At 40.0% G+C, this 144,179-nt stretch overlaps 2 protein-coding genes across 3 annotated transcripts; one reads left to right on the top strand and one right to left on the bottom strand.

Moving 5' to 3' along the window:
• Nucleotides 1-15,453: 15,453 nt before the first annotated feature.
• Nucleotides 15,454-22,770, top strand: LOC111148780 (serpin family A member 6). The gene is made up of 4 exons (XM_022505589.1): nucleotides 15,454-16,066; nucleotides 18,567-18,837; nucleotides 21,092-21,239; nucleotides 22,585-22,770. Exons 1-4 carry the CDS (start codon nucleotides 15,454-15,456, stop codon nucleotides 22,768-22,770), a joined length of 1,218 nt encoding a protein of 405 aa, XP_022361297.1.
• A 16,197-nt stretch (nucleotides 22,771-38,967) lies between these two features.
• On the bottom strand, nucleotides 38,968-139,523 carry LOC111148645 (protein phosphatase 4 regulatory subunit 4). Of its 2 annotated transcripts, XM_022505396.1 has the most exons (25): nucleotides 139,388-139,523; nucleotides 137,915-137,988; nucleotides 103,884-103,986; nucleotides 85,119-85,266; nucleotides 84,543-84,616; nucleotides 82,974-83,080; nucleotides 82,079-82,186; nucleotides 74,975-75,096; nucleotides 73,228-73,350; nucleotides 71,973-72,142; nucleotides 71,521-71,640; nucleotides 68,904-68,981; nucleotides 67,954-68,037; nucleotides 67,173-67,355; nucleotides 62,327-62,432; nucleotides 60,393-60,540; nucleotides 57,159-57,303; nucleotides 54,819-54,860; nucleotides 54,649-54,723; nucleotides 48,810-48,879; nucleotides 48,289-48,375; nucleotides 47,900-47,993; nucleotides 46,554-46,624; nucleotides 41,495-41,639; nucleotides 38,968-39,063 (listed from the first exon to the last, which is right to left on the bottom strand). In XM_022505396.1, the coding sequence occupies exons 1-25, from the start codon at nucleotides 139,505-139,507 to the stop codon at nucleotides 39,039-39,041; spliced, it is 2,622 nt and encodes an 873-aa protein (XP_022361104.1). In that variant the 5' UTR covers nucleotides 139,508-139,523; the 3' UTR covers nucleotides 38,968-39,038. The 2 variants fall into 2 exon arrangements, with proteins under 2 accessions (XP_022361104.1, XP_022361105.1); XM_022505397.1 differs by lacking the exons at nucleotides 38,968-39,063; nucleotides 41,495-41,639; nucleotides 46,554-46,624; ... (17 more) ...; nucleotides 84,543-84,616; nucleotides 85,119-85,266 and adding exons at nucleotides 88,514-88,577; nucleotides 88,684-88,784 and having other exon boundaries at nucleotides 139,388-139,507.
• Between the last annotated feature and the right edge of the window lie 4,656 nt (nucleotides 139,524-144,179).

Raw genomic sequence — 144,179 nt, 5'->3', positions numbered from 1 at the left:
GACTATAGCTAGGAAAAAAAAACAAACAAAAAAAAAAAAAAACCACATTAATGGGTCTCATCTTAAATCCATGATCACTAACCTCAAAAGTAGCCTTGATCCTGGAAACAATCACTCTCCACTCCTAGGTCTTTTATGCTCCCACTGACTTCAGTAAATACTCCATGACTGGGCTTTCATCTTCTCCTCCAAGTTTCCGGCCCCAGGGCACTCTCCGTTGATGACCTCACTTCCTTTTTCACTAGCAAAATATAGGCAATAGCCACCTGCCCACCACCAGCAGCTCTGCTCATACCTCTGCCTCCCTTCCTGTTACAATGGAGCACCTGGTCATGGTCCTGGCTGAGGCCCCCCTGCACCTATACCACTGGTCGTATTTTATCTCACCCACTCAAGGACACCACACCAGCAATCCTGCCCCACACCCCCTCAATCACAAACCCTCCCTATCTACTACCCTTGTTCTATCAGGATACAAACCTGCTCTTCTTTCTTCCATAAAATGGATGGATGGATGGATGGATGGATGGATTGGATATAGGTATATAGACACCCACAATGCTGATAGATACAGACACAGACATAGATAGAGGTAGAAAGAGAGATAAATATAATCATTTCCTCCTCCATAGACACACCACTGCAGTCCACCAACATAGCGGAGTACCAACAAAAAAGACTATTGATACATACTACAACATAGATAAATGTCAAAAACAATATGTTAAGTGAAAGAAGCCAAACCAAAAAGACTACAGGTTTTGTGATTCCATTTATACAAATCATCCAGAAAAGGAAAAATCATGGAGCCATAAAGCAGATCAATGATTACCAACACCTGGCTATATGAGCAGGAATGATAGCAAAAGGTTTCATGGGATTTGTGTGTGTGTGTGCACACGCGCACGTGCGTGTATGGCAATGGAAGTACTCCAAAATTGATGACATTGCTCTAACTCTAAATTTACTAAAAATCATTGACTCATACACCGTCAGTAGGTGAGTTTTATGGTATAGAAATTATATCTCAATAAAGGTGTTTTAAACAACCCTTTACAGATACATGAAACACTGCATTGAGGAGGAAATTTTAAATGCATATGTTAGCATATATGCTAAAATAATGATGCAGCCATCATCATCTGAAGACATTTAAAAAAGAACCACAAATCAAATGAAACAATGTAGAAGAAATAACAAACACAACACAAGTTAATGAAATAAAAAGCAACATAAAATAAGACAGATTAAGAAAATCCAAAATCGTCTCTTTTGATATACAGTAACATTAACAATTACAATAACATTAACGGTTCTTTGGGTATACAATGGTTATTGGTGAGACTAATCAAGAAAAACAGAAAAGAAGCAAAATAACCAAGGTCAGAATTGAAAAATGGATCATTCCTGTGCATCAGGAACATGCTTAAAAAAAAGAGTATGAGTATGTTATAAAAACTGTGTATACATAAGTTTTCAAAGCTAGAGTAAATGGACAATTTTTTAAAGTCTTGCTTGAATAAATAGGAAGTCTGAATAGATCTCTAACTGAAAGGAATTAAATCCATGTATAAAACATTTCTCACAAAGAAAACGCTAAGCCCAAATGATTTCTCTGGCAGATTCTGCCAAACATTTCAGGAAACAACATCGTCAAATTTACACACTTTTTGTCCAGATTTTAGAGAGACAGAGTACATTTCCCAAATCATTCAATGACGCTGGCATGACACTGAAACCCAGAAGCAGACAGAACCGTAGTCGAGGGGCACCTCGCGACTGCTATGTGCGACACGTTGCATTGATCACCACTTATCAACACGATAACCCTCTCAGGTGGGCACAATTCTTTACCTCACTTAACGGACCAGAAAATTGAGGTCTGCAGGCAGTCAGGGAGTTGTCAGAGTCACATAATGAGTAATTGCTGGAGTGACACTGGGGACAGGTCGGACGAATTCCAAAGGCCCTGGCAGTTTCTCTTAATTGTTTCAATGCTAATCTCCTGCCTCCTCTGACCTTAGGGAAGGTGAGAGTTCAGGAAACTGAGTCTCTGAGAAGTAGGGTGACTGGTCCCAGGTCACAGAACAAGTTGGTGACAGAACAAGAGGCAGGCTGGGAATGTACCCCAGGCCCCTGCAAGGGACCTGCAGACCCATCCCCTGCTCCTGCGACTTTTTCAAGCTACTGTCAAGTAGGCCACACGTGAACCGCTAGGGGGCGCTCCCAGCACCACTCCACACCAGGCCAACCTCCTGGGCCCAGCAATCTGTGGGATCTAGACTGGAGTGCCCACAAGCCCTGGTCTGCTGTGGGACCGTGCAGGGAAGGAACGCATGAAGCTGGAAGCAGCTGAACTCTGTGGTGAGGAGTTGGGCGAAGGCACCTGGGTTCAAATTCTCACTCCTGCACGTGCTGGCGTGACTACAGGTGCGCCCTCCAACCTCTCCGCCGGTAGCCCTAGCTGGCAAATGGGAATATCACTAATCAGGAGTATTCCTATGCTTTGGAATACGTCGGACGCTGTTCTGTGCTCTCTCCGTACTACTTCATGCATTCTTTACAACAGTCTAACCGATTTTAGAGACCAGGATCTCTGCCCCTCCGCTCAGGTAGAGAGAACTTACATAAGGTGCCGACATCACACCGCTAGGGTTTGGATTGAAACACAGGTCTGTGATCTTGCCACTGTACTATCCTCTATAATAACACCTACCCTGTGGATTCTGGTGAGGATCAAACAGATCCAGGCACATTACACACCAGAGCCAGCCCCCCAGCGAGAGCTGCGTAAAGGCTGGCTGCTGTCCTCGCTGGGTGCCAGACCCCATGCTTGGTGTTTTACACTCAGCGGTGAAATCAGAGCAGAGCAGGAATTGACAGGTAGAAAATCTAAAGGGAAATAAAAGGAAGCCAGCCGATGCAGAAGCTTACCAATGAATTAATGGCCACCCCTCTGGGCTGAATTCCTGCCTATCCAGGAGAAGGTGGCTCCAGAGAGGGTGAAAGTCCTGCTTGGTCCAGGAAAAGCCTGAAGGCTGAGCCTACAGGTGGAACAGGTGGGTCCTGCCATGGGGGCCAGCGGGGCTGTAAGACAGGGAGTCAGGCAGTGCCTCTGAGCTACCACAGTCAAAAGGCAGGCTCTGGGACCAGCCAGGGCATCTCAGGTTAGCCTGCAAAACCTGAGGTTTGGCCCATGTCACCACAACACTGGCCATCAGTGCAGGCTGACATCCTGCTTTGCCAACACAGCTCATGATTCCTTGGGTAAACAACCAGCTAGAGCTCAGCAAAGGCCAGCCAAGACTCCTGCCTAGTGATTCTGATCACCACAGGTCCCTGGGTTGACATGGCCTGTCCCACACCAGGCCGAGGTCCTGTTTACCTGGAGATGGGATTCCAGGAAGCACTGCCTTATCCACAAAGCTACAGAAGTTAGAAGGCCCTGAGCAATCCTGCCAGTTCCAGCCTTAGTGGTTGGCAGTGTTGGACAAGAGGAACCCAAGCTACACATCTGTGATGGGGTGATTTCAGTAGGGGGAGATGGTCGTTCTTAGAGGACCCCAGCCAGAAGCTCCTTCTAGGATTTGGGGTGAACCCTGGAAGACCAGCAGCTCTTTCCCAAATGAGACCCAGATGCATCAATGCTGAACCAGACCTCCTGGTAAGCAGGGAACGGGTCTCACTCACCCGAAGGCCACAAGCCAGGGTCTGGTGCACACAGACGAGCAGTTCAGGGAACACGTGACTAGCAAATGGACATCTGACTCGAAAGTGCCTAAGAGAAATGTTCGTTTAGAAAATCGGTTTTCTTCATTAAGGGGCTCAGGTTTATGGTTAAAGACAACGTCTTCTTGTCAGTCACTAATAGTAGCCAGTCCTTGGTAGGCACCAGTCACTAAGGAGATAAAATAACAATTTCAGCTCTGGCTCTCTTGATCGAGATCTGACCATGCCCTCAGGGCTGTGCTAGGCCCACAGAGGCATCCAGCCTTCACCACATATGATATATATGTACATGTATTTCCAGAATGCTTTCAGGGTCCACTTTATATACCACGACACTTTACTCTTAAATACTTCCATGTCTATTTTCTAAGCATTAGGGGTACTATTTTTCAGTAAAGCTCTCAACTTCAGGAAAGTCACCACTCGTATAAAACTTCTCCTCTAACATACCGTTCATATTCTAATCTTGTCGATCATCTCAGTAACATCCTTCGTAGCACGCATTCCCACAGTTAAGGAGGATGCATTGAGGAAACCATCAGGGATGACTTGCTGGTCTTTCTGGGGTCACCCCAAATGCGGGGAGAAGCTTCTTGATGAATCACTACTTCTGCCTCTGGAATCACACCGTTGCAGATGTTACAGCTCTCCGGTGTCCTCCAAGAGGTAACACATTTCATCCTTCATGAGACGGACACTTTAACGAATGCAATCCTTCTTGTCACTAAATGGCACAGACATATGGGAAAAGATGAACTTGATGCCCACTTCACACCATACACGCAAATCAGATCTAGATAGACTGCAGATCTAAATGTGAAAAATAAGGCGATCAAAGCTTCTAAAAAGAAAATATAGGAAGATAGGTTTCACGACATCAGGGGAGGCAAAGATCTCGAAACCAGACAGAAGCAGCACTGACTGCAGAATTAATAGGAGGATTGGGCTCCGCTGGAACCCTGCACTCTGTTCACCAAAAGATTCCATACCGACAACAAAAAGTCAGGCACACACTTAGAGAAGCTTTTTCGCAATTTATTTACCTCTCTTCCCGGCACTCCTACCAATCAACAAGAAAAAGACAATCTGACAGAAACAGTCACTTCTCTTCCATCTTACTTAAATTAGGTACTTCTCAAAAGATAATATCTTTAGCTTAAGAGGGAGAAAATTTATTATCTTTTTAACCCAGAAAGTTTAACAAAATGTTAAAAATGTTTAACATTTTTAGCAAAATGTTAAACAAAAATGTTTAAGCTTATCTGGCACCTCCCACGGTTTACTCTAAGTAGTATGAATAAACCAGACCATATTTTCTCCAGTCCACCTTGAAATCTCATCAGCTACCAGCTCATTTGTGACATTTTCCACACTCATGTTACCGCCGGTGACAGTGTTGTGAAACTTTCTGCCTCTACGTGGTAAAAGTCCTCTTCCTCCTTCCTATAGCCCAGTCCCCACTTTCCATTAACAACCTCTTCAAGGGTCACAGGTGTCCACTACCTGTCATTGTAAAGACCTTTCCAGCTCCCATTTGTCCGCTGACCCCAGGACTGTTGCCTCATTCCATCTCCATTATGCAGCACCCCACCCACTCCCAGGTACCTAAATCTGTCCCAGGTACTATGCCCTAATAATAAATTACCTAACATTTTAATAGCTAGAAACAACCATTTATTATGCTCTTGTATTCTGAGAATGGGAATTCAGACGGGGCACGATGGGAGTGGCTTGTCTCTGCCCCCATGATGGCTAGGTCCTTCGCTGAAGGTTTTTCAGTAAAGGGCAACCACCATAATACCAAAAACAGAACAAATATCTTTTGAACCAATAGGAGAAAATTCTATCTTTTCAAGGCAAATAAATAAAGGACACAAAAAGGAAAAGAAATAGATAGTAAATGGAATATATGAAATAAAATGGTATGTCAGTCCTAATACCATAATAATTAAAAATAAATGTAAAGAGGTTAATTTTGCCAATTAAAAGACAGAGAATGTCATTTGGGCTAATAAAAATAAACTCAACTAAATGTTGTAGACGTGAGACACTTTTAAAACGAGAAAGCATAATTTGGAAATGAGAGGATGGGATAGATCAGGCAAGTATGAACCAAAACAAAGTTAGGAGAACAATCTTCTCAAAGTAGAATTGAAGGCAAAATGTGTCACATGAAACAGAGATAAGAGTAAATTAAGCAATAGGGCAAGAGGATATAATGATCAAAATATACCTGCTTTAACAGCCTCAAAGTACATCAACCAAGAACCAAGAGATAAGTGGATGAACAATCAGGACTGGAGACTTTGACATTCCCCACTGAGAGACAGAAAGCTCAAGTGAATAGAGAATCAGCACAGATGCCGAACAAAAGAATAAGCTCAAGCAATTATACATACGCACATATGGACACACAGTTATGCATACCGAACAGACACTACCCACTGGTTTTTAAGAAAACATGGAACATTGATAAAGATAAAGCACATAGGATTGCAAAACATCCTCAGTCAGTTCTACATGTTCAATGTCATACACGGGCATCCTTGTTTTACTGTGTTTCACTCCATCCGGCTCCACAGGTACTGTCTTTTTTCAAATTAAACGTTTCTGGCAACCCTGCCTGTATCAAGTCCGTTGGCTCATTTTTCTGACAGCATTTGCTCATTTCATGTCTCGAGTCATGTCTTGGTAATTCTTGCTGTATTTCCAACTTGTTCATTACTATTATATTTGTTATGGTCATCTCTGATCAGTGATTATGACCTGCAGAAAGCTCAGATGATGTTTGGCATTTTTTTAGCAATAAAGTATTTTTTATTGAAGGTATATACATTTTTTTTAGACATGATGCTGTTGGACACTCAGGAGATGGCTGTGTAGTGTAAACATGACTTTTATATACAGTGGGAAGCCAAAAATTTCATTGGAATTACCTTATTGTGAAATGCATTTTATTGTGGTGGTCTGGAGCCAAAGGAACAGTATCTGTTGGGTGTGCCTTGTAGATAACACTTGTTGACCAAAGTGAAATAAAAGTAAATAATATAAGGGGCGCCTGGGTGGTTCAGTTGTTAAGCATCTGCTTTTGGCTCAGGACATGATTTTGAGGTCCTGGGATCGAGCCTCGTGTTTGGCTCCCTACTCAGCGGGGAGTCTGTTTCTCCTTCTCCTTCTGCCTCTCCCCCTGCTCATGTGTGCTCTCTCTCTCAAATAAATAAATAATTTTTTTTAAAGTAAATAGCAAAAGAGTATTCCAAGGCTCTAAATACACTAAATGACATATTACTGAAGACCCTGGATATAAAAATAAAAACATAAAGGGAACTAGAAACACATCAAAATATGACAATGAAAATAGTCAATATCAAAACTTTGGGGGGGCATCACACAGTCAGAAGTTAGATGAAGACTTTTAACTTAAAATACATTTATATGGAGACTCAAAATGTTAAGAAGTAGGAAAGCTAGCTAAGCCTTTAACTCAAGAAAATAAAAAAGGAACAATATTTGAAAATGTAGGAATTTCAAAGGATGGTAAAAAGTAAAAATAAAAGAAGAAATCAATTTTTTAAAAAGGTTTAAAAAACAGTAAAGATTAAGAAAACTAAAAACTAAAAGCTGATCCTTTGAAAAGATTAATTAACTAGGCAGATTTCCCTAATAAGACTCATCGAGGGGAAAAGAAAGAGAGGAAATATGTAAATAAAATACAGAAAGAAAAAAATTACTGATATGACAAGATTGAAAAATAATAAATTCCTAGGTATAAATTCCAAAATTGCATTAATAAATTAAAAAACTTTTTAAAAAAAGACCAATAAGTATTAATAAAACTGAAGTGCCCCCAGAATTCTAGAACCGGCCCTGGGTACAACTTTTCCTTTTTACTCCTAGAAACAGCTCCGCTCATCCCTGGAGGGAAGTAATAATGTTATCAACCAGCAGAGGGCACAAGACCCTGCCTAGGCTTAGCAGGCCATATTCTGTGTGCTGTGATCAAGCCAATGATGACTGTTCATGCCCTGAGTCCTTTCAGGGACTGATATGAACAGGGAGAAAAAGTGAGTCTCTCTCTTTCTGATCACAAATAACCAGTTAGAAACAAATAACTTAGAGCTGCAATGGCCACCTTTGTCCTCACCATACAGGGTAAAGCATGAAAGCTGAATAAAGAAGAGCTCAGAAAGAATTTTTTTTTAATTTTTTTAATTTATTTGACAGACAGAGATCACAAGTAGGCAGAGAGGCCCGCAGAGAGAGGGGGGAAAGCAGGCTCCCCGCTGAGTGGAGAGCCCTATTCGGGGCTTGATCCCAGGACTCTGGGATCATGACCCGAGCTGAAGGCAGAGGCTTTAACCCACTGAGCCACACAGGTGCCCCAAGAATTTTTTTTTAAAAAGAGACAGATATGATACCCAACTTGGAATCCCTGGATCCAGCCAAGCCTGAAGCCCTCCCCACTCTTCAGAACTCTCATTCATGAGATCCAATTTATATTCCTTTTTTTTTTTTTTTTTTGCTTTAAAGAAATTTGTTATCTGTCACTTCCAACCAATAGAGAACTAATAAATAAAAATGCAGAGAATATGGAAGGAGCTAGACTTTTGAGTGGAATGTTCTTGGATATGAATCTCAAGGGGAGCTTCACTTAAGCTCCATGGGCCTCAGTTTCCTTATCCAAACAAAAGTGAGAATAACAGTCTCTAATTCGTAATGTCTTTGGAAGATTCCATGAGACAATCCGTGGGAAGCACTTGGGTGCTTTTCCTCCACGTATCTTTCCTGCCAGACGGAGGTCCCGTTGATAGCGGGACCTCATTAGATTCATCCCCTGTCCTAAGCTTAGCACTTGGTTCTTCACAGGAGTCTGCACCATTGGGCTAACTAAGGGCCAGCATTCACCTGGCAACCACAGGCGGTGATGCAACTCCAGCCTCTTTTTGATATTAAAAAGAAAACGTCAGAGAACTGAACGCAGAGGAAAGTTAACTTGCAGCATTGCTGTGTTTGCTCAAATATCCTGGAAAAAAACCCATTGGTTAATGTCCGGGGGGAGGGGACCACCGAATGGCAAAGGCCACTGGACCCCCTCTAACCATTAACCAGCAGGGAAGCTGGCAAACAAGATTTAGCCGTGGTGCCCCGCAGGCTTACTGTACACATACAGGGCCCAGGACAGCCAGGTCCAGCCAGCGGTTGCAGCCCGAGCCCTCGGCAAACTGTGAGTAGCACCTGAACCGTGTCCATCCCTCCCGCTCCTGCCCAGCCGCCAGAATGAAGCCATGCGCACTTGCTTGTTTAATTTTTGTAATGGACTTTGAGCATTAGGGCAGCCAGCCGTGATCTGAGGCCAGGTGTTTGAGCGGTGTTATGGGGAGGGTTTTGCAGTTGGTGGGTCACCCATGGGGGCTTGATTTGCCCCCGCCTCCAGCCTTGAAGGGGTTGACACTAAGCCAAGAGCCATTCCCATCTGTCATTCCACGGATGTCCCTAAGCCCAGCCAAGTAACACAAGGGAGTCTGACAGCTGGGCTGGACCGGCACAATGTAGCGCCCCCTGCTGGGGGGTGCAGGCAGGGACAGCGGTGCCCACTGACATAGCGGACTGTGCGCGCCCCAGGGTCGCACACACCTACTTCCTCGCTCGTCCACCTGGGGTGAGGACACTGCAGATTCAACGGGGCTCCTTGCATTACACCAAGGCTTGATGCAGAAGGCCCGAGAGGCTACCTGGCCCATAGAGGCTTTCGTGAAAGTAATGAATGCAGTGGGCATTTACTTTGAGCCTTGATTCAAAAATGAGAAACAAGAAGGACATACATGAAATGAAATTCATGAAGACTATTGACACTCTGCTTGGTAATGTTGCTGGGTACTGTTTAGAGACCTCTTTTCCTCTCATCGCTTTGTTTTCTAGAGAGAAGGGCAGAAGGGCATGGCACCGGCTCTGAGGGCAGGCTGCAGGGCTTAGAATCTCAGCTCTGAACCAGTTCCTCTGCCTCCTTGGGCCTCCGTTTTCTCATCTCTAAAGTGGGCCCAGGATGACCCGCTGCACGAGGCCACAAGAGAAAGCATTCATAAGCACTGGGACTGATGTTCGTGACAATCTCGGGAGGTGGAGAGAGGGTTCATCCTTACTTTGGGGGCTTAACACAGAAAGGGATGAGGGATGAATTCCCAGAGACAACAGGAATAAGAGAGGAAGCCAGAAGAACTGGAAAAGCCTATCTGGCTCTGGGCAGCAGAGGGCACCTGTCCTTTCCCCAAGGGAGGTGTGGAGGGGACGGGGAGAACAGGGATTTCTCTGCAATGGGACGGGGCCATGACATGAAAGTACAGAGGACAGGGCTCCTGGAGGAGAGCTGGGACCTGGGTGTCCTAGGACAATAGGACATAAGCCAGGCAAGGCAGGGAAAGGTTGGGACTGCAGAGTGGATCCACAGGGGACAGGACTGGGGCAGGTCTGTCTTTGTCCCCAGCTCCCAGGTCAGAGCCGGGGTCCCCGAACAATGGGGACCTGAAATGACCCACCCTACCGTGACCCTGGCAGAGGGATGAAAGTCTGGTGTGTGCTAGAGGAAACTGGACATACCCAGGAGAGTGGGGCTTAGAATTCAAGGGGCCAAATTTGAGGCAGGGCAGGGCTGTCACCAGGCATGGAGTCATGAAGTGAGGACCAGCCCCTCCTGGAAAGAATGGGAGCCACAGAAAGCTTTTTAGTGGGAGAATGGCCAATCAGCTTTAGAAAGGATGCCTCCTCTGGCTACAGAGGGGAGAAAGGGTGGGAGGGAGCTGAGCAGGGACAAGAGACCAGGTAGAGGTGACCGCTGATGCTGGAAGAGGTGACAGGCCCCAGACTTGGATGGTGGACTGAGACAGGTGCAGGGGAAACAAAGATCAAAAGATCAGAATGGCAGATGGGCAAGGCCAGTGGTGGGTATTATTATTGACTCTGTATTGTACTAAGGAAATGGAGCTCCTAAAACCCTTCTAAGTGATAAGAGCACCAGGAACATCTCTTGCTCTAACATTCGGTCTTTGCCCATGATCCCTGATGCAGAGTTCCTAAATCCCTTGGAATTTCCCAGGTGACCACAGCATCTTTCCTTCTAATGAGGTGAATTTTGGTAGGTGGCGTGGAGAGCGTCAGGATGGGGCTGGTCCCAGGAAGGCCAAGCCATGATTAGAAGCTTGGAATTTTCAGCCCCACCCTCCTTTCTCTGGGAAGGGGAGAGGTGCTGAAGTTAATCATCCATGCTGCCTGCATGATGAAGCTTCCATCAAAATCCCAAAATACAGGGTTTAGAGAGCTTCTGGGTCAGTGACCCCATCTGTATGCCAAGAGGGTGGCCCACACCAGCTCTGGTGCTCAGAACCCTTCTGGACCTCACCCTCTAAATCTCTTATTACATCCTTTGTAATAAACCAGTAAACATAAGTGTTTCCCTGAGCTCTGTGAGCCAGTCTAGCAAATAATCAAACCAAAAATAAAGTCTCAGGAACCCTGATTTATAGCCAGTCAAAAGGACAGGGTGACAATCTGGGACTTGTGATTGGCATCTGAAGTTGGGGCTGGGCAATCTTGTGGGAACTGAGCCCTTAACCCAGGGGGTCTGACATTATCTCCAGGAGGACAGTGTCAGAATTGAGTTACACTGTAGGACTGTAGATCCGTTGTGGAATTGAGTGGCATTACCCCTCAGCTGGGGGTAAATTGATGGGTGTGTGGGAAACCCATATCTCTGGCGTCAGAGTAAAGCGTGCAGTTATGTGTGAGGAAAGGAGAAACACAGGGAAGGTTTTCCTTATACAACCACCTTTTATTATCCATTCATCTACTGATGGACGTTTGAAGTGTTTCCGGTGCTTTGGCTATTATGAACAACGCAATCGTGAACACTAGGTTGTACAAATATCTGTTCAAGTCCCTGTTTCCAATTCCTCAGAAGAAGAATCTCTGGATCACATGGTAATTCTATATTTAATTTTTTGAGGACCTGTCATACCCTTTATTTCCGCCAGAAAGATGCAGAGTTTCCAGCTCCTCCACATCCGGGCCAACACCTGTTTTATGTTTTGCTGTTTGTGGTTTGACTTGGTTTAGTTTTTGAAACAGCCATGCAAATGGGTATAAATTGTATCTCATTGAGGTTTTGATTTGTGTTTCCCTGATGACTCTAATGTGAACATCTTTTCATGTGCCTGTTGGCCATCAGTATATCTTCTTTTGAAGAAATGTCTACTCAACAACTTTGCCCATTCCTTGCATTAGATTTTTTTTAATTTTTTTAACTTGAGTTTTATGTAATCTGGATATTAACCCTTTATCAGATATGGGATTTTCAAATATTACCTCTCATTTTGTGGGTCGCCTCTCTACTCTATTGATAGTGTCCTTGGGTGATCAAAAGTTTTTGATTTTAGAAAATCCAATGTGTCTAATTTTCCTTTTGTTGTTTGTGCCTTTATTTTTTTTTTTAAGATTTTATTTATTTATTTGACAGAGATTACAAGTAGGCAGAGAGTCAGGCAGAGAAAGAGAGGAAGAAGCAGGCTCCCTGCTGAGCAGAGAGCCGGATGCGGGGCTCGATCCCAGAACTCTGGGATCGCGACCAGAGCCGAAGGCAGAGGCTTTAACCCACTGAGCCACCCAGGCGCCCCTTGTTTGTGCCTTTAATGTCATGTCCAAGAAATCGTTCTTTTTTTATTTTATTGTAAATAGCATAATTGTTAATTTCCTTTTCAGTTTGTTCATTGTTAGTATGAGAACTGATGTGGTGTGTGTGTGTGTGTGTGTGTGTGTGTGTGTGTGTGTGTGCTGGGTTTGTAGTCTGCTGCTTTGTTGAATTCATTTCTTAGTTCCAGCAGGGTTTTTATGGAATCTTCAAGGTTTTCTGCATGTGGCTATGATGTTGATCAGGTTGCCCATGGGCAGAGATCATTTTACTCCTTCCTTTCAAACATGGATATCTTTTATTTCTTTTTCTTGCCTAATTTCTCTGGCTAGGACTTCCAGTGCTGTGTTAAACAGAAGAGGCAAAAGTAAGCATCCTTCCTTGCTCTGGGAATCTTAGATAAAAAGCTTTCAATCTTTCACCATGAGCTGTGGCTTTTTACAATTTTTTTTTTATATTGAAGTAGTTTCCCTTTAGCCTTAGTTTGTTGAGTGTTTTTATCTTGAAAGGGTGTGTTGAATTATGCCAAATGCTTTTTCTGCATCAAGTGAGATGATCATAGTCTTTTTTTTTTCTTCATTCTGTTATAATGCTATAGTTGAGTTTTGTATATAGAACCATCCTTGCATTCTAGAAATAAACCCCACTTGGCCATGCTGTATGTTGCTGAATTCTATTTGCTAGTTTTTTGTTGAGGATTTTTGCATCAATGTTCATGGGCAATTATTCATCTGTACTTTTCTGTCCTTACAGCATCTTTATCTGGCTTTGGTATCAGGGCAATGAATGAGTTAGGAAATGTTCCCTCCACTCTGGTTTTTTTGGAAGGAGGATTCATGTGATTTCTTTAATGTTTGGTAGCATTCAGTGGTTAAGCCATTTGGTCCAGGGCTTTCTTTTATGGGTTTTCAATTCTGATTCAATTTTCTTACTACATACAGGTCTATTCAGATTTTCCATTTCTTGTGATCCAGTCTTGGTAAGTTTTGCATTTCCAGAATTTATTTCATTTTATCTAGGCTATCCAGTTGGTTGGTGTTTAATTTTTTTTGTAATATTTTCTTATAATTCTTTTTAAAATTTATTTATTTTTATTTTAGAGAGCAGGGGGCAGAGGGGAGACAGAGAGAGAGAATCTCAAGCACACTCCCCACTGAGCATGGAGCCTGATGCAGGGCTCAATCCCAGGGCGCTGAGATCAAAACCTGAACCAAAATCAAGAGTCAGACACTTAACTAACTGAGCCACCCAGCAGCCTCTCTTTTTCTTTTTTTTTTTAAATATTGTATTTATTTATTTGACAGAGAGACACAGCGAGAGAGGGAACACAAGCAGGGGGAGTGAGAGAGGGAGAAGCAGGCTTCCCACCAAGCCAGGAGCCTGATGCAGGGCTCGATCCCAGAATCCCGGGATCATGACCTGAGCCAAAGGCAGACGCTTAACGACTGAGCCACCCAGGTGCCCCCCAGCAGCCTCTCTTATAATTATTTTTATTTCTGTAAGAATTGGCAGTAAAGTCCCCATTTTCATTTCTGATTTTAGTAATTTGAGACTTCTCTTTTTTTCTTACTCAGTTAGCTAAAGGTTTGTCAATTTTGTTCACCTTTTTGAAGACCATATTATATTAATTCTATATCATCATAGTATATTATACTATATCAATTAGATATATTATATCCTGGTTTCATTGATTTTCTCTAGTTTTCCTATTCTCTATTTTACATATCTGTGCTCTAATCTTTATTGTTTCCTTCCTTCTGCTACCCCACTCTCTTTTGGTAACTATTTATTTGTATTATCTTTTTCCATCCTTCCACATTCATAATGATGTCTTTGGATCTAAAATGTGTCTCTTGTAGTCAGTGCATAGTTGGATCATTTTTTAAATCCATCTGCCAATCTCTGTCTTTCAGTTGGGGAATTTTATCCATTTATATTTAGAGTAATTGCTAATAAAGAAGGACTTCTGCCATTTCCTATTTGTTTTCTAAATGCCTTATGGATTTTTTTTTTTTGTCCCTCATTTCCTGCATTACTATCTTCTTTTATGTTTAATTGATTTTTTTGTAGTGAAGCATTTTAATTCCCTTCTCATGTCCTTTTGTGCATACTCTGTTGCTATTTTCTTCCTGGTTCCCATGGAAATTATATTTAACATCCTAAAGTTATAACACTCTCATTTGAATTTACGCCAGCTTCACTTTCATAGCATACGAAAGCCCCACACCTATGTAGCTCGATCCCCACATTCTTTCAGTTATTTAAGTCACAAATTACATCTTTATTCGTTGTGTATCCAAAAAACATAGACTAATAATTGCTTTTCATAGATTAGTCTTTTAAATCATATCAAAAATAAAAAGTGAAGTTACCAAGCAAGATTACAATAATATGAGTTTTTCTAATTGCTCATATATTTACCTTTACCAGAGATTTTTATTTCTTCCTATAGATTATATTTACTCTCTAGTGTCCTTTCATTTTAGCCAGAAGGACTCCCATTAGCATCTCTTGCAGGAGAGGCCTAGTGGTAATAAACTCCTTCAGCTTTTGCTTATCTGGGAATGTCTAGATTTCTCTCTCATTTTTGAAGGATGGTTTTGCCAGATCCAGGATTCTTGGTTGAGAGTTTTTTCCTTTCAGTTCTTTGAATATATCAATTGGTAGGATATTTCACCCCTCTGGGCTTCCATTTCTACCTACCTCAAATCATAATAATAATACCTATTTTATTAGTTTGTTAGTGAGGGTTAGTTGAGAAAATATAAGTAAAACACATAGGTCGGTGTTGGGTGTCTTGATACCTGGTGTTGGGTAGGTACTTGAAAAATCATAGCAGGCATCATCATACTTTCAGGTGAGGAATTTGAGTCCCAGAGTCCTGAGCTGTCCCAGGTCACACAGCCAATGTGGAGAAAGGAAGTGAGGCTTGAGTAGGGTGTTTCACAGGGTCTTCTGCCCACCATTTCACCATGCCTCACTGCCTTGGAGACCCTACATTATCTAATGAGAATTCCTGATTTTGCAGGGCCTGACCATCTTGGACAATGCTGCTTTCCCTGTGCACCTATTTCCTCTGGCTGTCCACCAGTGACCTCTGGACCGTCCAGGCTAAGGACCCAGATACTGATGTGAGCAAGAGGAGCCCTCACCGGGACTTGGCTCCAAACAATGTTGACTTTGCCTTTATCCTATATAGGCATCTTGTGGCTTCAGCTCCTGGAAAGAATGTCTTCATCTCCCCTGTGAGCATCTCCATGGCCTTAGCTATGCTGTCTCTGGGATCCTGTGGCCACACACGGGTCCAACTCCTCCAAGGCCTGGGCTTCAACCTCACCAATATATCTGAAGCTGAGATTCACCAGGGCTTTAAGCACCTCCACCACCTCTTCGAGAAGGAGTCAGACACCATGTTGGAAATGGTTATGGGTAATGCTTTGTTCCTTGACCGCAGCCTGGAGCTTCTGGAGTCATTCTCAGCAGACACCAAGCACTACTATGAGTTGGAGGCTTTGGCTACAGATTTCAAGGATGGGGCTGGAGCCAGCAGACAAATCAATGAGTATATCAAAAATAAGACACAAGGGAAAATTGTGGACTTGATTTCAAAGCTGGATAGTTCAGCCATGCTCATCCTGGTCAACTACATTTTCTTCAAAGGTACCCCCCTACTCACCCCATTGCCAAGAATAGTAAGAGCCATCAAAACCCAGGCTGCATTCTTGGACAAGGCCTTTGATCTTACAAAGCACACTTTCAACTGTAAATCTCCATCCTCACCATAATCCTATTAGGAAAGTAGAATATCTCATCTTATAAGCGATCAAAATGACACCCAAAAGAATTGAGCAACTTGCCCAAGCTCTTACAGGTTTTTTTGAGGCCAAACATGTAATCATGAACAGACTGGCTGACTCATGGTCGAAAAATATTGGCTGAGTGCTGGCTGTGCATCAGGCACTGGGCCAAGAGCTGGAAACACAGCCTATGACCAGACAGACATAGCCTCTGCCCCCCAGGAACTCCCCCCAGATGGACCCTATACCACACACTTCCCCAGCACTCACAGCCAGCTCTGACCAAGTCCCATCTTAGCCAAACTTCAACTTGTCCTCATCAATTTGAAGCAGGGTTTTCCAAAGTTCTTGTGCGTAAAAATCACCATGGCAACTTGTTAAAATTATAGATTCCAGAGACCATGCCAGACCCACTGAAGCAAAGTTTCTGCAAGAAAGTCCTAGAATTTGTGTTTTTAACAAGCCCCGCCCCCAATCATTTTTATGAACACACAATTTGGGGATACATTGTCCTTGAGAAGAAAATCTCTGCTCCTTAGTTGATAGCACTGGTTCTCAACCCAGGGTGATCTTCAACCCCCTTCAGGGTCTAGAACGTGGTCTAGACGTTCAGACCATGTCTAGAGATATTTTGGGCTGTCACAGTTGAGGGTGGGGTGGGGTGGGGTGTGTTCCTGGCATCTAGCAAGTAGAGGCCAGGGAGTGCTGCAAAACAGGACAACTCCCACAATAATATCTGCTCCAGAATGGCCATTGTCCCAAGGCTGAGAAACCCTGGCCTAAAAGTCATCTAGTTCTCTGTCCTTTCCAGTCTCATATCTGGAGTGATATCCTGTATCAGGAATCTTCTTTGCTCTCTCCAATTTGCCCCCATAAATTCTTAAGTTTCCCTACCACAAGGCCTTCTGGCTTGAGAATTTTCAAGAAGAACCTCTTAAAGTAGAGGTTAGACCCCATTCTGTATTTTGTTTTGTGCCCAACTGGATATGCTACATTTTCTTCTAGAAAAGATATACTCAGGAAAAAACAATAGCAAACTTTTAAGGATGAAAAACCTAACACTGAAAAATACTCACTTTTTTTTTTTTTTTCGCTGTGAGTTGGACAAGTTAGTCACAAAACACCACCACCTTTGGCCCAGACAGCCAGACTGTGACATCACACTCAGTCATGGTGTGGAACAGGCACAGCCTCAGGGTCTCCAGCTCCACATCCACAGCCCTTTCCCTCCATCCTCACATCTCTCCCTACTGCCTCCCTTAGCAGCCCCTACAGGGAGGGTTGAGGCTGGGTCAGAACAAGAGTTCTGGCCTTGGGGTCCACAGACCCTGCAGGCAGTGGGATGGAGAAGGGTCTGCCTGGAGCTCAGCACTGGCCACCCTCAGGCAGCCTCAGCTGGGAAACAGAGACCTCACAAGGACTCCCAGGGACAGACACCTGGGACCCCCAGGGGGGTCCTCCGGACCTGGGGAGTTAACTTAGAGCATTGGAGGCCCTGGTGAGGTCCACCCATGTCTTTAAACATCCAGAATTCTGTCACCTGTGAGAAAACTCATAGTTGCTTAGAATAAGCCCAGAAGGGCCAAAGAGGCTCTGCAAACGGGCCTCACAATCAGGCAGGCTTTGGCTCTAAGGAACAATCGACCTTCCATGAAAGATGACCAGTAATGAAAGCCTGGTCTGTGAAAGTAGTGAGTTCCCCATCACCAGGCAGACAAAGAGGCTGTGTGATGTCATTGTGGAGCATGGGGGAAGGATTCAAGTCCAACTGTGGGTTGGAGAGTGGGAGCTTGAAGGCATCGTCTCATCCTGACTTTGCCTTGGGGCCACATAGAAGGTAAGGAGCCTCCCTCAAGGCAGTGAACACAATCTGCTGGGCAGCCAGGCTGCCTGATGGGCTTCTGTGGCCAGACGTCAAGGCGTGGGCATGGAATGGGTGGTCCGTTTCTCCAAACCTCTCCCACCCCGACCTTGAATTTGCAGCCCAAGTTCCATCTGGCACCATTTCCAGAACTCTCCTGTCTAGGATCCACCCTAGGCTCGGGGGGTGGGGGGCAGCCAGGCAAAGTCTGGCTTAATAAATTCTACCCCCAATTCCAAGGGTATTCTCGTTTGTCTCCCTCCTTCCATTTTTTAGAGGCTCAAAAACAGAGTTAATAATCCTCAACCCAGCTCAAGAAGTAGAGGACAGAATAAGCTTTAAATTTCTGGGCATTTCACAACTTATCAGAAAATTCTAGCCACTCTGGCGGGGACCTTCCAGGGAGCGGCTGCCATGACACCTGCTTAGTGTTCTGTGGCCACCCAAACTGTGTTTTCCTCCGGCTCTCACAGGCCTGTCTCCTTTCTCCCTTCCTTCCCAGGCACATGGGAACGGCCCTTCAACCTGGAGAGCACCAGGGAGGAAAACTTTTACGTGAACGAGACCACCGTGGTGAGAGTGCCCATGATGGTCCAGTCGGGCCCCATCAAGTACTTTCAAGACCCAGTGCTCCCCTGTCAGCTGGTCCAACTGGAGTACATGGGCAATGAGACTGTCTTCTTTGTCCTCCCAGAAGAGGGAAAGATGGACACAGTCATCACCGCGCTGAGCAGGGGCACCATTCAGAGGTGGTCTGAGTCCCTGACCACGGGGTAAGCCCTTATCCTTCTCCCCCAGAAAGTGGGCATTTGGATCTGGAGTGAATCAGGAAGGTTTCCAGAACAAGTGCCCTTCCTTTCCTTTCCTTTCCTTTCCTTTCCTTTCCTTTCCTTTCCTTTCCTTCCTTCCTTCCTACACAAATGGAACCGCCTGCTGTATACCATGTGCTAGACTAACCAGAAAGGATAGAAGGTGAATATGACTTCAGAGACATGCACTCTAGAGCAGAGAAAAGGCTTCTGGTAGAATCCATAGTGCACAATGACATCGGTTTTTTCATAGCGGGAGAGGAAAGGAGATAGGTGTGAAGCTGGGGGAAGGTGGAAATGCCTGGCCGCCCCAGGGGACGGGGGAAGGAGCTGCAGAACAATCACTTTCCATTCAGACTGGGTGTTAAGCCTGAGTGGGAGTGGAAGGCATTCCAAGAGTGTGCATGGAGGAAGGATGGGCACAAGCCAAATCCAGGGGGCCATGCCCAGGGCACCCGCAGAGTCAGACAGCAGCTGCAAAGAAGGAGACAAATTCTACTCGAATGAAATATGTAAATCAAGAGCTCTGAAGGCAGAAAATCTGGAAAGAAGCCCTCTACTTTAATATATACATAGGTTTTTGTGTTTTGTGGTTTTGAGTTATTTTTATTTTGAGTTGTAGCCTCAGAGCACTGCTCAATCCTGGACCTTCTGGAAAGGTTAGTCCAGTTCCTCGAGTAGACGTGGAAGTGCCTGGGAGTTTGACCTCCTGTGGGGAAGAGCTGTGGAGGCTGCTCCGTGTTTCCAAGAAATCCCTTATAGCGACATGGGGAGACCCAGAAGTGTTCTCAGAGTCCTGGACCCATTGCACCTGACCTTGAGCATGGGGTTGGGGATGAGGTGGGTAGGCGTGCATGTGAGCCTGTGTTTGGGTGACCTGAGGGGTCCCGTGGCTGGCTTCTCACCATTTCACTTGCCCCCACGCCTTCCAAGGGAGCCAGTAGTTCAGGAACCCTGTCACCAGCTGGTGATTACACACCCGGGTTCACACCAATTTTGGCTCCTAGTCTGTGGAAAATGAGAAGGATGATCTTTCTTTTTACACCAAAAATAATCTCTTCACCAAAACACTTTAGCTTAAAACATATCAATAACACATGCCATTTTCTTCTAGATTTTTTAAAAATAAACCTCCAAGGCAGACTCTTGCACATTTAAGCGACATATGTGATCGGGCACGAATTCTCTACTCCATCCCAGTGATGCCCCTTAGCCCTAGAAGGCAGACACTATGGTTCCTCACCTCTAGACTTGTGTTACTCAGCCCTTCTCCCACCTCACCCCTCCTGGGATCACCTACCCCCCTCCCTGGAGTGCCGCCCCTCAGGGTCGGGCTGCTGCCCACCGTCTGTGGAAGCCTCCTTGCCCCACACAGAGCTTGTGGGCACCCTTTCTTCCTTTCTCCTCCCTCCCCCCCTACCCCTTTCTCCCTCCTTCCTTCTTCCTTCTCCCTCCTCCCTTCTTCCCTCTCCCTCCTCCCTTCTTCCCTCTCCCTCCTCCCATGAGGCAAGGACACTTTGAAGCAACCAGTCATGGCCTCTCCACAATTCTGCTGCTTCCCAGTGGCGTGACTTTGAGCTTCTCGTGAGTTCAATTCTCTCCATGTGGACGTAGAAGATGTTGGCCCCACCCTCCTAAGGTTGCGGGCGCATGCGTGCATTAGACATCCTACAGAAGCTAAAGGACATCCACCAGGAGTCTGGTATAGGCCAGTCTCCCTGACTGCCAGTTGTCCTGCCCTGTCCAGAGCCCTTGTTGTCCGGTGCTGCCTTGCTGTGTCCATGAGGACAAGCACAGAGAGAGACAGGACTTGGCTAAAGCCACACAGCGCTAGTGGCAGGGCTAGGGCCAGGATGCTGCTCCCAGCTGGGTGCTCCCTCCACTCCTCTACTTCTGCCCAGAGGTGCTTGGGGGACCACAGGGACTTGCTCAGGGACCCTCTTCTTCAGTGTCCAGTGACATAGTTATACCACAGGTGGAATCAGCTCAGAGAATGAGGTGAGAAGAAAAGATTGAGCTGTTCAGAGGCCCCGAGAGGAAGCTGCCTGTGTAATGGTGGGAGATGCAAATCCTACATCTTGATCTGTCCCTTCCCCTTTTCTGCAAAGATCAGGTCTGGCTGGGAGAGAGGGTCTGGAGGGACCACAGGGGAAACAGAAGTCAGCTGGCCTGGCCCAGTCACAGGAAAGTCTAACCCCATCTGCTTACCCTCAAGCAGCCAGGTAAACCTGTTCATCCCAAAGGTGACCATCTCCGGAGCCTACGACCTCAGGACCATCCTGGGGGCCATGGGCATTGCAGACTTCCTCAGCAAGGAGGCGGATTTCTCCGGCATCGCCCGAGAGCCCCAGCTGACATTGTCAGAGGCAAGTGTCCCTAAAGTCCATCTTTTTTTCCCCACAAATTCACAGTACAAATAATAATAAGGAACACGGGGCCCCCCATGAGTAAGTCTCTAAGCCCCAGGTTGTCTGCTCCACACCCCTGCTCTTAAAACAGGGTAAATGGAGGCTCAGCGGGAAAATGTGACATCCCCAAGGTGACATGGGAACTAGTGACAAGGATCCCCTCCACACCAAAAAGGAACCAGGGAAATGGGAAATGTCTGAATGCGATCCCATCAGACAGTCTACCCACCACATTCTTTCCCTTCGTTCTTCAGCTTTATGCCTTGTGGGTCCCTCAGTCTTTCAGGAAATATTTACTGGACGCCCACTCCGTGCCCTGAACTGCTGGGCACCGGGTATGCCTGCCATTACTGAGACATGGTCCAGCCCTCACAGGATCTCACGGTCGTGTGGGTGGCCAAACAGGAGAGGGGACAGGAGACAGCTGAGCAGGCAGCCGCCTCTCTGTCCAGCACTCAGACTTGGACCGTTGTGGTGCCCAGCACAGAGTCTGTGCTCCGTGAAATGCCTGGTGTGCGAAGGATTGAGTCAAGTAGCCCCCTGTAAGTGGAGCCCCTCCTTATAAAGGAGGAGCCTCTGGCTTGGGAAAGGTAGTTCACTCACCAGGGCCATGGAGCTGGTGAATGTCAACCTGACGTTTGGCCTGGGGTCCATTTGACTCAAAACCTCATTTCCCAAGACACACCCGCTCGGCTTCTCCCTGCACCTGTTGGCAGAGCTTTTCAGAGCCTCGGGCTCCTCACTGCCCGGTCAGGCAGAGCCCCTGCCCCCAGAGGATGTTAATAACGAGCCAGTTCTGAATTGTTGAATGTGTTTGATACAAGCTATACGAGCGTTTTGCTGATTTCAGAATTCCTCCTAATTCTGAGCACAGCAAGAGACCATTCAACAGCCCCTTTCCATCGTGAGTAGGCAGAAGCATTTCGCAGAGATGGGCCCCTAGGGTTTGGCTAGCAAGGTGCAAAGGAAGCGAGGTCGGCCTCGCCCAGGACCCAGTAAGGAGCGCCTGAGGGGGACACTGAAGTCCAGTGAGTCCCGTGAATCCCCCAATCTCCCTGTGGTGGGCCCCATCTGCCCACTTTCTAGGGAAGAAGTCTTGGTGTGAGCTGAGTTCAGGAGGTGGACACACCTTGGCACTCATCCTGGGGCTGCCACTGAGATGAGGAGCCAGCAAGTGACCCTCTCTGAGCCTCAGCTTTGCCGCCCGTCAAACCAAGGGTGGGAGGGATGGAAGCGATGAGGCATGGCAAGCTCCCGACCTGCAGCAGGTGCTCAACGCCCACCTTCGCCCCATCTCCAACAGGTGGTTCATAAGGCTGTGCTGCAACTCGATGAAAAGGGCTTGGAAACCGCCGACTCCCCCAGGGTCATGCTGCGCACGGCGCCCGAGCCTCTCACCTTCCGCTTCAACCGCCCGTTCATTGTCATGATCTTCAACCACTTCACGTGGAGCAGCCTCTTCCTGGGCAAGGTTGTGAATCCGACCTAAGGGCGCCCCCCACCCCCCGGGAGCCACAGCCCCGGCTGACCCTGCGTACCAGAGAGCCCACAGAAACGACCGGGGCGGGGGAGGTTCCCCCTTGTCTTCTTCAGGTTCTTCTGTCCAAATAAATCACCATCACTGTCAAGGCCAGCAGGTGTGGTTGAAGGGATGAAATGGGACAGGTGACACGCTCAGAATGGCAGCGTGCCACCTTGAGCCCTTGACCATCATGTTGTGGTTACAGGGCATGTGGAAGCCTGGGGAAGAGTGTATGGAAACACTATTGTTTTTGTAAATTTTTGTTAGTTTGAAATTATTTCTAGAAAAGGAGGAATCATGCAAGCCCAAACACGACAGAATGACATAATTTGAAGTGCTAGGGGGAATGTGGTGACAGCTTCAAAAAAGGAAAAAGGAAGAAACAAAACAATCCTTCAAAAATGAAGGCAAAATGAAGGTTCTTCTCCAGACAAACAAAAGCTGAGAAAGTTCGTCACCTTCCCTAAAGACAATTTTTAAGGCTGGAACGAGATGATTCTAAGGGAAAATTTGGACCTACGCAAAAGAATGAAGAGTCCCGGAAAGGGTATATATGCGAACAAAGAGAAGACGTTGTTTAAAAAAATCTTAAAAATATAATTAACTGTCTAAAGCAAAACTATTGATGGGTTTGTTGCTTCAAGCTCAAGGGCTTCCTTTATCCCTGCGCCGCAAGAACTCGGTGGGGACATGAGGTTAACTTTGTCAATAGAGGGCGCTAGAGAAACATTGCCAGAGGAAGAGGCTTACCCTCCTCATTTGGGGCAAAAAGCATTAACTGAGATAAAGAATTGGATGGATGGATGGATGGAGGGAGGGATAGATAGATAGATAGATAGATAGATCATTGTATATGGAAGGTATAAACAGACCTGAATCCTAAAAGCATCATCTTGCTTAATAAGAAAACACTAAATGCATTCCCACTAAGGTCAAGACTAAGACAAAGCTGCATTCTATTCCGCACCATTTCCCATTGTCCTGGGAGTATTAGGCCATGAAGTTAAACAAGAGAAAGCAGAGGGGTGGAATAGGAAAAAAATGAAATACAACACTCCTTGCAGACGGCCTATAATCCACCTGCAGAACCCTAGCAAATTAGTGATAAAACAAATTCATGTGACAAAAGAATCCAGCAAGCCTGAATATATACAAATACATATATTTGTATATATGAGCCTTCATATATACAAATCATGACCAGTTAAATAATAGAGGAGAAAACCCAGTAGCAACCCCTGCCCCCAAAAATACACTTAGAAATAAACAAGAAATATGCAAAATCTACATTGAGAAAATTATGACAGGACTCCTTAAAGATGCAAAATTAGACTTGAACAAATGGAAAGATACACCTTCTTACATAAGATGCCTCAGCATCACTGGGCTATCTGTCTTCTCTGGCTTCATTTAACAATTTGATGGTATTCCAATAAAAATACTAGCAAATATTTTTTTCCTCTGGAGACAGACAAGATGATCCTGAAGTCCATATAGAAAGATAAAAATAAAGAGCCAGGAAAACACTGACAAGGAAAAGGTGGGTGGGGGTGGGGAGGAGAGGGGACCAGCCTGAGTAGATATTAAAGCAAACTACACAGATCCTCTAATTAATTCTGTGGCACTGGAACACAAATCCACGGGAGGTCCAGTGACACAGTTTCAGGAGACTGGAAATAGACCCCAGTACACATGGAAATTTAATATTCAAAAAAGAAAGACTTTTAAATAAATGGTATTGGGACAACTCGATAGTCATTGGGGAGGGGGAGATACTGAAGACCCGTTCTTCATACCATACATAAGAATAAACTAAGAATCAGAGATTTATGTGAGAGAAAAAAAAAAAAAGAAGCTATAGGAGTACAAGAAGAGGGGTGCCTGGGTGGCTCAGTCACTAAGCATCTGCCTTTGGCTCCAGTCATGATCCCAGGGTCCTGGGATCAAACCCTGCATTAGGCTCCCTGCTCTGCGGGAGGCCTGCTTCTCCCTCTCCCACTCTCCCTGCTTGTGTTCCCTCTCTCACTGTCTCTCTCTCTCTGTCAAATAAATAATTTTTTTTTTAAAGAGGAGTACAAGAAGAAAGCACCAGTTAATTCCTCTACAATGTAGGCGTAGAAGGTTTTCTGCCCATGACTCATAGTCCAGATGAAATTAAAGATTGGCTAGTTTGACTACATAAGAAGTATTTTTTTTAATTGTCTGCTCAAAAACTCATAGGCAAAGTCAACAGAAATGAAAACTGGAGAAAATATATTTGCAAAGTCCGTCACTGACAAAGAGCAGTTCTTTCTCATCTGTGCTGCCGGAATATATGAAAACACATTCAGCTTCATTTCTAATTTTAAAAAATGCAAATTAAAACCTCGCAGCAGTGCCATTCCCTGCCTGTCGGATTGACCAAGCTGTGAGAGCTTTCCAGCTCACTGTGCTGACGGTGGGGAGCCCACGGGGCACGCAGCGCCCTCTGTGCTATAGGACATTGGCGATACATAACTTACTTGCTTCCTACAACTGATGCATACACGGGGTGGTTTCAGAAGAGAAATAAATTCTTTTCACAGTTTCGGAGGGCCAGAGTGGGAGCGTAAGGTGTCAGTAGGGTTTTCTCCGCAGGAAGCTGTCACACAGTCCATCCTGGGCCTGTCTCCTAGCTCTGGGGGCTGCTGGTGGTCCCTGGCGTCCCAGAGCTTCCAGACACATATCCTAGTCCCCACCTGTCTTCCCCGGGCCTTTCTCTTGTAAGGATAGTTTGTCACTGCCGTTAGGCCCTTGATCCAGAAGGATCTTAAGACCCTTACCTTGGGACGCCTGGGCGGCTCAGTGGATTGGGGCCTCTGCCTTCGGCTCGGGATCGGACCCCCCATCGGGCCCTCTGCTCGGCGGGGAGCCTGCTTTCCCCTGTCTCTCTCTGCCTACCTGTGATCTCTGTCTGTCAAATAAATAAATAAAATATTAAAAAAAAAAAAAAAAAGACCTTTGCCTTATTTCCATCTGCAAAGACGCTCTTGCGAAATAAGGTCACAATCCACAGTCACCTAGAGCTTTTCGGGGACCATGGTTCAACCCAACACATCTAACAAAAATACAGATATATTGACTTTGGGTCCAGAAATTCTAGGAATTTAACCTAAAGACAAACCTCTTCAAAATGTCAACATAATGACAGGCACAAGAAGAGCTGAAGAACCATCCCAGATCCAAGGAGACCAAGGCGATGTGCCACCAAATGCAACAGATAGCCCGGGGTGGCTTCCTAAAGTGCAAACAGAAACACCAGGAAGAAAAAAAAAAGAAGAAAGAAAGAAGAAAGAGAGAAAGAAAGAAAGAAAGAAGAAAGAAAGAAAGAAAGAAAGAAAGAAAGACAGACAGACCATGAAGGACATTCCTGTGGCAGTTGGCAACATTAGAGAACGATCTTAATAGCTTCAAGCATTGTAACAATATTACATTTTTTGGATTTGATCATTTGTTACCATTTATGTAAGAGAATGTTCTTATTCTCCAGGATACCTAATCATTTCACATGGTTCAGAACAAGACAAGGGGTGGGGGGAGCGCCTGTACTCACTGAGAGAAGAGAATTGTCAAACACGTGGAAAGGGTTTAAAAGTTAGTGATTCTGGGTAACGGGTTATAGAAGTTCTTTGTAGCTATTCTTGCAATTTTACTTCAAGTTTGAAATCACTTAAAGGTTTTAAGGAGCACTTGGGTGGCTCAGTTGGTTAAGTTCTGCCTTCAGCTCAGGGTCCTGGGATCGAGACCCACATCGGGCTCACGGGGAGTCTGCTTCTCTCTCTCCCTCTGCCCTTCTCCTCTGCTCATGCTCTCGCTCTCAAAGAAATACATAAAATCTTTTTTTTTTTAAGGTTTTAAGTTAAAACCGGAAATTAATAAGTAATGACCAGCAGCATAAAAGGAAAAGAGGGAAAGTCTATAAACCAGACAGATTACAGTTAAGAACAGGTGTGTGCACACAGACAAGCTGTGGGTGTGCGTGTGTGCACGTGTGTGTACGTGTGTGCGGGTGCGGGAGGGGTGGAGAGGGGCCGGATACATGGTGAGCACCCTAGAAGTGTCCCACTTTCAGGCAGTCAAGCTCCCGATTGACCTAAAGTCTCTTTCCTCCTCCAGCCCAGGGTCCAGCCTACATCCCTGTGTCCTGGGTGCTGAAGGCTGGACTGGAAACCTCCGGTGGTGGTGGTGGTGGGATGGGGACCCTCCTGCCACCCTGGGAAGGCGGCCTGTGAGGTTATGAGTCTGCAGCTCAGCTAGGTGAGCTCCCTCAAGATTTTTGGTAACCAGGCAACCATCCCTTCCCATCACCGCTCCCACCGAGGCCCTTGCACATAGCCCCTGGACTCCTGGACAGGCTGTCTGTCCATGCCCCTGTCTCAGGCAGGGCCGGGAGTCCTGCTGACAGCAGCCCCCGTTGGTCATGCCAGGCCCTGGGCTGAGTGCCTGGCACAGACATCCCGTTACTCTCAGGGCTGAGCAGCGTGGGCTCCCAGCGTCTGCCTGCCTTCCTGGCCCAGGAGAGAGGGACCCGGGGCACAGGTGGGGGGAGCTGTTCTCCTAGGCACCGGGTGGAGGAAGAAGCTGAGGTTTGGAAGCCTTGTCTTCTCTATGTCGTGCCACCCACCCACCCAAGCTCAGCTCTTGATCCCATGCACACAGAGAAAACTCACAGCGGCCTCTCCCATTTCCTCCTCTGTAAAGTTCACATCTGGGGGCCTCATTACCTCTGATGTTCCCTCTGGCCCCAGTGTCACACAACGACAATCATTCATTAGCGTGTCTGGCCAGACCCCAGGCTTGTTACCCGTACTACGCCATGCACTACAGGTAGGCAGCAGTAATAGCTCAGCCACGGGAGCCCATTTTATAGATGGGAAAACCGAGGTAGAGTGAGGTTGGGGAAGTAGTTCAGGGTTCACAGCTGGGAAGGAGCCCAAGGGACGGTGGTCACACTGAGTGTGGCCTGCTGGGGGCAGCGCAGGACTCATGCCCTTGCCAAAGGCACAGAGCTTCTGAGCCACACTTCCTGAGGGCCAGCTCCTTGCTGGTTCTGGGTGCTGCTGGAACAGTCATAGAGCAGAGGCTCCATTCTGGCCCTTGCATGGCTGTGGGGCTGGGGGTGGGGGAGAAGAGAGCACGGAGAGGCTGAGCTGCATTCCCCAGTGAATATAGTGGGGGAGCCAGGGGGTGCTGACGGAAGCCTTCACACACTTTCCAATACATTCTGCCGCCTTCCCTTGGAAAGAGCCATTCTGAAATCCTGGCAAGAGCCTCGCAGAAGGTCAGGGGCTATACGGTGACTTCTACGGGGCTCTGAAGCCCTCCAGGAACACCATGCTCTGGTGTTCAGCCCGCTGGTTCCTCTCAAACATTTGGCAAAACTGAACAACCCCCCTCCGCCACACCCCCCCGCCCGGTCTGCAGGAAGGAACCCCTCCTCCGTCAGCTCCAGGACAACGCAGATGGGAAGGCCATGGCTAGCTCCCGCACAGAGCCTATAAGCCCATCTGCAGCTCTCCCCTGGACCTCATCGGGTAGCACTTTTCAACTAGCAGGTGCTGCTCCAAAGGAACACTCTGGAAACATGTTGGGGCACTGAGGTTTTCACAGAGATTTGAGGAAATGCAGTTGGCATTTAGTGCATGAGGGTCAGACATGCCAGACATAGTGCAACGCCCAGGACCATCCCTCACAGAGAAGCCACCCAGGTCCCATGTGACAGCTGTCCTACCACACATCTGGACAGGGGAAGACCCCATCCAAAAGTCGTCAGAGTCCAGAACTTCACAGTCCCGCGGATGTTTGACTTCACATGAAAACACAAATTTTCCCCAAGGTTTCCACTCCCACTGACACTCCTGTGAAGACAACTACTATATAAATCAGAGGAAGATTTCACATTTAGTTTCTGGGAACTTTACCAAGCGTGATTCACGTTGCAGGAAACCTTATGGCTGCAATCAGCGGGGTAGATCTCTGCCCCCCCCCATGGGGCTCCCAGCCCTGGGTTGGGGGTCCAGGGGGCCACCATGGCCTTCCTTCACATGAGGAGCAAGTCCCACGAGGCGCTGGATCCTTCCAGAGCCACAACTGGGGTGGAGAGGCAGAAGCTCTCATGGTAGAGTTCCAGTCCCATTCCAGGGCGGAGAAGCAGCTGGGGAACACAGGGAGCCTGTCTCTCTGTCTTTGATTTTGCAGAAACATCACCTCCAGGCGGGATGTTAATCATCAACAGTTCCTTGGGGAGCATCCTTTGGAATAGCAAATATTTGCTGCAAACCCTAACCTTTCCTGTCTTTTCTCTGAGTGACAGACCTTCCCGGGCACCAGGGGGCTGCTGGCTGGTAAGAGCCAGGGGATTAAAGGAGATCTTCAGAAGATCCAACCATCGAGGTATGGGAGAGAGATGTCCCTGTGGGCTCTGGGTGGGTTCCAAGGTGAGAGGGCGAGCCCTCAGCCCCAGACTGGATGGGAGAGGAGTAGCTTCAATGTGTGTTCTAGCCCCAGGGCCCTTCCTTTGCAGGACGGTGGCCAGAGGAAGAGGCTTCCAAGGCTTGAGACTTCATGCCCACAACACTCACTGTGCAAACCACACTCACGTCCCTGGCTTTCTTCCCTGGGACTCTGCTGCCCTGGGGGCTAGCCTGCCCCTCCTCCAGGACAGGGGGCAGGGCTGCTACTCCAGACACAGGGCTGGGGAGCAGCAGGGGAGCAGTTGATTTCTTCCCTCTCGGATTTTATTTAGGTTGATGCATCCTTGGCTCACTTGAGAGCCCCCGGGGTGCCCAGAGACGGGAAGGACCCCTGCAGACGTTCTGTTCTGTTCAGCAGATGGACACAGGCTGTTGGGGTTACAGGCAAGTGTCCCATACAGGGATGCCCATGTACCACGGGATGGCCACTCCAGGCTGGAGGAGGAGTGTCAAGGAAAGACTTAGCGATCGGATGGAGTGATGTCTGCTGGGTATGACAGGATCATTTCCTGATGACTGTCACCAAGAGGAGTGACTCAGAATTCAGGAGCAGTCTGCCATGGGGTGATGTATTCATTTACAAAGTAGGGCCGAATACTGTCCTATACGGAAGGCACAAGCCTGGCGTAGGTCTGGCACGCCACCGCAGGTCCTTACCCTGTGCTTACGACACGGGAGTGACCCGCTGAACACAGACTGCCATTTAGAATCGCACAACCTTCCCCAAACACGCACATTTAGGAAGCACGGCAGGAGCATTTCACCTAGTAAGGGGGTGATCTTGCGGCTGCAGGAGGAGTGGGGCCCTGAGTTCTAGAGGTCTGGGTTAGCATCAGCAAAGAGCCATGTGCCGAGCCCCAGGGCTCACTGCTGTTTTCAGTCCTGCACGGATGTGGGCACAGTCCCCTGCATCAGGGAGGACAGGCCTGGGAACTTTGCTCGGGCACATTTTCTCCAGGTGGCCTGGTTCAGAATGAAGGTCTCTGCCAATGGGAGCTGCAGCCTCCCGTCTCCCTAGGGCACTGGGGGTTCCCAGAAGACAGCGAATGTTCTGTCAGCTGTGGAGACAGCCAGGTGGCACCACCAGGCCCACAAGTGTTTATTCGGACAGGAACCATGCAGGTGCTCCAGGGCCCCGGGAGCATGCATGGGAGTGCAGAGAGGTGGGAAGTGGAGGCGGCTAGGGATGGGGAGTGTGGGGTTTGGAGACACACTTCCCTTGCTGGAGGGCCAACTCCACCCAGATGTGTGACGTCCACAGGGTGTGGTGAGAGCCAGGGCCTGGTTCACAGGCACTGTGAGGTTCAGCTGCGAGCATCCCAAGGGAGCTTGGCCCTGACTTGCTGTGGCCAAAGGGAGAGTTACCTGTTTGTGTTCTGGGCTGCCTGGGTACAGTGGAGGCAGGGGCCACACGTAACTGGGCCCAGGCTGGGTGGAATGCTGGAGGAGGGGAGCGGCGGGGGGGGGGGCAGGAATTCTGATCCCAGCAAGGCTCAGGCAGGTCGCTGTCCAGCCCAAGGTTCAAGGGCGATGAACAAAGTGGATAAACCCAAGTTTGACCTCCCCACTCCCCGGTTCTGCTGGAACACTCACCCCATCAGGCATGGACCAGACCTCACCCTCGTTAATCCCCACGCCTCCTGGGAGGCAGTGGGAGGAGTGGGGAAAGCTGGAGGCCCCTGAGATGCCCTTGGCCTGGCTGGGGACCGGAACAAGAGATTTTGCTCGGGGAAATAATGCCACTCCCGGGGTGAGCAAACGTGACCCCCCACTGGCTCCGGGCAGAACTGCAGCGGGAGGAGACAGACACTGGGACTTAAATACAATCTGTGCCCTCTTTTCTCCAGACGACGACTTGGGGCTGAAGGGAGGCGTTCCGGGGGCCTCCCTCGCCGCCCCATGGAGGCCATGCTGAGCCTCCTGCTTCCCTGCCTCCTGGCTGAGATGTGGCTGGTGCCGGGCTCAGCCCCAGGTCCCCAGTTCCCAGAGGCCCAGGCAGTGTTGGAGGCTCCACAGACCTGCCACTCCACGCCCTGGGGCTGCCAACAAGACTGGCCAGAGAGTTGGAGCTCGGGCAGTGGTGGAGGGGGCCAAACCCTGGCTCACGGGCAGAGGGCAGCAGCTCTTCAAGGAGACCTCTAACTGGATCCGTCTGCGGCACCAGATCTCCGCCCCACCCCCCGCCCCGCCCCCGCACGACTAGAGACAGGGTCTTTGCCCTGAGGCTGGGGGCCAGAGGGCTGACGGGGGCCCAGCTGGAGCACAAACCCCTCCTGCAGGCCGGGGGAGCCAGACCCCTCAGGGGAGTCTCACCTTCCTGGCCAAGGATCATGATGTCAAACAGACCAAACTCAGGGTATCCAAGAGTCACTTCCGTACAAGTCCATGACTGAATTTTCTCAACGCCTCATAGGCCTTTATGTTGACAAAGAGATGGGGTGGGGGTGGGGGGGGCGGATAAAATTCCCAAGGTTTTTGAGATTGATCCCAACAGCGAGTTAATTCCTGTGGCTTACATCTTGCTCCGAGATGCCTTGACACAATGCCATGGTGCTCTGTCTGCTCCTGTCCTCTGTCCCGCCGGCATCTGGCTAATGTCAGATGATTGTCTCTGCACGAGCTTTGTTTCATGAACAGAATGCAACATGCGTGAAACTGCACAGTGCACCGGGCACAGCGCTGGACAAGTTTTCCTTTGCCGCCTCTGCCCTGGGGACCCCACCCTTCCAGCACCTTCCTGGCACCTGCACCCCATCCTCCCCTGACATTCAAACGCGGTGCATCTATTTGTCCTTGGAAAAAAGCGGGCCTAGCTTCTGAGGTTTAGGGTTGTATCTTTGCTCCTTCTCTGCTTTTGTGACTGGGGGCAAGTGACAAGGTCGCTGGTCCTCGGATTCTTAGTATAGAACATAGGGTCACCACCACCCCCCCGGCAATGAAAGCGAAGCTCGGAGAGATTAGCTTGACTCCGGCCAGTGATCAATGGCAGAGCCCAAACTCAAACCCGGGCTCCGACACTCTTGGGCTGGCTTCTTCCTGTCCCACCTCCCAAGGGGCCAGGGGATGGGGGAGGGGCTGGACTCTTGTGGGCAGGGCAGCAGCAAAGCCTGGTGTGACCTTTTTAGTGTTCCGAGTCTATGGGTTTTGTCTACATTTCGCCATTCTGTGTACTTGTCCTGCAGAAACATGGAAGATTTCTTCCCAAAGTTCCAGCCAGATCTGAAGTAGGAGATGTGCGAGCTGCTTGAGGGATGGAAATCAGAAGAGTCTTCTCACCACAGGCTGACCTCCATGAGCTCTCAGTTACTTCAAGAAACCTGAAAGTCCCCAAGGTTAAGTCAAGATCCTTCAGCAGGGCCCAATCCCTAAGTATCAAATGTGATCGAAACCAGCAAATACTTTTGCAAACCATTTAACATCGATAAAATACCATGCTATCGTCGAAAAGTTGTAGAAAATTATTCAAAATGCCAAAAAAAAAAAAAAGAAATAGGACTCAAGTTGGATGTTTTAATAATTTTGAGCTACTTTATTAAAACATTTCACTCATTTAATTCCTCGTATGTAGACTTCTCCCTCTTCCCTCCCAACACTCAATATTTGACCCCACAATAGAACTGGGTCACAGACTCATTAAAATTGCATGAAATGACGCCACTTTCAAGATGAAAGGATCCCCCCCGAGGTCATGTGGCCCAATTTCCCACCCCTCGTGGGAGTCCCTTCTGGAATATTCCTACAGAACAGCCCCCTCGTTCTCTTTCAGTGCTTCCAATGGTGGGGAACTCCCCAATTCTCTGGAAAGCAGCTCAGTCCACAAATGGCTGAAATTCTTTCTGTTCTACACGGCCCCTCCCTGTAATACCTCCCTAATGACCCAGACTCAGACTCTTTGGCCTTAGTTCTGCATCTGGAGCTCTTAAGGGCAAGGTTAGTTGTCTTCCACATGGAATCCCTCAGAGAATCCATTTTCTCAGGGGAAGCGCTGCTGGTGTGGAGGGAAGCGGTGGTCTGCTGTCCAGAGCCGTCCTGTGCATCCCAGGGAGCTGGTGAGCTTGCCTGTCCTCTCTGTTCACGGAGGCCAGCAATAGCCCCCACCATTGCTACAACCAAGATGCTCCGACATTTCTAAATGGCGATGACATCGGACTACGGTCTTGGCCTTATGGAGTCTGATTCCTGTTTTCCTCGTGCGACTGCATTTCCCGAAGCTGAGAGATGTTTAAAAGGGCCCCCAAGGAGGCAGGACCCGGTGGGGTCACCAGGGCCTGCCTCCGGGCTTTACCCGCTCAGGGAAAGTCAGGAAGAAAAACATGACCAACCCGCACAGCGGCACCTGAAAGAATTTCTGCTGTAAACACGTTTAAAAATGAAGAAATGTGCTGTTTTACTGTCTAAATTGCAAACCATGAAATGATCTCTCCCCTCCCCCCGTTTACTCTGGAAATTTGCATTCCACGAATTGAGAGGATTTCCAGGTGTCGGGACACAGATGTTCCCACGATCTTTGCTTATAAAAAAATTATGTCGGTACATCAGTTGCCTCGCATGCGGGTTCTGGACAAGAGGTCGTCCCCACCACGACAGGCACCCGGGGGCCAGGGAGACTCCAGGGACCCGAGGTACTGCCTCAGAGCAGTACGATGGACCAAGGAACTTCTACAGAAGAGTAACCCAGCCCCTGTCCCCACTGTGCTTGCCCAAAGGAAGGTCAAGGTATTCAGGGGTCCTAAGCGGTGTGGAAACTTCATGGGGGGTGGGGGGAGCATCAGATCGTTCAAGAATCATTCGGACAAAGCCCATGCTCGCTAATTATTTGATTTGAGGCGTGTGTGCTCGAACTGGCTGGTGGAGTCCCCTGGGTCCACACCTGCAATGTGGTCTGGGGTCCCCTGGTCTGGTTTTGGGCTCCTAAGGCAGTCCCTTGTACAACCTCAGGTGGTTCCTCTCAGCACAGATGAGCCTGTACCATGAAATCTCGGGAAAGGGGGAATGGCCCCACGGGTAGGACCACAGCAAAACATGTCAAGGGACTCCGTTAATTCCCTCCTCACCACTGCCCCACAAAAGGTCTTGCACATCATTTCATTTTCTAGGTTTTGCACAGAGCGGTGATGAAGGCTGATGAAAAAAGAACTGAGGCAGTGACATGAACCCTGCGGGAAATTATTGCTTATTCCAGGCCTCCCCTCACCCAAGTGGGCCAGACATTTCACTTCCTGATCTATAAAGAAACTTCTAGAACGCTTCTATTTCTGGACAGTGTGGGGAGTCCAGCTCTCCTCTGATTTAAGACCTGGGTAAGTACTTAGTGCTCCAGCCGAGGCGGAGTCTGGCGGCCTGGGGTAGCAGAAGAAGAGAGTGTCCCCCTTGTCCTCTGCTGGTCTGAGCCATTCTCAGACAAACCCAACTATTAAATCCAGTTATTTTAAGGAAAGGTCTTAGCATCTGTCTGGTATTTTAAGCCTGTCTCTCTGAGCCATTGTTATTGGCTCAGGACTAGCTCAGTAGATACTTTTACCTTTGTCTGTTACTCACGTATCTGACTTAAAAAAAAATGGTAGACGAAGCCTTTGGGAGGAAGACACATTCTTCAAGTCTTGGGCTTCGCTCTCTTTACTTTCCTCTGGAGCAAAGGAAGTGTTTTATTTTAATCTATTACAGAACCATTTCTTGCTGACTAAAATAAGAAAACAGCTGTAGGCAGTCCTGACCACGGCCCCAGCCTCGGGGCAGCCCTCGCTACCTCGTGGTGGGGCCAACCCTTTGACAGAGGCTTTAACTGAGCCGTAGATCGAGCTTAGTACCTTCATTTCACACAGGAAAGAACTGGGGGACACAGACTGGGTCATGGGTCATGAGGACATGCACAGGCCCCAGGCAAAAATCTCATCTCAGAGAAAGGAGAACACTTGCCCAAGGTCACCCCACATGGCGTGGCATGGCAGCCAGCGGACTGCCTCTCCTCACCCCAGCCCCTGGCCCATTTCACTCTTTCTCCCTTCTATCTAAAACACTGATCTAAATATATAAGCACCATGCAGTTCTCTCTGTTACCACTTTGCTTAAACAGAACATAAGCATGGGCTTCGTCCCAAGGTTAAAAGGAAAATAGCAAATACCTCCAAAATTTTCTTAGTCATTTTCTGTTACAGAGACAAGAAAATATTTCAGGAGTTAATTCTGAGAAGCATGGATAGAGCTAGCTAATTAGGAGTGTCAAATATGTTGACTAAAAGCCTAATTGGATTTCTGTCTATTTGCTATCCAATGTTCAAATATACCTAAAATGAATTTATTAGTCATCTTGATTAAGAATATAAATCAAAGTATGGGGCGCCTGGGTGGCTCAGTGGGTTAAAGCCTCTGCCTTCGGCTCAGGTCATGATCCCAGGGTCCTGGGATCGAGCCCCACATTGGGCTCTCTGCTCAGTGGGGAGCCTGCTTCCTCCTCTCTCTGCCTGCCTCTGTGTCTACTTGTGATTTCTGTCTGTCAAATAAATAAAATCTTTAAAAAAAAAAAGAATATAAATCAAAGTAATGTGACTCATACTTAAGGTAGTACTATTAAGCAGCAGTCTATAGGCTGACATTTTGTCATCCTAAAATCTGCACATTACCTCCTTCCTGAATTCCTTCCACGAGTACTGGTTGATAGCTGATAATGACCCAGCAACGCTAGGACCTAGAACGAGGCAAACCGACATTCTTAATTGACTTGTTAGTATTCCATTAGTCAAGTGTGTTTGTGGAAAAACAGTGAAAAGAGAAATAAAAAAGAGTTCAAATTATCCACCTTTGTAAGAGATGAAATCTAGAAAAGAAAGTCTATGAGAACATAATATCCTCTGAAATAAATATGGCCAAACCCACCTATAAAAAGTTTCATAGTTATTGAAGGACTCCTAGAACGTTCAGATCCAACTCGCCCCTCCCCTCCCCTCCCCATGTACACATAAAACAAGGATAGCACATACAATTATATCTAACCCATTGCCCTGGGAGCCAGAAAATGGCCATATTCCCTGCTTAAAAAAAAAAAAAAACTTTTGAAAAAAATTAACCCCCCACATATGCTTGAGGAAGTCCCTAAGGCACTTAGGTTTCAGCTTTTCCAAGTATCGTGTGGTTTAAAAAAAAAAAAAAAAAAACGCAGACTAATGAAAACTGTAATAGATCTTACCCCAAAAAATTCAAGGTTTCAACCGAGGGGGGCTATCGGAACATGGCAACAAGTCTTCACTATATTTACGCGTCAGGTTTAACAACTGTTTGGGCACAGACACAGACACTCACCCACACTCACACACTGTCACACACGCTGTCACAACTGAGAACAGACTACAGGGTTGATCCAGTCATCTCATCTTCCCTGCAAAACTCCTACTCAGGCTGCGGAGTCTGGTCTGCTTCAGTCTGAGTGTCTCACAGACGCGCCCTGTCTGCTGGGTTAACGGAGCCGTCCTTCCAGAATAAGACATCTGAACTTAGGAAGTCAAATAATGGAAATGACCTTGGAATGCGTATGAGGTTATGTCAGAAAGGCTCCATAAGCTCCTCTCTAGTAAGTACAATCCTTTGTGGCCCAGTCTCCATGTCTGCCAGGGAAACAGAGTTCTGCTGGGTCTGTTATTTCACTTGTAACATGAATTGTAACATTCTAGAACTTGTCCTTAAAAATGCAAGTTTCCATAATGAACAAGAAGATAAAGAAGCCAGCCACCCCTCTTTTGCTGCAGTGACAGATGTCACACAACTAGTCTGAAGGATCTATGTGGGGACTTTTACACGGAGAACTTTTACGGAGAGTATCAGTCTTGCCTCTGGTGTAAATTGAGATATACGCAGGTATCCATAACGGCCACCAATTTGTTTTTTACTGTTTTTGTGTATCTGTCCACGGAAGTATAATCTTAGCAAATAGGTCAACGGTTTTAGAAATCATGCTCTGTGGGGAAAAAAAGAAAACCCCCGAAAGCAATGCCGATTAGTCATCTTAATTGACAGTTTGGTAAGGAGGAACAAGACTGCAGCTGCTGCCTTGCGTGTAATCCTGAACTCCACACGCCGTAGTGACAAAGCACTTGACCATCTCCCGCGCGCGTGATGGAAAACGAAGCCCCTAACTCTGCTATTGTTATTATTAGTTATTATTGAACAAATAAACTGAAATTTTCCATTTTATTTAAAGCAACAGAGTCAATGCTGAGTATGAAGCAAATGCTGGCTGTGCCATTATACACCACATATCGTCCCTCCTCATCAGACACTCAGTTCCATGTGACTGGTGCTGACAGTTACATGAAATCCACAAAGAATACTGAATTCACTGAGCCCATATTGTCCAGTCTCTCAAATCTACCCAAGTTTTAACTACTCACAAAATGAGTAGTTCAATTCCATTTCTTGTCCTTAAATGAAAAATGCCAAGAATCACTAAAAATAGCCCAGAAGAGGCCATATGAAAGGAAAAGGGGAAACAAAATGTCCTGGACAAGTCTCCAGCTGAGTAGCTGTCCCCTGAATAATTTATAGTTGATGTTGGTGTGCTTCTCGTTCATTACTTAAAAATGAACTGTCTTACTCTTTACCTGTAGAATAAAAGCTTCAGGAAAGTATTTAAAACTTTTTTCACAAACACTGGTATCTCATTAACCTATGTTTTATTTTGAGTAAATTCATTATTCATTATTTCACATTATAAAAAGTAACCACACACGCATATGCATTCACAAATTAGATCATCTTTATCATACATCAATATATTTTAAAAAACAAATATTTTCTAATATCAATATAGTTATATGCTGATTGCATTTTGAAATAGAGAAGCTGACAATAGCTTCATACAGTATATCTCAAGAACAGACATTTTAAAATTAAGAATTGTATATGTTCCACAGGCAAATTTGGATGGAAATATTAGCATTAGTACAAATAAATGCTGTTGACATAGCTTAAGCATGATAGCTTGGAATAACAGCTGATTCAAACTAGATTCATCATTTTAAATTAAGTAAGGACAAATACAATCTAAAATGTAAACAAAGTATTTATAAAATAAATTCTTCTAGGAAATGAAATCATCAATCTATTATTTTTAAGGTAGTTGTAGCTAAAAGTTATCAGAAATCTTGGTAGAATTTTCATTGCCAAATTGAAATTTCAGAATGTCCAGTTACAACGTTGTCACCACAATCGTAGGACTGATAGAATTGCGGACAGCTGTTCGTCTCCTTTGCAGTGTGACTTTTCAATTGGGCTTGGAGATGTGCGAGAAGATGCAATGTCTTTCTTACTCCCCAGGCCCTTTCAAGTGATTAGCGAAAGCAATTTCAGTTGATTTGGACTTTCATGTAATTTTTGAGTGCTAAAACTCTAGAACAGTTAAATCAATGGTTTCCTGCACCGGTGAATGCCGACTGGTCTCTTCTGCAGTAGGGCTAAAAGCATATTAACTAAAGTTGTTTTTCATTGCACTTCACTATGACATTAGAATTCTGTAACCACATTATTACTCAAGAAATACATAGTATACCTCCTAGGGAATCTAATTTCAAATACGGAAAGTTTATCAACATTAGCTGCCATTATGTGTTCTCTTTCATTCATTAACCAAAAAAAAAAATAAGTAAAAATAAAAAAGAAAGAAAGAAAAGAAAAAAGCCCATTGCTTTAGCTTTTGTCCATCAATCACATTATCTCCAGTTGTCTTTGTTTTGCTTCCTTCATCAAGCAGATGATTTAAGGATTGGATTTTCTCGATTTTCTTTGTCAGGAAAGAAAAGAGGGAGGGGGAGAAGGAGGGAGAAGGAGGGAAAGAGAGAGAGAGAAGAGAAAAAGAAAAAACAAACCATGAAAAATTTTATCTGTTTAATGCTCACAAATTAAATAAGAAATAAAATCTACTTTAAATAAACGGAATATATAAGGATTCTGATTAAGTGAAAAAGAAATCACACACTAATGATGACTTGGAACTCTTTAATCACCAAACCCTACATACATCTAACATAGCATTCACTTCAATTCACATGACTTTTCCCACTTTTTTGTGTGTAATGGCAAGAGAAATGAACACAGGCCCAAATATATCAATAGGGCCGTGATGCCTTCCTGTACCTCCTTTAAGACACTGGTACTTCCGAATACCAGAAGGCTCATCTCTAGGACACTAAGAAGCTGGAGAATGTGTTGTGTGCAATTTTTTGGAGAAGCAACATTGAAGTAATACTTCCTGAAATCACTTCATATGCTTATTTTAAGGAAAACGGAGAGATTTTCATTTGGATATGGCACGTCACCGAATCTTGCCTAATACTTGACAGAAACTAGACCAACATAGGAGTCAATCAAGCTTTTCCAGTCACGCGGCTGTGTGCTTTCAGGAGCAAGTCCAGACTAGAACCACAGCATATGGAACCGGGTTGTGGACTCGACAGCCAGCGTCCTGCTAAAAAGAAGCAGCTATAATACCAACATTTCTTCTCCTTCAGAATATTCAGAAAAGAAAAAAAAAACAAATGATGTGATTTTTTTAGAGTGTTTCTAGATTCATTTTTTTAAACTCTCAGTTATATGTAATTGATTATATAATTCTATGGATATAATTATATGTTATATAAAAGATATATCCTGAGCCAGAGAAAACTGAGTCTATAAAAAAGAAAAATGTGCTCAGCAAAGAAAGAACAGATGAAGATAGTAATTTGAAATACAGGAGTATTTGTCTAAATACTAGGTTTTAGCCATCTCTACTTTAAAATGTTCCTATGACATTTAGAAAAATAAGAGAAAGAACTACATTACCGTGTTATTAAATATGTTCTTCGATAGAAGAATTCGTGTTATTAAATATGTTCTTCGATAGAAGAATTCCAGGCAAACTTTTGAGAGGAAGAGGGCCGAGTGGTGACAGACAGAGGCCCCTTGAGGGAGGAATCCACCCTCTTGTTGCACAGATGGGCTCCGTGAGGCCCAGACACCCACCAGACTATACAGAGCACTTCGCTGCCTGCCCTTGACCAGAGCACAAGGCACCAACTCCAGCTCCAAGTTCTCTATAGACCATTACCCCGCCTGCCCTCAAGCCTCAGGACTTTGAAATGGAACTTCAGAGCATGGTCATCTGAACAATAATCGTAAGGGCAAAGAACATTCTCTGCAAATAAAAGTACCCTTTGTATTAATGCGCCTAATCTAGAGTATCCATATCATCTTTTATATTTGCTATTGCCTTGTGCTATTATAGTGTCCTTGAGCTCCATTCAGTAAACTTCTAAGTTTTAAATGAATTTGGAATACATCTACATATATATATATATACCAAAGGCCAATTAAAATTTAGAAGAAATTATGATATAGTTCAGTTCCTTGAAGGGACTAAAGCTTGCAGTTTCTGCAGAAAAGATGCATTTGAGAAATTTCATGAGAAAATCCTCATGAATTCAGTGAAATATGTTTAAAGGGAACCCGAATCCTATTTAAACTCCATTCTCATCAGAAGGTTCAGGTGTCTTGTAGAAAAGCACAAACCTGTCGCTACGGTTTGGGCTTCCTGGCCGATCAGTTCCCCCTCGATACGACCTCTCACCACGGAGATTTGTAGACTCTACCCTGCTAAGTGTTCCAACCACAAGCACCAAAGGCTTCAACAGTTCAAACAGGATATACATAGCACCCGAAAAGGAACCATGAGGGAAAAGCAGAACAGCGGCCCTTTATAACCACAAGGTGAAAGTGTGAGTATGGTCTGCAGAAATCTCCAGTTTGCTGGGCCCACAGCCCTGGGCTACAGGCTTCAGGAATGCCTCTCCAGGGGCATTAGCTGTAGCCTGTCTCTGAGCATTGGGTAAGGACATACTGCATATGCGAGCCAGATACAACTGTACCCAGCGTCTTCTCAGAGCTAAATGGCCTGAATGCAAACACTTCACAGGAGAACAATGGATCTCTGGTACTAACGGAAGCCATTTCAAGTTTCTTGTTGATTCCCTAGAGTTCCAGGGTCTTTGTCACATCCCTATCATCTCACATAAAGTACCCGACATAACAGAGGCACAGGTGAAAATAATTCCTCTTAATTTATACCTTTTCCTCATTACAGACATTGTCTCTTCCTTGGAAAGTATTTAAGTGGGACGGAGAGGGCCTGAGAAAAGAGTAGGACTATCCCCCTGGCCCATCACTGCGTTACTTACAAGGTAGCCTTTCGTGGTTGCGTGTCTTTACTTCCACTGCTCTTTGGATCAACTGAGTTCCCTGTCCGGGAGGTGCTCGGTAGGGAAGGACTGGGAGAAAAGGAGGTCGGGGTGCTACTGGCATTGCGAGTGCGGAATGAGTCATCTGAAAGGAATTCAATTACAGTCAGACATGCTGAATGTGAAAGATGGTAACTTAAGAGAAGGTTAATGATAGCTTTTTTCTTTTAAAATCCATTTTAAATAATAAACAATAAACTGCACAAATCTAAAGTCTGACGTATGTATACACCCATGAAGCCATCACCACCACCAAGAGTGAACACACCCGCCCCTCCCTCCTGCACCCTGGCAGCCCCTCTCCCACACTCCAGGCAATCTACCTCCGGTCACTAGAAATTAGTTCGCATTTTCTGAAATATTACATGAATGGAATCACACGGTATGTCTGTCTTCTTTCACTCAGCATAATTATTTTGAGATGCATCCTTGTTGTGTATATCAATACTTCATTCCCCTTTATTGCTGACTGACACGCCATTGTATGGATATGCCAAAATTTGTTTCTACATTCTCCTGTTGGTAGACACTGGGATAGTTTCCAGTTTTTGACTGTTACAAAGAAGGCTGCTACGAACAATTGTGTACAAGTCTGTGTATGAATATATGTTTTACTTTCTTGTAAATAAAAGCCTAGGAGGGAACTTGCTGGACCACATAGCAGGAATATATTTAACTTCCTAAGAAACTGACAAGTTGTCCAAAGTGGTTGTACCATTTTGCACTTCCATGAGCAATGAATAAATGTTCTGGAGACTTGCTCTGTGTCTTTACACACACGGGACAGTGTTGACTCGTTAGTTCTAAAGATTTCTCTGATGTATCCTGAATGTAAGTCCTTTGTCAGGTATACGTAATATGGTTATTTTCTTACAATCTGTGTCCTGCCTTTTATGTTTTCATGCTCTATTTCAAAGAGCAGTTTTAAATTTTGATAAAGTCCAATATGTTAACATTTTCTTTTATGGTTTAGAGAAATATCTTTGTCTATTCCAAAATCACAAAGACATCCTTCTGTGATATTTTCTTCATAAATGTCATGCTTCGGTTTATCGTGCATGTTGAGATAATTTTGTATGTAGTGTGAGATAAGGATTGAGGTTCAATTTGGTCTGTTTGTTTGTTTTTTTTTTAAATAGATTTCCAAAGGACACAAACTTAGTGATTTGAGGGGCACGTGCACCTGAATGTTTATAGCAGCAATGTCCACAACAGCCAAAATATGGAAAGAGCCCAGATACCCATCGACAGAAGCATGGATAAGGAAGATGTGGTATATAGATATATAGATACAGAATATTACTCAGCCATTAAAAAGAAGGAACTCTTGCCATTTGCAACGACATGTATGGAACTAGAGGGTATTATGCGATATGAAATATGTCAGTTAGAGAAAGACAAATACCGTATGATTTTACTCATATGTGGAATTTAACAGACAATACAAATGAACATAAGGGAAGGGAAGGAAAAATAAAATAAGATGAAAATTGAGAGGGAGGCAAACCCTAAGAGACGCTAAAGTCCAGGAAACAAACTGAGGGTTGCTGAAGGGGAGACTGGTGGGGAGAAGAGATCATTGGTGATGGCATTAAGGAGGGCACTTATAACGAGCACTGGGTGTTATATGCAACTGAGGAATCACTAAATTCAACCTCTGAAACTAATTTAAAAAAAAAATGGATATCCAATTGTTCCAGAATCATTTTTTGAAAATACTAACCAATTACTATTGATTCCTGTTGGAGCCTTTGTGGAAATTCAACTGCCTATGCGTGACAGTGTAGACACTCCATCTTGACTACTGGAGCTTTCTAGCAAGTGTTGAAATCAAGCAGTTCAAGCTCTCTAAATTTGGTTTTCTTTTGCAAAATGGTTTTGGCTATCCGCAGTTCTGTGCATTTCAATTTAGATTTTGGAATCAGCTTATACATTTCTACAGAAAGACTACCGGAATTTTGATGAGGATTCTATCTCTGGATCAATTTAAAAGGAACTGACATCATAACAATGTTAAGTTTTTCCATTCATGAACATAATATCTCTATTTATTTAGGTCTTCTTTAATTTCATTCAGCAATGTTTTGAATTTTTTAGTGTATATAGAATATACATTTTGTTAAATTTATCCCTGAAGACTCAGTTTTTTAAGTTACTAAAAATGTTATTTTTAAAAATACTTTATTTTGTAAAATTTAGATTTACAGAAAAATTGAGAAGATAATTTCCAACCACCCCCTTAACTCAGTTTCCTCTCCTAACACTTCACTCTAGAATGCTACACTTATTACAGGGAATGAACCAGTAATGAGACATTATATTACTTAACTAAAATCCATAGCGCATTCAGATTTCCTTAGGTTTTGCCTACTGTCTGCTTCTGTCTCAGGATCTCATTCAGCATACAACGTTACCTTCACTTGTCAGCTCTCCTGAGGCTTTCCTTATTTTTGGTGACCTTACCAGCTTTGAGAGGTACTAGCCAAATGTTTTCCAGGATGCCTCTCAATTAGAATTTAGTGGATGCTCCTCTTAGTATTAGACTAAGATTGTAGGTTTGAAGAAGGATGACAGAGGTAAAGTGCCATTTTCATTACATCATACCAAGGGTTCAAACTATGATATATTTTCTGACATTTAATGTATTTTATCCTAGTTTCATGACAGGTCACTAGAAATAGGATTGCTTGAGTCAAAGACTACTTCTTAAAACTAGGATTCTTGAAGAACTTTATCAAACTGGTTTCCCAAAGGGTTCCATGGAGTTTCATACCCACTAACAACGGATACATTGCAGTTTGTGTCCCTGAATCCTTACTACCATTCTCTTTCTACCTCCCCCACACAGCCTTGGATGAATGTTGGAATCAATGACAGGCAAAAGTCGCCAAACAGTTAACAATGGGTTCATGTTGAGTAAAAACTACTCAATTTGACCTTCCAAGTGATAACTCTGACCTTTCATTTCAGCTTTATTTACCCTGCTCTTTCACACTCAACTCCGTGCTCCAGCTGAACTGGCCTCCTGCTGCTTCCTCAAGACACTGACCATCTTCTTTATGACCGGTACTCTGAATAGGATATTGTTCCACACCCTTCTCTGCCCATCAGAAATCCCAGCATACCTTAGGCTTCATCCCAAATGACATAAACATCTTGGAGCCTGCCTTAAGTCCCAAAGTAAGTACAATCTCTTCTCTATGTGAACATCTCATACTTTTGTTAAGAGATGTTTTGCTCCCTTTTTCTCTTTGTAGATGTGTACTTGTGTGTGACTTCTTCCTCAGTCTGTACTTCATTAAGCAATATATAACAAACTAGAAGAGGTTCCAATCAACAATACTACCTCTCCCCAAAAATAATATTGAACCCTTAAGACAGAATATTTTCTGAATATTTTAATATTTAACCTTGTAAAAGATTTACCGTTATAAAATAAACGATCTAAGACTCTGGATGTCAAGTTTTAGGATCCGTAGATCACATACACACTCTTGACTCTCAAGATGACTTAAGAACTAGCAAAGTAAAAACTGAAGAAATCAGTGCACATCATTCAAACTTGTAAAAAAAAAAAAAAACACTCTGAATCATTCTTAATGACTTAAGCAAAGAAATTCCTTGGCAAGAATTGTTACAAGTTCATAAATAAATGTGCTCCTTTGAAGTCATCTCTAAGAGGCCAGATTGGATCCATGCAAGTCTGAAGAACCACTTAGGGACAGCAATAATCATCAGCACCATTGAGCTCCAAGCTGAGCTAATTCAAACTGACTTTCCATGTATATTTATAATTCTTAAAGACACTCTGTATTATAAAGTTCATCAACCCTGAATGTTCCCTCAGTGTCTCCTAAAGAATTCACTGACTTGCTATGATAAAAATAATCAATAGTTTTATTATGTATAGTCCTCACTTCAAGAATTGTTGAGAACTTTAGTTCAAAAACTTCCTATCATCAAATGTGTTCAGGTTTCTTAAGCTATTCGTATTCTATCTTTTAGAACCACTTTGTGTACAGCATGTGAATGTCGATGCTTTAATATTAGAAAGGTCTTTCTGATGTGGCAAATGAAAACATACTGCTCACAGAACAGCCTGCGGGCGCGTATCTACTCTTCATGAGAGTAAGAACACAGTAAGAGGCAAGAGGAAGACAGAGTACTCAAAACACAACCTGAAAAGGAAATGTGACCAAACTTAAAAGAATTTCAGACCTTTAAGTAGATGTGCTGTGCTTTACACTAAAAACTGACCATAGATCAATACTATTAATTTTTAGCCAATATTCTAAGGCAAAAACTTAAAAATAGACTTAGAGCCACTAGCAACTTTTAACAATGTATTTTCCCTTATTCATAGTATAATTCTGTGTTTTATTATATAAGCCAGAGGTCAGCAAACTACTAGTCTGTGAACCAAGTCTTGCCTTGCCTGCTGCCTGCTTTTGTAAATAAAATGTTATTGGGGCATAACCACACCTATTCATTATGTACTATCTATGGCTTTTTGCTCAACAGCAGAGTTGAATAATTGTGACAGAAACCGATTTGACCAAAAAAGCTGAAAATATTTACTATCTGGCCCTTTACAGGAAAAGCCTGCTGACCCCTGGTATAAACATTCAAATATATAATACTGTAAATGTTTGGTTGCATATGATCCACATGAAGCCCTACTATTTTTAACTTCCTTAAAAATTATGGCAAAAACTTTTCATCTGTGCCCCAGGAGGCCCTTGGCCTATGGAAAAACCTACCCTATCATTGTCCTTTCTCTCTTTCAAAAGCACTGAATGCTGACTCTTGGCTGTGAAAACAATATGGCATAGTCAAGTATTTTTTCAGTTGCTAGGGAAAAGTTTAATTATTTGGGCATTTGATAAAGATGTAAGGTTAGGGAAAACTCTGTATCTAGAAATAAAGAAGTAGGTCATTTAAAGAAAATAACATTTCACTATATGTAGCAATTTTTGGAAGAGCTCAGATTTCTACTTACCAGTCAGTGAAATCACAGAAGTCTTCCCTAACCCTGAGACAGAAGGCGTATATCCCGCTGTAGAACTTTTACTAGAAAAGAACGTGATTTAGTTTAAAATACAAGTATATGCTTCTTTCACTCCAGTCATTAGGCACTTGGTCTTTTCTAATCTTTTTTAATGCTTTCTGCTACTTCTGATGACGCACATTTGCTACTTAGAGTTCTCATTTATTGTTTACATCCCATGCCTCCCAACAATTCCTTTGTCTTTAATTTAAAAGCATTTTCTTAAACTTAAAGTTGTTCTCTTGATACTTAGCTAAGACAGAGAATATGGATAAGTTTCACTGGAAATAACTTGTGTTCAGTTCTAATCTCTTTTGCCCATCTCACGATCACCCTGTTGACTAGGAACTCCAGACAGGTCTACTGAGAATGTCCACAAACATAGCTGAAAATCTAGAGTAAGCTATCTTTAACAAAAGAAAAACATATTCTTCCCATGCCATGTTATTTTTGTCGATAAATACTTTTAAAGACAATTATGTTTACTTAAAATTAGTTTTGTTGATTGGTATGAAGCTATTATGTTATATATGTACAACACTTATAACAAATTGTGGTCACTGGATTTATGCTGATTCTCTCCTAACCTTAACTGTTCATAATTCAGTCAGTGGGGCCAAAGGGGAAACCAGACATTCATCTGTTGTAAGAACTGTTGTGATCACTTTACCATAGAAACATGCCAGTGGCTTCTCCATAGAAAGAAACAGTATCCACAGCATGTGGCTGGATGTCCACATCCACCAAGGGAAGGGGACATGTCCACACCCACTTAGCGGTTGGGTGGCACATGAAATAGAGTACCACCTCCCTCATAAAACAGTACATGGATCTCGTGATGTCACCATATAGCACCACGGTGATAATTTTTCTAGGATGCCACAATACTCATTCTTTTTTTTTTTTTTTTTTTTTTTAAGATTTTATCTGTTTGTCAGAGAGAGAGAGAGCACGAGCAGGCAGAGTGGCAGTCAGAGGCAGGGAGAAAAGCAGGCTCCCCGCTGAGCAAGGAGCCCAACGTGGGACTCGATCCCAGAACCCTGGACCATGACCTGAGCTGAAGGCAGCTGCCACCTAACCAACTGAGCCACCCAGGCGTCCCCACAATATCTATTCTTACACAGATTGGTAGACTATAGTTTTTCTCATAGAGAATCTTATAGAAGAAAACTTCCAATTTACTGACCTATACAAAACCCCAAATTAATCCTGATTCTATACAATGTAAATATTTCACATAAATAAAGACATATAACTATAAAAACTGAGTAAAAACATGAAAAGCTGACAGATCATACCTAGGACACTTGTCTAAGTTGCCATACTTTGCATGAAAAGCTTGATTATTAAAAGACTGGCTTCGAATCAGTTTGGATTTCTTGACTTCTTTGCCTGGAATGATAAGCAGAAGGAAAATGCAGCTGCTCAGTGCATCTTCAGCTGCTCCAACCCCATCCCCTCGCCAACCCCCTATCATACTTTCATTAGGCACAAATGGGTCCAGCTTCCTTTCCTTAGTCTGAGCTAACTGGAGTATCCCCTACCCCTACTGCCCATCAAGAACTCCCAAAATAATGAATGATAAGAGGTAAAGGGCATTTTAGAATTTCATCTCATGGAGTGACTTTCCCTGTAATTAATTTTTAGAAAAGGAAGACAGGAAACATAAAAAGAAGTTGCTTCTTACTTGTTGATGGGGTGCTTGTTCCAGAAGGTCCAGGAACAGAAATAGGGATGTTCTTGGGCAGAGTTGTTGGTGTCTTAGTGTCTCTACCTAAAACAAACTCTGTTTTAAATTCTTTCATTTTCTCTGAGCTCCTAGTCTCCATAAACACACAAGACAGCACGGAGAACATGAGTCACTGTCCCTAGCTAAGCAGCATGCTCTTTCCCAAACAGTCTTACTTTATATATTTACATAATTCAAACTTAGCTATCAGTGACCAATCTCACAATCTTATTGCTGTTATCAGACTTTAAGTTTTCCTTTGCAGAATCCGAAGGTCCACATTGACTCGCACAATTTATTCATGTATTCCTACGTCGGTACCAAATGAAAAAGCCAATTTTTAAAAACAACTTTTAGAAAACGAGAGAAAGAAAAGCAATTTCCCACATCAAATCTGAAAATCAGCGTGAGCTTTCAGAGCGGCAGGATGCATCATTAATTGTATGACTTAGCGGTGAAGCCACAAGGAAACCACTTACGTTTCTTCTCAAAGGTTCTATCGCTCATGGGCCTCCCATCATTCTGTTGTTTCTCTTTCTCTAATTGTTCCTATTATGAAAACAGTATGCTAGCATTAAAGGTAAGCACAAATAGATTCAGAAAACTCTTCTAATGAGAAATTATTCTAAGCTCTACAGATGCAAATACAGTTTGCAAAAATGCCTTGAGAAAGAATTATTTTCTCCAAATTACTGTCAAAAGAAGTCAAGGTTCTTTCGGGTTTGTGTTCTTTTACTATCTACAGACTTATAGATAGTAAGACTCTTGGGCCTCTGTCAAGCTAAAGCAATGAGTGTGGTGTCACTCACTGTGTTGTCATGAGCTTTTATATTCTAGAAGACGTCTGCTAATTCTCACCAGCAAAATACTAGCCATATTTTAGTAACATTTTTCTTTAAAAGGACTGAGAGAAAAAGAAATGGACTTTTGGATATTTTTAAATGTTTCATTGAAGTATAACATACATAAAGTACATAAATTATAAGTGTATAGCTCAATGAATTTTCCCAAAATGAACACACCTATATAACCAGCTTCCAGATCCAGAAACAAAATGTTACCAGAAGTCAAAGGAGTCCTTTATCCCAACGAACAGAACAAGTAGGCAAGAAAATCAATAAACATAAAGTTCTGAGCAAACTTAGCTTAACTGACACATATAAAGCACTACCCTCAGGGTGCCTGCCTGGCTCAGTCAGTAGAGCATACAACTCTGGATCACGAGTTCAAGCCCCACATTTGTTGCAGAGCCTACTTAAAATGTAAAAACAAAAAAACACTACATTTGACAACTGGAGAACACACATTCTTTTTAGTTGCACATATAAAGAAAAACAGGGAGAAAATAGACAACAGATTAAAAAAAAATTCCATTGGTCTGCATAAAAAAAGAACCAAATGGAATCTCTAACACTGAAAATAAAACATGTAAAACTGAAAAACAAAATGTCATTAAGTGGACTCACAAGTAGTTTTATCTATTTGTTTACTTTTCCCTCTATTATCTTGATCATGTTGTCTTAAAGTCCTTGTCTGCTAACTCTAATACCAGTATCATCTCCGGGTCTCTTTCTATCACCTGATTTTTGCCTTGGTTTAGGTCATTGAGTCCTAAACATTTTTAGAGCCTGCTTATGCTCTATAACCTCTATCCTGAACTTCAATCTTTGTCTCAGAAGGCTGCTAAAGCAATGTGATTGCTTTTCAAAAGATTTCCACTTAAGTGTTTAATCTCACAGTATAATTCTTCACAGAGAGATAGAACATATAAAGAAGAAATAAATGGGAATTTGAGAACCAAAAAATACACAGTGGGAATAAAAACAATGGATAAGCCCAGAAGCTGAAATGGGGAGGACAGGAAAGAGTCACTGACATTGAAGACAGATCAATAGAAATTATTCATTCTGAGTTAACAAAGTTTAAGGGGAAAAAAAAAACAACCCACAGACCTATGGGCAATATCAAAAGATTTTACATGTGTAATCGAAGACCCAGAAGTAGAAGAGTGAACACATATTTATTTTTTAAATGATTTATTTATTTTAAAGAGAGAGCGTGTGCACACATGCATGTGCAAGTAGGGGGAGGGGCAAAGGGAGAGACTCTTCAAGCAGACTCCCCACTGCACCTGGAGCCTGATGCAGGCCTCGGTCTCACAACGCTGAAATTATGACCTGAACTGAAATCAAGAGTTGGATGCTCAGTCAACTGAGCCACCCAAGCATCCTGAAGAGTGAACACAAATTTAAATAAATAATGGCTCAAACCTTCCCAAATTTGGGAAATAATACACGTTTACAGATTCAGGAAGCTAAGCAAATCCAAAAACAGATAAATTTGAAGTCAATTATGCCTACACACATCAAAAGCTAAAAACAAGAACAAAAGAAAAAAAAATCTTCAAAGTAGCCAGAGAAAAGCAACATTACACACAGAACGATAATTTGAATGAGAGCTAATATTTTATCAGATGTTCTGGAGACAAGAACACAATTACAAAGTACAGTAAGAGAAAGGTTGTCAACCCAGAATTCTCTGAAAATATGCTTCAGGGATAAAGGCAGATAATACTGTATTTCTGATTAGGGAAAACTAAAATATGTCAGAAAATACTATACCCCAAGAACAACTAAAGATAGTTCTTTAGGCTGAAGGGGGGAAAAAGAAACAGAGGGAAATTTGGATCCTAAGCAATGAATAAGAGTATTAGAAATGGTAAAAATAAGAAACACAGAAGTTCACTCTCTTAAATTCTTCAAAGGTACGTATCTCACAACTTAGAGCAAAGTTTTGAATCAGTTGTCATGAGACGAATGGTGGGTACAGATATAATTCACATAAAACTTTTAACATAAAGGGTAGAAAAGATCTGCGTCATTTTTAAATGAAGTGATACAACATTAATAATAGGTAGACTTTGAAAGGTTAAGTATATTGTAACCTCTAGAGAAACCACTAAAAATAATTCTGAAACAGAGAGAGAAAGAAAAAAAGGGGAAAGAGAGAAAGAACACCAGCCACTAAGATAAGAATGAAACAGGGGTTTTATCACCATGGATCTGATATACATTAGAAGAATATAAGAGTATAAACAACTTTATAGTAACAAATTTGACAGCTTAGATGACATAGAGAATTTTGGGTGGGAAGCAACTTAACAAATTTATAAAAGAAGAAATAGAAAATCTGAACAGTTTTATATCTATTAAAAAGTAGTTGAGTCAATTATCAAAATCCGTTCTAAAATGGGCACTTTGGACCTTGACTGTTTCACTAGTGAATTCTATCAAACGCTCAAGGAAAAAATAAGACCAATATTATACAAACTCCATCAGAAAATAGAGGGAGTGGTAATATTACACATTTCATTTTATAAGGCCAGAGTAACTCTAATACCAAATTTTAAAGACTTCAAAAATGACAAAAAAGGAAATTATAGACCAGTTTCACTATGAATATAGATGAATATTAAAAATTAGCCAAGAATCCAGCAAAAGAGAAAAGGATAAAATATCATCACCAGGTAGAGTTTATCCCTAAAATATAAGATTGATTTAAGCATTGAAAAAAATCAATGTAATTCAATGTTTTAAGAGGATGAAGTAGAAAAAATAAATATCATTTCTAAATATGCAGAAAGAGCATTTGACAAAATTCAATAATCATTCATAAAAACCCTCAGCAGACTAGGAATAGGAGGGAATTCTCACAATTTGATAAAGGGTACTCACATAAAACTTCTTTGTAATAACATATTTAATGGTGAAAAATTGAGCCGTTTCCCCTTATAATCAGTAAAATGACAAGGATGATGTCTCCATCACTTTTACTGAACTGGAAGTTTTTTAAAGATTTTTATTTATTTATTTATTTGACACACACAGAGAGAGAAATCACAAGTAGGCAGAGAGGCAGGCAGAGAGAGAGGGGGAAGCAGGCTCCTTGCTGAGCAGAGAGTGCAATGCAGGGCTTAATCCCAGGACCCTAGGATCATGACCTGAGCTGAAGGCAGAGGCTTAAGCCACTGAGCCACCCAGGCTCCCCTGAAAGTCTTTTATTATACTGGAAGTCCTAGACCTTGCAACTAGACATAAGAAATAAAAGGCATAAACACTGAATAGGAAGAAATAATCTTGCTATACTTAAAGAGGATGTAATGGCTCATGTAGAAAATCTTATTAAATCTAAGAAACAACTCTAGAACAAATACAAGACTAAGATACAAAAATCAACAGTAATTGACAGCAGCAACAAAATTCTAGAAAGTGAAATTAAAAATTATAATTCCATTTATAATAATTCCAAAAACATAATACACCTAGAAATAAATATAACAAAATACTTCCTAAACTCTACATTTAACACTACCAAAAATCATATAGAAAAAAGTAAAGAAGATTAAATAAATGGAGTGGTAGACAATGTTCATAGACTAGAAAATTCATTGTTAAGATGGCAATTACCTAAATTGATCCATGGATCAATCCTAATTAACATACAACCTAATAAAAATTCCAGCAAATTTTTATGTAAATGGACAACTGGTTCTAAACTTTATATCAAAATGAAAAGGCCTAGACCGGCCAAAGCAATTTTAAAAAGAACAAAGTTGAAAAGCTTAACTGACATGATTTCAAGAATTACCATAATGTTACAGTGATAAAAGACAGTTTGGAATTGCCAAAAAGATAAACATACAAATCAGTGGAACAGAATAGGGAGTCAAAAATAAACACATACATATATGGACAATTTTTTTTAAAGGTGCTAAAGCAATTCAATAAGACAAGTTTTCAACAAATGATGCTAGAATAATAGAATATTTAGATAGAAAAAAATAGATAAAACTATTTGAAATGGATCACAGACCCAACTATAAAACCTAAAACTAAAATTTCTAGAAGAAAACATAGGAAAAAGTCTTTGTAATTTTGGGATAGACAGAGGATTCTTGTAACAAACAAGCACAAACAGTAAGAGAAAATACTGATGAGCCAGACCTCATCAAAATTAAAAAGTGCTCTTCAAAAGGCACCATTAAGCGAAAAATAAGCCACAAACTCCAAGAAAATACTCATAAAATGGATATCTGAAAAAGTAGTAGTATTCAGAGTATATAAAAACCCTTATATGCCAAAAATTGGAGAAAAACCACCCACTTTAAATCTAAAAAGAGAAACCCCTGGGTGGTTCAGTCTGTTAAACATCCTGCCTTGGGCTCAGGTCATGATCCCAGGCTCAGGCTATCTGTTCAGTGGAAAGCCTGCTTCTCCCTCTCTCCTCTGCTCGTGCGCTCTCTCTTGCTATCTCTCTGTCTCTAATAAATAAATAAAACCATTTTCATAATAAAAAAATTAATAAAAATCTGAAAACAGACTTCATCAAATAAGAGATAAGGATGACCCATAAACAAACAAAAAGGTGTTCAATATCATTAGGCATCAGGGATATGCAATTTGAAAGTCCAATGAGACATGACTATGTACCCACCCTATCAAGCTGAGAGGAGAAGGGGTAACTGAAGCCCTCCGCCATAGCCAATGGACATGTCAAATGGCCCAGTTTTTGTTTGTTTTTAAGTCAAGCATGCCCCACCATATCACCCAGCTCTTCCATTCCTGGGTATTCCCCCCACCCAAAAATGAAAATATACGCCTCTCCAAAGACTTCTTCATAAATGGTCACAGCAGCTTTATTTCTAACATTCCCAAACTAGAAGTTACCTAAGTGCTTATTAAGGGGTGGGTAAGCAAACTGTGTTATGTCTGTAATAGGGGCTACTACTCAGAAATAAAAAGGAACAACTCTCGATATATACAACAGCATGGATGACTGTCAAAACAGTTATGACAGCGGAAAGAAGCATGAGCAGAAAATATTACATATGAATAAATTTATACAAATTCTAGTTGCAAGCTAATTTATTGTGACAGAAACTAGATTAGTGGTCTTTGGGGACTGGGGTAGAAGATATGGATTACAAAGGGGCATGGGGAAACTTCTGAAGGAATGGAAATGGCTGGCATTTTGATTGTGGCAGTGGGTTCATAGATTATCCATAAGTTAAAATTCATCAAAATGAACACTTTAAATATACAGTTAATTATATGCCAATTATATGCTTTTTTAGGGGCTCTCAAATGTAGTTTTCCTTCTAGTTCATAAAAGAGATTTCAAAGGGTCAGGACTCTTTAGTTATTTAGGAAGAAAAACAGCAGTGTGAAATTGAAGGAAAATACTAATAAGTAACTCATAACAAAGCCCAGCTAATACTGATCAGAAAAATGTGTGTGTGTGTACGTGAATATAACGTACCATTTCCATAAGAAGTAGTTCTTCTCTTTCTTTCTCTTGATCCAACAAATCTTTTTCATAAAACTTTTTCTGAAACTAAGTTTAAAGTTTAAAATGAAATTATGAGACATTATGTGAGTTTCTGCCGATTTTAAAATATTCTTTCAGCATAAGATAAGGTGTGTGCTTACCGCATCCATGGACATTTCCATTCTGTCCAGCTCTAACACGGTCTGTAAGCGAAGTGGTAAAAATTATTCAGCAGGAATTAAGTTAAATCAACCAATCATTTCTCAAAAATACTCCTCTTCCAGAGGGAGGTTCAAAGAGGAGACTTCTCTACTCTGCGGGAGACTTAATTAGAAAATCTCTTAAGTTCTTCCCAATTTTACACTGTATTTTTAACCAGCCTCCGAAGGCCAGGATCCGTTTAGACTTGTAAAAGACTTTGACTTTAAGAAGAGCAAGTCTCCAGGTGAACACACAAGTCTCACCGTGAACACACTAAACACACGCAAACTAACAAACTTCTAACTCCCAGGGCCACGTCTCTGAATTTTCGGAAACACAAGATAATTTTTGAGTTTTTTAAAAAAGTTTTAACTAACTATATATGAAGCAAACTCTCATTTGGCCTTAAATCCTTAGTTCCTTCCTGCAGAAACTTTTGACGATTATAACATTGTAGCCATTAAGAAAGACTTTGCCCTAAAAGTATTTCTTGATTTAGTATTTCTCCTTCAGAACACATTAGTCTGAAACAAACTGTTCCAATCAAACAATGATCCATCTAACTGAGGATTCTGACTCTGATAGAGGAACAGTACTGCTCTCCAGGAGTAACTCTGACAGCTCAAATAAAGTACATTTATATATTCCTACATCCAAAGCTAGCCATTGCAAGTGTAATATTTATATGAAGCATTATTTTTATGCTGCAATTTGTGAAAATATTACAATTTATGCCAGGAAATGTCCCCTTTAAATACAATTACTTCTCATCTCAAAAAACTGACTAGCAAAAAGCCATACCATTTTTATCCCAAAGCTTTGTATGGCTTCCTCAGACGTTCCCATGCCAAGATTTCAGTTTGATAAACATTATTCTATAGAATTTTCATGGGATTGATTGACTTCCTCATGTGACATATTCCTAAAGAGCTCTAGTCCAGAATAACCCACTGTAGATTAATAATCCACAAATTTTATCATTTTTGTGCCTACTTACAGGGTTAGTTTGTATTATCTTTTTAATAAATTAATAAAGTTAATTAAATTAATAAAATTTATAAAGTTAATTTTATTAAAATTTATTTTATTTTTATTTATTAAATTTTATTTTAGTTAATAAAATTAATAAAGTTAACAAATTCTTTCAAAAAAGTAACTCACCCTCTTATGTTTATTATTTTGAAAGTTAACTCTATTGCCTAAATTTTGTTATTAAAAGCAAAGTTTTGTTATTAAATGGTATTAAATGGTAAGGACAGAAATACCTAATGTAAACAAATAAATGTAATGCATTTTCTTTACATATATATATAAACATTTATCAGACTCTGGGTATTTCTGGTTAGTTTGGTTGGTAAAAGAGGAATTCACGTTTCTGTAAAACAAAGAGTACACTAATACTAAGTCATCAAATCATTTTATTAAGAAGTTTCTCGTGTGACATCTGGCAATGATCTCTAGAAACAAAAGAAAAAAATCAAAAGATCCTTTTTTTTCTCATCATCGATGCTAAGTTAAAGACATTAATAAATTAATTCTTCCCAGTACAAATCAGAAGGCTGAAGTTCATGTTCAGATTCATAAAAATAACCACTTTAATTTGATTTAATCTTATAATAATATTAGTTACACATTCAGCAAAAAGTTTTTGAAGACTATAAAATATTCTCAGGTTTGACTTCACCAACCCAGATTTTTACTGTTTTAGGTTCTAACATCCCCCAGCAATTCATTTGAGATCCCATGCTAAAACAAAGCAACAAAAAACCCTTAAGACCTGATGATACATTAATGAAAAAGGAATGCCCTCAGGGTAAGAGATCTCTATTCCGGCCCCAGCTCTGCTGCTTGCTAATATAATCTCGAGCAGACGTTTACTATCTCTAGACCTAGAGCTTTTGCAAATCAAACAGATCATGAGGGCCCTCCCAGGGCTAAATTTCTATGAAGTGTGAATTTTCCAATTTTACCAACACAATTTTCCTGGATTATAATCCTTTATAAATCAAGTCTGGTGGGTGAAGCATTTGGTTGACCCGTACTTACTAAGAACCTCACGTGTTCCAAGCTCTCTTTCATGGCGCGTGTATCACTAGTAACAGAAGCTGAATGTCTGAGTTCCCTTTGGAAGGAACTTGACCGGCTGTGGCACACATCAGCCCAGCCAGTTACTAATACTACTCGAGCAACGATGTAAGTATTTTGACATATTGCTATCCTGCCAAGCTAAAACAGGGAAGCTAAAATGGACACTCTCTTCGTGCCAGACATGCAGACATGGTGGTAAGAGTGATACTTACTCTTTTGACAATAGCCAGGACATCCTTATCTTTTTCTTGGCAGAGGAGTTTCCGCACACACATTTCTAACTGCTGAAGTAGGTGCTTATCTGCAGGGATCTTCAGGGTAGATTTCACTTTGGGCAACAAGCAGCAAAGTTTCATTCTATAATAAATTAAATAGTACTGGCTTTTGAGCGCATTTAATAACTAAGAATAAGAGTAACATGAAATTGAAAGAAAGTTCAAAATCTGGAAAGCGTGGGAGTCTGTTTCTCACGCAGCCCATGGTTATGGAGTGCCTGGGATGAGTCCAGCAGGCATTATTCTGGGTGCAGAGATACAACAGTGAATAAAACCAACAAATCCTCTGCTCTCGTGGAGCTTACACTATATGGGGCAGGGAAAAAAGAATAAGGAATTACGTAAAGTGTCCATCGGATAGTGCTAAGCGCTGTGAAGAAAAAGAAATCAGGGAAAGATGAGGGAGGACCAGAGAAGGGGCATTACAATTCTAAAACACGTTTCAGTGACGGTTTCACTGAAAAGATATTATTCAAGCAGAGACTCAAAGAAAATAAGGGAATGAGTAATGTGAACATCTGGAGAGCTTTACAGGCAGGGGCCTGCAGTATGTACGAATGCCCGAGAGGGGGCGCTTGCCTTGGGTGTCACCCCAAATTGGCCCAAACTGGCAAGAGGAGGCCAGCTGGTTTAGGACCCTGTGGGCCACTGCATGGAGCCTGGCTTTTCCTTCGAGCACCACAAGAAGCCACAGAGAATTTCGCACAGACGAGTGAAGTGATCTGACTTAGCACGCCGGAAGTGATCTGAGTACCGGGCTGAGTGAGAGGAGGCGGTAGGTGGCCGGCGACGCAGGGAAACAACAGGGAGGCTCTAGCGGTAACTCGGGCAGGGGATGGTGGCGGCCTGAACTGGAGTGGTAGCAGTCAGGCGGCGAGAAGTGGCTGGACTCGTATATCTGCAAGCAGCAGGACGTGCTGAGGGACTGCAGGTGGGGTGGCAGAAAGGAGGTTAGGCTTTGATCTGAGCTGGCAGCAAGACACAGTGGTCGTTTGCTTGGATGGAGACCACTGCAGAAGGAGCAAGCGTGGGTGTGAGTGCAGGAGACGGGGATTTACTTTTGGACAGACTGAGTCTGAGGTGCTTGTGGAACATGGCATGGAAATGCTCAGTGGGCAGCTAGCTCAACGTGGCTCCCGGCCAGGATGGACGTCCATGCTGGAGGTAGCATCAGGAACCTTCAGCACACAGATGACAGGCAAGCCATGAGACTGAATGGATCGCTGAGGCTGTATGTGCACTTTGAGAAGAAAAGGAAAAAGGACAGAGTCTAGGCACCATCCCAGTCTACACCACATGCATAAGGAAGCAACACAGAGACTGAAGAATACCAGAGAGGGGAGAGGGGAGAGGAGAATGCCAGGGAGAGACCGAAGAGCCAGTGCAGAAAATGTTCTGCTTTGCTAAGCTACTACTCTACCGCTCTGCCAGGGCTGGTCTTAGAGAGGGATGCTGGGTGGCTCTCTATGTTTTGGCTGCTGTATTCATTCGTTCATCTGAGTGCTCTCCAGATATTATTTTTTTACTCCTATGCCAAACCCGAGACAACCAAGTCCCATTCCTAGAGTTTCCAGGACGTGCTGTCAGCTAAGCTTACAGTGAAGGATTCTTCATACACAGTAAGATTTGCTTTTTATTCAAGCAAAAAGGTGAAAGAGGCTCTGCCTGCAGAATTTTCAGATCCGTCCGGAGCAAAAATGGTCTCAAACTCATTCAGAGCTCACCACGGATCCTGGTGATGCTTTCTCTAAATTAAGAGGCCCCAGTTGCCCCAAAGAGAACTTTTTGCATTTCTGGCCGAGAGGAAGACTCCTCTGAATGCCAATAGTCTTTCCAGCCTCCATACTGGCTAGACTCAGTGAATTCAAATTTTAAACATTCACTTACAGAAAACCAAAAACAAAAGACTATGCATACTTCATTCTTCATAACTCAAGGCAGGTCTGGAAAACCTACTATATTCAACAGAAGGTACAGAAGCCACAGGGGTGATTATCTCTGTGAGAATCCTGGGCCCATGAGATGATAAAGATTTTAAGATTAGGTATCACATCTTTCCGGTAATCTAAACTCTTTATGTACATTATCTCAGGTGTTTATCCATCAGAACACCCTATGAATTGGGTAACTAAGGAAATCAGTGCACAGAGAGATTCTGTAACTTGCCCAGAGACACACAACTAGAATGAAGCTGGAAATCAGCTCAGGCGGTGTGGCTTCCAGAAGCCCTCCTCCTAACGGCATCATCCCGCCGCTTTCCTTCTACCTACACATCTCTATAGAGTTGGACAAATGCTTCTATATCCAAAATCCAGTTAGGATATGGTGTTGCTGGACCCATTTGTTGGGCTGGCAGCTGCCTGGGCAGAAGAGTGGAAACAGACAAACTGCTATGCAATGATCTCTTACCCCCAAAACCAACCAACATTCACGGAGATATGTTCAATTAATCTTCATTTGGTTTTTGAATTGGCAAGTTGCTTTCTCTTGAGGTTAATGCTATGCTTTTAAGTCATATTCACCTGAGTAGAGATGATGTCATTTCCTTTCAAATAATTTTTGTCGACTGCTTGGTTAAGTGAAAATTCATCACCCCAGGTGCTGCTTTACTAGAGTCCCAACTTTACTTTGCAAAATGTTAACAACGTAGTTGGACTCATAAGAGATTTAACACAGATAAGATGCACAAAATACTGCAGCCAATGCAGTGGCATTATCTGTACTTTCTTACACTAAAATAATAAAACAAAAACGAATCGTTTGATTGCCCCTAAAAATGGACAGAACTTCACCAAGCCAACTTTGAGTTGTTTTTTCTTTAGTCTTAGATGATCCATAAATTAAGAATAGCTACTCAACCTTCTCCTGATGCCAATATGTCTACCCAAGTGGCAGGAGAAGCCTGCCAGTCTGGCTTTGACTCTTGCCCTCTCGACCCAATAAACAGAAAACCTGGGACACTGTGAAAAAAGATTATGCTTCCAAGTCCTACTGAGGCTCATCAATTAGGATAACTAGGAATTTCAGAGTAAGTATACATTATTTGTTTTTTTTTTCAATTGACTATGAAAAAGAATTTGCATGTTTGTTATAGTACATAAGCAGATATATTATAGTAGATAAATTTAAAAGTACAATTTTTTCAAGTATTTCCTTGGACTGGTACCATACCTCACATTTGCCACAGGATCATGTGTCAGTTCAATAGCAGGTAGAAAGAAATATTTACAGAAAAATGATTTGGAGAAGATTTCTATAATAAATTCACAGGTATCCAAAAATCGAAGTCTGTTCCAATAACTTTTTCCTTGGCCCAGTTCTAGAAACAACAGTAACAAAAAAGAGAAGTTTAATTTTTTCCTACACGAAATTCTATGTGACAAAATCAAACACATAGAATCCATGACAAGTTTCTTTGTATCCACAATTTGTTTAGAAAATAGAAGAAGAGAAAAAAATCATATTATACACTCCAGATTAGTAGACTCCCAAAATAATGGCATCTTAAAAACCAGAAAAAAGGTCATTTTTAAGTATTGAATATATATGCTATTTTTGATCACCCATTATGTGCTGAATACTTCACATGTATGATCACATTTAATCCTGAAAAGCAATCCAATAGGATAAGCATAGATTTATCCAACTGAGAAGAGAATCTCAGAGGTTAAAGTCACAGAGCTGGTAAGTGCAGGATTGTAATTCAAATGCAAGTTTGTGTAATTTCAAACTTTGAAGTTATATTTGATTAATCAAATCAACTGCTTTCTTTGTCTCATTTCCATAAGAATCCTATGAAGTGGTTAAAGTCGTATGTAAACACTGTATTACTGACAATAATTCAGGTTAACATGTAAAGGATCATTTTCTCTCTTATCACACAATGTTCAAAAGCAAAATTCTTAAGATTTAAAACCAAACAGAATGTCCTTACAAAATAAAACTGATTCTAATTGTGAGGTCCTACCACTGAGAAATGAAAATTAAATTAAAACAGAGTAAAAAAAGAGAAAGATTAAAGTATACTGAGCATCGGGGCGCCTGGGTGGCTCAGTGGGTTAAGCCTCTGCCTTCAGCTCAGGTCATGATCTCAGGGTCCTGGGATCAAGTCCCGCCTCAGGCTCTCTGCTCAGCGGGGAGCCTGCTTCCCCCCTCTCTCTCTCTGCCTGCCTCTCTGCCTACTTGTGATCTCTATCAAATAAATAAATACAAAATGTTAAAAAAAAAAAAGTATACTGAGCATAATTTTTCTTAAATGGAATTTTATATACTCTAATTTTTTGAAAAGTGGTGATCCATACTTAAAAAGGTAAACTTCAGTAACCAGAAAATCCCATTTACTCACCTATGCTGGATAACAGAGTTTAAGAAAAGCATTAAGACATTATGTCAAAGCAAGTATACAGTAATTAAAAAGGATATATATGTGTGTGCCACTATTTCTAGAATTAACAGTTCAACTAGAGGTTTATATCTTGATTTTAGCCCTTAGTAAATTAAAATAAATTTGCATTTGTTAATTGACTTAATCTTTGAAGACATTATGAACCACTTAAGCTTACCAGATACATATTTATAGGTACTATCAACTCTGCTCAAGGAAACAAACCAAAAACCCCTTCATTCTGTTAATATTTAAAATAAAAACATAAAATAAATTACTACATTCATGGATATTCTACGCATATTTTAGTTCCAAATGCTATTTATCAGCGTAGAAACTAGACTCTCAACATAATTATTTTAATTATTTTTAATAATTAATAATTATTTAATAAATTTGAATAATTTTAATTAAACTAAATATTTTGATATTATTTTAATAATATTTTAAATAATTATTTAATTAATTATTTTAACTTATCAAGTGTAGAAACTCACTAAAGTAGGCCCAGACTAATTATTACTTTATTCATCATAGACTGATCCTGTCATACAGATTTCTAAAACCAAAAAAAACTAACCTACAAAACTCAAACACAAACACACTCTGGGTATTTACCAATATCAGCCTAACTATTCATGGCAAAATGATAAAGCCAGACAGAGCTAACTAAGGCCAGTTTACTTTCTGTTTTTCAAAATGAGAGGCAATGATTACTTACGTTCAATTAATTTTTGAATGACCTCATGTCTCTGTTCTTGTTTACGATTATAACGTAGAAAAACGCATAGAGTCCGTGAAGCTGCCTTTTGGACAGGTAAGACATTCTTGAAGAAATAGGTAAGAAAGACAATTAAACCAATCAAACAGCATAATTTTGCTTCACAAATCAATTTTCAGTTTTGGCTAAAAGCAAGAGCAGGGATGTCTGCCTCTCAAATCACTGTGGAAAGTTTCTTCATAATTTCACGTTAATATCACTCAGGCAAATCAGCTAAAGTATCACATTACGAAGTTAATGCAGTTTGGCACGGTCATTTCCAAGTCATCCAGATCTGATTTATATTTGACTTTCTTTCTCTGCTACTTCAGCTTACAAGACATTCTCCCCAAATACATCTCCCCAGCCATTCTCTTAGCTTTTCCCCAGCCTTGTGTTAGGTATTGCATGTTCTTGCAAATATTCATTGAGTAAATAGTCATTGAGTAAATGACTATTTACTCAATGAATATTTGCAAGAACATGCCCTGTGTCAGATACATCACCAAAACAGAAATCTAGAGATCCCGTGACCAGCTGTACTTTTCAGTCCTTCTGGCTTCTATCTCTTCAGCCTCAGTGTCATTCACTGAGATCCCTGGTCTATCCCACAGATAAAGCTTAGAATCCAAAGGACACCATGTCAGTAACTCTTACTAGTGTTCTGTATTCCTTTGTCTTTTGAATTTCTGTCACACCACTGGGTACAACTGATATTTAAGTGAACTCAATCATCTATCTTTACTGGGTTTGGGTTCAAATTATGTATTAGAGAAAAATCTCTCAAGCAGATATACTATGTCCAGTATAAAATTCACGTTCACCATCTTGGCTTACATAGAAATACTGTAATATTTAATTCTTGAAGATGCAGGTATTATAATGGGGATCCTTGGAATTCGAGTAAAATAAAACTTTACATTGCTGGGAGTGTGATGCCTGCTACCTCCTCTCGTGTTTTATACACTATTGTGTGGTGTTTTTAATGTGTTAAATGTAAAAGGAGAATATTCATTATGAATTAGAACAGAAAGTTTAAGAAATGTACATAAACAGAAGCATCACTAGAATTTTAAAAAGTGAATTTTAGGTAAATGAATTAAATAAAAACAGGTCACTCTTTTCTTTCATTCTGTGTATACTAGTGGAATTTTGAATGCATAAATACTTTAGTCATAAGAAAATATGTATATTTTGTACCTCACAGTATAACATAAGTTATCTTTTGGGCCAGAAATCAAAGATAAATGTATCAAAAACACCTAAGGGGCAGCCTGAGTAAGTTGTGAAGACTGGAGCACACTAAGAACGACTACAGTTGATTAAAACCATATTTAATGTTAGAGAATGAGCCTGAAAGAGAGAACAAAACCAAAAGAAAACTCAGCGATCTCCACTGCAAGTGGCTCCTGCACCAACTCCCAGCTCTGAAAATTGATCATTGGAGGAAAAAACTAAGGATCACATGAGGAAATAGATTTCAGCATCATCAAATTACCCACATGGATGAAGCAAAGCATCTCTTCATAGAAGAATGCATGAAAAATGTAGAAGGGATAGAATTTTTAAAAATCACTCTTCTGCAAGTTCTAATGAAAACGGATTCAGGAAGGGTCATCAGCGGATGCCAACCCTAATGGGTGTGAGGTTGATGAGAAACTGGTGTCCAAAGGGTTCCAAGGGTCAGCTCGCAATGACAGTGCCCCTTGCAAGGGAGAAGTCATAATTCTGCCGTGGGATAAGAGAGCTGTCACCACCTGGACAAGCACTCCAAGCTCACTTACAGAGGAACACGTGTCCTCTGTTCCCAAGATGATGCGAGATGACGCGAGATAAAATACAAAGAGCATTTATGAAGTACGCTTGGCAAAAATGTTTAAACCTAAAACTCAGCAAGCCCTTAGATCTAATTTTCCGTTGACAGGAAATACTGAGACTAGGTGAACAAGCTAACCCCATGAGGCAGCAATGTGACAGATACAGAACGGGAATATTCTACAGGATGACGAAGTCTCTTCCACAATTCAAGGTCGTGAAAAAGTGGGGAAAGGGAGAAAAGGGAGTCTGTCCTGAATTAAAAGACAATTAAGAGTTGTAACAGCCAAAGGCAATGTAAAGATCCTAACTGGATCCTATATGGAATATAGGAACATATAAAATATGGTCGGGAACAATGTCATCTCCATGGATGTGAACTTACACTGAAGAATAACCATCCATTTTGTAAAATGCAATGATTCTATTGTGATTATACAGGCGGATGTCCTATCTTAGAGATGAACATTGAAATGTTTAGAGATAAAATATAATGATATCTGTAATTTAAAATTCCTCAGTGCAATGAAATAGAAACACAAATACGGCAAAATGTTAACAATTGTTCCGTCTAGCCGGGTTCTACAGGAGGGTTCATCATAGTCTTTTCTCTGCCTATCTGTATCTTTAAATTTTTTTCACAACAAATGCAGAAAAAAGAAGTTAATGTCATTCCTCAAAACTTTCCAAAGATTCTCCTTGTTTCAGAGACCACAAACTAGACCCCACATCCCGGTCTTCAAAGTGTGCCGCCCAGGCACCCTACTCCCCGCCACTCGCCACCCCAGCTTCCTGGCGCCTCACACAACCACATTACTCCCTTTGCCCTTGTCCTTCATCCACATGGTAACTCCTTTACTTTGTTCAAGCCTCTGCATGAAGCATACTTGATCAGAGAGGGCTTTTCCCTGACACCTGTCTCCACAACAGCACCCCACTCCCATCTGTCACGCTCCTCACCCTCTACCCAGCTTTGCTGTTCCTCACTGTACTTTTCAACCCTGACATATTATGTACGTATGTTGCTTGACGACAGCCGGTCTCCCAATAGCATCTCAGGCTGCGTGATAAGACGTCCTCTGTCTCTTTGTTCACTGTTGTATCCTGGTACCCAGAATACACTGCTTGGCACATAGTAAGCACTCAATAAATTTTGCTGAATGAATGAATGGGTATTATTATCATTAGGTATGGAATTAAAAATATAAATCTTTTCTCCAGAGGATATTGAAGCAGAATAATGTATCCCTTTGATCATGGGAAATGTGCTATAATAATCATGTATCTCCTTTTAACTGGGGAATTACTGCCTTGTAAAAGAAAACAGTAAAACAAATCTCTTAGGCTTACAGGTACTTTGTTCACATTTTTGTGATAAATCATTTCTCTTTCTTGAGAAGTGAAATTAAAAATACAGAATAACTATGTGTTCCTAGCTTTGTAAACACAGCCTGCCTACTAAATCATTAGGCTGAGATAAACAATTAAGATCAAATGTCCCAGCACCTACTGGCATCTGTGAATATATTCACTCCTCCTGTGGGACTATGTATCCTGTTACCACCCTTTAGAACACAAGCTCCCTTAAGAGCAGGAGTCCGTCTGTCTTAATCCGCTCCTATATCCCTAACTCCTGAAATAGTGCCTGACACAGAGCAGGCACTCAGATTATTTCTGAATAAAATAATTCATCAATTCTGTGCAATTTTACGTGAACTTTCCTATGTGGCACACTCACAGACTGTCCTCTGATAAGGAGTCATTGATGTCAAAATCATTTCTTAAGACTGTTACAGCTATAATGTGACCTTCAGGCTCTAGGCTATGCTTTGATGAATGAAATTAACCTGTAGAAGTGTTAGTTCATGAAATGTATCCTTATATTTTTTTACTTATGTTATAAATGACACCAATAATGTTATTTTGTTTTTCTTTTAATCTTTGAAGCTAAACCTGAGTTTGGTTTCCTGAAATGACTATTCGAATTCATTATCTCCCTTTCATTGAGAACAATGAGAATATAAAGCACTTTTTCAACAGTTTCTAAAATACACATGGTATATAGAACTTTTTCATACCTCAGAATTGGTAGGAAGACATATTAAATGCACAGTGAACTGTGAGCTAAATAAACCTCTGAAATTGTTGTGTCAAAGGTAGACAACTTACTCTCTGGAGGATTTGAGTACAAACCTTTTCCTTCCCCCCCCCCCACCCCCGCTTTTGACTCTAATTTTAGGGATATCCACAGTAGGCTATCATGTTTTTAATGTAAGCTTTAACTGTTACACAGCCACTTTTTAGAGATCCTTTAAAAGAAAAAGCAACTTCACTAAGATTTAGGGACTTACAGGATGTCTCGGCAACATGGCATAGCTGAGGTAGGTAGGCTCTGAAGCCAGGACACATAAAATGTGGATGTGAGAGCACAAGGGACTCCGCAATCGAGATCAGACTCCTGCCAACCTGCCTTTTGAGAACTATATCAAGTCTGAAGTGAGTCTATTCACACTCTCCTTGGCAACATATGGAAAAAGCTAAGTAAAGGTACCTCCTGTTCATTCTTCAATCCAGCTGTGTAGGCAATGTTCAAACATAAGCATTAGTGAAGAAGCAGAGGGAAATCTGAGTCTCCCCCTTGGGGACCTGGGAATAAAACATTCTTCTAGGACCAAATGGAATCAACAGAGTTTGTTGTACTATTCTGAGAATGGGAAGAATCTGGTAATTCCAAAATCAAGTGTGAGTTCAAAAGAATTAGATGAAAGGCGGGCGCCTGGGTGGCTCAGTGGGTTAAGCCTCTGCCTTCGGCTCAGGTCGTGATCCCAGGGTCCTGGGATTGAGCCCCGCATCGGGCTCTCTGCTCAGCAGGGAACCTGCTTCCTCCTCTCTCTGTGCCTGCCTCTCTGCCTACTTGTGATCTCTCTCTGTCAAATACGTAAATAAAATCTTTAAAAAAAAAGAAGAATTAGATAAAATGTACTGCACTCACATTTGTCATCATGATTGTGAACATTCTTTGTAAGAAACGATAATAAATCTGATCACTTGATATGATGTGTGGCAGACAGGCATATTTCTGGAGTAGCTTCTCATGAGTTCTCCATTTCAAGGAGGCTGCCGCTCGCTGCTCAGCGGCTGTGAGGGCTGGGATCAAGTCAGGCAGAGATGATAACTGAAAAAAAGCACATCAGAAGACTGATGATAACAAATCAATTGCAGCATTCAGTCAAACTACCCAGTCTTATAATACACTGGGGAGAGGAATATTCTCACTCACTTCAGAACCTAAGAGGATCTTAGCTACTACAGGGAGATAATTATCTGGCAAAATCAAATACATTTCAAAAAATCCATAAGTAAAATTTATGCTTACTGAAAACAAAATTTTGAAATAGAGAATGAGACTCAATCCTTCTAACCTAAGTACAATGTGTTCTATTTCACTGTTGGAAAATTTTGGCTTTCTACATTCCTACTGTTCTGTCATCACCAGATGCTATGCTTGGAATAATAATTAATACTAATAAAAACTGAAAATATGAATGTAAACTCCAAGGACAATAAATAAGAATCATGGGGGATTCTCACTCATGGGGGAAATTCAAGCTGTTGAAGCTTCCACAGATATTTACTAATAAGCACCTGCTATTACGGGGCAAGCACTACTTTAAATATTTTCCACACATTATCTCATTGATTCCCCACAACAACTCTGTAGAGAAAGATCATACTTAAAACATTCAGCAACTTCTCTGATACATGGGATTTACCTTGTTTTCTTGAACACTGCTTTCTCCACCAGCAGACATAAGTTCAAGGATTTCTGGAAGATGATCTATAAGAGCATCTAGTACCTTTTAATAGAGACATCGATTACTGTTATGGTAACTACTGTTTTTCTAATCTTGTATTAGCCTCATATGTCCATTTCTGTGCAGAAATAGCATTATTTACCAAACAAAATTTAGGGACTTTCTATTTTCCTACATTGCCATCTTCTTGCTGGAACGTTTTAGAAATATGGTCAACTGCCCCGATCAAAACTACCTTTTTGAAAAGAGATTAGTGTATCTGCCCCTTGATCTAGATCTAAGGCAGCTACATCTATACAACCAATATGCTGAAAACTACCTCTCAACTTTTACAAAGCAATTTAAGTCAGGTAACACCCTCAGCAATGTGCAAATATTGATGAGTTGAGCTTTGGCAAGCTAGTAGTCATTTGGGTGAATAGGATACACTAAATGCATCATCAAAACAAAGAATTTCAGTTTCCCCAAGTACACTCCCCAAATAATACTGACAGAAAAAAAGATACAAAATGTGATATAAAACAGGACTGCAATTATGTAAAATACAAACATTTTCATAGCAAAAAAATAAAAGAAAAACTTAAAAATATAACAAAACAGAAACAGTGACTGGAACTTTTGTCTGTCTACTTTCTGATATGTCCTAAATTTTTCTTAATAAACAAATATACACTATTTTAAAACCTAGTATTTTTTTTTTAAATATCTCAACTTCCAGTCTATGATACAATGGCACCTTGTCTTGACGCTTTTGGGGCTAGTCAGTTGAATGAATTCATGCAATTCTGAAGAAGTTTGGGGGGGAACGGGCATTAATAATATTCAGATTAACATAATTATGATAATTATAATAATTAACATAAAATTAACATAAATGAAGTAAAAACCAAATAGTAAGAAGATATTACCTCCAGTGATTCATCTTGTAATAATGTTATTAGTTCTTTATGAATTAAATATACTCCAGAATTTAGAAGTTTAGATACCTGAAATGGAGCAATAAAGTCTCTCAGATTTAAAACTATTAGACATCTAAAGGATATAATAATAATTTTACAAAACGCACCCCTTTTAGATACTTCTTCTAAAACAAAACTAGGTTACAATATAAATGTAAAAATTAAATTTCTAGAAAAATTAATTGCATAGAAAACCAGCTTTTTTAACCTGCTTTATAACACTCTGGAGTGTGGAGACACAGGGTGGGAAAGCCAGTGCCCACCAGGGTGTAGAAAGTACAGGATGGATTCATCAGAGTCATAATTTTCATAGCACAAGCAGTAAGTCCATGGACACCTCTAGCTCATATTTTAAAGTCTTAATAGCAGCCAAGAGGGTCTGACAGAACATCGTGGGCATATGAGCTTTCATCCTGGTTCAGTGCCTCCTGAAGAAGGCAAGCACTGCAGAAGGTCGGTGTGACACAGGGACAGAGGGGACTCTGAAGCAAGAAAGACACTGAAGATATTTCCCATCAAAGACTTTAATCAGCACCGGAGGAGTTGGAAGGGTCTAATCTAGCTTCCCTGTGAACAAATTTGTTTTTCTTCCTCCAGGCAAACTCAGAACCCCCAGTGGTAAATTTACCAGTTTCTACTTCATCTTTTTTTTTTTTTTCCTTTTCTTTTTTGGGTTTGGTGTTTTGTTTGTTTGTTTGTGTTTACATATTGGGCTTCTGGGTAAGATTTTATTTGGTGGGGGGAAAGGTTCCTGGATAAAGAAAATGTTTTTAAAAATTTTGCTCTACAGTGTTGTTTCTGACTTGTTCAAAATACTTTCAAAATAATGTATTTCTGAAAAACAAGAATGAAGTTAGGACATGGTAAAATAACTACCAGAATTTAACAATAACACTGTGAAAAAACCGTAAATCCACCAGTGGACTCTCACTACTCAAAAGGATAAACCTAGACTAACAAGCTTTTTATGGAGTAACAGCAACAATCTACCTACAAGGTACAACTAAGAGAACATGGCAATTAGCTATCCAACAAAGAGCTAGATCAATGATCCAAACTTCTGCCAGTGAAGTATTTTTATGGACACATTTCAAGATGTTTATTTATAGGGTGTTAACATATTACATCTACTATAAAACGCAAAAAAATGAAATTATTAAAGGGATGAGATAAAAATAAACATCAGTAAAACCTCTAATATATAAATACTGCTTTCTCAGATACTAAACTCACGAAACCATCTCTAGACACCACTCATCTAACAAGTACAAGCACGCACAGTAACCAATCTGTGTGCCCACTTAACACATAGTGGGGACTGATGGTTTGAGTGAACTAGGCCAGCCAAAGCACTCTGTTCTTTCCCCTCCTCTGAAAGTCTGTTTCTATCGCTATATTTTCAAAGATAACTTAATTCTGTAACACTGGAATTATTTTAATTAATTATTCCATTTAAAGGAAATATTTCCTAGATTGTGCACAGTGACCAGAAAAACTGTTATTCAAAAGAAGCAAAGACTATCAGCCAGCAGCCAAGAGTTATTTATTATTAAGCAAAATAATAGTGAGACTATAGACGCCTCAGGTACTTTTAGCTAATTAACGATGCTCTGCTTGCTGTAGGAACACAGTACAAGGAAGGGACTGAAATCTTCTCATTGAGACTAAGAATATTTAGGTGCCTCTTATAAAGAAAGGAAATATTTTATTATGCCAATTATAAAGAGGTATTTCTGTTTTGAAGTTCCTAAGTTATAGTTCATACATCTTTACTACAACTATAGCATACATGTGCTTACTGGGATCATCTAAGACACGAAGTCAAATTTCAACCTCAAGCATAGAACAGTTAATGACATTCATCATCAAAGTTTAAATTCATTTTTGCTCTTACATTACAGAGAGTTGTTGTAATAGCCGAACCTAACAGCTATGTTCATGACACATGATCCATTTGCAGTAGAAACAATAAATTTAGGGTGCCTGGATGGCTCAGTTGGTTAAGCATTTGCCTTTGGTTCAAGTCATGATTCTAGGGTCCTGGGATTGAGCCCCCGGCTCAGCGGGGAGTCTGCTTCTCCCTCTCCCTCTGCCCCTTCTCCCGCTCATGCTCTCTCGCACTCTATCTCTCAAATAAATAAATAAGATCTTTAAAAAAATTTAAATAATCTGTCTCTCTATTTTCCATTTATTCTCAAGTTCTTGAGTTTAGACGCAAAGTTAAATATAAATACTATAAAGCATATAAACACTGATTTTATTTCCAAAGTTGCAATACCCGTATTCACACCACAATGTCTGGCTTAAAGTAAGCATATAGTATATGAATGGGTTAATAAATGATAAATGATTATAATGTGCTTATGTAAATGAATTCTACAAACATACTAAGAGAATTATGGGAATTTTAAAATAACATTAAGAATCACAATATGAAAGACATATGGAGTCTATATCTTGTAATAAATTTTTATAAATAGAAGTGTACACAGTATCAAAAAATCATCTAGCATACATAAGTGGAATTAACAACAAACGTGAAGTCGTATTACTTAATCAGACTTACTTCATAAAAGCAAATAGCAATAGTGTATCTGACTGGTACTTCAGGGTCATGACAAAGGCAGAAGAATGTAGAATAGAGTTCCATGTGGAAGTTTTTAGGATCAACAAAAACAATCATGGCCTGGTGAAGGTGGAAGGGAGAAGATGAGTGGGAAGGAGAGAAAAACATGCATCAATACCTAGTATTACAATCATTTATAGTGAAATAATGCCCTCTGAATAATAATTTAGATAGAGATCATATTTGGGAGATCCAAATGCATGCATACAGTTCTAGTTTATATATAAAGGTAAATATAAATTACAGCAATATTACATAGAACCTACTGTATATACCAGACATAAGGTTAAGCAGTAGGTGTCATATATGCCCATATTCTTTAATGCTATCTACTCATTTATTTTAAAGTTATAATCAAAATGTTTATTCCATACAAATACATAGTTTATTACCGGAAAGTTATAAGCACAGTTCTTCCGGACTGAAATATACTTCTTCTCCTGCTCTAGGATTTGGGGTGGAATCTGATTTTCATTGTGTCCATTTTCTTGTTGCAAACCCAATGTACAGAGTTTCTTATAAAACTCCAAAAATCTCAAGTGTTGATCTGGAGTAAAAATTCCTAAAATAAATGTAAAACCTTTGTTTAACATTTTAATTGAAAACAAAAATAAAGAGAGAAAAGCAAAGTACAATATATACATAATTGGAACCAAATAGTCAAGTAAATGGCTAAAGATCATAAATAAAGGCATCAGTGAGGAAAGAGTACCTATTATGAAGAAACCCAACACATTTTTTCACCTGATGTTAATTTTAACAGTATTTTAATTTTGATTTTGATAGCATGACCTACACAATGCAGGAATTACAACTGCATTAATTTCTGCCGCATATAACATACCACAGACCTCTAACAAGTCACTATTATAGTAATACATCAGGGTCATTACTGCTGTTTATTGTAAATATTCTAAAGCTGTCTGCAGAAAAGACACATATACATTTCTGCAGAAAAGGTGCTTAAAAACTCAGGTCTAAAAGATGACAAAGTAAACTCAAAATATTTTTGATCAATGGACTGGTTCCATATTCATAAACTATGTTAGGGAGCCAGGAACTCATCATATACTGAAGTACTTATTTTCAACAGCCTATTAAAAGTCTACAATATACATTTTCAAAAATGTTTTACTATGCCAGATGGTTATAACTTAATTTATGCTTACATTATTATAGTTAGCTAAGAACTGAGTAATGTTCAAAATGCCAAGTTGTATTATGTTGAGTAATATTCAAAATGCCAAGATGTATTATGCTGATTCTAAGCTGAAACACTCACATGATATATTAATTATCCAGCAAATAGTTAATAAGGGTATACTTACTATGTACCAATAGTTAATATAAATGAACTTCTATTATCATATGCCAACTGATACATACTCAAAAAAAACTTTTTTTTTAATTTCAAAAATTTAAAGGGCCATGCCTACTTCATTCTGTCACTGTTCTTTCAAATAGGTTCTATTGGGGGAGAAGTCATTTTTAATGTGTTCTAAATTAAGCTATCAAAAATTTAGGTCTCTTAAGATTTAACACACTGAAAGGGGGTTTTACAACTGGAGAGCTTAAGCTTAGTAGGCTGATATAAAAGAAAAAGGAAAAAATTATCTACAATCTTGAAATTCTTAAGATATATCATACCATATAGTCCATGGCATAGTTTTCCTAAATGGAAAGACAAGGAAATAAGAATTGATTCATCTGCTTTGAAAGATTTTTCACAAAATGATTTCACTAGGGGAAGTATAGTTTGACTTCTGTCATCTGGAAAACAAAACAAAACATACTTTAGATCAAGTCACCCACACTGCACATGTAGAAATTAATACATACACACAGATCCCAGAAAGAAAAATTACTGTTAGCCCCATAGTAACAGAAGATTTCTGCCAGCAGTGGTGGGGGGTGTGGGGCATAGAAGCAGAGAGAGGAGAGTTAAGATCATCAAAAACTTCAATGCCAGGTGGAGAAGCGCAGACTTTCTGTATGCCTGTTTACTGAATTTCTTCACTTTTACTTCTTAGAAGACACTTCCTTAAGAAGCTAGTCAATTTTTTTTTTTAAAGTAGGCTCCCCACCCAGCATGGAGCCCAGTGCAGGGCTTAAACTCACAACCCTGCAATCAAGATCTGAGCTGAAATCAGGAATTGGACACCCAACTGACTAAGCCATCCAGGCACCTCAAAAGTTAGTGAATATTTTTAAATAAGTCTGCTGGCTATAAATTTCTGATATATTAGCAATATTTACGTCTTAATTCTAAATACTCTGAATTTCCCATAGTTCTCTTAAACTTTCAGAAATGCACCACTACTTTATTAAGGGTCTGAGAGGACTAAGTAAAATGCAGCAAGAGGCTTATTAGTATTATTATTCCTGTGACTCTCACCACAGTTCAGTACAACTACTGTTTTAACTAAACAACACTCATCAGACAAACACTTACTGTATTTCATATAGAATAAAAGCATTATATTAAGTAAACAGAAAAAGAAGTAATACATGGTCTCTGAACTTGAGAAGCTCAGACCAGCAAAGAAGCCAAGGTGATGATGAGTGGTATTGGGAGCATCGTGTACTGGGAGCAGGAAGGAATGGCAGGGAAAGCTGAGAACACAGGTCAGACCCAGATCTGTGACAACCAAGTGCGGGCAGTGAGGGGAAGAGAGCAGAGAGGATGCCAGGATTCCCAGACTGAATGCCCAGGGGTACCCCATAATTAGGACAAGGAGATTCATTCATTCACCTCTTTTCATGTATTATAGTTTTTCCCCCTCTGGCCCATCAGATAGCCTAAATGATTATTCTGTAGCAATCATATGTAATTACCGTCCACGCTGCAAAAATCTTTAACAGGCTCTCCTAGTTCAGTAAAATGCTCTTAATCCAAGTAAACGTAATCCTATAATTACACAATAGAGTTTTGCACCAAAGTACTTGATATTTACTCCTCCAAATTTCACCATATCAGCATGGTTAATGTTTACTGACAAATTAATGTCCAGCATTAGCCGAAGGTCTAGTCATATACTCACAGAGCAGCCGTCTCTGTGATTTGACACAATACTAAGAAACACCTCCTTACACATTCCCACCCAAATACCTCATCCCAAATTTCTCTTCCTATGGCCAAGAGATTTTTAATATTAGAACATTAAGGAAGGGAAACTAATTTAGACACTGTTCTGGTCAGCATCTTTCCTACGGTCAGTTAGTTGAGCAAGTCAGAGGCTAATTACCAAGCCAAATTCTTAGGAAGGCTTAATGTTCATCACGAAACCTAATGTTAGAGATTCTGTCCTTTATCTTCCTTTCCTCCCTATCAGTGATACAAAACAAGGAAAAACACTGCTTTCAGAAGCAAACAGGTGTGCACGTGAAGACGTACCTGCATCAAATACATCAAGCAGATTAACCAAAGTTTCAAAAGCTGCGAGACGTACGCTGCTGCTCTCATCCCTAGAGAGCTCTATCAGTTCAGGAAGCACCACGCTCTTTGTAAGTTCTGTCCTGCACAATAAGCAACGGAAGGAAATAGCTCAATTCAATAAATTATAGCAAGAACTTATGAAGAACAAGTCATGGGGCCAGATGCTGCAGAAAACAGGAAAAATCACAAGGATGTGGTTCTTGTTCTACAGAAGCTTGCAATCTGGTTGGAAAGAGTGATATAAACACAAGAAACATTCATAGTAATTGTATAATTACTTAAATCAATTCTAGTTCTACCAGGATAATATTATTACCTACGGAGATCCTAATGACTAGAAGTTTATACTAGACTTTGTAAATTTTAAAGTAGTTTTCCATTTTAAGCAACAAGCCAACAATCTGGACTAGTCAGAAAAATTTAACAGTAGTGATTATAGAAACCTTAACAAAATCTTTTTCTCCAGATTTCGAAGGATAAATTGTTTTTTCTTTCACCTAAAACATAACGTTACAGGAACTAATTTCTATATAGAAGAATGATATATGATACTAAATATTCCCTCTAAAAGAATGAAACACAATAAACACGCTTTCAGGACATACACAACATTTATAATATAATCACAAATGGTTCTTATTCAAGACTTTATGTTTCTGCTTATTCACCACGAGATGTTATTACAATGAAACACACTGATAAAGTGGAGGCATAGAATGTGGCCAGCTTTCTTAGACACATCACAGAAGATGGTATGAATTATAATCTGATAGCATACAAGAAAGTCAACCAGAGCTGCAGAAAACCTTAAAAAATTCAGGGCAGAACACAAAGACTCCAAGATAGCACGGTCAGGCAGAAGGTGTTGCTATGATAGAAATGTCTACAATCTGTCCAGCAGCCACATGTGGCTACTGAGCAGTTAAAATAAGGTCAGTATAACTGAGGAACTGAAATTTTAATTGCATTTTTACTTTATTTAAATAGCCAAACATGGCTAGTGGCTACCATATTGCGGCACAGCTCGAAGGACTTGAGTGATCAGAAAGCCAAAAACTGTCTTTAAGAAATTAATCTATGAAAGAGGGGAAGGGGGTCAGAAGTTGCAAACCTCCAGTTATTAAATACATAAGTCATGGGAATGGAATGTGCAGCATAGTGACTGTAGTTAGCAATATTCTACTGCATATCTGAACGTTGCTAAAAGAATAAATCTTAAAAGTCTTCATCATAAGAAAAAAATATTCTGTAACTATGTAAGGTGACAAGTGGTAACTAGACTTACTATGCTAATTATTTATAATGTATACAAATATCAAATCATTATGTTGTACACATGAAACTAACATAATGTCATATGTCAATTATACCTCAATAAAATTTTTTTTCTAAATAGTACTTACTCTTCGTATATAAAATACTCATGTGAGATTTTGAGTAAATTGCCAAGGAAATAACAATACCCATTTCTTTAGCATAAAATTAAGAGAAAGAAAAAAAAGGAAATGAATCTAGATCACAGGTGTAGAGGTTAGCAATACCAGTAGTTCACAAACATTCATCAAACATAGGAAGTAGGGTAGGTAAAGGAGTAAAACAGGAGAGAATATGTTATGACCCAAAGGTCATAAAAATTTATTTCATACAAATCTTCCTCAGAACTATTTGTTTACCATTGAAAACCTTGAATTTATTAAGAATGAAAAATAAGAGTTTAAGATAAAGATTTCATCACTATTTACAGTCAAAACTTATCTCCATTCAATCTTTCAACAGACTTTCCTTTTCTTCCCCAAAGTAGTACACTGATGCAATCCCAGCTTAATTATCTGGATGTTAAAGATAATCAGAAGCAAGAGGTCTTTAACATTGTTCAATGATTTCTTAATGTTGAAAAGGCAAAGAGAATAAATCAAATCTGTATTTCATTAGTGGTTCCTAGGGCCATTTCAATTTCAACCTACCAACACAAATGGGGACTTCTCATCTCCAACTAGGTTAAAGCCATGAAAAACTACTGCACTGTATATTAAAACAGCACTTTTATACGTTTATTATCAAAATTTTTTAAATATAGGAAGTATAAAAATAAGATAAAATAACCTGTAACGCTCTACTTAGAGAAACTTTTGAAAGTTTCTGATAATGTATGGTCTTTCAGACTTCTTTCCTGTTTATATTATATAACATCATCTTTGGGCTTCAGCTTCCCCACCATCTGTATAAATGGAACGATACTACCCACCCAAGAGGTATTTTTGAGGATATTAAGTTCATACACGTGAAGTGCTTAGAACATACAGTAAATATTATCAAAGTGTACACTTTGATTATTCATCAATTTTATTATAAACTAGTTCCTTAGACTCATCTCTCAAAATCCAATAATATAGGTAAAAGATAAGCAAAAATTTTCCCTATATCGTAGAACTCAAATGGACTCTAAGTTTATGCTTTCCCAGTAGGACATGAAGATGTTCCCTGTGCCTTTGCTAATATGGAAGATTATCATTAACTTTTCCAATTTCATTGGCAAAGTAGCATTTCACTATTGTTTTTGTAAATATCACATACTATTCAATAACTGTCTGCCTACTTGACTACATCTGTTATCAAATTCCAAGCACCTGGAGACAGGACTGTATCTTTTTCATTATTACATCCCCCATATGTAATCCAGTGCTTACGGTAGATGCTCAATATATATTCATTAAATAAATACATCTCTCTTCAACCAATGAGTTTGAACAAAGAGGTTGAATCTACTTATTAGACACTTGTATTTCTTCTTTAGGATGTATATATATGTTTTCTTTGCCCGTCCGTCACATTATAAAAGTTAAGTGGGAATAAGGCATCATGGCAGACCCCCACTAAGATGCAAATACTCTCTATCAGTTCTTCTAAACAAACTGGATTATAGCTGAGTGACTTTTTCAAGAAGTAGATGTGGGTTTTTCACCGCCTGTGCTAGTGTATCTATGGGAATATCTTTCTTGATTTTAAATGTAAACTCCACCCCAGCTAGGGCAGAATTCTAGGTCACTATCCTTTCTACTAAAAACCCTACATAACAAAAATCTTGGGACAGCCTGATCCTATGATTTGTGTAGAAGTCCGTTTTTTTCAGCCAAGATACTAGCAATTACAACCTAGCGCTCCCGTGACGTCAGAGGAGAGGTGCCCAAAATATAGGGTGAAGGATAACAAGATGAATGAAACAAGCAAGCTTGCCCCGACAGCCAACCCGGAATTTGGGGTCTGGCTGCACGATACAAATTGACCCAGGTGCTGGCCATGATTCAGCGTCGTCTGATGGCTGGTCTGCTTCAGTGAAATACTAATGAAGATAATCCTGAGTTCCACGGTGGGCCAGGACAGCAACAGCAATTCAAGGAAACTTCTCATTTGTTTGTGCCCTTTCCACTGGCCTGTTTTAAGAAGCCTAGGCTTAAAGAAATACTGGGGACCAATCATCTCCATCTCTTCGTTGAGAAGATAGAAGGTGCTTCTAGTGTTCTTGCTTAGCCCTCCCCCTACGTGGCTCCCCTTCATCATTGACCTCCCATTCTGACAAAAGAGAAAAATCATGGGCAGAGGACAAAACCAATCATCAGTCCCATTATATCTGAATACTAAAATCCACCTCTGACAAAGGCAATCCTGGATCTGCTTTTTGTCACTATAGTTTGTATTTTATATTACGGTGTATACTCTTTTGCATCAGGGTTATTTCCCTTAACATACTGATTGTGAGATGTATCCATGATGTCATATTGCATGTATCAGCACTACGTTCCTTTTTCTTGCTAAACAGTATTTCACTGTATGGACATACCACATTTATTTTTCCCTTCACCTATAGGTAGACATTTGGAATGTTCCAGTTTGGGTTATTACAAATAAAGCTGCTATAAACATGTATATATAATATAATTCTTATTGTGGACATAAATTCTTATTTGATTATATTCAGGAATGTGATAAATTTCAAATTAGTCTTTATGTAGGGTGTGAGGTGAGAATCAATGTTCACTGTTTTCTCTCATGAATATTATTATCCCAATACTGTATTTTGAAAAGATTTTCTTCCTTGAACTGCTTTGGCACTCTGCTAAAGTCAACTGGCCATGTATACGTGGGTCCATTTCTGGCCTCTCTTCTGTCCCACTGATCTATTTTTTTGTATGTATCCTGAAATACCCTTAAATCCATTTGTTAGTGCTAATAATTGTTGTATAAATTACTGAGGATTTTCTATGTAAATGGTGATGTCATCTACGAGTAGAAATCATTTCACTTCTCCCTTTCAGATCCTCAGACCTTTTAGGGTTTTGTTTTCTTGCCTTATTGCAATAGCTGGAACCTCCGGAACAGTGTGAGACAGAAGTGATGAAAACTACCCCGGACTAGTTCTTACCTTAAGGGAAAAGCATTCAATACCTGCCATTAACTATGATGTTAACTGTAGGTTTTTCATATCTGCTCTGTATCAGATTAGGGAAGCGCATTTTACCCCAGCTTCCTGAAAGTTTTTATCATGAGTGGATACTAAATTTTGTCAGATGTTCATACGCAGCATTTCTAAGTTATCTCATTTGCCATATCATCAGAATTAGAAGTTTGAGCAACGTCTTCAAAAGTGTGTTCCTCCTTTCCAGTCTGAGGGCTGTGTATGTTCTTCCCCTCTAACACTGAAGGATATTTTTGTGGGTCCCATATTTGTTTCTTATTTTTCTCTTTAGTCATCCCTGTATTCCATACAGTTGTTCTCCTACAAACAAATGTGCATTACCTCTTCATTATACTATTTGTTATTCATCTGATTATTCTAAGAACTGTCCTCTTTGACCCTAAGCTGGTGCACAATCCACAGTTAGCTTTCTAGTGTTCTGTAGTCTTTATTTCATATGGATATGCTAGCTTGACAAGAATCTCTTAATTTTGCCTCCTGATTACCTTATTAGTGGATACAATTTCTGGTGCTCATTTCTGATTAAACTAAAGTGGTCAGGGTGCCTGGGTGGCTCAGTGGGTTAAAGCCTCTGACTTCAGCTTAGGTCATGATCCCAGAGTCCTGGGATCGAGCCCCGTATCTGGCTCTCTGCTCAGCAGGGAGCCTGCTTCCCCTTCTCTCTCTGCCTGCCTCTCTGCTTATTTGTGCTCTCTCTCTCTCTCTCTCTCTCTCTGTCAAATAAATAAATAAATAAAATCTTAAAAATAAAATAAAGTGGTCAGTAATTGTTCTCTTGCCAGAAGCAGCAAATAGGAGATTACAAACCCACATCTGCACCGTGCTTGGGCCTCTTCCCAGCACTTCTCATCCCCAAATGCCTTAGAACACAACTCCCAGTGCAGCGGTGGGCAGCCTCTCTCTTCAATCAGTAGCAATCTCTGAAATGTCTGTTCCCACCTCCTTTCACCCATCTCAGAGATTCTTCTAGCCTTGAGTGTAGGAATTTCCTGTTGGTGGTTATCAGATCCTATCAATAGTCCTGATTTCCAATGCCAAAAGAAAAGACAGTGTACCTTTCTTTAGTTTCATGTACTTATCAAAGCGAAAATAAAGAATATGAATCAGATATTAGCAGGGTTCAGCCATCACACCATGGAAGTCCTATGATTATGTTCTAATAGTATGTGAGAATTCAAATTGAAATGAATATGCATTTAATCAGGCAAATTAGTTTATTACATGAATTCTAAGTTAACAAGCTAGGTAGAGTCTAATTTTACTTTTGTAAATTAATCCTTAAGCAATAATCCAGTATTAATTTTCAGAAGACTAATTGGAACTTACTTGACCCGGATGGGTTTTTTTGTTTCTTTTTTGGGGGGGGGGGTGTTTTTAAAGATCTTATTTATTTTAGAAGGAGAGTGAGCAAGCTGGAGGAGGGGTGGAGGGAGAGAAAGAACTCCAAGCAGTCTCTCCACTGAGCATGGAGCCCAAGGCAGGGCTCAATCTCAGCACTCTGAGATCATGACCAGAGGCAAAATCAAGAGTCGGACACTTATCTAAGTCACCCAGGCACCCAACTGACCAGGGTGTTTTTAACAGTGGCAAAATGTCAGATGACAAAAAATGAAATACAACAAGACAGTGGTATATTCTCCTGATAGGTTCTGATCCTGGTTAAGGAACACAGAACTGGGCAAGACTGAATTATTCATGGTCCCCAATGATCCAGAGTCAGCCTAGCTTTGAAAGATCTATCAGAAAGAAGTTGGTTCTGAAATCAAAATTAGAGAAATGATTCCTCTGTTGAAATGTTAAGCTTCCCACACAACACTTAAATCCAACTCAGCAAGGTGGAGAGGACAGAGGACCTGAATCTGTGTGACATTCTGAGGGCATCCTGAAGCCTTAACTACTGGTCCCCAATTGTTTTTTTTATTAACAGTTGTGCAAATGGCAATAACCTGATTGTCCCTGCTTGTGAAACAAAGAACCAGATGAAAACAGTGCAACTTCTATTAAAAATGAGTGGTCCAATGTTTTTTGTATCAATTTAGGATCTTCAAAAAAAAAAAAAAACTATTTCCCAAGATGATTCTTAGATAAAACTTCCTTTAATATATATTGACATGAAATCATTTTTTATGGAGAAGAGACTACCTGGCCTATTGGTCTCTTTCCTAAGCTTCACACTTCCAAAACGCAAAAAGAGCAACAAAGCAGACAGTGCAAGTGCAGAGTGTACAGGAAACAAAGACTTCAACTGAGTAATCCCATCTGAGATGACCCAATAATACGCTGCTAGCCCAAAGAAATGCTATTGCAATAGACCAAGCATGGTTTGTATCAGGACATTTTCCCTTCCTAAATCTGGGAAGCTAACAAGCAACTGAAGGTAAGAGAGAAATTAGCATGAAATAAATGCTAAGCATCTTCACTTTAATCTCTCTTAATCCAGACACATCAGGAGGTACTTGTTACAATCATTTTTAAAGATCATATAAAGTTTAGCCTTTCAACAACATGTTTTCATGGAATACAGGAATAGGATATGAATATTTGACAAATCAGAAGAATATGAAATAAGTTATTAAAAGTGTACTTACCCAATGCCCTGAGCTATGTTTTCTAATTGCCGACACATACAAGACCGAACTTCATATTCTACATCTTGACACAGTGATTTTACCAGAGGAAGTATTTCTCTTTTAATGCTTAGAAGGGAAGGAGAGGAACATGCAAGTGGGTGTTTTAGAATAATTAAAATTTTCAAACAATTATTGTCAAAATCTTAGCTTAACTTAATAAAAACAAATATGCTTTAATAGAAAGCTTTATATTTTACATATCATATTACATTTGGATGTTATCTTTTGTGATTTGTAAATTATATATATGCCTGGCTCTTTCTAAAGTAATGGTTAATTTTGGATTGACAGTTAAACATCTTAGCTAAAATGAAAGGCTACAAGGAAATGGAATGGTCTAACAACCATCGACCAAAATATTCTTCAATTTTATATTTTCCTCTTGCATCATAATTACACAACATTTCATTCTTTCCACTTGGGATTTATCATCTGGGCAGAGAGTAACATATAAACTATTAAGATTCTCCATAAAACCTCAAATTTTTCAAATTCTAAATAATGAATTCGTAACAATAATGGAAGAAACCAGAAAGTCTATCTTTAGGTCAGGTTTGACAATTTTTGAAGTCTACAGAATAATACCATTTTATGTTCAAAATTACATTAAGTGTGTGAAAGAGAAGATTAAGATGAGGAATAGAAAAAAAGTTAACCATATTGATTTTGAAATGCCATGAGAGCAGAAGAAATGCATCTGAATAAGTACACTTTTAAGAATTCTATAAGTTAGAACTAAGCTTATATGAGTATGAAATGATTTGTCTAATATAATTATTAATCATATGACCATCATACATTTTAAATCAATTTAATTGAATAAAGTAAACAAAAATTATATACAAATACTCACGTATGGGCATCAAATTTGTTGGTCAATTTTCCTAAAATTTTACAACTAACTAAACGAGACTGGACTGTTTGGGAAAGTTGTGCCTTGGAAACAAGTGGGTTCAAAATCTAAAGAGAAAAAATTCAGAGAACAAATTCACAAAGTTTTATATATTCTTGCCACTTATGTCAGCTATTTTTCTCAAGAAATATTTTAGGGTCTTAAGTGTTTTTAAGGAACCTGAATTATAATGTGAGGTGCTCACAACCTGAATCATCTTGTTTGCCTTCCGGCTTACTAAGGTAAAGTTGATGAAAAATTATATAATTAAAAACCAATCAGGCACATAAAAACTGAATTAAAGCTTAAGGTGAATTCTGCAGTGCTCCGTATGCATATAAAGTATCATTGTGAAATGTACATTTTCAAAAGAAAAAAAGAAAATTACCACATATCTGAAATTTATTTTTATTCCATATAAAATTTTTATATTTATCTTAAAGGGATGCAAAACAATATAGCTTCAAATACATCCTATTAAGTAATTCTGTCATTTGAATGCAATTCTGAAATTGTATTATGTACATGCTGGACACCCAACAACACAACACGATGAAAGACTGTAAAGAACTATGAAGGTCAAAACCATAATTCTGGGGTGCCTGGGGGTTCAGTGGGTAAAAGCCTCTGCCTTCGGCTCAGGTCATGATCTCAGGGTCCTAGGATCGAGCCCCACATCAGGCTTTCTGCTCCGCAGGGAGCCTGCTTCCGCCTCTCTCTCTCTGCCTGCCTGTCTGCCTACTTGTGATCTCTGTCTGTCAAATAAATAAATAAAATCTTTAAAAAAAAAAAACCCAACAAACAAAAAAAAAACCATGATTCTGGCCCCCGCTCTTTAATTTGTCCAAGTAATCCTCTTACCCTCCCCCTTGCTCATGCTCTCACTCTCTCTCAAATGAATAAATAAAAAATCCTTAGAAATAAATAAACAAATAAAATTGGAACACTATTGCTGAGTAAGATCCAGGGAAACAGGCATTTCCACATATTGCTAGTAAGAGTCTTAAGAATATGAATGTCCTCTGACCCCCTAAGTCCACTTTTTTGGAAGGTAGAGTTAAGAAAATTATCTGAAAAACTTAAAAAGTTCTACACAGATGCTTGCTAATACTTTATTTTAATAATAAAATGCTGAAAGTAGGTTTAAATGTTTAACAAGTAAAATATTTTGTATCTACTACCAGTGAGTTTAAAATAACATAGGAAAATAATGCTAAGTGAAAAATAACCAACCACATACAAATTCACCACGATTACTAATATGTCCAACAAAACACATGTATAGGGAAAAAATCTGAAATGATTTTTCAGATTTTGGTTAAGTCCAGAACCATGCTTTTTCTTCCTACTGTTTTCTGTATTACTCATATTTTCCATAATGAACCTGTATTGCTTTCAGAGTGGGAAATAACCTTATTTTTCTTTTTAAATGAGACTTTTTATCAAAAACAAAAACAAAAAATCTTAGAGTGGCTTACTTAATAGTATTTACCAAAAAAATAAATAAATAAAAAAGAAAGAAAGTATTACCTCATGTCTTAGGGTATCTTTGGGCAATACTTCTATCACAGACAGAAGAGTTTCCAGCCATGCATTGCTGACACCTGATTGACACAGAAAAAACACACCCATTAAATGTCTTACAAATTTAGTTTCAACTCAGCCATTAAGTTAAACAATACTTAATGATAAAATGGGATGATAATTTTTATTACTATTTGAAGAAGTTCCTCTATTTTTTTTTTTTTTGCCTCACCAACATCTAGAAAACATCTATATCTTTAAAAATAATATGGGGAGGAATATCTTTCAGCTAAAATGTGTATTTTTCGCTGTACAATAATACTATTGCATAAATACTGTAAAATTCAAAAATTCTAAGAAAAAAGTATAGCTCATAAGATGAATTAATGAGTCTTCAGCTTTCAAGGACACTGAATTTCATGGGCTTTGGAAGGAAAGAGCCATGGCTGGTTTTAGTCACACTAATGACCACCATGGCCTCATTCAGTTATCCTCATCAGGCTAACAAGATTTGAAAACCATCATGGGCTGCATCCAAGGCACGATAAACAGGTACAGAATGAAGCCCGCCGGGCTGCTGACCTGCATCCCTGTGCTCCAGGTGTAGCAGAATGACTTGGAGGAAGGCGTGGGCGTACGTATGAATTGACACCGATTCTTCCTGTAGAATGGTCAGGAACGACACTGCAGCTGTTAACTGCATTTCCACTCCTGCACCATGCAGGACTTCCTGCGTAATCACAAAGAGTTTACGGAGATGAGAGATCAGAAACTCGAAGTTTTAAAATCCAAGGTCAGAGAAACTAAACATAGTCACATTCCACAAAATAACTGTATATGACCTATAAGGGTATGTGCTTCCTCTTATTACTTTAAGAAAACTCTATTAATCTGCTCCTTATTGTTTAACTCATTACACCACAAAAAAGTTTAAATGTCTTAGGCATTTACAAAATAAGATAAGATTCCATTGTCTTTTTAAATGAAAACTATAAATATAGATAAACCTCTGAATAATAGAATAGGGATTTTTGATAGCTCTCAATGTCTAATTTTGCTCTTTGTCTTGTACAGTTTGCCATCATACTTAGAACAATAATGTCAAAGGTCAATCACACGTGTCTTCATTACTTGTATTTCTGCTTCAGAAAATAAACATTATGCATTTACTATAAAAAAGGAATACACTTAAGGTTATACAAATATATTTTCCCCCTTAAAAACACTGATGAGTACATAAATGACCATGCAGTAAACTGTTTTTAAAAGTAATTTTTTAAATATAAGAATGCTTCTAAAAATTAACTGAATTCATAACCACCTCCATTCAACATTTTTTAAAAATTATCATATATTCAAAGTTAAAAACCTATTAGTTTTCAACACATCAAAAAAAAATCTTTCATATAAACCTCATCAAAGATATTACTTCTCTAGAAGAGAAAGTGTATGCGTGTGTGTGTGTGTGTGTGTGTGTGTGTGTGTAAAATGTAAAGTTAGTTAAAAGTTCTACTTTGCTTAATCAGTTATGTCAATTATGGGAATTGCCCTTGAACGCCTATTTTATAACTAACATAATAAAGTTGGTAGAACAATGTAGAACTGGCAGCCATAAAACAAAGTTTCATATCTGTGACCTTAAGAAAATTAATCTCTCGGGGCGCCTGGGTGGCTCAGTGGGTTAAAGCCTCTGCCTTCAGCCAAGGTCATGATCCCAGGGTCCTGGGATCGAGCCCCACATTGGGCTCTCTGCTCTGCAGGGAGCCTGCTTCCCCTCCTCTTTCTCTCTGCCTGCCTCTCTGCCTACTTGTGATCTCTGTCTGTCAAATAAATGAATAAAATCTTAAAAAAAAAAAAAGAAAATTAATCTCTCTATATTACTTCCTAATCTATAAAATGTGAATTATAGTTGAATTGTAGTACCATCTTCTCAGAGATTTAAGTCCTATAAGCCAAGTTTTTATGACTTAGCAACTCGTGTAAACTGGGCATTTAAATAATGACCACTGGCCATCCACCGGTCTCCTCTGCGTCTGGTTATCTAAGAGGAATCTCATCTTGTCCACACCTGAACTGATCTCTTCCCAAAACCCGCTCCTCCTCCAGTCTTCTCCTTGGTCAGCAGTGAATGATAGCCCTGCCCTTTTGGCCAAAACTCTGAGGTCAGTCCTCGGCTCCTCTCAGTCCCTCACGCGCCACAGATGGCTGACCAACCCTGGTCCGGAATCTGCCCACTTGCTACCTCCACGGCCACCACCCTGATCCAAGCCACCGTCACCTCCAGCCTGAATTATCCCAGTAACCTGTTAACTAGTCCCTGCTGCCATCATTGCCCCTTTGCAGTCTAGTCTCTACACATTAGCCAGAGAGATTCTTATAAAAAATAATTTGGATCATAGCACTTTTCAGCTCAACACTCTCCAGGGGCTTTCTGGCACTCTCAGAAAAGTCAGTCCTTGCAATGACTTCCCAGATCTGTTCCCACTTTCCACTTTTCCCAGATTTCCACATGATGGGCTCCCTGATCTCTCCCAAGCCTCTATTCAAGTATTGCCTTTCCAAGAAGCTCCTCCCCAGTGACCCGAATTTATACTGAAAGCCCCTCCCCCACTCACGCTCTCACCACCTCCGTTATACCATGGATGCATTATCTCTACTCTCCCAACATGCTCACGTGCTTATGGCCAGTCTTGCACCCCGAAACATCAGCTTCAGGACGGCAAGAGTTTCTGGCTGCTGTGCTCATTAGCTGCGCCCACCTCCTGGCACGCAGCAGCCATTCAGGAAGAAACTGCCAGATGACTGAGTAGCTCTTACCCTTTGACCTAAACTTCCTGCTCTTGACGTTCTCTCCCTTCACAAACATTTTCCACATCTCCTAATAGGTGGCTTCAAGAGATTTTGAGGCGAGTCCTAAAGATTAGGGATTGGGAGAATGAGACAAAGGCAAAGCAAAAAAGGATCACACACAAATGCATTCTCCATCCTCTCTCTATCACGTCAATAAGGAGACATTCCTGCCACCTTCTCCCCCAGCACGTCTGCAGCTAGGATGCACAACAAGAACTCAGACGTCTTGATTCCTATGGTGGGCGCATGGCCAGTGATTGTTCCGGGACATAACATGTCATTTCAAAGCAGAAGAACCAGACTCGGGATGGTCCATCTTCTGTGAGCTAGTGACTGGCAACTCTGAAGACTTAACCCTTGTCTGCCTGATGCCAAAGTTAAGCTCTGAAATTCTTCCTCATGGATTCTGCACTTGCGTTCGTCACTTACTAAGGCCTGGCTAAAATCAATCCCAAGCCTTCACGCGATCGTGCAGGAGATCTGGCAGCGGCTTTCCCGTGGCAAATGTTGAAGCGGAATGGTTAATTCCCAGGAAACCTACTGCACATTCAGACTTTGGTATCACACACACACAAACGTCACTTTACAAGGTTTTTCAACCAATAGCCAATTACATATCTTAAGAGTTCTTGGCTGAAAGAAAAAGAAAAGGAGCGATGGGCATGAAGCAAAAGCAGCGTAAAGCAGCAACTGGTCTCTGAAGTCAGCCCTCCCATGTCTCCCGGTTTTACTGTTTCTAAACCAAACATCTGTTCCACAGTAATCATTCTGGACTTGAAAAACACTCTTAATTTAAAAGATTTGATGTGGCCAGTATACATCACTTACAGGTTTCAGAACACACAGCTTTTATTTAGAAACACAAAGTATCGTGCAGGGAAATATTAAACTATATCATGAGGGCCAGAGTGTACATTCCGGGTCACAGGAGTCTGCAGTTTTAAGTTCCAAGAGATGTAATTCTGCCCCTCTGAAAGCCATTAGTCTTGGGTTTTGTACATAGGCAAACTTTATGCAAAAGAACATGAGAAGCTCTCCAACTTCATATCTTCTTACTGCATTATTTAGTCTTGACTCCCGCAGGAACATTTGCCCCAACTAGTCTGCATTTAATTTTCGAAAAATCCTCAAGTCTTATCAGGATTTGGGTTTTTCTCTTGTTGTGCTGACTTCAACATCAGGGACTGTCCACTGTTAAGAAACCAGCACAAACTAAGAGATTTTATCACTGCTAAAAATCAGTTCATTTCTAAACATGTTTTTCTGAAATATAATACAATAAGAGTTTGACACTTACCAGTAAGTGTTCTCCTCCACAGAGTCACACCCTCTGGACAAACATAGTGAGATCCATACTCTGGGTAAATAAGTGTGCATCCTCATGGACCTTGGAAGACACTGAAAAGGAAATTCCTCTATTGCTTAAGTGCATGCCTTAGTGCCAGTCAGGCTCCTCTTACAGAATACCGTCTGGCTGGCATTCCAACCTGAAGTCCTCAAAAATGAAATGAGACATTTGGTAAATGAGTACATGGTACATCTCCAAATTTTAAAAACTATTCCCACTCGAGGAAGGAGAATGTCCTAGACACTTCGCTGTTTAAATTCATTCTGTAGTTAGCATGACTAGTACGAGAGAGCGTTTTGTAAAACCGCAGAATACAGTCCTTGCCTAGAGGGCAACTGCTCTGTCTCCAGCAAACCCACACTGTATACATCAGGAAGATATTCCTCCTTACAAGGCACAACATCGAGAAACATTAAATAAATCACTGGCGTATTCCAAAAGAACAAATATTTTGGATTCACACATTTGGAGACTAAACTTACTGATTTAAACTGGTAAATATATGTACCACAAATGGTGCTGGCTAAAGGTAAAGGAGGCCTAACATTATAAAGTATCTTTGTATATTTTTTAGAGAGAATATCATTGATTGTTTTGAAATTAAATAATAGGAATCTAAATACAAAACATTGAAGACTTGGGACATGTAAAATACCTAGGTTTTGAGGGTCACAGTTGTGAGAACTTTTATGACTAACAATAATGGTAAACAACTCTTTTCACTAGCAAATGATAATATTTATGACTTTAAAACCGAGTTAAATATGAATAATTGGAACATGCCAACTTGGGTACCTTTAACAATTCACTCTACCTTTTTTTTTCCCCCTATCACTGGCTGCCATGCTGTACTCTAAAATAAAGTGGGGGGAGAACTAGTTGAGAGCCCCAAAGTCAGACTCTGAGAGGGAAAATGGGAAAATAAAGTGGAGACAGGAACAGGACTAAGAGGGATATGTTTTTCCCTTCTTTAAATCTGTGTTTCAGTGATTAGCAAGGTTCATGAGGAGGTACACGTAACAATATCCCAAAGATCTCTTTCCGTAAAGGAAATACCAATGCCAATAGTAATTCTCATATCGTTACTGATATGTGACCACATATCCTTCCCCGCAAAATCATGACAACACCAAACAAAGAAAAACATTTCATGACAGTGGTTTTAAAATTGAAGTTCTAATTGGGCTACTCTGCCCAAAAAAGTCATTTTTACATATAATAATTAGAATCATGTAATCTTACAAGTTAGGCCTAGAATGTAAATAAAGAGCTATATCGGGGGCCCCAGGTGGCTCAGTCAGTTAAGCATCAGCTTTCAGCTCGGGTCATGATCCCAGGGCCCTGGGACTAAGCCCCACGTTGGCTCCCTGCTCAGCAAGGAGTCTATGTCTCCCACCCTCTGCCCTTCCCCACCACTTGTGTGTTCTCTCTCTCTCTCTCTCTCTCTCTCTCAAATAAATATGATCTTAAAAAAAAAAAAACTATATAACACTGCAAAGAAAAGATGTGCTTATCAAAGAAATATCTATTTGCTAGGTATAGTACTGTCAGTAACCATATCAAATGATCCACTGTACCCATATTTAATTAGTCAAATATATTTTGAAAAATTATAAGTTGTTTTCTTGGATGCGGGAAGCAGCACTGGAAAGTGGCAAATGTCCATGAGCAAGTGGAAATAGGGCTTTCACTCTTGTCGGTCTATCCTAATCTAGTCCCTTCTAATATTCTTCTTAAAGTAGCCCAATGAAGATCTAAATCTGATTAACAATATGATTTTAATTTCATTCACAGCTATTTATTAAGCATCATACAAAGTATTCTGGGAAATTGGAGAAAAGTCAAACATTGTGCCCCTACCTTTGAAGGACTCCACTTGTTTCTATATATTCACAAACATTCAACAAATATTTAGTGACATTCGAGGCACTGTGCCAGGTGCTGGAGACTCAGAAATGAGCAGGGCTAACAGTGTGCCTGTTAACACCGTAGTTACAACTGTGACAAGAGCTGAGGATAAGGAGCACGGATGGTATAAGAACATCTAACAGGTGACCTGATCTCTTCTGAAAGGGGATCATTGAGAAGTGACAACTGACTTGTAAGAAAAGAAAGAGATAATTAGACAAAAGTTGGGGTAAAGAGAGGTAGACAAGCAAGAAGAATAAGCAAGCAAGCACTAAGAAGTAAGAAGGAGCATGGCAGATTCAGAAACTGAAAGATCAGTGTCCCTAGAGCAGAGTGAGAGGAGGAGCTGAGGAGGGTAAAGTAGAAGGAGCCCCAATCACGCAGGGCCTCAGATGCATTCAGCAAGAGAATACTTTTAGTCTTAAATGCTTCAAAATAGCATGCTGACTTTTGAGAATGAGTCAGAAAGTAGTAAGGTATGGTGGAATGGGAGGGAAGTGATAGGCAGGGATCACTTGGGAAGCAATCACCCTCATCCGAGGAAATCCCCATATTTGGACGAGGGCAGAGCTGGTGTGGTTGGAGAGGTGGGTGGATTCAACAGAATACCGAAGACCTAACATAACAGGACTGCAGAAGCGAGTAGTAAAAGAAGAGATGGTATCAAGGACGACTCCCAAAATTCCACCTTGAAAACCAGGGGGATAATAATGTTACACATTAGGACAGGGGACACTGGAGGAACCCCAGGTGGTGAGGGGAAGTGGCGGGAGCTGAGTTTTGGATTTGTTAACTCTGAGAGGCCTCTCAGGCATCCAAGTAGAGATTGGGAACAGAAAATTGCATATACAGATCTGTTGCTCTGACAGGGTGCTGTAAATAGGAGAATTTATATAGATTAGATGCAACGGTCAAAAAAAAAAAAGAATAGATGCAACGTATATAGATAATATATAAAGACCTGGGCGTAGATGAGATTGTAGATGAGACTAAAAGTGGAGATCTGCTACTCTTAACATAATTTCATCCCAACATAATAAAGGGATTGAAGAACTCAAAGTTTAAAAAAAGAGATCGATCACAAATGTTTTGGCGAATATTTAAAGTGCAAGATTATTCCTAACACATCACTGGAAAACAATTTTTTTTGAGCGGGGGTAAAGGTGATGGCAGGTCGTGGTGGAAGGGTATATACAGGTACATGAACAGAAACATTTTAGTTAATATCACTTCAAGATTCAACCAAGAAGAAGAAAAGTAAAGGGAACTTTATAATGGCAGACTAGATCATTCTAATCACCTCTCCTAATGATGATAATTAGTAAAAAAACTGGACAAAATACAAAATTCATCTGCATAAAGGTATATGGAAACTAACAAGGCTCCCCATGCAAAACTAAAAAAATTACCCATACTATATTACCCATCACTGGAATAATTACCCACCCAAGATCTAAGAGACAATGGCGTTCCAGGAAGATAAGCATGTAATTTGGGGCCTGTTTTCCTCTAGGGTCACTTGCTAATTTGAGAAAAGGCTCCTGAGAGGCTAAGAGCTTAAGTGACTTTTTTGAGTCTTGTGGAGGCCTCAATAAGAGCCCTGGGAATGGATAAGAATGATCCTGAAGCAGATTGGCATTTGTAGGATGAGCAGCCCAGCTGTAAACCATCCACTATCTGTCACTGGATTAACTGAGACTGTATTGTTAGTGCAGGTAAGTATCTCCCAGAAGAAAACATATTCCTTTCTAGAGGAAGGTACCACCCTAGGGCTCAATCTATTTCTATAAACAATTTATCAAATACAAGATCAAACACACAATCAAGAATATGCAGACACATGAAGAGATAACATTACATGAATGAGAACCAGCAGAAGCAGAAAACAGAAATGCACCAAAAAGCGCTCTGGGTATTGGTGTTAGATATCTAACACATATGTGGTTCAAGAAGATGAGGCAGATTTTTTAAAGAGCTAATTAGAAATTCTAGACCTGAAAAGTATAATAATCAAAATCAGATTAGACACAAATGAATTGATGAATTAAACCATGGGTCAGGATAAATCAATCAGACTGAGTCACAAAGAGAAAAGAATGGAAAAGAAGGTAAAAGACATAGAAGATACCATGAATGCGAAATTCAAGTCACAGAAGAAGAGCAGAGAGATGATTAGGCAGAAGCATATTAGAAAATGTCTAAAAAGATAAGGGTCAGGGTTTTTCAGTGCAAATATTCTAAAAAGTGTATAGCTTTATCTGCATGTATCTAATGAGATGGAGCACCTTTTCTTATGCATACTGGCCATCCATAAATCTTCTTTAGTGAAGTATATGTTCAAACTTTTTTGCCCATTTTTTTTTAATATCAGGGTTTTCCCTCATTTTTATTGAATTTGGAGAGTTGTTTATGTATTCTGAACACATGTCTTTCATCAGATATGGGATCCATGAGTATTTTCTCCCATTCTAGGTTTTCTCTTTTCATTCTGTTAACAGTGTCTTCTGAAGAGCAGAAGCTTAAAATTTTCATGAGGTCAAACATCAATTTTCTTCTAGGGATCACGCATTTAGTGTCAGATGTAAAAAACCTCTGACTGACCCAAGGTCACAAAGATTTTGTTTTCTTCTAGAAGTTTTTTGCAATTTTAGTGTTTAAGATTTAGGTTTACAGTCTATTTTGAGTTAAATTTTTGTACATGGTGTGAGGTATGGACTTTTTCCCCAATTAACCTAGTACCATTTGTTGAAAAGACTCTCTACACTGAACTGCCTTTGCACCTGTACTGAAATCCACTGGCAATGTGTACATGGGATTTATTTTTCCTCCGTATGTGTCACACTGATTTATCTTTATATAATTATCACATGGTCTTAACTGCTGTAGATCTATATTGTATCTCAAAATCAGACAGCAAAAAGTCCTCCAACTTTGCTTCTCTTTTTCAAAGCTGCTTTGGCTATTTTTGGTCTTGTGAATTTTCATATGCATCTTAGTATTGGCTTGTCATTTCCCACCAAAAACAAATAAATTAAAACAAAACATAACCTGTTGGAATTTCTATTATCTTACATTAAATATATAGATTGATATGGGAAGAACGGACATCTTAACAATATGGAGTCTTCTGATCCATGAACATGGTGTTTCGATTCACTTAGTCCTTATATTTTTCTCTCAGCAATGTTCTACAGTTTTCTGTATACAGGTCTTACATATCATTTATCCAATTGATCTTCAGGTATTATGTACTTTAATGCAACTGTGGTAGTTTAGAAAAACTTCAGTGTCCAGTTGTTTGCTGCTTGTGTAGAAATACAATTGATTTGTATATTGATCTGGTATCCTCCAACCTTTCTATACTTATTTAGTTCGATTGTTTTTCTTTTGTAGATTCCATCATAGATAATGTTACTTTTTTAAAGGCCATTATTACTTTTTTCTCTGCAATGTGAGTGCCTTTTATTAATTCTGTTGCCATACTACATATGTCCAGTGTAACACTGAACAAGGCGGTAAGAGTAGACACTCTTGGCTTATTCCCAATCTTAAGGGAAAGAATTCACAGTCTTTAACCCTTAAGTGAATTCAGTCTTTTCACCCTTGCCTATACATTTTTCAGAGAAAGCCCCTCTCTATTCCTAGTTTGCTGGGTTTGTTTTGTTTTCTTTTTCCGGAATGACAGATTTTTATCAAATGCTTTTCTTAAATCTACGGAGATGATTGAATGGTGGTGTATTTTTTTTTCTTTTTAGTTTGTTGATAAAAAAACTCACATCGACTCATTTTTTAATTTTGAACCAACTCTAAATTCCTGAGATAAACTCCAACTGGTCATGATATATTATCCTTTTTTATGTTGTTGAATTTGATTTGCTGTTTTTCAGATGTTTCATGTAAGCTCATGAAGGATATGCATCTATAGCTTTTTGGTTTTGGTTTAATGTCTATGTCTCATTTGGGTATCACTGGGTACAGATTTCTTGTTAACATTTTTTTCTTGATTTTAGTACTTCTAACATTCCACTGCCCTCTAATCTGCATTATTTCTGACCAGAAGTCTGCTTTATTCTCACATTTATGCCTCTGTTTGTAATGTTTCTTTCATCTCTGGCTGCTCCCAAGATTGTCTCTCTTTTCTTTTTATATTCAGCAGTTTGATCATGATATACCTAGAGGTGTGTGTGTGTGTGTGTGTGTGTGTGTGTGTGTGTGTATCAGCTTCAGATCCTCTGGGCTTTTGGATCTTTGGGTTGTTCTTGTTCATTAACTTCAGAAAAGCCTTGGCCATTACTTCTTCAAATAGTTCTTCTCTGTTCTCTCTTTCCTCATTCTCCAATTGCACATATATTAGATCACCTGACTCCAGTTGCACATATATTAGATCACCTGACATTGTCTCAAGGCCATTTGATGCACTCTCCTATTTTTTCATTATTATTAGGACAGGAGTAATGTTTTCTTGCACATTTCCACACCTTAGGTAGAAGTGGAACCGACTGCTTTGTTTTTGAGGCCTGAATAGTCCTTCCTCCCTAATAAGCTTAACTAAACATTTAAAAGAATGCTTGCTGTATTTTATCTAGAGCTTCTAGATATTCTAATTTGAGAAATTTCTAGGATATTTAGTTCACCACTGCTGAAAGGTTAGTTAATCCATAAAGTTTTAATCAAACATTACAGATCCGTATTACAGTATAATCTGCAAATATTTTCTAGGTTTTATACTTTTGCAAGGATTGTAAATAAAAATATCTATAAACGATCCTAAATATTACTCAAATGCCTTAAATAGAAACAATATTCAAGTAGTAACAGTGGTCCCACTATCATAGAAATGAAGGATTTCCTAATTAAGAATTTTAAAAGTTCTAGTTCATTTTTATGGTAAGCAATATAAAAATAACAAATGAATAACTAAGAAACTCATGTCTCCAACAGAATTTACTGAAAGGCAATATTTTTAGGTTTATTAGGAATATTAGCTAATATAACATTTTATATATGCCCAGAAAACGATACACTCAGTGAGTGTTTCCACTGAATTTAATTACTGTAAAATAATGAATGATATTAATCTATTTTATCCTTAAGCACAAACAGATAAAAAAAACAACATAAACATTATTTTCAAAATGAGTGTGGGTCAATGTACTTTTATTTTTGAACCATAAACCCCAGAAGAAAGAGTGCTTTGTATCGTCTGTTCATATTCCCTAACTCCTTTAGTTAATACTGCCTCTCTCTTCCTTTTTCTTTCTTTTTTTTTTAAGTGAACTAGAAAAAAAATGTTATATAATTTTATGCTTCCTAGCCCAAAAAAACCTCCTAGTAAGGTCAATTCTAACCCTAACGGTTGTTTTCCATTAGCTTACATTAGAGGCATTATTTCATTTTCTTCCTTTACATTAGAGTATCACTAAATGTTTAGCCTGTCAAGACACTTCTACACTGTGCACTTTTTAGGACTGGTAGGGTGTCTGGAACACCATGTTCTGTTTATTATGTATAAATGTGTTGCTTCCACAAAATCCTTTTGCTTTTCTCAGGATGTAACTTTTAACTTATCTCAGAAAACATCACCTTCCGTGAGGAAGACAAGTACTTTTACTTTTAAGCTGCAAATCAAAGAAAAAATCAATTTGTATCATCTGTTTATGCTCTTTAATACTTTTAGTTAAGAGCACCTGGGTGGCTCAGTGGGTTAAGCCGCTGCCATTGGCTCAGGTCACGGTCTCAGGGTCCTTGGATGGAGGACCCGCATCAGGCTCTCTGCTCAGCAGGGAACCTGCTTCCCCCCTCCCTCTGCCTGCCTCTCTACCTACTTGTGATCTCTCTCTCTCTCTCATATGAATAAATAAAATCTTTAAAAAAATGCTTTTAGTTAAAACTATTTCTCTTTTTCTTGGTGAACTTTTCTTTTTTTCTTTTTTTTTTTTAATTTTTTTTTTTGAACTTCTTTTTATCCCCTTTTTCCCCCCCACAATTTGGGGTCTCTTCTGATTTGGTTAACACACATTTTTCTGGGGTCTTTGCCACCCTTTTAGTATTTCATTCTCTCCTTCGTATATTCTTCAAGTAAATTATGTAATTTCATGCTTCTTAGAAAACTCCCAACAAAATATTCATAGTCAAACAATGAATTTTTTAAGCCTGGATCTTATCAATTATGAAATGAGAATAAATACATCAGGTAGAATTGTGACGAGATGTTTAAAAGGGCGTGATAAAGCAGTAAGTACAGTACCTAACCCACAGAATGTGTTCCTTATGTTATTATTGGTTATCCACACCTCTGTGCCACTTGAAATAAGAATTTAATAGTAAGTAAAGCTAAGTTTTTTATTTATATTTATCTATATTTACACAGTAAAGGTTTTCCTCAAAAATCTGAAAATGAAATCTTTAAAAAAAAAATCTACCTACATTCAGTAGATACAAAATACTCAAATAATCACATTGGCAGAAACTTATGATATTTTTCTATTATTTCCATTAATGAAAATAATGCCATGTAAAATTAATAAAAGTAAAATGAACAAATTTTTTCTGAATCAGATTGGTAGACCACATCTGCTAATCTCAAATGACTAAATTTCATCTTGATTATGTCTCTGTCATTCTTTCCTTATTATGCATCTTTCTCCTACTTCCCAAAAAAGGTCTCTCTGGGACTGTAAGTCACCATCATATCACTGTACTGATATCTGTTTTTACTTTTCATCCAAGAATGCCATCAGTGGATCAGGCCAATGTGTCATTGGACTTTCAGACAGATGCTTACCGTCTTAGAATATTAAGTTCAAACAATGCTCATTTTTAAATCATTGTTGAGTGCCTATTGTTTGCCAAGCACTGTTTTAGGTTCTGGGAAGACTGGGATAAATCAGACCATTAAGGATACGACCATTAGGGAAGAAAGAGAAGAGAATGGTAGGGGATGAGTTTAGAAAGCTGGACAAAGTCCTTTAAGGACATAATAAGGAGTTTTATTCTACCTGAAATGGGAAGTTACTTTTATTAGTTTCTTGTGGCTGCTATAATAAATTACAATAAACTGAGTGGCTCAAAACAACAGAAATGTATTTTTTTCATGGTTCTGAAGACCATAAGTCTTAAATTAGTATTTTTTAGCCAAAATCAAAATTCAAAACGTTGGCAAAGCCATGTTCCTTCGGGAGGCCCTAGGGTAGAATCCATTCCTTGCCTCTTCCAGCTTCTAGTGGTTGTGGGCATTCTTTGGCTTGTGGCCACATCACTGCCCTCTCTGCCTCCTCTTCACATGGCCTTCTCCTCCCCTGTGTCACATCTACTGCTGCTTTCCTCTTGTAAGGATGCATGTGATGACATTAGGACCTACCCAGACAATCCAGGATAATCTTCCTATCTCCAAACCCTTCACTACATCTGCAAAAATTCTTTTCCTAATTAAGGGAATATTTATAGGCCCCTGATCTCTTTGGGAGGCTGTATTCTGCTTGCCACACCACTTACTTTTCATGCAAGAAGATATTATTGATGATTTTAAAAGATCTCTCTGAAGGAAAAAAGATAACTATGTGAGATGATGGATGTATTAATTAACTTGATTGCAATAATCATTTCACAATGTATAAATATATTAAATTGTTATGTTGTACACTCTATACACAATTTTGTCAAAAATTATATATTGTCCTACATAAATAAATAAAATTTATTTATTCATAATTTATTGTAATAATAATATTATAATAATAATATTTATTATTTAAATAAATAACATTTTATTTAAATATAAATACAGGTCCTTGCTGGATCTTGCTGGACCTGTAGAAAGGACAGGTCCAGCAAGGAAGCTGCTGTGTAACCAGACGAGAGATGGCTAAGGCTTGAGAAGTAAAATTACACATTATATATCTGCTGCAGTCATGATCAGCTAATGAGGAGGTTGCGTAATAGTTAAGAGGGAAGACTTGGAAGCCAGACTTACTGTTCAAACCTGATTATGCCACTTGCTAGCTTTGTGACCTCCGGCAAGTTATTCAACTAAGTTTTTTCTTCCTCTCTCGACTGACCCTTATAGAACTGCTATGAGCATTCAAAAAATAAAAATGCACAAAGTGTTCCACAGAGTATAGTTCCTGACACATAGTAAGACCTCAAAAAATGTTAGCTGTATTTATTTTTATCTGTTCCTGACATGGCACATTTTCTAATATATAATTTTATACCATAGATTTGGGGTTCCCAAAATAAGTTGAAAAACAATTAAAAGAATTCAATAACTCAACAGGCAGAGACATTTTTCACAATTCATTATAAAAGGAGTCACTAGAGCACCTGGGTGGCTCAGTCGTTTAGCGTCTGCCCTCGTCTCAGGTCATGATCCCAGGGTCCTGGGATAGAGCCCAGCATGGGGCTCCCTGCTCAGCAGGAAACCTGTTTCTCCCTCTCCCACTCCCTCTGCTTATATTCCCTCTCTCAATGTCTGTCAAATAGATAAATAAAATCTTTTTTTTTTTTAAAAGGAATCACAGATGTTACATGGTATGATTATATCACTACCACTTCAAATTTTATAAAAGACCATAGTATTTAGAAATTTATCTTGAAAGTCAAATTCTTTTACTTCTAAGTAACCAGAAGTTCAAGTCAAATATTGAAATCTAACATCTAAGATTCCAAATTATTATACTGTGGAAAAGAATTCAGACTATTTTAATAAAGACCACAGGAAAAAAATTTCTTTACAAAAGCCTCTCTATGATTAACTCGTAGAACATGAATACATTATAACAACTATATTTAAACGTTCTCCAATCTAGGAAATTTAAGTTGGAGGTCAAAATACTTCCTTCCTGGATTCTTATTTAAACTTAACCTTGAGATGAGTGACCTGGTAGCATTATCATTCATTGTACACTTCAGATACAATTTACAAAATAAATTGCAGAAATACTATGGATTAGCTCAATTCTAGTCCTGACTCTGTTTCTGCCATTTTTTTTAAAGATCTTATTTATTTGTTTGACAGATAGAGATCACAAGTAGGCAGAGAGGCAGGCAGAGAGAGAGGAGGAAGCAGGCTCCCTGGTAAGCAGAGAGCCCGACGTGGGGCTCGATCCCAGGACCCTGGGATCATGACCTGAGCCGAAGGCAGAGGCTTTAACCGGCTGAGCCACCCAGGCGCCCTGTTTCTGCCATTTTTAATTTTAAATTCTTTTACCTCTAAAACAGTGAAAATAGCAACCCGTATTAAAAGCCATTGTTCAGGAACACCTGGGTGGCTCAGCCGGTTAAGCGTCTGCCTTTGGCTCAGGTCATGATTGCAAGGTTCTGGGATTAAGCCCTGCATTGGGCTCCCTGCTCAGCAGAGAGCCTGCTTCTCCCTCTCCCACTCCCTGTTGCTCTGCCTACTTGTGCTCTCTATCTCTCTATCAAATACATAAATAAAATCTTTAAAAAAAAAAAGGTGTTCAATTAATATATTATTTTAAGGATGAAATGCAAATGTAATTACAACAACAATAAAAAATATCACCGGTGAAATTTTATAAGCGCTTCCTCATCACTGTGTCTGATGCTCTTTAAGGTGAAAATAAGCTAAAGGTGAGTTCTAAAAGCTGCTTATCCTCCTCTGGTGAATGTGCCAACTATCTCAGGAATGATTAGTTTCTTACACACAGAATATCGGTTGTTTGTATCTTTAAATTTTCTAAAAGTAAATCATCCACAGATTAGTAAGTATGCAAACTACTGTTCCCATGGATTTAATAAGCAACCAGCCAAGACACTCAGAACCAGCAGAACCATACAGATGCTCAACCCAGAAATCCAGAAGGTATCTCTCACCTCCCACAACCAATTCATAGAAAGTTGTGTTCATTTCGCCTCAGTAACTGTATCTCTAAGATAGCCACTACTCCCCTCTGTCCCAGCCAGCTGGCCTAATCCAAGCCATCCTCATATATCACAAGGACAAGTGCTGTATCTTCCTAATTCTCCCGCTCCAAGCCACTCGCCACACAATTATCAAAATGATCAGCATCGTAAAACGTAAAGGGAATAAGCCACCGCTCTGCTCAAAGGGTTTCCACTGTCCTAAGAAAGAACGCCTCCTGCGTGCTCTGTCACTGAGGATCTCTCTAACTTCTTTTCGAGTCACACCCTGCCCATGCCCACTGCATTCCAACCACAAGTGTCTTCCAGTTCCAACCTAGGGCTCTCTGCTACCTCGTCTGCCTGGACCATTCCTTCCTGACTCTTCAAATGGCTGCTTCCTCCTATGCCTTTGGTTTTCAGCTTGGAAAGAGGCTTTCTTTGATTTCCCAATGCACAGCAGATAAGCCTGTCCCTTTATGCTGTTCTTCAAGTCACTTAAGTGTTTTATGTCTGTTTCCCCCACTCTGAACAGGACGCTCTTTGAGGGCAAGTTCTGTTTTGTTCACCTCTATCTTCCAACTGCTTACAACAGTGCCTGGACTCAGTCAACATTCACAAATGAATGAGAATGCCATTATTACTAAATGCTCACTTTGGGATACGGGACTGCTCTTTTTCTTTTATAAAATCAACTAAGGACTCATGGTCATAGCAAAAGAGAATAAAGTGGCTAAGTGTGATTTTTGTCACAGTTTTATCACTTAAATGTAACCATTCACAGAAGCAAGGCAGAACTGAAGAAGGTGCTAACTATGAGTACCAGTAAATCTGAACAATATCTGAATATCGTGATTTAAAAATGATTTACACAGGGGCACCTGGGTGGCTCAGTCATTAAGCATCTGCCATCAGTTCAGGTCATGATCCCAGGGCCCTAGAATCCAGCCCTGCATAGGGCTCCCTGCTCAGCAGGAAGCCTGTTTCTCCCTCTCCCAACCCCGCCCGCCCCATGCTTGTATTCTCTCTCTTGCTCTCTGTCAAATAGATAAAATATTTTTTTAAAAAATGATTTGCATGAAATATAAGTTTTACAATTTGAAATGGAGTTGCTTAAATGTTTAGCTGCCCATAATATATATTAAACCTTCTATAAGTCATTATTATTACTCTCACAAAGTCTTTCAAATATACTTAATTCTTCACTATTTTTACACAAAGTCAGAATCACACAATTAAATATTCTCCTATGATTGTTCTTTAATTGTTTTCCATAGTCTTTAGGCCGCCCTGACATAGACTCTAATCTGGGATGTCTTCTACTCTTTTGGTATCTTTTTTAGGACAAAACAGGATAAATGAGAATCCTAAATAAATGGCTGTTTGTTGACTGAAGAAAGGAATGAAAACTGTCAGCATAAATAAAGGCTTTCTTAGTACATATTCATCAATATACATTTTCTTTATATTCATTTATTTAGTTAACCTTCTATATTATGGATTAACTTTAATTACCTTAAAAGCTGATTAAAATCTTATCTTCTATAACTCAGTTATATAGTTTCAGCAAATACATTTGATTCTTTGTATAAATATGCTATATATATGAATGTATAATATTCTTTACACATTCCCATGAAATCAAGATTTTTCAGGAGTTATACTTGACTTTATTATGAACTCATTAACAAAAGGATTTTTTCAAAATAATTTTGAAACCTCTAAAGGCCAACCTTCATCTTTTATTCTTGCTTTAAGAAACTATGGATGCTCAGTAGACTGTCCGTGAACCAGATTTAGCCTGCTCTGCAGACTGTATAGCAGGCTCGGTATTTTTAGCTTTAAATTGAATTCACTTACCTACAATAATTTCTTAGTCAAGGGGGCCTAGCCACTTGTTCCCTTCTACTATCATTTAACTGGCACTTCCAGTAGTCATGCCAAGAAGCTTAGGTCAGCTGCTATCATTGAAATTGAATGTGAAATTAAACCTGGATGGGGGACACTTAATGCCATTGAAAATACAGCATGATTCTGGGAAAAATAGCTATGAAAAACTGATTCACTTTTGAATCACATGCAAAGCCAAAAGAAACATTTTCTCAATTTACTATCGTAACCAGTAAAAAGAAATTCATAATGCCTGCATAGAAATGTGGGCATCTTGTAGAAATAACATGCTATATCCCTAAATCATAGCGACCAGAACCATGATGCGTATGGCTAAAAATGAAACTCAAGAACATGATCCCAGTATTTTAATTACAGTATTTTAAACACATAAATTAATAAAAAATTATGAACTTATAACCAATCAGAAAGCCAACGCAAAATATACAAAATTCACTATCAGCAAACATAGTCCGCATTAGTCTATAACCTCCCTGACCCTAAATAGTGGGTAAGTTCCCTGAGGACAGGTAGGCTGTTATCCATGTTGCTCATTCAGGTACAAATAAGAAAAATACTTTGTACACAGCCACAGATAAATAACAAAAAGTATTATTATGTATTACACAAATATGTAATATTATATATTAATAATCAATAAATATTAAATATCAGCGAAAAGAATGTTCGAAAAAAATCAAAGATTTTTGTTTAAATCAGGCAAACTAATTTGGAGGGAATTTAGGAAGCAATAAATGAATACAAAACTAAAACTGTGATGGCCGCAATTCAATCTTTATTTGGTGATTCTTTAGAAGTCACCGGAGAGTGGTTATTAGGAATATTAGTTAAATTTCATTATCCATGTTGTAGAACTGCTATTAATATAAATTTAAGTCAACAGAATACCAAAAAAGATAGCTATGATTTCATAAGACTAATGAAGTTTTGGTTTGTTTTTGGTTTTGTTTTTTGGTTTTTTGTTTTTGAGCTACTGAAAAGCTAACTTTATTAAATAAAACATCTTGGGGCACCTGGGTGGTGCAGTCAATGAAGTGTCCAATTTGTGATTTAGGATCAGGTCGTGACCTCGGTCATCTGATCAAGCCCCGCATCTGGCTCCACACCTGGCAAGGAGTCTGCTTGAGACTCTCTCCCTCTCCCTCTGCCCCTCCTCCCTCTTCCCACCCCCATGGCTACATGCACTCTCTCTCTAAAATAAATAAATCTTTTTAAAAAATAAATAGAATAAATAAAATGTCTCTACCGAGAAAATGACTAAATACAACTTAAGATCTGGATTTTCCCATTTTCATTAGCTACTTTTCCTAAATATTTTCAATATAATTCAAAATGTGTACCATAATACTTCCTCCATGCCACAATCAGAACAAAAGATCAGCCATTCAAAACTCTGAAATCTCCTCTTAATAATGACAATGTGTGACTGGAAAAATGGTAAATTCAAACCTTTTTTTGCACCAACTTACTCTAACTTTCGGCAAGACTCTCCGAAGTGTCTCAGCAGGATTCTGTCGCATCAGAAATGGAAGATTTGCGATCACACTTGTTCCTTGAATATCTTGGCCAGCACTTACAAAGAAAACACAAATTCAAAATTTGTAATTACAAGCCAAACGCCTAGCTTACAACTATAAAAAGCAGGGATTAATCTGCTTTTAATGATACATGCTGAGACATCTGACAAAGTTTTAAACTTTAAACACACATTTAGATATAAAAATAAAACCAGACCTGAAACTTCATTAAGTAAATCTTATAACAAATGCATGAAGATATTAATTATGCTAATGCTAAAACAGGACTCTACATATGTGTCTTAAGTCTAAAATTCTCGAGGCAATTTTCAAATACTTCCTTTAAAACACTACCTTATTTTTTCCTGTGATCTGCCAGTTTGCTGTATTTTATTTTAAAAAAGTATGGATGTTGTAAAAGTTCACTATGATAAAATATTAATAACCATTAACAACAGCAGGGACAGCAACAAAATCGACTACCACAGAGTCGCACAACTTTCTTCTGGTCCAGTGAAACCACTGTTGGACTAGCTGGACTCTAAATGTTGCCAGAAACTTCTTAAAGATTATTCATTATCCCCAAAGTTCAGTGAGGTATATTTACATGGTACCTTTGGATATAACATTATTTCATTAGGTCAGTAAGACTTTCCCAAAATAATCTCGGTGATACGGTAGGGGCCTAACTACCCGGAAAAGGTGTTCAAATTCTTCTGAAAAACTATTTCCACACAGAAAAGTCTTCGAAAACATTAGCTAAGCGACCTATGCACATACTTGAAACATACATTAGAAAGATACTAATCAATGTGGCACCACTTGAGATGGAAATGCTACTTTTTCTTGACTGACTGCAATACCAATTTAAATGTTAATTCCGACACCATGATACTGATTTTAATTAAAATTATTTTTATTTACCACCTCAAATATAACTTTTGTGATTATCTGTACATAAGACCTTAACATGTTTTCTTAAAGAATTTCATAAGGTATTACATTTTTGGCTTCAGAGTTTAATAACGTCTGTTAATAAGAAGCATATCCTAAGAAAATGCCATATGATTTCACTTATATGAGATAAACAAAAGAGAAGGGGAAAAAAGAGAGAAAGAGGGAAGGAAACCATAAGAGACTCTTAGCCATAGTGAACAAATTGAGGGCTGATGGAGGATGGGTATCAAGGAGGGTACTTGTTATGATGAGCATTGGAAGTTATATGTAAGTAATGAATTACTAAATTCTACTCCTGAAACCAATATTACACTGTATGTTAACTAATTAGAATTTAAATAAAATTTGGGGGGAAAAACAAAACAAAACAAAACAAAAAAAAGAAGCATATCCTGATGCTAAATGGAGCTCCCCCATTGTGAAGAAAGGCTTTTCCCTCTGTTGCAACATGGCAATGAAATACAGGTCAGTACAATCTTTTCACATCCTTGACACTCTCAAAGTGAATACTTGTAAAGACAAACCCAAAAAGGAAATGAGAAAAGAGTAAAAGAGGAGACCCATGCCACGATGGGAAGAAGATCAAAAAGGGGAAATTAAAGTTGCATATACTACAGGTGACCCTTGAACAACATGGGGTTAGGGGGTGCTGTCCCCCCATGTAGTCAAAAATCTGCATGTAACTTTCAACTCCCCCAACACGTAACTACTGCTGATGGGAAGCCTAACTGATAACATAGTAGATTAATAAATATTTTGTATACATATCATATACTATAATCTTACAAATAGAGAAAATAAAATGTTACGAATAAATCCGTAAGATAAAAATACATGTATGCACTGCATTTACTGAAAAAAAAAATGCATATAAGCCAACTTGTTGTGCATATAAGCCATCAAACCCACGTTGTTCAAAGATCAACTACCCTTCTAACAGGTCACATGGCAGCCCCTCCATAAGATATGTCTGCATCCTAATCCCAGAACCTGGGAATGTTACATTAATTTGACAAAGGATCTCAAAACCAAGAGATCATCCTGGATAATCCAAGTAGGCTATAAACCCAAGAACAAGTTTCCTTAAAAAAGACACTTAGAGAAGGTGGCAGACCAAACAGAAGAAGGGAATCTGATTGCAGAGCAGAGATGGGAACGCAGCCGCCAACAGTCAGGGAATGGCAACCCCCACCAGAAACCGGAAGAGACAAAGAACAGATTCCCCCTTAGAGACCCACTGACACCTTCATTTCCACTTGGTGATACTGATTTCAGACTTCTGGCCTCCAGAACAGTGAGAGAATAAATTTCTGTCGTTTTAGGCTATCCAGGTAGTGGTGATTTCCCACGGCAGCCAGAGGAAACATGCCACCAAAGAACTGGGATAGAAAAGAAATATCTGAGAAAGTAATGCTTCGTAAGACAATTCCTGCCCAGAGCAGAGGTTCAGTGTCTCTTGAAAGGATGGATGAAAGGATGACTCATTAGATGAACTAATACCAGGAATATTTAATATTGAACAGAACATTGGTGGGTTTTATCCACTAATTTTGCAATTAGGCAAAAAACAATATGCTATTAGAAATCTAATAGATGTGGGGGCGCCTGGGTGGCTCAGTGGGTTAAGCCGCTGCCTTCGGCTCAGGTCATGATCTCAGGGTCCTGGGATCGAGTCCCACATCGGGCTCTCTGCTCAGCAGGGAGCCTGCTTCCCTCCCTCTTTCTGCCTGCCTCTCTACTTGTGATCTCTCTCTGTCAAATAAATAAATAAAATCTTAAAAAAAAAAAAAAAGAAATCTAATAGATGTGAATACTAAACATTGCATTGAGGAAACATAAAAACAAACAGAAAACAAAAACTAAATGGCAGATTAGCCCAAAATATCAATAATTACATAAGATGTAGTAGTCTAAACTCATCAATTAAAGGACAGGAATTGGCAGAGTGGACTTAAAAACATGACTCAACTAAATGCAGCCTACAAGAAACTAATCTCCAGTAGAATAATAGCAGCACGTTGAAAATAAAGGGCAGAAATACAAAGCAGAAGAAAGCAGGAGTATCTAGATTAGTACCAGATAAAGTAAACTTCAGAGGAAAGAAAATCACCAGAAACATTAACACTGTGTCATGATAACAGAGGCCATCCACCAGGAAGACATAGCAATCCTAAACATGTGTATGCCAAATATGGGAAACAAAAGTCTACATAACTGAAGAGAGAAATAAACACATTACACAGGTAGATGGACATTTCCACAACCCTCTTTCAACAACCATGGGACAAGGAGACAGAAAATTATCAAGGACATAGGAGAACTCAACAACAGCATCAGCCAACAAGACCTAACTGATACTTATAGGACACTCTGTCCAACAACAGATTACACATTCAAGTGCCCAAAGGATGTATGTCTAAAAAGACCACATCCTGAGCCATAACACAATCCTCAACAAATATTTAAAACTTGAAATTAGAGGCCCTTGAATGGCTCAGCTGTTTAAGCATCTGCCTTCAGCTCTGGTCATGATCTCAGGGTCCTGGGATCCATCCCGGTGGCGTGGCGGGCTCAGTGGGGAGTCTGCTTCTCCCTCTCCCTTTGTTTCTTCCCCTGCTATGCTCTCTCTGTCTCTCTCTCTCTCTCTCTCTCTCTCAAATAAAATCTTAAAAAAAATTGAAATTATACATCATTTTCTCTGACTACAACAGAATCAAACTAGAAATCAATAATAGATAACTTAAAAATCTAAAACTCTTGGAAACTACTACACTTCTACATGACGCATGGGTCAAAGAAAGAGTCCAGGAAAATAAAAAAATACATCGCAGAATGAAAATGAAAGTACCACATATTAAAATGTGTGGGACACAGTGAATGCAGTGCAGAGAGGGAAATTTATAATACTACATGTACACATTAGAAAAGAGGAAAAATCTAAAATAATAATCTAACTTCCAGCCATGAGAACCTAGAAGAACAAAGGAATCACAATACAAACAGAAGGAAATAGTAAATGGAAGAAAGTAGAACATAAATACAGAAAATGATACAGAAAATAAATAAAGACCTCATTCTTTTAAATGATCAATAAAATCGGGGCACCCAGGTGGCTAATTCAGTTAAGTAAGCATCAGACTCTTGATTTCAGCTCAGGTCATGAGATCAGGGTCATGAGATCCAGCCCTGCATCAGGCTCCATGCTGAGCTTAAGATTCTCTCTTTCCCTTTGCCCCTTCCTCCTATTCATTCCCTCTCTCTCCCAAGGGGATAAACGGGGGAATAAAGGGTCAATAAAATGGACTACATTCTAGTAAGACTGGCAAATTAAAAATGAGAGAAAACACAAATTATCACTCTCAGGATTGAAACAGCATATCACTACAAACCCTACAGACACCAAAAGGATAATAAGAGAGTGCTACAAATAATTTGACATACATAAATTTGAGAACTTAGACCAAATGGACCAGTTCCTCAGGAAAAAAAAAAAAAAAAAAAAAAACACACACACAAACCATCATAACTAACCCAATTCAAAATAGGTCATTTGAATAGTCCTATAACCATTAAGGACATTGAATTTTTGTCAAACTCCTTAAAGAAATCTCCAAGTCCAGATATTTTCACTGGCGAATTCTACTAAACATTTAAGGAACAACTAACACCATTCTACACAATCTCTTTCAGAAAACAGAAGAAGGGGGAACATTTCCTAAATTACTTTATGAAGCTAATATTATAGAAATACCAAAACCAGGCAAAGACCAAAAAGAAAAATTACAGAACAATATCCTTCATAAATACAGATGCAAAAAAATTTTTTTCAGATGCAAAAAATCTTAACAAAATCTAGCAAATAAAATAGTGATATGTAAAATGAAAAGTTATACACCATGATCAAATGGAGTTTACTCCAGGGATGTGAGGCTAGTTCATTATTCAGAATCAGTGCAATCCATCATATTAACAGGTTAAAGAAGAAAAATATCCATGACCATATCAAGCAGTGTATAAAAAACATTTGCCCAAATTCAACACGAGAACACTGAAATTACAAACACAATGCCACTTGAAAAATGAAATACAAAAGTAGAGGTTTAACACAATTCATATAAAAAACCTAAAGATTTTGGGAGACACAGACATTTTTCTAAAACTTATATGGAATGGCGAAGGAACTAGAATTCTTGAAAAGACAAAAATTATACAAATGGGGAGCAGATTAGTGGTTTCCAGGGTTTGTTAAAGATGGGTGTGGGAAGGGAAATGAATGTGATTAGGCAGTGATAAAAATCCTACCTATCTTGATCACATCAATATCAATATCCTGGTTGTGCATGTACTACAGTTTTTCAAGATGATACTATAGGGGGAAACTAGGTAAGGGGTGTACACTGGTATCTCTGTATTATTTCTTACTACTGTATATGAATCTATATTATCTCAAAATAAAAAGTTTAATTTTTTAAAAAATCAATATGACAGAATTCTTTAAAAACACATATGAGCATCTCAATAGATACAGAAATCTGACCAATCTAGCACTGACTCATGATTTAAAACTATCAGCAAACCAAAAATTCCTAGGTAACCAATGCTCTTTAGATAAAGGGCATCTATGAAAATTGTACAGCTTTCTTCATATTTAATGGTAAAAAAATGAATGCTTTCTCTCTAATCAGGAATAAGACAAAGATGTTCACTATTACCATTTCTATTCAACACAGTGTTGGAGGCTTGGTTTGTGCCAGGGAAATAAGCAATAAAAAGAAATTAAAGGCTTATGGATTGCAAAGGAAAGAGTCAAATTGGCTTTAGTCACAGACGACATTATTGTCTACAGCAAAAACAAAATTTATATGGAAATGCAAAAGATCTAGAATAGCCAAAACAAATCTGAATACAAATAAGGTTATAGTAGGGCAAATATTATCTTATTTCACAACTTACTAAAAGCTAAAATAATAAAGTTAATAAAAATAAATAATAAAGCTAATAAAAAAGTGTGGCACCAGCATAAAGACAGTCCTATAGATCAATGAAAAAGAATCAAGTGTCCAGGAAATAGACTCAAACATAAATACATGATTGATTTTTGACAAAGGTGACAAGATAATTCAATGAGGAAGTGATCATCTTTCCAACAAATGGCGCTGGAACAAATGGATGGCCACATGCAAAACATAATGAATCTTTCCCCAACCTGAAGCAATACACAAAAAATTAACTCAGTGTAGATTACAGGTTTGAATGTAAGAGAGCCAATACTATAAAACTTTCAGAGCAAAACTTAGTAGACAATCTTAGTGACCTTGGGTTTGACAAATATTTCTTAAATGGGACACAAAAGATGTAAATTATGAAAGAAAAAATATAACAAAAAGAACTTCATCAAAATTAAAAACATTTGCTGGTATTAAGAAGGGCACTTGTGATGAGTACTGGGTGCTATATATAAATGATGAATCACTAAATTCTGCTCCTGCAACCAATATTACACTGCATGTAACGAGAGAAAATAAAATTTTTTTTATTTTTAAAAAAATTTTTAAAAATTGAAAACATTTGCTTTCCAAAGACACTGATTACTACAAAAACAAAAAGGCAAGCCACAGCCTGGCATAAAATATTTGCAAGATATATATTCAACAAATAACTCATATCTAGAATACATAAAGCCCTCAAACTAAATAAGAAGAACATCCAATAAAAAAAAGTGGACAAAAGATTTCAAAACTTCACCAAAGAAAATATACAAATGGCAAACAAGCACAAGAAAAGGATGCTCAACAAAATTAATCATTAGGTAAATTCAAGTTGTAACTATAATAAGATACCACTACACATCCACTAGAATGACTAAATTTATAAAGATCGAACATACCAAATGTTGGCAATCATATACTACTAGTGGCATCACATACTACTGGTAGAAATGGAAACTGGTACAATACTTTGAAAAAGATTGACAATCCCTTAAAAATTTACACCTACCAAACAACCTAGACATTCCACTCTTATTTACTCAAAAGAAACGAAAGCATATGTTCACAGAAACGCGTGAACACAAATACTTATCACAGCTTTGTTTGTAATAGACAAAAACTGAAACAACCCAAATGTTCACTAATAAGGGGGTAGATGACCAAATTCTGATATATTTATACAGTGGAATACTTTTAGCAATAAAAAGGAATGAGCTATTGATACACACAACAACATGGGTGAATTTCAAAGTAATTATGCTGAATGAAAGAAGCCACAGTACTGTAGGATTCCACTCATCTAAAATTACAGGGAATGCACATTAAACTATGGTGACAGAAAGCAGATCAGCTGTTGCCTGGAGAATGAGAAAAAAATGAATTGAGGATTACAAAGGGGCATGAGAAAAGCTTCAGTGGTAATTGATAGGTTTATTATCTTGATCATGGTGAGGATTTCATGGCCATATACATATGCCAAAACTCATGAGACTACATTTTAAATATGTGCAGCTTCTTTGTGTGCCAATAATACCTCAATAAATATGAACAAAATAAAGGCGGCAACAGTAGACACATGGCTTTTGAATTTTCCTGAATTCCCCACAAAAACAGAGCAACAAGGAGAGTAAAATTAAAAACTCAAACACAACAATGACGACATAACCAAGTGATAAGATTTCCCACATGAAATCGTTGAACACTACATCAAAAATTTATGAGGCACTATACATTGGCTAATTGAACATAATTTAAAAAGATTTCCCACATAAACCCAAGATCTTGCATGTATGGACAGCAGTTAAAACTATAAATGATTTTGTGCACTCCAATAATTGATAAGTTCAATGTGTCTACAATAATATCTGAAGGAGCTAAACCAGTCTTATCCCTATGAACTCTCAAAACATCTAGAACAAAGGGCCACTCTGAAGAAAAATTCTAGGAAATAGTATCTGAACGGAATGGATAGAAACAAAATACCACAAAGGGAAGACAAGGTCCAAAGAAATGTAGAGAAATAGAGCCCAGAAACTTCAGAAAGTAAAGCATCTTATTTTAAAATTAGGTATAAAAGGTAAAAAAAAATAATAATAAAAAAAATAAGAAGGAGCTCTAGAATCATGAAATTAGAAAAGCTACCCTGAACTACACTGCCTTCTAGGGTTTATGAAACTAGTTTCACATAAAAAGGAGAAACATAGACGGATCATGATATAATTCCATATACAGCTACCAAAAGAAAAAGAGCATAAAGAATGGACTAACATGACTAACATCCCTAAAGACAATGAAAGACAGACATGCCCATAAAACAGCAAACTATAACTATTATTTCCCCCACAGCTTCTGAGGGAGCTGTCCAAAAGAAAGAAAGAAAGAGAGAGAGAGAGAGTAAGAGAAGGAAGGAAGGAAGGAAGGAGGGTGAGGGAGGGAGGAAGGAAGGAAGGAAGGAAGGGAGAGTATAAGATATTGAAAAAAACACATCATAATTATGAAAACTTAGAAATAAGGTGATAGAATATGAAGAAAATATTTCAAAAAACACTAAACTTGAAAGAACACAAGGGTGAGTGAATATAATAAATAATGCCTTAAGAAAAAAAAGGTGAAAAGAAAGAAATTTCTTAAATATAAAAAGATTTGAGAAAGTGATATAAAAGATAGGCAAAAAAAGACCAGCCCCTACTTTTTTTTTATTTTATTTTTTCAGAGTTCTAAGATTCATTGTTTATGCACCACACCCAGTGCTCCATGCAATACGTGCCCTCCTTAATACCCACCACGAGGCCCTCTCAATCCCCCACCCCTCCAAAACCCTCAGTTTGTTTCTCAGAGTCCACAGCCTTTCATGGTTTGTATCCCCCTCCGATTTCCCCAAAACCCTCAGTTTGTTTCTCAGAGTCCACAGCTTTTCATGGTTTGTATCCCCTCCGATTTCCCCCAACTCACTTCTCCTCTCCTTCACCCAATGTCCTCTGTGTTATTCCTTATGCTCCACAAGTAAGAGAAACCATATAATTGACTCTCTCGGCTTGACTTATTTCACTCAGCATAATCTCCTCCAGTCCCATCCATGTTGATACAAAAGTTGGGTATTCATCCTTTCTGATGGAGGCATAATACTCCATTGTATATATGGACCACATCTTCCTTATCCATTCATCTGTTGAAGGGCATCTCGGCTCTTTCCACAGTTTGGCGACTGTAGCCATTGCTGCTATGAACACTGAGGTACAGATGGCCCTTCTGTTCACTACGTCTGTATCTTTGGGGTAAATACCCAGTAGTGCAATTACAGGGTCATAGGGTAGCTCTATTTCTAATTTCTTAAGGAATCTCCACACTGTTTTCCAAAGTGGCTGCACCAACTTGCATTCCCACCAACAGTGTAGCAGGGTTCCCCTTTCTCCACATCCTCTCCAATACTTGTTGTTTACTGTCTTGTTGATTTTGGCCATTCTAACTGGTTTAAGTTGGTATCTCAATGTGGTTTTGATTTGAATCTCCCTGATGGCTAATGATGATGAACATTTTTTCATGTGTCTGTTAGTCATTTGTATGTCTTCTTTGGAGAAGGGTCTGTTCATGTCTTCTGACCAGTGGAACAGACTAGAGAGCCCAGATATGGACCCGCAACTCTATGGTCAAATAATCTTCCACAAAGCAGGAAAAAAAATCAATTCAATAAATGGTGCTGGGAAAATTGGATAGCTATATAAAGAAGAATGAAACTTGACCATTCTCTTACACCTTACACAAAGATAAACTTGAAATGGATAAAAGACCTCAATGTGAGGCAGGAATCCATCAAAATCCTAGAGGACAACACAGGCAGTAACCTCTTCAACATCGGCTACAGCAACTTCTTTCAAGACATGTCTCCAAAGGCAAAGAAAACAAAAGCAAAAATGAACTTTTGGGACTTCATCAAGATCAGAAGCTTCTGCACAGCAAAGGAAACAGTCAACAAAACAAAGAGGCAACACAGAGAATGGGAGAAGGTTTTTGCAAACGACACCACAGAAAAGGGGCTAATATCCAGGATCTATAAAGAACTCCTCAAACTCAACTCACACAAAAAAGATAATCACGTCAAAAAATGGGCAGAAGACATGAATAGAAACTTCTCCAAAGGAGACAAACAAATGGCTAAGAGATACATGAAAAAATGTTCAGCTCCTACTTTTAATAGGAGTCCTCAAAGAAAAGAAATCCAAAACAAGGGAAGTGTTTAAAGAAGAAAAAGTTATAAAATGAAAACTTCCTTTAAATTAAAAAAAGGGGGAGGCGTGCTTGGGTGGCTCTATTGGTTTAAGCGACTCCTTCTGCTCAGGTCATGATCCTAGAATCCCAGGATCAAATCTCGCATCGGGCTCCCTGGTTGGCAGGGAGTCTGCTTCTCCCTCTGACCCTCTCCCTTCTCATGCTCTCTCTCTCTCTCTCTCTCTCTCTCTCTCTCAAATAAATAAATAAAATCTTAAAAAATATATAAAATAAATTTAAAAGAAAAAGATTTAAAAGAGCACACCATATACCTGAGAAAAGCGATCTAGCATAACCAACGCTGAGATATACTAGACTTTAGAGAAGAAGACATTCCTTTGGCAAAATCAGCCAATTACTGAGAAACAAAATCAGAATGCCATTAGACTTTGACAGCAGTAAGATATTAGAAAACTAAGTAATAGTGTATAGGTAATACTGCTTACCATAAACAGGACATGAAGAAACATACAAAGAAAGTGAACTTAAATTGTAATTACCATAATCTCTATCAAATATAAAATCTAAATTTAATTTCTATAGTTAATTTATGTCCAGCCCTTCTCCCTCTCGGGTAGAAAAATATATATATCATGTATATATTGAGCGTTATTGCTTAAAAGGAAAAGCGGCCGGGTTAGCTAATGGTTCTCAGTAGGGAGTGATCCCTGAACCACCCAGCACCGGTACACATATGACAAAGTCTGAAGACATTTTTGGTCATCACAACTTCACAGATGCTACCATAATCCAGTAGGGAGGATCCAGGGATGCTGCTAAACCTTCCACAATGCACAGGACCGCTATCCACAGCTAAGAATATCAACAATTCAACAAAAAATGTCTAAGAACGTTTTGGTTGGTTTACACAAAGTAGCTCTTAGCTGAACCCATATGTGATCACCAACATTAGATAATTGTTGGCCTACGATAATGGCAATTTCATATTTTCAACTTACACACTGAGCTTAGCAGAAGTATATTAAGTCAAAGACTTCAAGGAAGAGTACTGACCTTTACAGATTGGTAACCACAAATACGCTAAAGCAATGGTTCTCAAACTCTACCATATACCAGAATCACCCAGAAGCACCTGTTAAAACTAGTCCTTACTCTGAGAGATTCAGGTTCAGAAGATCTTGGTGAGGCCTGAAAATCTGATTTCTAACAAGTTCCCAGGTGACCCTAATGCCGTGGGTCAGGGGACGATACCATGAGAGCTACCACAACAGAGAAAGAATTAAAAAAAAAAAATAGACTGCAAAGTTCTTTACATTTTTAGGACTAATGAGTGAATGAGCCAAGTGCACAGTAGCGGTTTGCCCAAATGAAGCAGAAGGTCCATCTGATGATGAATGCATTTGATCGCTACCGCTGTCAGTCCTGGCAACAGGGCTCCCCACCACAATAACAATGTTCAAAGCGATGCGGCAAAGAACAGTTAGCAGAGGTGGAAAAACACGTCATCTGCTCAAACACGCATTAAAGAAAAGCAGGAGAAGGAGCATGGGAAGGGGCCGTGCATCAGACAAAAGAGACACTGACAAGAGTAGATGTGGCCAGATGTTCAAGTGAGTTACTGAATCTGCGTGCCTGGAAACTTCCTGGGTGCCGTGGCCCTCCTGCTATCTCCTGTTTGGTAAATAAACCAAATATGCATAGATCTCCATGAGCATCACTGATTGAAATGAACCCAAAACAACCTGCATAGGCTGAAATCGATAGTATAAAACTTACTTTGTTGCTATTTGATATAATAAATGTAATTTTTTTTCCAAAGATTTTTTATTTATCTATTTGACAGAGAGAGATCACAAGTAGGCAGAAAAGCAGGCAGAGAGAGGAGGAAGCAGGCTCCCTGCCGAGCAGAGAGCCCGATGCGGAATTCGATCCCAGGGTCCTGAGATCATGACCCGAGCCAAAGGCAGCAGCCTAACCCACTGAGCCACCCAGGCGCCCAATAAACGTAATTTTAAAATAAGTGTTGACTCAAAGTTATACTTTTTTTTTTTTAATCAAGTAAGCTTCCTAGACTTCAAACCTACAACTTTCAACTGAAAGGCACACGGAACCATCATCCTGGCTACAAAATGCACTGTTCCTTTTTGCTCCAGTTGTGCTATTTCTTGGGACGTGCTCCCTTTCTAGGATACTCGCTGAGAAAGAAAAAGGACGCAAGCCCACGCAGCAAACCCTTACTCTAAAACTAAAAAGAACTAGGTTAATCATCTAATATGTACACTAGTGGCTAAAAGGAAAGAGGAAGGAAAAAAAAGACTAGGTAAAGAAGTGGATTTAGGACAGCGACCTTCTAAATTCTAAATTAATGTCACTAATTATTTTATTTCCATTGGGAGACGTCCCTATTTTAAAGAGCTATTTATAGTAATATCATCAACCAATGAAAAAACAAGTCAGTCCACTCAAGCATTTTCACTGTAATAAAGTTTCAGTCTTCCTTGTCACCCGAGCTCCTGCCGTTGTCATGCGTCACCTCAGCATTCAGGTAAACAGTGAACAACAAGCTCTTGACCCCTCTAATCCAGTGCTGCTTTGCCCAAATTTTACATTCCCCAATGCCTAGCACAATACTTTACATGCAAGAAAGGCTCCATAACTCTTTGTTGATTTAAACTGAATTTGTCTCCACATCAGCAACCACTGTCACCATTGAATCTTACCCTCACCTGGAAATGCTCATCTCTAGAATCTCAAACTCTGGGATCTCACTTGCTGGCCGTAAACTCTTTGTCTTTCTATTTCTCTGTCACTAAATCCATTTTTTTAAACTTTCATCCCATTTCTATCCTATCAATTCCTTCTTATTCTCTAGTTTCTAATATTCCATCTTGTGCCTCTTTCTCTCCCAGCAGCCTGAATGTGCCAGGCTCTATCTCCAACCACATTCACACTAATCCACTCCTTCTTCAATTCTCCTTCTCCTTGACAGCAGCAACAACAAAAATACTATCTAATACACTGCATGCCAGGCATTATGCTAAACGAGCACTTTACTTATATCATTTAATTCTCGTAACATTATGAAGTAGAGTAGATACTTTTATTAGCTCCATTTTATAGATGAGGTTAACTAGGGCTTAGAAAGATTACTGCCCAGAGTTACCCAGACTTACAACTCCACCAATCACGCACAAAACTGCCTCCTCTCTTCCAACCTAGGTGCCCAGGCAATACCAAACCCATCCAGTTGTGCTTTCTATCCCACTCCTGCTCCTACACTATGGAGAATTATGAGAGAAAACTGTACAACGATGCTGTGTAATGCTTTTAAAAACGTGATTTCAAAAAGAGCTGGTCCTCAGCGAGGCTGGGGGGAAACAAAATAATGATCAATTAGTGGTAAATCAAGAAAAGAACCAGGAATTCTTAGTACATCATATAGCCAAAGCAATTTCAGAGACGTTATCTTAGGTCTCCAAAAATGAGGCTCCCTGTGCTAGTTTATGAAACCCATGCCCTTCCCACAAAGAAGAGAGAGCCTTATGTTAGAACAGATCTGGAGACTGGCAATACTACCTTTCTCTATCCTTGTACCTTTGTTCAACCTTCAAAGAGTTCAAACTCTAATGAGGAAGACAGATACAAACACTAAGAATTCTGACTAGCAAAAAGTCTCCTTTCCTAGCAGGCCATCCTCATTGTTTATTTAATCTTAAGCCACTGGGGAAAGAGAAAGGGAAAGAAATAGATACTATCCAAAAATGATGACGTAACATGGTCAGTCACTATCAGCGAAATCAATCTGAGGACTCTAGCTTCGCTACTATTAAACTACGTGGAGGATGTCAAATGATTTGCGTATACACAGTCTGTGATCCTAATCCTAGCAGCTCTCATTTCAAACTCAAAAATATAAAACTGCTGATGCTGCGTTTGAATTTATAACAATGAAGAAGATGCCATACGGGCTATGTTCTGAGTTTGCAATGAAAAGTAAACTTCGGGTAGTTGACATTTAATTACTTCTTTACTCAAAGTAAATTATAAAACAGTATATTTTAATGAATGGAGCAAAATAAATTAAATGGTTAGCTCAAGGAATTAAACTTCCAAGAAAGACAAAAACTTCTTTTAAGACAAAGATGACTCAGGAATCTTTGTCAGAAGATACAGAATACCAAACCACAATAGCAGTCATCTTTCAAATGTGGCATATTTTCTTATGTTAGTACCAGAAAATAGAATCCTGAATAATGTTAAGTCTTCCAAGTACTACCTTTTATGTCGTTGGGGAACCATTCAACCCTGCTTAATCATTATGCTTAGAATCATAAAGAAAGGTATTACATTTTTGAATAGTACCAAAGGAGGGTTAAAGAAAAATTAACATTTAAAGATTTACAATGTACCAAGCAAGATACTTCACATAATCACATTAATCTTTGCAATATATGAGCAATATCTTTCTATCCTTACTTTACAATTAAGGAAACTGAGGCCCAGAAAAATAAAATGCAACTTACCCAAAGCCAATCAACTACTAAAGATTAGAGCCAGGCAGGATTCCAACTATGATCTCTAAGCCCATACCTAACCTAGGGCCACTATACCCAGGATAACGTCATATCATAAGAAGTGGCTAAACTGTCAGCCTAAAAATGTCTCTAGTTGAAAATGCTGCAAGACAAAAATTCTCAGATGATTTATTTAGTAACATTCCTGTTACAATAAATTAGCTGACAATTTCCACACTGTATCTTTTACTATCACAGTGTCACATCGACAGAGCATGCACAAGGTGTGTGTTCATTGTGACAAAAAGAACTCCTCTCGTGATTGAACTCGAATACACAGAGAGCATTTCCTCTTGAGTAGCTCTCCAACTTCATGGATCAATGAGTGAGCTCCTTTCCCCTTCAGTCTACCAACAGAGGGACAAAGAGCCCTCTGACTCTCCAGGTATACATCTTGGAATTACTTTCACTTCCCTTTCTCCCTCATACCCCACAGCAAATCTCACAGCTGTTTACAAGACGAGCATTATTATCCTCACTTGTCCTGGGGCAGAATGAAATGATTATGAGGCAATTATTAACTATATCAAGACTCTCTTTGATGCTAAGTTTGGTATGGTTTTATTTTATCACACATAGAAGGATAACGATTATTAAAATTTAGTTGCCGTTATATACATACATACGTATATATTACATATACACACACAGGCAAATGTGTGTGTACATGCCAGGTCACAATTTTTTTTTAATTTTTTTTAAAGATTTTATTTATTTGACAGAGAGAGATCACAAGTGGACAGAGAGGCAAGCAGAGAGAGAGAGAGGAGGAAGCAGGCTCCCTGCGGAGCAGAGAGCCTGACGTGGGACTCAATCCCAGGACCCTGAGATCATGACCCGAGCTGAAGGCAGAGGTTTAACCCACTGAGCCACCCAGGCACCCCGCCAGGTCACAATTAAAAATTATTGTAGGTCATGGTTAAAAAAAAAAAAACAGTAGAAAATCACTGCTCCACAGTATTTTGCAAAGAGTAAAAGGAAAGATTCCCAAGCTTTCCCCTATATAAGAAACAAGTTACAGCACTCATGTCAAAAGGTATACAAAATATAAGTTCAGGAATAACTGTACAAACTTGGAAGATTTCTGCAAACACTGAAATCTCTGATTATTTTTGTGATCCATCTTTCCATTTCCCCATTAACACAGTAGTAAAAACCTTTTAAAAACTCTTTTTAAAGACTTTATAGACATATCAGGACACAGCGGGGGAGAAGGGATAGCTAGGAAGATTCAGTTTACATAGGTGCCAACCCAGTAAGAGAGGAACCCAGGAGGGAAAATAGAAGAGATAGAAAGCAGGCCAAATCCCTGGTACCTACAGGAAGAAAAGATGATAAATTGCCCTCATCAGAAGGGGAAGAGACCTGATTACTTAACCCCTAGAACACAGGAGGACTGATATGTTCAGTCAGTCAGGGAGTCCCTAATCAGGACCTGCTGGTGCCAGGCACTGGTTCTGGATTCTCCACCACGATCTAATGATGCTTTATGCCTAGCCACAGACCTTGTCAGACAGCAAGGACTGACTAAGTGCCTATTACAGACTGAGCAGTGAACTAAGCCCTGGGTTGTGACGGTGCAGCAGACACGGCCCTTGCCTTATTAGAGCTTCACAGTCAGAGAAGACAAGTATTCAATGACAATCAATTAAATCATCTCGAGTGTGCAAAGACCTATCAAGGGAACAGTACATTTGAGAACATCACTTAATTTAGAGGCCAAGGGAGGGCTTCCTTGAAGAGTTGAGACCTGAAAATGAGTAGGAATAGGTGAAAAGAGAGAGTTGAAGGAACAGTGTGTTCAAAGGTTCCACGCCAGATGGGATTCAGGCAATCATTTTATAATGATGTACTGAACACTTATGATTCGCCAGTCACTGTGCTCTGGAAGTAAAAAGAAAACAATAAAAACAAAGCATTCGTGTTCTGTGTATCTGAATTAGAGTGGAAAAAGAAGAAATGGCTTCTTGCAGAAATAAAATCAATAGGACTTGATATAAAACCAATTACTGAGCAAAAAAGGAAGAGTAAAAAAGTCATTCCCAGATTTCCCTCCAGGATGATTTGAAAGGATGGTCAGGCTCCAATGACAAGTGAGGGCACATTTAGATAAAAAGTGATGAATTCGGTTTTGGGCACACTAAGTTTGAAAAGCCAGCTAGGCATTCTGGTAGAGACATCCCAGCAGAGACACCCAGCAGGGAGACTTGGCCCAAAGTTCACAAGAAAAACCCAAAGCTATAGTTACAGATATGGAAAGTATGTCACAGAGATAATCACCGAAATCTAGGGGTGCGTAATATGACCCAGAAAAAGAGTCTCAAACAACAGACAGGAGCTCCTGTCTGCTTGATGGATATTACTGCAAATGAAGCATCACATCAGAAGAAATGTAACACAGACAAATCGATCACAAAATGTAAAGGTTAACCCAAAATCAATATGCAAAATCTGCCTGAAATGGCTCCTTTCCTCTCATGCAAATGACAGGATAGAACGGAGTGCGCTGAAGAGGGCCTAAAGCAGTGATCATCTCCGTGACATAATTTCCAAACCTGTGGAAACATAATTCACTTTCTCATGTAGTGACAATGAAGTCACCAACATCTGTAAAGACTGTGGAAGTTGTTCAAGTCAACCAGGTAATTACTGGCAGGGTCAGGACAGGATCTCCATAAAGCAAGAATCTAATTTAAATAAAACAACAGAACTATTGGTCCTAGAATATTTCTTATGAGTTCCTAAATAATTACTAAATTAATTTCAGGGGATGGGGGGCGGCTGGCTACATCAGTGGAACATGGGACCCTTGATCCTGGGATTATAAACTCAAGTCCCACGTTGAGTATAGAGATTACTTAAAAATAAAATCTGTTTTAAAAAAATTTAATTAATTGGGGTACCTGAGTAGCTCAGTCGGTTAAGTGTCTATCTTTGGCTCAGGTCATGATCACGGAATCCTGAGACTGAGCCCCAAGTTGGGCTCTCTGCTCAGCGGGGAATCTGCTTCTCCTTCTCCCTCTGCCCCTCTGCCCCAGTTATGCACTCTCAATCTCTCTCTCTCTCTCCCCACTCTCTCTTAAATCAAGAAGTAAAATATGTTTTAAATAAATAAATAAATAAATAATAATTTTAATTAACTAATTAATTTCATGCATATATTTTCTTCTTTAAGAGAACCAAAGCCAATTTTATCCTTGCTGTTCCTTAAAGAATTATTTTAGACATTCCTATCATTCCTTCTAGCAATATGTGAATTACCAGTCCTCTAATTATTTTAAAAGGCAAATACTGTCTAAGGAAATATAACTGCTAATTATACCACGTGTAATTCAATGAGTAAATATGGATACATATGAGTAAATTTACTCATATATATGAGTAAAAAATGATATACATCTTACCTAAATTATTTTAATATGTTGTCCACAAGACTAGGTCCATGTGTTACTTATGTGGAAATCACTGACACTAAGCAGTAAATGGACTTTTAAAATCACAATATGTAATGATTTTTACTACAAAATAAAGATTTGGGGCGCCTGGGTGGCTCAGTCAGTTAAGCAGCTGCCTTTGGCTCAGGTCATGATCCCAGGGTCCTGGGATTGAGCCCTGCATAGGGCTCTCTGCTTGGTGGAGAACCTGCTTCTCCCTCTACTTCTGCCGGCTGCTCTGCCTACTTGTACTCTCTCTCTCTGTGTCCAATAAACAAAACCTTTACAAAATGCGGATTTGATGAAATAAAAAGTCATTCTATTCTTTTTTAGTATTTTTTAAAGATTTTATTTATTTGAGAAAAAGAATGAGAGAGAGAGAGAGACAGCCTGAGAGGGGAGAGGGTCAGAGGGAGAAGCAGGCTCCCTGCTGAGCAAGGAGCCCAATGTGGGACTTAATCCTGGGACTCCAGGATCATGACCTGAGCTGAAGGCAGTTGCTTAACCAACTGAGCCACTCAGGAGCCCAGATCATTCTATTCTTATTTATAACTCTTTACCTGCACAAAAGGATTTAGAGAAGCACACATTTAAACATGCAAAATATTGAACATATAATTTTTTTTTAAATACAAGTCAAAAGAATCAGAGTTGATTTGTATACCCTGAGCTTTTTTGTTTTTTAAAGATTTAAAGAGAGAGAGAGATGGCACAGTGGAGGGTGGGGGGTGGAGGTGTGCGGAGCAGCAGAGAGAGAAGGACAAGCAGACTCCGTGCGGAGTGCCAATCTTGTTGCAGGGCTTGATCTGAGGACACTGAAATCCTGACCTGAGCCGAAGCCAAGAGTCCGACCCTGAACCAGCTGAGCCACCCAGGCGACCCTATCCTGAGCTTTTTTTAACTACAAATAAGTAAATATTTTTGAAGGAATAGAGAAACGAAGGTAAGCTGATAACTGCACTGAGCACTGAATTAAGTATACAGTCACGATGCAAGAAAGGGTCTTAACAGCATGACTAAGCGCATCTCCCTCACTTTACTAACAGAATAGATGCTAAATGATGTTCCCAAGGTCACACAGCTGGTTAGAGACAGATCTCTTAGCAACGAGGATTAAAAGAAAAACACAAGTTTTATAGCTCTCACTGCTTAATAAAAAGAAGCAAAATTAGGCTCAACTAATTTTATATATACATGTAAATACATATATTTAAAAACATATATATATATTTCTGTATATATATGTTTTGGAACATTAAGAAAATTCTTCCTGAAGAAAAAAAGAGGCCATATCTATTTACCCACTAAGGTACCAAAAGAAATGACTAAAACACTGGAATTCTGACCCTTCAGCAGGTTTCTACTAATCCAGTATTTAAAAACCATCTTGAATAAAGAAATGTGGGAGTTCTTTAATGTCTATATCAAAAAACTACAGAAACCTTGTGAACATTCCTATTTTGTAAAAGAAAGATTTAATTTGCTTAAATATCAGATGAGGAACAGGAAAGACTGAGAATACTCACAGGTTTTTAACTTGTGACATGAAGCAGAGGATGGTGCCATTTATCTGAGATAAACAAGCAACCCACATATGTGTAAAGATGTGAAGGAAATAATAAACCTAGCAGTGTAGATATGTGAGGAAAACATATTAAAAACAGAAGGAACAGCAAGTGCAAAATCCAAGGTAGGTGCATACCTGGCATGTTTAATGAATAGCAAAGATGGCTGGAGGACACATCAAGCAAAGAAGGGAATAGTAAGAAATTAAATAAGAAATTACGGGAAAGGAAGAGGTAGTCACAGAAATCAGGTGAAGTACATTCTTAAACTGTAATGGAACTAAACAAGAAATCAGTAACAAAAAGATACCTGGAAAATCCCCCAATATTTGGAAATTAAGCAATGTACTTCTCAGTGACTCATGAGTCAAAGAAGTCTTGAAAGAAAGTTTGGTTGTTTTTTTCCTTTTTAAAGCTTTTATTTAGAGAGAGAGAGAGAGAGCACATGTGCCCAGATGAACAAGGGGAGCGGCAGAGGGAAGGGGAGACGGTCAAGCAGACTCCAGGCTGGGCTTGGAGCCCAAGGCAGGGCTCAATCTCAGCACCCTGAGATCATGACCTGAGCTGAAATCAAGAGTCGGACATGAAAGCTTTACCAACTGAGCCACCCGCATGCCCCTGAAAGAAAGTTTTTTTTATTTCAACTAAATGACAATGAAGACACAAAACATCATAATTCGTGGAATGCAGTTAAAGCAGTCCTTAGAGGGAAATACATAGCATTAAAATGCTATTGATCTAAAATCAATAAAAATGCACATACTAAAATAAAAGATCTAAAATCAATAAACTGGGATTCCACCTCAAGAAATGTAAGAAGGGAAAACTAAATGCAGAGTAAACAGAATGAAGGAAATATTGAATACAGAATAAAATCAATGAAATTGATACAGAAAACATTACAATACAGAAAAACATTACAGAAAAATGAAACCAAAGCTGGTTCTTTTAAAAGACCAATAAAATTGATAAACTTCAAATGTAAACAAGAAAAAAAATAAACCAAAAAAAAAGTGAGAAAACACAAATTACCAGTATCAGCTATCAAAGAAGGGACATTAGTTCAGATCCCACAAACATTAAAATACTAGCCTAATTCAATAACTTTAGATGGAATACAGTTAAGTACTTGAAAGTCAAAAACTACCAAAACCTACTCAAGAAATAGACAACCCACATAGCCCTTTATCTATTAAATAATTGAATTTTTAGCTAAAGCCTTTCAAAAAACAAAATCCCAGGTCCAGATGGTTTCATTGGTAACTTCTACCTCATATTTAATGAAGAAATATGGGGCACCTGGCAATTCAGCCCACGGAACTCAGGGTTGTGAGTTCAAGCCCCATGTTGGGGGTAGAGATTTTTTTAACATTTAAGGGAGAAATAGTACCAATTCTACACAACCTCTTCCAGAAAATAGGAAACTACTTCCCAAGTCATTTCATGAGCATCCTCCAAAAACCAAAACTGGCAAAGATATAAGAAAACTGTAGACCAATATTACATTAGATGCAAAAATCCTCAAAAATGTAATAGCAAATAGAGCCCAGAAACATTGATAAAAGACTAATATATCATGATCAAGTAAATTTCATCCCACGAATGTAAGGCTGGTTCATTATTTGAAAACTGATCGATGTAATTCAACATATTAACAAAATTAAGTTAGAAAAGCCATATATCCTATCAATAGATTCAGAAAAATAAATTTATAAGATTCATCACCCATTCATAATAAAAACTGTCAGCAAATTAGGAATACTTACATCATATTTAATGATGAGAGACTGAACACCTTCCCCCTAAGATCAGAAACAAGGGAGGTCCTCTCTCACCACTCCTACAAGGGAGGAACCTGGCAGATACTTTAACCAAGTAATCAAGATTATCACCCTCCGTGATAACCGTGTTACTAGCATGTAGCAAAATGTTACTAGCAAAATGATGGGATGAGAAAAGCATTTCACCTCTATGGTATTCTTCCCAAAAGCCCGTAACCCCAATCTAATAATGAGAAAAACATTAGGAAAATAGAACTTGGGAAACTCTATGGAATACCTGACCAGCACTCTTCAAAGCTATCAAGATCCTGAAAAGCAGGGGAAGACTAGGAAAGCATCACAGCCAAGAGGAGACTAAGGAGATATGGCAACTACGTGCAATGTGGTATCCTGGAGGAAAAGAATGTTAATGAAAAAAACTGGTGAAATCCAAATAGTCTATAGTTTAGCTAATAGTGATGTACCAATGTTAATTTCTTAGTTTTGACAAAAGTACCAAGGTTATGTAAGATATTAACTTTAGAGTAAACTGGTGAAAGGCATATGGGAACTCTCTGAACTATTTTTATGACTTTTCTGGAAACCTAAAATAATTCCCTCCAAAATGATTTTTTTAAAAAAAGCAAAAGGTCAGGGGTGCCTGGGTGGCTCAGTCAGTTAAGCACTTGCCTTCGGACTGTCTGCTCAGCGGGGAGTCTGCTTCTCCCTCTCCTTCTGGGCTCTCTCTCTCTCTCTGTCTCTCAAATAAATAAAATTTAAAAATCAAGTTAAATTGTTTGAAAAAGCAAAGGGTCAGAAAAAGATACACTGTGTACACACTAGCCAAAAGAATGCTGGAGTGAGTATATTAATATCAGATAAAGAATACTTCAAAACAAAGACTATTTCTAGGGATAAAGACAAATACTACATAACTATAAAGGAGCTAAATCACCAAGAAAACATAGCAATCCTAACGGCGTATGTACCTAAATACAGAAATCAAAATATCCAAACTACTACTACTACTACTGACAGATTTGAAAGGAGTAGGCAAATCCGCATTTATAGAGACTTTAAACTGGAGTTTACTCCAGTCTTCATCATCAGTAGAATAAGTAAATAGAAAATAAAAGAAATATAGAACTCTTGAAAAATACCATCAGCCCATGTGATCTAAGTCATATTTATAGTACCTTATACCCAACAACAGAATGCACACGCTTTTCAAGTACACATGGAATATTCACCAAGGTCAACCATGTTTTGGGCCATAAAACAGACCTCAGAAAAGTTAAAAGAACTTAGGTCAAGCAGACTAAAGTATGTCCTGTGACCATTACAGAATTAAACTGGAAGCCAATAACATAAAGATATCTGGAAAAACCCCCAAATAACTGGAAAATTCTGTGAGGCACACATGTACACCAACCACACATATAAACCATCCCCCTTCCTCCCCACCATTATCAGAACTGCAGGGAGAGATGTCCTCTCCCGCACAAGCCCAGTCTGCACTTTTGTGAATCCTTTCCATCTTCAAAACTACCTACTTTCCAAGCAAATATTTTTTAATTTCATTACCAGTGAATTTCTAAGCAAATACAGTTTATAAACTTATTACCAAGAGAATTTATATGACAATTCTAAGCCAGCCAGACATCTCAGTCTGATTTTTCATGCATAAACATGTAAATATTTTTACACTAGCCATGTAACTCTCATTCTGCCCAAAACAGACTCAAAAGAAATCTAGAATGTGCAGAACTCTTAAAGAAAAAAAACTTTGATATCTTTTAGTTCAACAAAATGAACAGTATTTTTTCTTTAATCATAATATTATTGCATGCAATCCTTAATGAAACACAGGCACTTTCTGAATTATGACTATTTGCCTTGCAAATGACACTTTTTATTTAAAAAGGCTGTGGAGGGGCGCCTGGGTGGCTCAGTAGGTTAAGCCACTGCCTTCAGCTCAGGTCATGATCTCAGGGTCCTGGGATCGAGTCCTGCATCGGGCTCTCTGCTCAGCAGGGAGCCTGCTTCCCTCTCTCTCTCTCTCTCTGCCTGCCTCTCCATCTACTTGTGATCTCTCTCTGTCAAATAAATAAATAAAATCTTTAAAAAATAAATAAAAAAAAATAAAAATAAAAAGGCTGTGGAACTCTGCACCTCTCCAAGGACCTTCTACCCTACAGGGATAACCATTAGCACCACCTAGTGGATCAAATAATAAACTGGGATTCAACATCTCTTTTTTTTTTTTTTTTTTTTTTTTCAACATCTTTTTTTTTTAGAATCGAGGATACCCCGCTGAAGCAAGATATTACCTTAAATTCTGTCAGGCCCAACCCATGGTATTCTATGGAGGGAATAGGGGGGAAACAGTGTCTGAAGAACTTAAGTGACTTGAATGTGATCACAGACACAAACGCCACGTCTGCTCACTCGCAAACTAGCCCTGTCTACTGCATGTATAGCCATGTGCAAAAAAAGTAACCTCAAACCTTACCTTCGCCATATGCAAAATTTGCCTGGAAATGGATCAGAGACCTAAAATTAAGAGCTAACACCTTAAAACTGCTAAAAGAAAACAAAGGAAAAAAAATCCTCCTGACCTAGAAGTTGACAAAAATCTCTTAAATATAACACAAAAAGTACTAATTATAAAGGGAAAAAAATCAATAAATTAGACCTCATCAAAATTAGACCACAACAAAGCAAATACCCTTTGCTCTCTGAAAAATACTTTTATAAAAATTAAAAAGCCACAGACTGGGAGAAAATATCTGCGAAACACATATCCAACCAAAGGGCAAAAGCTTTGAACAGATACGTCCCTAAACAAGGTCTGAGGTTGGCTTATAAACATATGTAAAGAAGCTCAACGGCCATTGGTCATTTGGGAAAGCCAAATCACAAATACAATGAAACACCATTACACTAGACCACCAGAAACACCATCCAATGGCTTAAAACTAAAAAGACCGATCATACCAAATGTCAACGAATATTATGGAGCAAGCTTTCATACACTGCCTGGAAATTTTAAGTTCACTTTGGAAACAGGTTAGCAGTTTCTTAAAAATATAGACATACATTTACTATGGGACTCAACCACTGCACTCCTAGCTGTATACCAGAGAAGGAAGAAAGCATGTGTCCACCAAAGATTTGTACATGAATATTTACAGCCACTTAAGTCAGTAGTAGCCAAAAACTGGAAATTACCCAAATGTCCATTAGCAGATGAATGGATAAGCAAAATATATTATATCCTTAAAATGTAATAATTATCAACACCAAACAGAAATAAACTATTGACACATACAACATTATACATCAACTTCACAATAATTAAGTTGAGTAAAAGATGTCACAAAATAGCAGATATTCTAATTCATTTCTATAAAATTCTAGAAATTGCAAACTAATCTATAGTGACAGAAAGTATATCAGTGGTTGCCTATGTGGGAGATCAGAGGAAAGGGAGAGGATATTAAAAAGGGACACAAAGTTACTTTTTTTAAGATTTTATTTATTTATTTGACAGAGAGATCACAAGTAGGCAGAGAGGCAGGCAGAGGGAGAGGGGGCAGCAGGCTCCCTGCTGAGCAAAAAGCCCGATACAGGACTCAATTCCAGGACCCTGAGATCATGACCTGAGCCGAAGGCAGATGCTTAATCCACTAAGCCACGCTGGTGCCCCTACAAAGTTACTTTTGAGGGTGATGGATATGCTCATTATCTTAGTTGTGATGATCGCTTTATGGGTGTGTGTGCGGAGATATATATATTATATATATATATATATATATATATATATATATGTCAAAACTTATCAAATCATACAATTAAATGCAGTTCAGTGAATATCAATTATACTTCAAGAAAACTACAAAAAATGAAAAACCATATATATTTACCACATAACCCAGCATCCTATTTTTAGGCATTCATCCAAGAGATATGAAAACGTATGTCTACATTCTAGAACAGGAAAAACCAATCTATAGTGACAGAAAGCAGATCACTGGTTGCCTAGGGTCACAGTGGAAGATTAATTGCAAAGAGGCACCATCTGGAGAGAAAACTTTACAACTACAGGAAGTTTCCAGATGGGAATTTTCCCATACATTCTATATATATACCTATAAAATACATTCTGAATTACAAACAGGTGACTAAATAGACCAATAAACCCTGAAACAAATAATAAATTATATGTTAATTAATTGAATTTAAATTTAAAGATAAATAAAAATGAAATTTTAAAAGACCAATAACAACTATCCTTTCCTAAACATAACCCTGCACCAAGCACTGTGCCTTCCACATACATCTCCTCCAATCTTACTTTTCTGTAGTCTAGCTATTATTATTTCCATTTTAGGAAAGGAGGCTTGAACTAAAAGAAGCTAAGCAACTTACCCAAGGTCTCTCACTAATTAAATGAGTGAGCTCCAGCCTCTAAGAATAAATCTGGGTTTGTCTTAATATCAAGTATTTCTGACACAATGTCCTGCCGTCTCAACATCCAACACCCTTGTTAACCAGGGATGAACTCTATTCTACTGAACTCTAAGAAAAATGCTTTTACTTCCTTTAACAGGTACTTCCTTGAACAAAAGTACCTGCTGGTACAATGTCATTCGTTCCCCAGGTGATGCCTAACTCATAAAAGTACTCAATAAATATTCTGTACCTTTTAGCTTAAACTCATAAGATTTATTCTAAAGTAACTATTAGTTGCATTACAGATCTTTTCCATTATTAATATCTCCAACTATACTTAACAAGATAAGAACTGCCCAAATCTCTCATAATTGTGTCATTAGTAAGCTCAGAACTTTCCAGTGACAAGATATGGGTCACTTTTACATTGATGAAAATAGTTTACTCTTTGTTAAGCTTTCCGTACAGATCCCATGAGAGCGTTCTGCTTTCTACTGATGTTACAGAGAGAGCCTTCTGAGACTTCAGTAAATAAGAAAAAAGAAGTAGATGCCATTGTTACACTCATAACAAAAAGCAAGGAAAGGGAGGTGGAAATAATCGCCAAACCCCTTATAATCAGTGACCTAGTACTTTTCCAAAACAGGGAATTTGAGGTTTGCCAAGGACTTAAGTAACTTGGCCTGAGCAATAATGTAAGATATACAATGGGAATCCATTATATACTGCTCTTTATATGTGAAGCACTAGTCTCTCTATCTTAAAACATGAAAATGGAGGTGCTTGCTAGTTCTCTGTAGAAAGGCAAGTCATTCAAGCATAACCTTCACCAAGTAAGATAATTTGGGCAATTTTTTTTTTTTAATTGGGCCTCTCATTGGGAACATTCTTATAGGAAAAGAAAAACGTTCAATGGTATAAGTAAATCCAGCGCCAGAAAAGAGAAACCTCTTCAGGCTATTAGTAGGCAGTTCCTTATAAATATGCTAGGAAATTTACATCTTAGAGGGTTTGTCCCTTTGTTTCCTTAAAAATAAGGGCTGGACCACTCATACACTGCAGATAGAAGTTTAAATTGGCACAATTTGGAAAATTGTTTAGCCATATCTTTTAAGCTAGACATATGCATATACTAATGACCAATAATTCTACTTTATGAATTTAACTAAAAGAAATGCACACACATATTCATCAAAAGACTTGTACATGAATGTTCCTAGCAGCATTATTTATAGCAGAAAAAAACTGGAAACAAGCCGAATGTCCATCAACAGTAGAAAGAATAAATTGTGACTTATAATGGAATACTATACAGCAAAAAAAATGAACGATCTATTTCTCCATGCAACAATACGGACCAATCTCTTTTTGAAAAGGTTCAATAAAAGCTAAGCACAAAACAGTACATTCCATGGTTCCTACTCTACAAAGTTCAAAATCAAGCAAAACTAATCTATGATGTTAAAAGTCCAGATGGTAGTTACCCTTTGCAGGGAGCAGGAGGAACTGGACAGGGGGACAAGGGAGGTACTAGAGTAATACAGTAGATTGTGTTCTATTTCTTAATTTTTGTGCTGATTACATGGGTGTGTTTACTCATGAAAATTCAACAAGCTATATATTTAGGATTTGTGCACATTTCTGCAGATGTTCAAAAAGCTTGTTTTAAAAAAATAAAAAAAATATATGTCTCTTTGGGGAACCCAAGTGGCTCAGTCAGTTAAGCATCTGGTTTTTTATTTCGGCTCAGGTCATGATCTCAGGGTCCTGGAGACTAAGCCCCACACTGGGCATGAAGCCTGCTTAAGATTCTCTCCCTCCCCTTCTGCTCCTCCATCTTCCCACCACAAAAGGAAGGAAGGAAGGAAGGAAGGAAGGAAGGCGAAAGGGAAGGAAGGAAGGAAGGAAGGAAAAGGAAATGGAAGGAAAGGAAGGGAGGGAAGGGGAAGAGAGGGGAGGGGAAGGAAAGGACTCTTCACCTGAGATTCCTGATTAATTTTTTTTTTTTAAGTATACAAAAGTAAAGGAATAACAGACCAGATCATGGTTCAAACTCAATGCAGAAACAAGAGAGAAATATCATGGGTAATCAAGGACGAAGAAAGGTTATCACAGTGCATGCTTTGAAAAAGGATAATATCTCTCTCAACACGGTATTAAAAGACTCTTCCAACTAAACAACACTCTCCACTCCCTTGCCAAAGGCAGACTGAAAACTCATAGCTAACAGGCTACTTTCTAGAATGTTCACAGGCTTCTGCTCTAGCGGATTTATAACGAAGAGTCGGCTGCATTTGTTCTCAGACCAGTTTATCCCAATTTCAGCAATTACATATTTAATTAAATACTACAGAAACATATAATGCAAAAAGAGAGTTATTTCTATGAAAAGTAAGTTGGAGGTTTAGAAATACTCAGTTAAGACAACTTACCAAAGAAAATTGCTACTGAAATAGGAAGAACTAGACAACTTGCAAAAGATGAGTAGAAAATCACAAAATTCTAAGACCATGCTTTCCAAAAGCTTCCTAAACCATCTTCAAATTCTCACTCAGCTTTAAAGAAACGTAAACTTGACATTATAAGTGCATTACGGGGGTAATCAATGCAAGAAAGCAGATCCTGAACTGTAATCAGCAGACCTATACTCCAAGAAAAGGCAGTGGACCTACAACAAAAGAGTGGCAAACAAATACATTTTTTTATACACTAAAATAAAATGTTGAATGTAGGCATCATTTTTATGATTCCCCATGCTGACCAATTTTTTTAGGATGAACTACTAACTATCCATTCCACTTGTGAGGGATTAAAAAGGTTCTTCTGGGGGGCACGTGGGTGGCTCAGTCATTGAGCATCTGCCTTTGGCTCAGGTCATGATCTCAGTGTCCTGGGACCAAGCTCTGTGCTGGGCTCTGCCCTCAGTGAGGAGTCTGCTTGGGATTCTCTGCCTCTCCCTCTCCTTCTGCCCCTCACCCGGCTCATGCATGCTCATGTGCTCCCTCTCTTGTAAGTTCTCTGTCTCTCTAAAATAAATAAATAACTCTTTTAAAAAAACCCATAGTGTAAAGTGATGATAAAAGTAATGACATAAAAGTGAGGTTAACACTAACCAATCCACAAAATGCATACATAACGTTAAGAGCAAATATTACTTAAGATAAGGTAAGAAAATATAAATCTGTAAAACTCAAGCTTAAAAATGCTTAATTATTGGGGCACCTGGGTGGCTCAGTGGGTTAAGCCTCTGCCTTCAGCTCAGGTCATGATCCCAGAGTCCTGGGATCGAGTCCCACATTGGGCTCTCTGCTTGGCTGGGGGCCTGCTTCCTCCTCTCTCTCCCTTCCTGCCTCTCTGCCTACTTGCAATCTCTGTCAAATAATTAAATAAGATCTTTAAAAAAAAAAAAAAGCTTAATTATTATTTTTGAAGATTCTGGTTTCTGATAGATACTATTAGAAAAGGAAGTTAATAGGTATCTTTCATAAACTTCAGGTGACATACTTTATTTCCCAGTTGCTTTACTAAATACTTGAGAGGCAAAATTAATATTGTTATCTTCTTTTAAAAGTTTGAAATGTAGCTTGAGAACCTAAGTAACAAAGAAGTAGGGACGGGGGAAAGAGACAGAAGGAAATTAACATTAATTGGGTACCTATTCTGGGTTAGGGCTCCAATCATAATACAACCTTGGGAAACAGATATTGCTATTTCCATTTTACAGATGAAAAGAGAGAGCTTAACCACCATAAATAATGTGTTCCTGGTCACATAGATAATAAAGAGTAGAATAAGCTATGACCTAAATCTCTGATTCTATATCCTCTAATACAAAAAAAAAAAAAAAAAATCAGAAGTATCTTAATTCATCTGGCATTTTGGTCATCTTAAATTAAATAATATACTTTAGAAGAGCACAAAACAAGGAAGACGGCAAGCATCCCTCCAGGAGCTTACAGTTAAAGAAAATGTGCCTGTGCGCACACAGTGAAGAAATACATTGTAGTGATTAATCCCTTCTTGAGGGAGGCCATCCGTAAGTGATATGGGAGCGGCTCCATGTGGCTTCAGCAGTTCAGAAAGGCTTTATGAAAGATGCAAGATCATAGCTGGATCCTGGTGATGGAGAATGTTGAACAGGTGTAATGAAAGGTCCTCCAGGACAGGGAAAAGCAGAGGTAAGGGAAGAGGTACATGAAGAGGCCAGCAGGACGGCTTCAAAAAGTAAAGGACTAAGTAAGTGGAAACAAGCCAAGCAAGTGTCCATCAACTGACAAATGAATAAGCAAAATGGGATATACCCACACCACGTAATACTATTCAACAATAAAAAGAAAGGACTGACACCTGCTACAACATGGGTGAGCCTTGAGAACATTATGCTAAATGAAAAAAGTCAGTCACAAAAGGCCACATACTGTATAATGTCATTTACATGAAATGTCCAGAGAATAAGCAAATCCATAGAGACAGGAAGTAGACTAATGATTCCCAAAGGCTGGAACGGGCGGAAAGAAGTGAGGAGTGACTGCTTATAGGCACAGGGTTTCTTTGGGGGATGATGAAAATGTTCTCAAATTGATTGTGGCGATCGTTGCACAACTCTGTGAACACGCGAAAATCCACTGAACTGTACACTTTAAATGGGTGAAGTGTATGGCAAATGAACTACATCTCAATGAAGCCATTCAAAAAAAAAAAAAAAAAAAGTTGAGGGCCTGAGGCTAAGATGGAGTCCCTTATGCCAAGTTTGAGGGTCTGGAATTTATGTGGTAGGCAATTAGAGATATGTAAGTAAAGACTTAACCTAATGAAAGCCCAGTATACAAACTTAGGGCTCTTCTCTAACAAAATTATTCACATATTTTCAGTACATTCCTAAAATATATGCCCAAATCACAAAAATGAAAGAGAACAGGAAAAAGATGATGTGATCGGATTTTGACGAAGCCACAAGCTGTAACTATTAGGAAAGCTGTTTTGCTTCAGCACTAAATGGGTGTATCAGCACCGTATTTAGGCAAAACCACAAATTCATCTGTGTCGTGTCTTCAAATACCGTAATGGTCTAAGCTTAATTATGGAAACTGCATTAACAATTGATCTGCCATATTTTAGAGTGAGATAATGAACTGTGTAATTTGTTTTTCATTGGATGACAGTACTCTACAGATAATGTTTTATATATTAGATTCAATTTAAATGCTATCAGAACCTCCACTGAGATAAAGCATGTGTGTGGCAAACACATTTGTCTGAATTCTAATTTAACCTAAGATTCCAAAAGAGTTTTACTATACAAAATAAGAAAACTAAAGAGACAAATCTGACATTCAAAGATGGGGGGGAATCTGGATATTAAGTAATCAATACAAAGGAAAAGGCAAAGCATTTAAAAATTAATCTGAAAATCAAAGAAAAAAAAAAAAGCAGGGGGCACCTGGATGACTCAGTGGGTTGACATTAGACTATTGGTTTCGGCTGAGGTCATGATCTCAGGGTCCTGGGACCTAACTCCACAGGCTCTGTGCTCCATGCTCAGTCCCTCTCTCTCCCCCTCTGTTCCTCTTCCTCTCTTTCTCCCCCCACCCGGATCCTGTGCTCTCTCTCTCTCTCTCTCTCTCTAATAAATAAATAAAATCTTAAAAAAAAAAAAGGCGGGGGAACAGGTCTCAGTATGAGGTTCTATAGCATAGCATTGGGAAGTACAATGAAAAAAAAAAAAAGGAACAGAGTACATTTAAAATAAAAGGCTCAGTATTAAACAGCAGAAGAGTCTGCAACAGAGGCCAAGTTTGGAATCCATCTATAAGGCATTCCCACACCTTCCCTGGAATCCCAGGGAAGAAAGAACCTTTCAGACAGTGTGCATATGTTATCCCTGCAGAAGCTGGCCTAAAAGTGAAATCCCCCTTTCCCCCAGGAGGTGGTGAAATGGTAGGAATACAAAGAACTCCGCCAGAGAACCCATACACAACCAAACTTGTATTCCTGGGTCACCTTGCAAACCTCCTTCAAGGTAGACGAGCCACAAGAAACTAAAGGAGATACCAGATCTCTTTGAAAACTCCCGTCTAAGAATGAGAGGACCCATCTGTCTCTGAAGGACTTTGTAAATTCCAGAAGTGGATGAAAATTGTGTTGTGTGTCTGAGAAATATAGGCAACTTAGATGACCTGGTTCACTAACAAACAATAAAAGCAAAATAGTAAACAAGTAAGCTCTCCTAAAAAAGAATTCTTGTCACTGATATCTAGAATAAGGTAATAAGGTATCTGCTGTCACAAGTAAGTAGAGCAAGACTCTTCATTACCTAATTGTAAGCCAGAGTTTATGCGAAAGAAGAGAATTCAGTAGGAGTATCCAGTAAGAACTTACTACAAATCATTAACTGCTGTATGTTAAAAGAAACTTATCCAAACTCTCATGAATTGTCTACCTACTCCAAACAAAAGAACTCAGGGAAAAGGCATAAGTTTACAACCATTGTTCACCATATTGGATGTGTTAATTACTAAGGAATAAAGTACTTCAAATATAACAAAAGAGGTTAAACACTGAATTATTCTCTATGTAAACATCAAAAACATATTACTACTAATTTATACATAAATAAAAGTTTTTTTTTAAACAAATAGGGAGAAATAATGATAGCATGCTACCCAAGATCACCAAAGGAGGGTAAATAACACCAACACAAGATCTAATACCCAGAAACATGTTCAAGTGATAGAATTATTAGAATGGTCTAAATTATAAGCATGCTACAATTATGACTAAACTAAGAACAGAAACCCAAGAAGCCATGAATAGGCTAAAAAATAATTAAGAGAATGGAAGCCATGGGGAGGGTTTTTTTTTTGTTTTTTTTTTTTACAGAATCCTCCACTGAAGAACATGGAACCAGAAGCATGACCTATAAATTAGGAGAACAAGAAACTTGCCAGCGCCTGAAAATGGCAAAGCTGACCTAAGCTAAGGAAACAAGGAAGATAAATATCTCAGCAGGTAAATAACACCAGTTCTCAAAATCTGTTCCAAAAAACAAAAGTGAAAACTAATTGGCCAGAGGGAAAAGCATGTGGCTATAAGTTAAAAAAATTTTTTTAGGACGCCTGGGTGGCTCAGTTGGTTAAGCTGCTGCCTTCGGCTCAGGTCATGATCCCAGCGTCCTGGGATCGAGTCCCGCATCGGGCTCCTTGTTCTGTGGGGAGCCTGCTTCTCCCTCTGCCTCTGCCTGCCACTCTGTCTGCCTGTGCTCGTTCTCTCTCCCTCTCTCTCTCTGACAAATAAATAAATAAAATCTTTAAAAAAAAAAAAAAAAAAAAAAAATTTTTTTAAACAAATATACACAAAGTACCTTTGGAAAATTTCTGCTTCTGCAGTATTTTCACAGGTAAGCTCATCAATGTTCCCTGCATTAGCTTTTAAGAAGTTAAATCTAAAGATTTTTTAGTTGAGAGAAATTTTATAAATATTTGCAATAACCACCTGCATTAAGCAAATCTGTAGAGCTGTGAGATTAAACGATAGTAGGCTCAATTACATTTAAAATCTTTCAGACAAAATTACAAAGTTTACATAGCAAAACTAATATAAACAGAATATCCTGAACAACAAATTGAGCTACTCGATTTGTGTGGGGTTTTTTCCCGTATAGTAAATAGCATATCAGTTCATATTCTATGATTAACTTAAGTCTCATCTAAACTTGCTGATCTAAGGGAGAACCACCAAAGCTGGAAAATAAAAAAAGAATGAGATCCGATTCAAATCCTTTGCTGTTCTCTTCCTCCTCCCGCTAGAAATATTCTTTAAGTTGGTGGTCTTACTTGATTTCAGCTCTCAAACATGTAAGTCCATACGAAAATCTTAACTTATAATTAAGTGCTATGCATGCCAAAGTACTCCGTTCAAGCGGTTCAGTGAATCTGAACATAACCGTAACGACATTTCACAACGCATTCATCCATGCTGCCACAGGGAACGAGCAACAAATTCACAGAAAGACTTGGAGCAATACCTGAGCAGATAAACAGCCCTTTCAATATCACTGAGGTCTTCATCAACTGTCAATCTTTCTATTTCTTCTGGTGTCTGTTAAGTGTAAAATACAAATTATGCATACAAACGTGGATTAGTCTTGCCGCCCCCCACCCCCAGCCCCCCCAGTGACCCTCCGGGAACCCCATATGAGTAGAGACTAATGTAAAAGTTTCACAATTAAGCAGTATCATTGAAAACTAATCAAGAGGACTCCAGGTGCCGACCTCAACCACAGAGGTCTCCTCGAATTGCTGGGTTGGGGTGGTAAAGTCTGGGGGTTTGGAGGGGTTTTGTTTTGTTTTGTTTTTTCTTTCTTTCTTTCTTTTTTAAACTGTTCTAGCTTGAGAATTACATTGTGGCTTCAGAATATTGACGAACTCGGTTTTATATGCACGTATGAAATACATACGTACTTTTAAATCTCTAATACCCCAAGGCTGTTTCTCCAGCATTTTCCACCCCAGGAAATGCTAGAAGGGGGGATGGAGGCAAACTGCAGCCGTGAGAGAATGAAAAAGACGAAATGTGGAGTGGGGGAAGGGAAGGGAATAAACTCTGGGGCTGGAAGGAAATCAAAGATTCGCGATTTTGCGGCAGGTGGAAGTGAGAAGAGCTCAACCGAGCTTTGGAGAGGACGGCGCGGGGGAGGGGGTGGTCCGCAAACTAGGTTTGCAGGCAGTGAGGGTTGGAGGTTGGGACGAAGATGACTCTGCGGGGTGGGGGAGCGAACTGAAGGTTGACTCCCTCAAGGCGGGGAGTGGGGATCAGGGTCCCAGCTGGAGTCCTGGAGGGGCTGGGAAGAAAGGACGTGCGGTGACTCAGGATGGGGGTGAAGGGTCGAGAGGGCTTTGAAAACCCGTAGTGGGACGACCGTAGCCTGGGTGCTGGGTGGGAGGTGAAGGGAGGCCTGGCGGACGAGGGGGCAGAGACACCCGAGCTTGCTCGGATGGAGGAAGGGGAAAGCGGGATCCGCCGTGTCTCTGGGAGGGGGGTGGGGGCGGAGCTGTGTAGACTGAGGAGTGGTACGGGGTCCGGTGGTGGGGGGGCACTCAGGAGGGGACAAGGCGGCGGCGGCCTCGAGGGGCAGCTCCCGTAGGGCGGAAGGAAGAGGGGCCACGGCCGTCCAGGAGGGGTGGCTCGGGGGACGACGCTGGACCGGCCGTTCCTGGGTGAGGGTTAGGGAAGGGGCCAGTGCGGGGCTGGGCCGGGGGACTAGGGAGCCCAGGGCGTCCGAGGAGCCAGCCCCTCGGCGATGGGGGTCCGAGCTGGGAGAACCGAAGCTGCGTCGAAGCAGGGGCGGGCTTAGGGTGACACGGCGACCGCGGGAGGACTGAGGGTCCAGCCCGACTCCGAGAGGGTCCCGGGCCGCCTCGGGAAGGAGAAGGGGACGCGACGGGGTCGGGGCCCGGGCCAGGCGCCCTGCGGACAGTTGCTCCTCCCCGGGGCGCACCTTGAGGCTCCGGCGGACCGGCCTCTCGATGATGGTGAGCTCCTGCAGGTCCTCCATGTAGCCGAACAGGCTGTTCTGACTGAAATCCATCGCGGCAGCGGCGGGCGGCGGCGGATGCATGGACCGCCGGGCCCCCTCGCCGCCCGGGCCGGAGCGGCCCCGGGATGCCGGACGCTCGCAGCCCAGCGGCCGCCCACCGGCAGGACTTTCTCCCGCTCTCGGCCGCGGGAGCCGGGCGGGAGGGTAGCTGGCGGCGGGAGAAGGAGCGCGGCCGCCGGTGGGGGGGCGGGGCGGGTAAGGCGAGGGGGCGGGGCGAGGCGCGCGGGCGGCCTGCGGGGGCGGGGCCAGAGGCGGGGGAGGTGCCACAAGCCCGCCTCAGCCCCGCCCCCCCGGCACCGAGCGCACGCGAGCCAGACGCAACTGCCGCGCCACGCCGTGGCTGCCCCCTCCGCCCCTCTGCGCCCTCCTCTCCCCGCCCCTGGCCGAACGCGCCCCGCCTTATGGCGCGTGCGCAGAACCTTCCGCCTACAGCAGCTTCTGGAGGCGGGCTGGGGGCGGGGGCTGGGGGCGGGGGCTGGGGGCGGGGGCTGGGGGCGGGGGTTGGGGGCGGGGGCCGGGAGCGGAGGGCTGAACCATTGGCTGCGGAAGCGAAGAAGAGGGAGGTGGGCTGCTGTCGTGTTTAACCTGCTGTAATAACCTAACGAAAATTCGTAATTGCCCACACCAGCAGGCGAGCTGTGTACGTGGGGACTACCCTAGCTCAGCCTTAGCCCTGGGGGAGGGATGTGTACCCCCAATCAGCGATTACTGCGTGATGTGTGCTCGGGTAATAGGGGAAAGGGTGTGTGGGTATACAGTCCTGGAGGGGCTAGCACTTGGGTAAGGCTGCAGCCAGAAAAGGACTCCCGGAGGGGAAACACTTAAACTGAATCTTAAACAATCGAACTTTCCTAGAGAAATAAAAGTAAGCCCACTTCGAATCGCAATCTGGGCTTGTTTTGATTTGATTGTGGGACGTACTGCCAGGAGTGCAAGGAAGCAAGTGCTTGGCGAGGTGGATGGAAGGGAGAGGAGGTCCCTTTAGAGAAAGGCCCGCTCTGGGCAGCCACACCGAGTCGCTTGCATCCGATTCTGCTAAGAATAGAAAGCGATGCGAAGGGGATCGAGGCGATTTTTTTGGACCTCAGGGACAAAAGTTATGTTGAGCATACTCTTCAGCTCCTAGAAGAGCTCTTTTTAATTTTATTTTATTTTTTCCACTCGTCCCCTCCCCACCGTCTCGTTTCACTACCGGCCATGCGCACCCTCTCTTGTATGTTTCCGTCCCAGTATATGTGTATATCCTCCAGAAAGACTGCTAGTTTCTGTATTGTTTTTAAAACACATGAAAGGCTTTGTGCGAAGAACTCGTTCTGTTTCTTGTTTTTCCCTCAACATAACGTCTTAGAGATTTATCCAGGCTGCGATCTATATATTCTAGGTATTCATTAGTCCTGACCACTAATAGCATTCAGTTTGTGCATCTAACGCATTTTACTTATCAATTCCTTAAAAAATGGAGAGTTAGGTTGCCAACAGTTCCTTGTAACCACAGACAACACCGGAGTGAGATTAGACGTGTCCCTGATGGACCATTAGAAAGAAATGCAATTGCCCGGTCATGGAGTCTGCAATGCTTGTTTTCACTCTGCCAAGCTGCCCTCTAGAGTGGCTTTCTCAGTTCGCCCTCCCACCAGTGGTACATGAAGACTGAAAGATTGCTATTTTCCCACTTCATATGCTAACATTTGGTATTATCTGATGTCCTAATTTAAATCACTCTGATATCACCAAAGTAGTATCACATTGTAATTTCATTTAATTTTATTGTTAATGAAGAGATGTTACCCATTTTTCTGTATACTGAAGAACCACTGAGATTTTTTCCCTTCTGTGAATTAACTACATCCTCTGCCTATTTTTTGGCTAAATTTCCTATTATTTTTCTGAATGAATTAAAGGAGTTTCCTATATATTCTAAATTCTATTCTCATGTCAGTCTTGGACAATGCAAGTATTTCTCCCAATCTTTCACATGTCCTGATAGCTTGGCCTTTGCTATCCTACAGTATAGGGGAAATCCTTATTTTGATGTAAAGAGATGCATTTAATTTTAGCCTTTAGTGGAGTGGGGTTTTTGGGTTTCACTGAAGAATCTTTTCCTACTCAAAATATTGTCCTACACCTTCCCCTACTTAATAACTTCATACCTTTATCTATCACAGTTAGGTCTTTTATTATTATTATTATTGATTTATTTGACAGAGATCACAGGCAGGCAGAGAGGCGGCGGGGTGGGGGGGGGGGGAAGCAGGCTCCCTGCCGAGGAGAGAGCCCAATACGGGGCTCGATCCTGGGACCCTGCGATCATGACCAGAGCTGAAGGCAGAGACTTTAACCCACTGAGGCACCCAGGTGCCCTTCATAGTTAGGTCTTAATTCATCTGTAGTTAACCTGGCATATGGTATGACCAGGAATACAATATTCTTTTCTTTGCATAGTGAGCCAATTTGCCCAGCAGTACCCACCAAACAAACCATCTTTTCTCCGCTGATGTGTAATGGCATCTCTGTCCTACACCAGGTCTTAATAGACACACATCCCTGTTTCAGGGCTCTAACTACTGCTCTGTTGATCTAGACCTGTTCCTTATACCAGTGCTACACTGATTTTCTTGCTACGTCTTTGCTATATGTTGTATGTTTTTGTTACATGTTATATGTCCTAATATCTAGTAGCGTGAGTCCTTCCCCACTCCCCTCTCTTTTTACTAAGTATTGCCTCTGAAGTTCAAAACAAAAATGGTCAGTGGTTACCCCATCACTAAAATCCAGGTATTCCGATCCCTGCTCCATATTAAGGAAAAAGGGGGAGGTTGGAGAGATCAGGATGGAGAAAAGGCAGAGACGTGGGGGAGGTGGTTTTCCTTAGCAATACCTTGCATCCTCCCTTGCCTGTCAATTTCTGAAATTGTCCTCTTTCCCCTTGATTTGTAACTGATAGATCATATTTGTAAACTTTATCCTGTTTCAGCTAAGAAGTATTATCTCATGTTTAGCTTTTGTAACACCATCATTTGAGACGTGATGACATTCTTAAATGACAAATTGGTTAAATACACAGATATAGCTTTGATGTTGGCTGCTACAGGGCAGGAGACTGATGAAGTCAGTTTGGTGACTAGACTCTGTAACTGTTGTGCTTACTATCCTGTGCTAGAAATAGCCTACCCCAGCCTGGCTGCCAGGAAACCTTGGTTTCAGTCCCAGCTCTGCCAGTGACATGCAATGGAAGGAGTCTTGCCGCCCTGTTTTTCTTATCTGAATTGTTTTCTTATGACTTGTCTCAATGTATCCAAGAAGCAACCCCATGAAGTACAGATGAGATGCACCACTATTCCAATACTATAGATAGTGAAAGTGAGGCTCAGAGAGGTTACATGTCTTTAGGCATGAGCACACAGCTAAGAGAAGATAGATTTATTCATTTCATGTATTCATTCAACAAAAGCATGATGGTTAAATGCATGGACTTCTGAGTCCAACGGCCTGGATTGGCTCTGGTCAACCCCCTAGAATCCTGGCTCTGCTACTTCCTGCTGTGGGCAAGGTACTTAACCACTCTGTCGCTCACTTTACTCATCTCTGAGGTCAGAATAACAGTAGTACTCAGCACAGCCTCTTAAATGACTTAAATGAGATAATATGTATACAACGCTTAGAGGAATTCCCGGCATATACCAAGCATTATTACCATCAGTGTTCCCCTGTCCCCGGGCTCAGAAAAGATTTAATACACTTTGTGCTGAATCTATTGATTCTTGTGTTTGAATCTGTTGAATCTATGATTCTAGAATAATATTCTGCCGGAAAAGTCCAGGTCCTTATCCCCCCGAATCTGTGACTATGTTACCTTACTTGGCAAAAGAGGCTTTGAAGATGTGCCTCATTTAAGGATCTTGAGATGGGGAGATTACCTTGGATTATCCAGGTGAACACGATGTAATCATAAGGGTCCTCATGAGCAAAGGAGGGAGGCAGAAAAATCAGCACCACACCTTGAGAAAACTTGACCGGCCATTGCAAGCTTTGAAAACAGAAGCAGTCCACAAGAAGACAACCTTTAGAAGTTGGAAAAGGAATACAAGAAATAAATAAACTCTCGTACTGCCCTTCGATGGGAATGTAGCCCCGATGACACCTTGATTTTAGCCCACTGAAACCCAGATCTAGCTTTTAGAACAGTAATAAAATAAATGTGTGTGCTTTTAAGCCACTACATGGGTTGGAATTTGCTAAAACAGCAAAACTAAAACTAAGCAATTATCCATATAAGGAAAATGTTTAAATTAAATGACTACTTCAGATCATATGTAAAAATCAATGTCCTGTGAATTAAAAACCTAAACAAGGCTCTCTGGGCTTGGACCTATAGGTATCCCCTCCGCTAAAAGCACCAAGAAGGTCAGAAACTGTCAGAAAATAAACAGGATGCATGAGGGCATCTCCCTCAGGAAAATGGTGAAGAAAACAGAAATGAACTAGCACACCAAATGCATTTCTTCCTTCTGTGGCAAAACCAAGATGGAGAGATGAGCTGTGAGGCTCTGGCACTGTGGCTCCTGAAGGAAAATGGCGCACGGACCTACCTCACCTATCCCGCCATCATGTGATCAGTTGCAAGACCAGCTGAAGGTAGCCTAAGCCAGTTCATTAGGTCACCGCGACAGCAATAGCAAAACCTAAACGCTAA

Source organism: Enhydra lutris, unplaced genomic scaffold, assembly GCF_002288905.1.
Source record: "Enhydra lutris kenyoni isolate GAN:26980312 unplaced genomic scaffold, ASM228890v2 scaffoldscaffold20, whole genome shotgun sequence".
Classification (NCBI taxonomy): Eukaryota; Metazoa; Chordata; class Mammalia; order Carnivora; family Mustelidae; genus Enhydra; species Enhydra lutris.
This window is presented reverse-complemented; position numbering and strand designations above follow the sequence as displayed.

Excerpts from the sequence above, each read along its gene's own strand:
- LOC111148645 (XM_022505396.1), bottom strand. The coding sequence starts at position 139,507 with ATGCATCCGCCGCCGCCCGCCGCTGCCGCGATGGATTTCAGTCAGAAC. Across the intron at positions 103,987-137,914 it reads AGGGCTGTTTATCTGCTCAG|TGCTGGCCAAGATATTCAAG; the intron begins GTATTGCTCCAA and ends TTTCTTTGTAAG. Across the intron at positions 82,187-82,973 it reads AACAAATTTGATGCCCATAC|CATTAAAAGAGAAATACTTC; the intron begins GTGAGTATTTGT and ends TTCCCTTCTAAG.
- LOC111148780 (XM_022505589.1), top strand. The coding sequence starts at position 15,454 with ATGCTGCTTTCCCTGTGCACCTATTTCCTCTGGCTGTCCACCAGTGAC. Across the intron at positions 16,067-18,566 it reads CAACTACATTTTCTTCAAAG|GCACATGGGAACGGCCCTTC; the intron begins GTACCCCCCTAC and ends CTTCCTTCCCAG. Across the intron at positions 18,838-21,091 it reads TCTGAGTCCCTGACCACGGG|CCAGGTAAACCTGTTCATCC; the intron begins GTAAGCCCTTAT and ends ACCCTCAAGCAG.